The 127,463-nt window shown below is 43.2% G+C and overlaps 2 protein-coding genes across 2 annotated transcripts; both read right to left on the reverse strand.

Moving 5' to 3' along the window:
* Nucleotides 1-10,282: 10,282 nt before the first annotated feature.
* On the reverse strand, nucleotides 10,283-22,153 carry DAPL1 (death associated protein like 1). The gene is made up of 4 exons (XM_082483313.1): nucleotides 22,095-22,153; nucleotides 18,390-18,477; nucleotides 12,178-12,241; nucleotides 10,283-10,618 (listed from the first exon to the last, which is right to left on the reverse strand). The coding sequence occupies exons 1-4, from the start codon at nucleotides 22,141-22,143 to the stop codon at nucleotides 10,499-10,501; spliced, it is 321 nt and encodes a 106-aa protein (XP_082339439.1). The 5' UTR covers nucleotides 22,144-22,153; the 3' UTR covers nucleotides 10,283-10,498.
* A 26,264-nt stretch (nucleotides 22,154-48,417) lies between these two features.
* Nucleotides 48,418-121,532, reverse strand: PKP4 (plakophilin 4). Its single transcript, XM_082483955.1, has 21 exons — nucleotides 121,401-121,532; nucleotides 106,347-106,459; nucleotides 94,818-94,852; nucleotides 90,876-91,007; nucleotides 90,526-90,716; nucleotides 89,140-89,698; nucleotides 85,602-85,793; nucleotides 83,883-84,099; nucleotides 81,970-82,102; nucleotides 73,896-74,109; nucleotides 61,074-61,257; nucleotides 59,602-59,719; nucleotides 58,909-59,100; nucleotides 58,618-58,791; nucleotides 57,627-57,777; nucleotides 55,302-55,497; nucleotides 53,290-53,374; nucleotides 53,069-53,186; nucleotides 50,762-50,893; nucleotides 49,942-50,015; nucleotides 48,418-49,397 (listed from the first exon to the last, which is right to left on the reverse strand). The coding sequence occupies exons 1-21, from the start codon at nucleotides 121,527-121,529 to the stop codon at nucleotides 49,149-49,151; spliced, it is 3,588 nt and encodes a 1,195-aa protein (XP_082340081.1). The 5' UTR covers nucleotides 121,530-121,532; the 3' UTR covers nucleotides 48,418-49,148.
* Between the last annotated feature and the right edge of the window lie 5,931 nt (nucleotides 121,533-127,463).

A 127,463-nucleotide genomic window follows, 5' to 3' on the forward strand; every position in this document is an offset into this window, starting at 1 on the left:
AGGCCTCACAGAAGTCCAGCCAGTAGCTCCTCCCTTGTCCACTGGTGTAGTTACTCCATCACAGAAGGCCACTAGGTTGGTCAGGCAGGACTTGCCCTTGAATACTTAATTTCATTGAAGCATTACAGTCAGTTGATTTTTCTTGAACTGAACCAACTGGTTGCAAAGCTAGTGGGGAAAGAGGAAGGGGAACAAGGAGGTGTGCACACAGGGGTTGTATCTAGGCATGTTTTCCCTATGAAACCAGGCGAGAAGTTGGTCACAAGGCTTTACAGGGCAAAACAAGAGTCAAGCTTAATATCAAGTTACAAACAACACCTATATCAAACTACTGTATGATGACTACGTGCCCCAGCTCAGGTCCTGCAGTTGCTGTCCACAGCAGAGCCTGTGCAGAGCCTCACTAATTTCACTGATAACACATCAGAACTTCATATTTGTGCTGTTTAATCTCTTACGATACTTGTCAGCAGCTCCCATAGGTGTAGGTGCTACTTTGTAAAAGTGTTAATAGGATAAATAGTAAAAAATAATAATCAGTCATATCAACTAAAATATTCCAAATGCCATTACATGTATTGCAATTGCTTCCATTAATAATTTGGCCCCTGTGCTCTTTTCGGTCCACTGTTTTCCAGCTCAATGTCAATTACTGTCCTTCCCTATGCTTTGCTTCCATTCTGTCCCCCTGTTCCCAACTCCTTCCATTACATACTTTTTAAAAAAATGATGGGGAGCTGACCTGCGTGTAAGGTTTGGTCGTGCAGACGGCACGTGCTGTTTTCTTGTCTGTTTGTCAGGAGTACACTTCTGAAAGGTATGGGGAGGTAGGACAAACAATCCTTATAATTTCTCTTAGGAACTGCTGTTCTAAAGTCAAAGTGAAGGGGGCAGGGACTTATTCTGTGAATATATACTTATATCTGAATGGTTTTCTGTTGAAATATTACTTTTTAGCCAGAATCCACATAGCTTCATTACACAAAACCAGATGCTGTTTAGAAGAGAAAGGAAAAGGTAAGCAGTACCTCTGCTACCTCACTACAAAGCTGGACTGACAATGAGCACAGGAGGCTAATGCAATTTTAAGTCAAAGGTAAAGTATTGCAGGAGTAGATCTAAATTACCCAACATGTTTTCTATTTCATCTGCAGATAAGCATTGATTCCTTATGTAACTTTTGCATGATTTTTTTGGAGGCTGTGTGGGAGATTGTGTCTTTTCTGTTGCTCCAGTGAATCAGAAAACCAGCAAGAGATGGGTAGTAAACTTTGTCTGGAGTAAGAAAAGTCATGCCGTTATTCAGTCTGTGCAGGTGTAATGATCCACGAACACACACGCAGCACTGCAGCAGAGACAGCCAATGGCACACGTGCAGCACGAGGAACAAAACCCAGGATACATCTCTTCAAGCGCCTATTTCTGCCGGTAGTCCACAGTCATATGAACTGAGAGAGGGAGTTACAGGAGAAACAGAATAGCAGAATAGTATTGCAGGTCCTAATAACGTTAGCTGGTAATTAAGATTCTACATGATGCCAAAAGCAGGTCTTGTGCTTTCAGAACAAGCAGAATTTGGATTCTAGCCTTGCTTCTACAGGTAGTCTGCAGCATGGTCACACCTCTGAACTCCCAAGGAGCCACTATATTTGAAATATCGGTAAGGGCTACTAATTAGAAAAATCATATTCATAACACATTCTGTCTCACTCTCAGCAATAGGACTAAGTAACATCAGGGAATCTTTTGGGGGAACATAACAGACTATTAAAAAAAGTACTGTTGGCTACAGGAAACAACAAAAAGCAATACAATTTAACAAAAAACATAGGGTGGAAATTTTAGTGCACTTTATGCAGCCTCCTGCTTGAAATCCAAGAACCCATAGGACAAATCCCTACACTTATGAGAACTCTTGTCCATGCAGAATTTCTCAAGTAGCCCTCTTAACTTAGGCAGCTCTAAAGGCAGTTACTGAAAATAAGTGAGCAGTTACTCATTGCCTATGCACAAAAACATCTAAATGCAAAGTTAGAATTAATGATCTGAAACATTGAAAAGTCTGAACTAGAGAAGCTTTTACATGATTCACATGGATTTTTAATTGCTGTTCAAGCAGTAAGTGATGATTTGGATACCTAGACTGCCAATGGGTTGTGTGTGCCAAGATTAGCCTTTTATATATATATATATAAAAAAATACAGAAACCTCTTTTTTAAGTGAAAACTGTATACACTTCTCTGAAATAAGAATTGGGTCCAATGATTATGACCTTTTATGTCCTTAGGTTTTTCTGTCTCTCTGCTTCTTCTGTGATGATTCAGCTATCATCTATTGACACTCAAGCATTCCAATTTCTTTATAGACTCATTTGAACAAAAAAAAATAACAGTATGATGATAGAATATAATGGTGGAAGCAAAATTGCCATGAAAGGAGGCAGCAGGAAGAAAATAACTAATATAAAATAATACAATACTTGATGTTTCTGCAGATTCTGTTGGGAAAGACTGTCTCAAAAGAGCCCTAGCGGAGTGCTTTGGTTGTTACAGTTCAGCTCTGCAAGCACAGTTGGAAAGATGAGTGCTACTGAGGTCCCTCTCGGGAGCAGGGCCTTTCCGGCCCCACCAAGCTGGAACCAAAGCATAGTGAAAACTGGGTTCTTTCACATTTTTGTTACAAATATTAGGGACTGTTCTTTAAAATGACAATTTGTTTCTGATCGGTGAGCCACCCAAGCAGAACACTCTGTGCCTCCCTGGCAGCGTTTGAAGGCACAGTGCTTTCACCAGGGTACCGAAAGCTTGTACCGCAGTTGGGGAAACTACCAGAGGTGAGTCAGCCTTGTCACTCCTTTTGAAAGGAAAAGTAGCCTTGATTAAAAAAAAAAATTAAAAAAAAAAACAAAAATCTGAGTTCATTATCATTCTGTTATCCCTACTAGCTTAAAATTTAAGGTTCTTCAATTTGTGCAGTGCGAGCTTATTAGTTTCAAACAGTTTATGCATTTAAATCAGCCGATGCTCACAGTATGTCCAGTTTTGCCAGCCAAATTCCTGGATCCCTTACAGCCAAGGCCTGCAGAGCTTTGGGACCTTCTGCCACCACCACCCCCACCCCCTTTTTTAATTCATGACAATTCAAGGTAGCACGGCCAATTTTAGGCTGCTTGTAAAGGACTAGCAGCTAGAGTTTTCAGCATAATTGGAGGGCTCTATAACGTATTTTAAAGTACTGTCTTTAGAAACCTCAAGAGACTTTTGGATGGAAGAGCTCAACTGCAGAGACTCTGCAGAGACGCAATTATACGCCTGCCTGTCTTTGACTGGCATCTGAGAACAGCTCCAACAAAATCATCCCATTCTAAATTTGGCTTTTTGACTTGTTTTACTTTTTAAGTCTGAGATCCATAGAATAAACCAAGTTAAAAGTTTTCAAATTTCAGCTGTTTTTTTAATAGATAATCTTGCTTTTAATTGTTTTTTTATGTTCCTTGATAGTAATGTATAAAGAACAAATATTTCAGGCTTGTGTAGCTTAAAGATAGCTCAGAGTTTGCTCCAACTTTGAAAAAACATACCAAATATGGAAAAATTAAACTAGAAAGAATTTAAGAAAGTTATGAACAATGAAAGTAGAAGGTTGGACTTGAATTTTGAAGTCAATCTTCATTTTAGTGACCATTCTATTTCAGTATCCAGTAAATGCATATTGTACAACTAAAATGATGGCTATTACATAAAACATTTTTTATAATGGCTTAGGAAAAGTCTTAATCATTCCTTTATATAAAAATAACTTCTGATCTAATCACCAGAAGTAAACCCAAAATACAAGAGAAAAGCACTGTGTATAAACGAACTGTTTCAGAAATTTCATCCCTTTATAGGTAACTGGTGAATATGAAGTGCTGTATACAACTTTTCTATGTTCATGAAGCAATGAATTTGTTCCGAAGTGACCACATTTAGAAACATAATATGAAAGCATCTACAAAACCAGCAAATCTTAATTGTAGGCACTCTACCCTATTCCTTGTTCCATGTTTCATTTGGAATTGACTACAGCTGTGGGCACAGAGAACGCCGGAAGGATGAGGAAACAGATCCCACATTTTGTTACCGTCTTTATGCCCTTTGTATCTTTACGACTTCTAGGCAGTCGTGTCCTCTGTGAAATACCAAATGATGCTTTCATAAACTAATCTATTATTTTTTTCTTTGAAAATTTTTCAGCAGATCAAAATATACATCCTTGTAGGAAAATAGCTGTGTTTTCTGAGGCTTGCTCAGCTGGCAGAACCCGAATAAGCTGTAGGTATACAGCAACCTCTTGTGGCAAAAATAGTGTACACATAATAATTAACAACTATGGAAATTTCTTAAGCTACTCTTCATGTGAGCCATAAACCTCTATAAAATCTTAAGTGCTAGCAAACAACTGAAGAGTCTCTCTTAGCTGGAGAGTCAGCAATACTTAGACCTCAGCATTGTAATAGTCCGTCTCTTAATTGAAGAATGAACTAAAACATTGGTAGCCTGTTAATTATAAATTAAGTGCCAGACTGAAATTTCTGTTAATAAAATTATCTGAAAGTTTTTCATTAAAATTCAGCAAGAGTGGAATAATGTCCAGGAGCAGAACCCGTGGCCAGGGTTGACAAGAATAATAAACATGCTATTATGTTGAATCATTGTTCTCTCTGCGGTTTTGCTGAATAAAGGGAAAACCCTGACTGACTTCAGTAGGGAAGCCAGAGCGCCTTTCGAACTGGCAGCAGCTGAGCAGGACGTCACACGGCGCACAGGCCTGGCGCGTAACGTGTCTCCAGGACGCGGGCACAGCAGCACCCTTTGGCCGGGGGTGGGGAGGGAGCACAGCGGCAGCCAGAGACGCTGTAGGGCTGGAAGGCAAAAGGCGCGGAACGCCGGTGCCTGCCAAGGTCCTGGGCTGTCCCCCACTGGACGCCCGGTGCCCACCAAGCCCTCTGTTGCTCCCCTCCTCAGATGGACAGGGGCAAGAACATAAGGAAAGGCTCACAGATTGAGATAAGGACAGGGACATCACCCACCCATTACCGTCATGGGCAAAACAGATTCAACTTGGGGAAATTAATTTATTACCAATCAAATCAGAGTAGGGTAATAAGAACTAAATCTTAAACACCTTCCCCCCACCCCTCTCTTCTTCCCAGGATCAACCCCACTCTGAATGTCTCTCCCTCCTCCCCCAGCAGTGCAGGAACGGGTGCTGTGGTCAGTCCATCACACAGTGTCTCTTCCGCCCCTTCCTCCACAGGGAGGACTCCTCACTCTTCCCTGGTCCAGCGTGGGCTCCTCTCCAGGGGTCAGAGGTGCTGACAGGAGCCTGTTCCAGCGCAGGCTCTCCACAGGGTCACAGCCTCCCTCGGGCATCCCCTTGCTCCAGCGTGGGTCCTCCATGGGCCACAGGTGGACATCTGCTCCACCCTGGACCTCCATGGGCTGCAGGGGGATAGCCTGCCTCACCATGGTCTTCACCATGGGCCACAGGGGAATCTCTGCTCTGGTGCCTGGACCTCCTCCTCCTCCTCCTCCAGTGACCTGGGTGCCGGCAGAGCTGCTGATCTCACATATTCTCACTCCTCTCCCCGGCTGCTGCTGTGCAGGGCTTTCCCCCCAACCCCCACTTCTTAACTATGCCGTCCCCAAGGTGCTGCCACTGTGGCTGATGGGCTCAGTCTTGGCCAGCAGCAGGTCGGTCTTGGAGCCAGCTGGCATTGGGTCTATCAGACACAGGGGAAGCTTCCAGCAGCTTCTCACAGAAGCCACCCCTGTAGCCTCCTGGCCACCCAAACCTTGCCACACAAACCCAATACAGCAAGAATCCCATGGCACCTGCCCTCTTTAAAAAGATTCAACTCACAAGTGGTGCAAAAGCATGAAGTGCACATTCCTCCAGCTAAATGGATCAGCTGCAGGTGTCTGTCCTGCTGACACTAAGCAGGAGAGGACAGTCTGGAGGGTGCAGGAAGGGAACGGGAGGAACGCAGCGTGCTGACGCAGCGCTCCTCCAGGACAGCCAAGTTTTCAACACTGTGAGCCTGTTACAGGAGTTATGCACCACAGAACAATCCCAATATGAGTATCACAGATGACACAATTAGACCAAGGAATATTTTTACTTTCTAGAAATATACTCATCTACCATTGAAACTAAAGATGAGCTCAGTAAACACTTGGGCTTATGTGCGTACCCGTTACCAGAATTTCTGGGTTTTGTACACCAGGGAGAGGTTACTGTGCTTGAAACGACTTGCAAATCTGTGCACACCACTTAGGGAGGAACAGGCTGAACAAGTACATCTTGGAAGGGACAGAGGCTTTAAACAACATTTAATATTTATTTATTAAAATTAAGTCTTTTGTTATAGTTCTCTTTTATTTTAACTTCCCAGATTCACCATGGGTAATTTCTTTGACGTTTCATCTGCTGCAGTTTCATGCAAGAGTCAGAAATCACATACGCTCAGTACAGACCTCAGCCTGTACACTTAACAGCACGTACTCTACTTCACTCCACACCTGTTAAAAGCTGCACTGCCAAATTCCCAAATCACTCTGTCAGGCACCACCCAACGTAGCAGTGTCAAGTGCTTAAAAGGCAGAGACTCTTCCTTGCCCAAAAGGAAATTCATCCCCGCAGAAAAGTCCAGCAGAACGTGTGACATTACCAAGTTTACCAGTATGTCGAACCAATCAACATCTAATGAAATCTGTTTTCACTGCTCTCATTGCCACTTGGCTTCGGTCACCCCCATCTCTGTAAGGTGGTGTGGGGTCTACAAACAACTGCATTTAACCAACACTGTGTCCATCAACAGGATGAAATAAAGATCAACAAAAGAAATAATTTCCCGAAACCATGCCATTCTTGTTGAACGCCTGTAGCATTTGTAACAACCCTCGAGAAGCCTGAAAACAGGCTTCCTGCAAGGTTTTGATTTTTCTAGCAAACCAACTGCATTTGTTCCTTATGTTCTGAATTTAGCTGTAGTTCATATTTAAATAATGAAAGCAAAGTACTAAATTAAGACTTGAACTAAATAAAACAAACTCCCTAAAACAGAAGACACGACTGATCATCGCAGTATCATCAATGACGGTGCAAACACACTAAAATGACACGCAGAACAGAAGGCACAAACAGGATGAAAAACTAAGCTGTCTATTATTTAGATGTTCAAAATAGTTTTAGTTTCCTCTTTCGCTCTTGATATTAAGAACACTATTATAAGCAGTACACCTTAGTAAATAGAAATGAAAGAAAACAATGCATCTGTGAAAATACAACAGGTGAGTAAAAGACTGACTTGGTTGAAAAGGGAGTGCTCTTAATTATAAAATATATTTTAAGCAGAAGACTTTAGTTTGTTCCCTATGAAAATCTTTCAGATTCCCTCCAAGGACTAGTATGTGCTATTGACACAAAAAGCAAGTTTGAAATGGTACTCCCAATACCAGCCCAGGGGACGACATCCTGCAGAAGCAGGAAATGAAAGCGATCAGTCGCTGGGATTTCCCCCTCCATAAGACGTGTGGGATAGCAGAAGAGGAGCTTGCACCCGCTTTACATTTGGTAAAGCCATGAAACTGAGCTTATCAAAATTGGACTGCCTGACTTCTTGTTAGGTCCTCTTCTTACACCTGAAAGTTTTACACAGGTAGAACATGTAAGACACTTTACATTAAAGCAGGCTTTCTGCTGTTACGGAGCTGCCACGCTGTCGCTCCAGGTACGCTCTGTACACAGGCAGGTCCCAGGCACTGCTGCCATACACGCACCGATTCGGTCTCCAGGAGGACTGACGCTTCTTAGGAGCATATGCTGAGCCTATGCTGCATAACTGCCCTTTGGCGACACTGTATACACTGTACTTCTAGAACCTGAGTTACCGTATGTACTTAATTCATCTATATAGTATTGAACTTGCTAAATGTGCACTGCACAGAGAGCACACAGGACCTTTTAAACAGTATTACACCCATAAGCAATGACTGTACGACTACCTGATTTATGTCACAAAAGTGATTTCCTATAGCTACCTTCTACATCCTACCCTGAACATACTACTTCAAACAGTTCAAATAACGTTCATTAAAAAAAAATAATCAAACTTCAAAATCCAGTAAGGAACCAAGAGAAGTCTAGTCAGATCCTTGGGTTTGTTGACTGCTGCCTGCAGCAATGTTAACGGCTGTTACACAACTGCAGCGCTGCAGCATGCAGTAACAGGTCGCATTCCCACGGGGTGATATGCACACAGCTGGGGCAGTAATGCTTCCAACCCCCGCGGGGATGCAGGACAGAAGTACGGATCCCGGATATCCCCATGCCCACAGTATGTGAGTAACTCCTCACAGCAGGGCACAACTTCCCACAGTTACCCATTTCTGTAGTGTGCCAGGGTACGTCCTGTCCCTTCCAGGCACCGGGAACGGCTGTTCAAACAGTTTCTCTGCTCAGGTCTATGTTAAGCACAAATTGGCCAGAGCAACCGGGTGCCCAGTTCATCTAGCATCCAGGGGAGGGCTGGGTGTAACTCGGGAAAAGGTTTGTCTTTTCCCACAAGTTCTCATTTTGCATTAAACCCTTGGCCAGAATATAAATACATTTTCAGAAGCAGATTACTTCATAGAAAGTACTGTTCATAAAGGCCCTCAGAATCAGATCCCTTAATTCGTCACTAGCCATTGATTTTCTTCAGAAACAAAAAGGATAAAGATTAGAATTATAAAGATCTTACTAATAGGCTTTCTGTAGGGAGCACATAGTAGCCATTAAGGAGGAACTTCTTCACTTTGAGGGTAGTGGAGCACTGGAACAGGCTGCCCAGAGAGGTTGTGGAGTCTCCCACTCTGGAGACATTCAAAACCCGCCTGGATGCTGTCCTGTGCAACCTGTTGTAGGTGCCCCTGCTCTGGCAGGGGGGTTGGACTAGATGATCTCCAGAGGTCCCTTCCAACCCTGACTATTCTGTGATCCTCTGATTAGCATGTTAGAGCGCATGGTGCAATTTTTGGCCTTAATAGCATGACAGCTTTAACTCAAACCACGTTCCATCATTTACATGCATATTGATATTCATTTATACACAGTCAGCCCGGAAAGTGGAAAGTGTGCTATGTATGACAGAAAAGCAGAACTAGCTGCTTTCTAAATCCCATACCTACAACTTAAATATCCATGAAGTATGTTGCTGCTGTTGTCCAGGGTAACAGTGACAGTATTTTACAAGTAGCTGACAGTCAGTTAAGGAACATCGGAGAAAAAAAAAACAAAGATTTTTCATCATAGGAGCAGCACTATTTTAATCTTTCCTACTTACTCAAGGTGTAACCAAATTATTTATTGCACATACTACTAATCACCACCTCCTGTGATCATCATTTAATCTTTAATCAAAACATAAAGTTATTTACATTTTATGGATGGATGAGATGAAGCATGCATTCATGTTAAACGGTAACACTAATTCCGGGTAACCCACCTGGGATCCCTCCATATGAGAGGGAGTGTTTTTCGTACGTTCGCAATAGATTCCCACTGTAGTCATGTGGAAAGCACACTATAAAAAGAAGCATCCTTATGGGCACAAGTTAGAACACAGGAAGTTCCGTTCAAATACACGGAAACACTTCTTTACGGTTCGGTTCGGGTGACAGAGCACGGGCACAGGCTGCCCAGGGAGGGGGGGGGAGTCCCCTTCTCTGGAGATTTTCAAGACCCGCCTGGATGCAGTCCTGAGGAATGTGCTCTGGGCAATCCTGCTTTGGCAGGGGAGTGGGGCTGGGTGATGTCTAGAGGTCCCTTCCAACTCTGAAAAATTCCGTGATTCCGTGTTAACAATATAAACACTTTTGAGCATCAACTTTTCACTTGGTTCTTCCTACTGTCTGGATCCCAGCAGAGGAATCTCTGCAGAGGAGCTGGATTTCCTTACAGAAAGAAATACAAGAAAAAAAATATATCTTCCACTTCATGGCAATCTTTCCCAGGACTTTCTGAAGTTTGTAATTATGTGGTAAGCCTAAGGCACACATTCAGCCTGGAACACCTCAGCCTAAATTAAAACAAAACACAGGCCTTTCAGGTGTGACCTGCTTGCTTGACCTGCTTGATCACGTTCACTTCAGCTTCACTATCATTACATTAAAAAAAAATAAATACAAAACCCAACAAAACATGAGGGCTGACAGTTTCCAGTACTTCAGTCAAAGTCACGCAGTAAGTGAAGCTGTTAGACCTCTTGGCATTGCATAATTACTGGACACTAGTAAAAGCAGGTTAGACAGAGCCATGATATTTTAATAAATCCCAAGTTCATTTAGTAACACTTCTTATAAAGTATTTTATTGTAACAGAAGTACAGTAAGATACAAAGCACGCAGCTTTTGATCACTTTACCACAGTGGGCTATTTAGAATAGAAACTCACTTCTAAGTAAACACGAGTATCTTAACATTTCCGTGGCTGTTTAATAATGTAAATTCTTTTCGGCAGTATGAACTTCTCCAAGGCAGGCTGTGGCTTTTGGTGAGTCACTTGTAATGCTGCTGCATGAATTTTGTGGCTCATCTGTAACATTAAAGGGGGAGGGGAAAGTTGTGATAGAATACAGGTTTTCTATTATCTTCTTAAATTCCATCATATGAAAGCAGTTTAAAAACAGTAGTAAAACCTAACCTCACACAAAGTTCAAATGATCAATACATAAAACTCACGGTGACTCTGTACTTTTAATTATAATTTCTGTTTTCAAAGTCATATTAGCCTGACTACCTTCAGTGAGCTATTGTTTCTTCCCCTCCCTTCTTTTAGTAGTTCATAGAATGAGCTGGCAGGATAAGGAAAGCAGAGCAGATAATCAGGATGCCAGAGTTAACAGTAAGTTGCTTCAAATTCTTATTTTCCCAGATTCAAATCATCATCATTACAGTACTTAACTATCACTTTCTAAGCTACCCAGGAAGCTTCATGTATGAGATTCTGGAAACCAACAGAAGGAAATGGTAGGTCAGAACAGAGGAGATGGGAACAAGTGGAAGAGAAACAGGATGAGTTGTATCTGTTCTCCTTAACAAACAAGCCTAAGCAAAAATTCGAGATCTACATACTAAAGCTATAATCACATCTGTTGATGAAAGGTTTAGGTTGAAATGATGCAACTAATGTTTTACCAAGCTCTGTGGATGAGGAACTCTTTTATGCTTCAGAATCTAAAGACACTGAGTGTATGAAAAATAACCAGTAACTGTCAGATCTTCAGATTAGCATGCAAATTGAAAAGATGCTTGTTAAATCAGCTCTTGCGAAGTGTAGGCGTAGGAGTCTGCATCAACAGCCCAGTGAGAGATACTGGACAGTAGTTGTAAGCATAACGATGAATAGAAGGGTCCATCAACAGCTTTGTGACACAAAATTTTACATGACCTCACTGTATTTCCAAGGGAGAAGTCAAGAAGATGCCCGACTATCTAATCAGGGCTCAGGTGAAATAGCTGCATACGCAGCAACAGTGGAATACGCTGTGCCTGTTGTCTTGGGAACCACTTACTGTAGTTTGGCATCAGCTCGCCATCTTGGTATCCACCGAGCGCTTGTCAGAGACACTACCCACCGCCTTCCAAAAGCTAGCTCTTCGCTTCTCACAGTTGGACCCTTACAGAAGTTAAAGCTATTTCCACAGTGGGATAAAGAACTGAAGACTAGGTTTTGTCCTGGGGTGTAATCCCAGCTCTGCCACAAACTTACTGCGTCACTGATAATTCTTCCCCACATTTCAATAAATCTAAATCAACATACCACTTTAAAAAAAGAACACACCTTGATATCTTGCTGTACTTTTCTGTAACAGGCATATGTAACTACCCTGGGGCTACTTAGTGTTAAACAGGAATGGAATCAAACATAGCAGAATCAGGAGGGAAGGCTAATTACTTCTTAGCCATCTAGCCATTTTAGCCACGCAACCGCTCAAGAAATATATAATCTCAAGAATATTTAGTGGTAGATGACAAACCTACAAATGACAGATGACCGCAATTTAAGGAAAATTCACTTTTTGATTTTTTTTTTTGTTTAGCTTTATGGAGAAGCCCTGACAAACACGTATTTGTTCTTCCAGATGTACTTACTTTGCTCAGCACTTCTGCTACCAAGACACCCATGTTCTGATTTTTTGAAAAACTGGCAATAGCACTGTAAAGCAAAAGAAAAAAGCATTTAGCATTTCCATCTCACAGAAGCACTTGTCACTTTCATTTTCCAGACTTAATTCAAAACGTTTTGTAATAGAAATTTAGGTTTTGGAGCGAAATCCTCTAATCACATTAAAGACTATATGATATTAAAAAAGGTATGCTGCCTCAGAATAGAACAATGCAAAATCTGTGTTGCAGGCTGTTTTATTTAGATATCATTTTATAAAAAAAAATCTCTATAAAATTTTCTTAAATATCTCAAAAGGGTTTGTTTTTATTTTGTACACTGTGGAGAAGCTTCACAGAAGCTGAGCACTGATATCCAGAACTACAAAATTTGACTTTGTAATTCTTTGATTCCAATCTAGACCTACAAAAAAAGTTCACCTTCTGCTTTTGGGAAGTGTTTCCTTTGACAGCAGCAATTTGTCAAGCAAGAACTTGAGATTATCCCATTAACTCCTTCATATTCCAATGAAGAACAGCCACGTTAACAATATTCCACAAATAAACAATCTGTGGACATGAAATAATTTAGTTCAGCAACAGGAAGAACTGTGGATTGCATGTTCTTCTGATGATACCATTATTTGCAGTGACATCTCTGTAGCTTAAAATGGAGTCGAGAAAAATCATTATTATCTTAACACAGGGAACCAGATACCTTAAATGTGCCTCTTGAAAAAGCAGATACTGCTTTAGCTAGGTTAATGATTCTGTGGTTCAGGAAAGACACCTTTCCTGCTGAAATTTCAATTTAGCAATCGATAGTTTGCCACACTGACAAATACAAGCTATTCAAGATCTGTTTATGCCAGCAGATAACTATGACTACGGAAAAGACAGCAGCAAAATTACACCCAATGCAACTGGGTGCAATCAATGAAAACAAAACTGGCAATCAATGAAAATAAAAACCTTCTCACTTCAGAAAAAACACAAACCAAAAAAACCCCAACCCCAAGTTATTAAAAAACAACAACAAAAACCAAGAACACACCAAATTCCAAATTGTTTCTCTTAAATAATGAGGTATAGCCAAATGTAATGTATGGTTCAGAAAACGGTCAGGCAGGCATCTAGTTATTAACATGATGCATTACATTCTATTATGGCATATATTACCCAGCAACTTTAGTGCAAGCATGCTGTGTTTTTTTTCCCCCAGAATTAAATCTCAAAGCTCAGATCCTGCCAAGCCCAATCTCAGCTCTGAGTAGCCACTTCAGGCTATGACAGTGACTTTGAGACTCTCAGATAATCATAGAATGGTTTGGGTTGGAAGGGACCTTTAAAGGCCATCCAGTCCAACTAGGTCAGGTTGCTCAGAGCCCCATCCAACCTGGCCTGGAATGTTTCCAGGGATGGGGCAGCCACCACCTCTTTGAACGACCTGGGCCAACGTCTCACCACTTTCATTGTAAAAAATCTCTTCCTTGTATCTAGTCTAAATCTCCCCTCTTTCAGTTTAAAACCATTACCACTTGTCCTATCGCAACAGACCCTGCTAAAAAGTTTGTCCCCATCTTTCTTATAAGCCCCCTTTAAGTACTGAAAGGCCCCAATAAGGTCTCCCCAAAGCCTTCTCTTCTCCAGGCTGAACAACCCCAACTCTCTCAGCCTGTTCTCCGAGCAGAGGGGCTCCAGCCCTCGCAGCATCTTGCTGACCTGTTAAAGGAGAAGGCGCTACCCGAGCATTCACACCCCATCCAAGGAGTTGCACACGCACCACCCACGTCTTTAACTCCCAGGACCAGGATCCCTTTGCAGCAGGCCGATGGGTGTCCCTTTCGACTCCTCATATGCACATTCTTACTCTCACACACTTGGTGTGCTTCCTCCTTCTTCAGATTCGACCCTAGGTTTCCTGAAGCAGTCTCAGGCATTTGATTTCATAATAAATAAATAATTTAATTGAAAGGTACAGCAGCAGGGTCAGCCCGGGCTGGGTGCCTCCAGACAGGGATGTTGATCAAAGCAATCCCTGGGCAATTACACCCGTGTGATCTATACACCTGCCCCTCTCGCACTCTTCACACTTTTTTTTTTTTTTTTTAAAGTTCAATGGTGATTTTTGGTCTGGGGTCTCCTACCACTTTATTGTATTCTTTTTCTGTGTCCAGGCAGGCAGGCTGTTGACTGCTCTATCTTGTTGATTTGCAGTCTCAAGGGTGGGTTGCAGCCTCCTTATCTTCTGGTTTATGCTTCTTGTGCGCCTGCGCCCGCTGGCAGAACATGGGGAACTGAGAAGTCCCACACTTAACAGAAAACACTACCAAAACATTCGTGTATTAATCAACATTTTTCTTGTTCTCAAAGACTAAACACAGCACTGTACCAGCTGCTAATCTCTCTCAACAGGCCCTACTCTGGACCCACTCCACCAGGTCCATGTCTCTCCTGTGCTGAGGCCCCCGAGCTGGAAGCAGCGCTGCAGGGGGGTCTCCTCAGAGCGCAGCAGAGGGGCACAATCCCCTCCCTCACCCTGCTGGCCACGCTGCGGGGGATGCAGCCCGGGGTGCTGGGGGCTCGCTGGGCTGCCAGCGCACATTGCCGGCTCATGTCCAGCTTTTCATCCTCCAGTACCCCCACTTCGTTCTTGGCAGGGCTGCTCTCCACCCCTTCATCCCCCAGACTGTACTGATACCGGGGGTTGCCCCGACCCAGGTGCAGGACCCTGCACTTGGCCTGGTCGAACCTCATGACATTCACACAGGCCCACTTCTCCAGCCTGTCCAGGTCCCTCTGGATGGCATCCCATCCCTAACCTGAATCTCATCTGAATCATAAACTTAGAGGCAAGGAGTCTGTATATGACAGCTACTAAACTACTTTACAAAGTTGTCTGTGACTTCTGTGATTGCAACCTGACAATGAAATCCATCATCCCAACAAGGCATGTATACTATATTGAGTAGCCATTGATTCTGGCGCAGAGAACCAGTAAACAGGCAAGAAGCTAGTGTTACTGGTTCAGCTTTGTTCCAAAAACTGTATTTTAGGTTAGTGTCCTCCAAGCAAGCAAGGAGGAAAAAACACAACCAAAAACCTACAGTGGTGATTTCTGTAGCCTGCCAAAAATAGTGTCAATACGTCAGTGTTAAATATCACTAAAACCAGTTAATTTAAAAGTTATCCAGCTGATTACAACATTTTAGAGGAAAAAATAAAATCACATCTTGGTCCAAAAACTGAGTTCGGCTGTCAGTCTAGTCACAAGCTTCCCTTTTAACTCCTCGCAAAATAATCTATTTCACAATGATGTTACTAGATTACAGTACTTTGTAGTGACTGTCAGACGCTCTGATACTGTGATTGCTACACACAGACATTCAACTAAAAAGGAAGCCTTCTTGACAGCAGTTAAAGATATTCAGAAGCACCAGAGGTAAATCTGTTTCTCAAAAGTAATATAGGCCACTTAAATCTTGGTGTGGAAAAAAAAGTGGGAATCAGAAAAAGTCACCTGGACCGCTTCCTTATCCTGTCTAATCCAGGCTTTATAAATAGTTACCTGGGTACTACAGAAACTCCATAGTATAGGTGGCTCCTTTCTTACAGGTAAAAAGTAACTGATGTCCCTAAATACCGAGCAGTGGAAGGAGTAATTCACAGCTTTCAGGATAATTCCGAGATCTGCTTTAATAAAGACATGATTCTAGAGCTGCTCCCAGTTTGGACAGGCCTCTTCAGCAAGCCCAGAGCAAGCTATCAATACAAAGACTGCCGCCTGAAGGGTGTTCTGTTCTTAAGAGATACAACAGAATATTTAACCTTGTTTTGTTTCAGTTTATTTTTATGCATAAAACTAGTCCCAAACTGGGACAAGAGAGGCATCTACATCCGGACAGAAATCAGAGCCCACTCCTACAGGTATTTGCTTATAAGTGCCTTTTCATAGCAAGATGGCAAAGTCACTTTTAAAGCAACAACAGGTGCATTTCCTAGCCATACCTAATAGTGCTCAACAGTTTCCAAGGGAAGAAGGAATTCCAGGCTGTCCTTGTTCTAAAGGGAACAAAGCCCTCATCTCCTGCTCTCATCTCCTGCACTCAAGATTCGACGAGATCAGACTGTGCTCTCTGCTTGGAGCTGGGCCACTGAGCCGCAAAATTTTAATGTTTTAGAGGGCTAGAAAAAACGTGTACACTAGGTGCAGCAGCACTCATTAGAGAAGGATATCCAAGTTCCAGTCTCAACTTACACATTATTTTGAACACTGAGAAAAAGGATAAAGGTATTAAATGTGAGTTACAATGTCCAGTGGAATTTTAGATCCACCTCCCCAAGCACAGTACTTTAACCGTTACATTTTGTCTTATCCCCACAAGTCTCAAGTCTTTTTCTATGAAGACTTTTTCTATGAGTCTTTTTTCTATGAAACAGGAAGCATCTAGCTCACTGGGAAAGGCAGTGACACAGCATGTTATGTACCATTTTTAGCTGATAACAGGCTAAAATTCAGGTCTTCTATTTCCTCACCATAAAGAAATATGGAGTATTAGTGGTTCAGTTTAAATAAAACTAACCATTTAGAGTTAATCATTTAGTGCTAGGCATACTACTTATATGGAACTCACTTAGCATAAGTAGCTAAAGTTGCTGAAGCCTGAGGCTGAACTTGTTTTGAACTTCTACTTAATTACATAAAAGAAGGGCCGGAGACCTGTACAAACTGGGAGAGGATGCAACTCGACAAGGTAGGAACAGTTGATGGCCTGCCTGGAGACAGAGGAAGAATCCAATACGGAATACGACAACCCCAGACCATAAATCACTGTTGGACCAGGTGGCTCGTGCAAGGCGTGTGAAGAACGTGTGAGGGACAGATGCATAGATTGTAAGGATATAATTCCCCAAGAATTTCTTGGTTCTGGGTCCCTCTCCGGAGGCACCCCACTCGAGCTCTCCTCGCTGCTGTACCATTCCAATAAATTTTCTTTTTTCCCTTTGGATTACTGCCTGAGACTCTGCTACGGGAAACCTAGGGTGAAGAAATTTCTGTAGCGCTCACAAATATCCTAATCATCATATGGAGAAGGATACATACACCACTTCCTTGCACAGCAAGGTCATAGCTATCAGGACACAGCAGATTTGTTCCAAGGGCAAATCACTGGATCAGGCTCCTTTGAACAAAAACAGTGTTACACTGACTGGTTTCTGAACGTCACAGCAATTATGAGGGATGCTAGGTACTCTGCAATAACTATGCAGTTCTAGATATGCCCCAAAAGAATCGCAGGCTCTTAAAGGGAACTTTTTGTGAAAAAAAGGTATGTGGTGAGATAAGGACCATCCAAACTGGGTGGCCACTGAGAAGGTTTACAATTGCGATAGAAGCGAAAACCTGTGTGTCTAAATCCTATTTAGGCACTGTGTTCCATTTAGGATTTGGACTGTCATAGAATTTCAGGAACACCACAAGTCATTAAAATTTTACACTCTCATCCTGATATTGGTCAACTTTTTGTTAAGTGGTATTTAAGAAAAGTGCATATATTTTAGAAAAATATTCACTCTTTTTCTGAAAAAACTTTAAGAAAATATTTGTTTTGTCAGACTTCAACCAGTCACTGCTACCTTATTTAAAAATAGAAGCATGCCTTCATTTTGGGCCAAGATAGCTTGAGTAACCTTACGAAGTAGAAAACAGAAAAAGCCAAATTAGAATTCAGACTGACATAGCAGATATAGCCTATACAGGAGATAACAGACTCTTGGTTGTGGGGGGGGAGATGTGGGTTTCACTTCCTTCAGAATGAGGACAGCCTAAAATTCATTCTTATTTCACTGGAAACTGTTTGACCGTCATTTTATTAGGTATAGGTAGGCAACACGTTGTTTTAATTTCTGTCCCATAACACATGATGATAGAGAAAAGATTCAGCCTTTATCTTTCACTGCAAGGCATTGTCCTTAGGTTTTGAAGTTGGGGTTTCTTGTTGGTTTTGTTGATTGTTGCATTTGTTTTTTTTAAAACGTTGATGATTACCTCAAAGTTGCCTTTCATCTATAAATTGTACAAGTTAATTTAAGAATTAAACTATTCAGAGTTTAAGAGTTGTCTTTGTTTTCAACCTTCAGCCCATTACCTATGAACTTTAAATACAGGGCAGGGGGCAACAAGCCCTGCAGCACAATACCTCGTCTTTTCTTTTCCTGGAAGTTTAGCATTTTTCTCAACAGGTCCACTTTCTTGCTTTTTAGACACTCTCATACCTCCAGCTTTGACTGCAAGAAGAAAATACAATTTATGTAAAAATGTCTACAGAATTACATACATTACGTACACTTAAGAAGCAAAAAAATGCTTATATCCCAGATATTTTTTTAACAAGAAATCATCTTTCAATATTTAACTCTATGCTTCGCTTTTAAAGACACATATACACAGAAGTAATCCAAAGAGATCCAACAAAGACTTTAAACTTCTGTGTCATGGCACACTCAAATCAACTTCCAAATACTATAATCAAGAAGTAAGAGGGGTTTTGGTTGTTGCTAACTATAGTAAATCTTAACACCTTATTATGTTAATATGCATTCTTTCCCCACAAATCTCAGATGTAATAGCTTCCATTTTAAATTTAAAAAAGCAAAGCAAACAAACCTCTCAACACTTTCAGGTTTTCAAACAGTGTCACTAACAGCAATAAAGGTTTCATGATTTGCTCAAGATATTCTTGAATGAACCTAATAATGCAGGTAAGAACCAGCTGCATACTTATCTTGTTCTTGTGTTCTAACATGTTTAATTATATTTTATTAAGATATCTGCCAATCACAAAACCAATTAGCACTAATTAAGCTACAGACGACCTAACAATAATAATTTAAGGTCTGAGGCATGTCAGAAAATTCAATTCTGAACAAAGAACATGTAAAGTTATCTAAAACATCTTGTTGAAAGAAATACTTTCTCCCTGTTCATGAGGGTATTTTAAAATTTAAAACTGCGACAGTAAGAAAGAAAGAACAAACTTAGTATGCATTTCCCATTATTTTTAAGAAGTTGCTTCATCTTACAGCAAGGCTTCTATTCTTATAATGAATAATCAAGACTAGAGTTTTCAAACTCAAATATTTGGGTGTGGAAGTGAACAGGGAATAGAGGAAAGTTTCAATAATTACCAGCTAAATAGCATGAGAAACGCATTTGGCCATTTTCAGCGGAGCAGATGTGTCCATCTGTAACTAACACCCATTTTCTACCACATCTGACTACTCACCTTATATTTCCTGGTTGCAGGTTTAGTTTTAGAAACAAGAATTCTCCTGCAGTCACGTCCAAAGCAGCCTTACAGTGCTGGAGTTCTGCAATGTCTAGACCTGGCTTTTCTTTTCTTTTTAGAATTACACACATCCAGTTAATTATACTGCTGTATAAGCAGCAAATGAATCGCCTAGCCATCTTACAGCTGCAAATACACTAGAGATCTAGACTGAACTAAATTCTTTTGGGAGTCTAACTGCAAAATGGAAAATTTCCTCTTAAATGGAAGTGTCAACCACTTCCAATTATCTACCAGTAAAGAGAATCAAGATTCTAAATACCCTCAGCTCACACGATGTGAAACTCTTCCTTGTCTTTGTAAGCGGGAGATAACATTAGAGGCATCTTTAAACAAGAATGACAAAGGATTTAAAAAAGCAAAACAAACAACCCAAAACACCCTGGAATATTTCAAGATCTTAGACTGTCTTCTTGACATCACCTTCCCTTTATAACAAGTTCATCCAGAACACCAGTGCAAGTTATCCCAAGTATTCTTCCACAGCTTATTAGGTGCTTAGATTTATTTTCTTTTTCTGCTTTTTAGAAAAAGTTAAACCGCAAATGGGAACCCAATTAAAATTTGGGAAGTAGATAAAAAAACATAACTGAACCTAGATCCATGACTTTTGGTTTGGGACCTTCACTAAGCACATGTGCAGGATTGGTGATTTCTAGATACAAGCATTTTTTTTATAGTTTTAATTTAGCAGGGTGAAGAGATCCTGACACACAGGGAAGCAAAGACATTTTAACACTACGAAACTTTACAAAAAGCGTAAAAGGGAGCTGGGGTGTTGGAGGGTGGGTAACAATGAGAGAGAGAGACAAAATGAGAAAAGATATTTAAACACTAAGTGGCCAATCAGGAATTTTGTCTACTACCAACAAGCCCGCAGAACAAAGTTATTTAAAATGACTAGAAATAATGCATCACTTATTTCAATCTTTTCATTGATGTAAAATAGCTGCTAGTAGCAGCTGTCAAACCTGCTCACACACATCCATGGCAGTGGAACAGTTAAATATGGAGGCTTCTGGAATGCATCAGAAAGCTCTTTTGTAATTTTTATTTATTTATTTATTTCAAAACAATTAAGAGAGATGTCAAACTTTTAATATAGAGTTCAATTTTTGGATTTGTGTAACTGCCCTGTAAGCCACGTAATCTAACAGTTAAGAACTCAGTGCCAAAATCTTTACTAATTTCCACATTTAAAAAGCTGTATATTTTCAAAGAAAGAAAGAAAGGAAGGAGGAACATCCCCCTTCTTCCCTCTCAAAAAAACCCCAACCCCAAGCCAACCAACCAACCAACGACCCAAACCCCAAACTGAAACCAAAGGCACTCAGTGCTGTTGAATCCCGAGGTTACTTATGGATAGATACTACAGTCAGGATAAAGGTGTCCACCTCCAACCTGCTTTGCTGACAGCGCGCACAGCTGACACCACTCGTTCCTGCCATCCCCACTCCCCCGCAGTGACACATACGCCTCGCCAGGACGCGATTTACTGTCATCTGAATTAAGAAAAAACAGAACCCGCACCGGGTCACCGCCTGCCGTGGTTTAAAGGCCCTTCCAGGTGCAGCGCAACCGTCCCCGCCACACACACAGACTAAAAAAAAAAAAAAATAAAGGAAAGGACTAGAAATAAATGAAGCTGAAAAAAACTACTTACACCACAAACTCGAGTAAAAGCATGCTTAAAAAGATAAACTGTGAAGAAAACAGAACAGATTCTATGGGTACGATGAGACACACAAGTTACGCCGTGTGCTCTGCAGGCAGTAACTGCCCCCAACAGACCGGGGAGTCACACAGGCTAACGGCCGCGGACCGGGCAGCGACGGCGCACGGGATGCAAAGGCTGAAGCCCCGCAGCCACTCGCCGGCTCGACCCGGCCCCGCCGGGCGCGCTGCCGCCAGGCACCGGCGGCGCACGGGCGAGGGAGGGACCGGCACCGCAGCCGGCACCGCCCGTGCGCACTGGCACTCCGGCAGGCCCGGGCCGGCAGGCGACGCCCGGGCATCGCACCGCGGCGGACCGCCGGCGGGACCGCTCCCCCGCCCCCCGCGCCGGTCGGCCAGGCAAAGAACGCCCGGGGGGGAGAAATAAAAAGTTTTTCACGTTAGGATATGAGGCGAGGAATAAGGCTGGAACATTAAAAAAATATATAAATACTTCATGAAAACATTGATAGCTATTTCTCCCTCTATTATTATATCATCCTCCTCCCGCACCGGACCGGCCGGGTCCCACCTCGGCACCCGCTCCTCCCGTACCCCCCCGCTCCGCAGCCCCGGCCGGGGCAGCCCAGCCCAGCAGCCCGCGGCGGGCCTGGGGGGGAGCACCGGCGGCGGCGCGGCCCGTCCCGGCGGCTCCGCGGGCGGCCAGCACCACCCGGAGCCGCCTTTCTGGGGGACGGCTGATTTCGGCGGCCGCGTCCCCTCAGAGACCCGCCACGATGCCGTCGCCGCCCGGCTGCTCTCGGCTGCTGCGGCCCGGGGGACGCCCGTCCGTCCTCCGGCCCCGGCCCCGGCCCCGGCCCCGGCCCCGGCCCCGGCCCCTACCTGCAGGAGGGCGCCCGCCCGGCGGCGAGACACGCTTTCTCCGCACCATGGCGGGTCCGGGCAGCGGGGGCGGCGCAGTAGGGCTGGGGCGGGCAGGAGCCGTGAGGGCCGGGCGTGGGCGGGCAGCGGTGGGAGGCGGTAAGGGGTGGCGAGGGGCGGACGGGAACGATGAGGAGCTGTGAGGGGAGCGGTGAGTGGCGGTGAGGAGTAGTGGAGGGGCCGTGAGGGGCAATGAGGGGAAGGGCGGGGAGGGGCGAGGCGAGGCGATGAGGAGCGCTGCAGAGCGGTGAGGGGAGGGCGGGAGCGGGGAGCGCTGAGGGGCAGCCGTGAGGGGCGATGAGGGGCCGTGAGGGTAGAGCGGGAGCGATGAGGGGCTGTGAGGGGAGAGCGGGAGCGGGGAGCGGTGAGGGCCCGTGAGGAGTGGTGACGGGAGTGTGCGCTCCAGCCGGAGCGGGAGGCGGGCTGCGGGGCGGAGGCGGTTCGGTGCTGTGTGCCGAGAGGGGAGCGCAGCGCCGGGCGCCCCGAGGGCGTCAGGTGATACGGGCGAGGAGGAGGAAGGGAGAAACTTGAGGGAGAGGAGTAACTGTATGAGGAGTTAGTGTTAGACAGACCGCTAAGATTTGAAGAAACGAGTGCTAGCGCGCGTGCCTCGTGGGGGGAAGGCTGAAAGTACAAGTATTGCTAACGTGTTCAGCCTGTGGTATTGCTCGATTCTGTTTCAGTAATGACGGGCAGTACAACTACTTTTTTGTGAATCACTAAAAGAAAGATATACTGGGTGTATTCTCAGCAGCAAATGAGTTCTTTAATAAAAGCAATGTTTTATGGCAAACACACGTAAGTGTAATGACTGACGGAGTGGCTGCTTTGGCTGGAGTAAAAAAAGGGTAAAAGGATGCTAGGGCAGGCTTACGGAGGTGGCACTACGCGTGAAGTTAATTAGCTGCATCATTCATAGGCAAGATACTGCAGCAAAGTATTTGGAGCCAGAAGTGCACAGAGTGCTAAAGGATGACATCAGTGGGGTTAATTTCATTCCAAGAAGACCTTTAAGTAGAAGAGCGAGGTGGGGAGTGACCATAACGCAGAGTTTGCTGGTTACCTCATGGCAAAGTGCATTAAAGAGGTTTCAAACTTAAAGATGAGTTATGCATTTTTCTTTCCCAAGAAGATAAGTGTTCCAAATCTGCTGACCATTTCTGTGATGACAAGTGGCTGACAGTAGTTTGTAGCCTACTTAACGTTTTCAAAAAAATAAACACACTTAATGTGTCCCTTCAAGGTAAAGGGGACACTTGAACAATGAGTGAGAAAGTAACTGCTTTTTGAAAGCAACTGGTGCTATGGAGAGAGCATTTTGAAAGCAAATGTTTGGAAATTACTGTTACGTGATACTGTGCCAAAAATGATGTGTCACCTGTAATAACTCTCATACTTAAAAACCTTGGAAACAGAAATTCCTAAGCTATTTAAAAGTCTTCCAAAATAAGTGTTTCAGTGGGTTTTGAACCCAAGTGTTTAAAATATAAAAATGCAACACCTTGCCATGAGTTTGCAAGAACAACTGATTGTCAGCAGGGAAGGTGAAAATTTACTAGTCAAATTTCAGGAAAAGCCTTTGCATAATTAGTGCAATTAGATGGGAGTGCAAAGTGAGTATCATGATTTAGTAAGTGCAGCCAACAATGCTCTTCTTCTGGTTGGATCTGCGTGGGTTGTTGTGTTTTTTTTTTTTTTCCAGCTATGATGGCCATTAAGACCAACTATCAAACCAAACTGAGAAAGAATCTATTAAAATCATAGACAGTTTCAAAATACTCTAAAGACTTTGGATGCATAGTGTCCAAAATACACATGCAGCATACCAGTGAGTTACCTGTTCTCTGAAATCGAGCCCAGAAGACTGTTAGCTGCTAGGTACAGGGACCTTCTTTCTCTTGTGAATTATATACACCTCAAAAAAAAGTTTCAAAACCCCCCTTTGCTTCCAGGCCTGTTAGAACTTACTGTCACACTTCAAAAATACAACAGTGCAGCCTATAACAAACCCTTCTGAATTATCTAATGCATCGTAATGAGTTATACTATTTAACCTGTATAAAATTTTCACAGAATTTATTAAAAATACCCACCTGTCATAATGTTTGAATTAACAAGTCTTTCATCACTTCATCCAAAAGATCCTATTTTGTCATTCAGAAAATCTAGGCTGAATTTCATGTGCTCTTTGAAAAGCTGTGCCATGAAATTAAATCTTTGGTCACAATTAAGTCTCTTTTTGCCATCAGTAGCACCATAATTTCCCCCTTAATTAATACAGAATGTCCATAAAGTGACTGTGACATTTGTGTTAAACAGATATATTTTCAAAGCAGTACCATCAGTGATAAAATTTTATACCAATGAAAATGACATTCAAACTGCAGTGAACTAGGAACATGCATATTTTTCTTTGTTGCTTAATATATTAAAAATGTGTAATTAGTCGTAGTAAGCTTCAGTTAAAAAATTTCCAGCACTGGATGGCACAAGCAGATTTTTCATGTGTGATTTTACATAATTTCCCATGTATACTTCATTGTAATTATTTTCCTTCTTAAATAAGAAACCAACAACTTAGTGACAGAGTGTTAATGAAATATGGTACGTTTTGTTTAAATACTGTCATTGACAATGAAGACACCTAAGCAGCCCGCATGTTTTCTTAAACTGTCTTTATTGCCCCAGATCAGTATCATGGCAGCATGGCTACTGGAATACCCCGCAAAAGTTGGAGAGAAGTACTCACTGGAAACAACAAGGACCTGGTTTCAATGGTAGTGTTCATTAATGCTTTTTTCTTACTACATATGAAGCTTTTTGTGTGATTAATACTTAGTTCTGAAATAATTCTACTGTGAACTGTTACTTAGTAGGATTTTCTGAACCCTGTCTGTGATTTTTATCATCGCAGAGTTCTGGTAGTTAATCCTGTTTGGAAATAGCATTGTCCAAAATAAATGTCTTCTGTAGGAATCGCATCACCTAAGATAAACGTCTATTATAACATTCTTACAATGAAACACAAGAACTGGAAGTAGATATGGCTAATCTGGAATTATTTATTTGGTAAACTTCTTCACAGTTTCACTTTCAGTATTTAAAATGAAAAATTCCATTAAGGAATTGTCTTTTAATATTTACCCTCTCTGTTGTAAACCATGTTGTGGATGAAGAAATCATCAGAAATTTTTGGATTTTCTTGAATCTGTTGGTGATTATAATCTTTTGTATTAAGATAATGGTACCTGCAGGTCCCTGGGCATTATGTACGACAGTGGGTGTAGAGTAGAAGGTAGCTCCTACGCCGTTCTTACTCTGTCCCTAACCGGACAAGTCAAATAAGGGGGGGTGGGGGGGTGCGTTTGTGTGCCTGTGTATGCATGTGTGCTGGGAGGGAGGATGGAAAGCAATATTAGAGTACTACCAACGCTTGCCATTTTATTGTGTTGCAATTCTCGGTGGCTTAAAAAGACAGCTACGAAAGCATTGCTCACAGTTCCCTGACTCATGCAAGAATAACCCTGCCTGAGTCAGAGAGCAAAATCTGCATATATTGTCACGAGACTGAGTGAATTTTATCTGCAAGCAGTTGCTGAAACCATAACACATAATGCCAGAGTTTTTTCTAGATGCTGTAAGCATGTTCTGCTTTGCTGTTGCAAAGCATTTCATCACAAAAATTAACTCTTTTAGACATTCCGAAAGCAAAACATGAAAGAAGAAAAAGTCGTTAGTCTCATGCTTTATTTGGGATTGTCTTATTCTTGGATTTCAACAATTAAAACCAAAAAGAGGAGAGAGAGAATGTAAGAATAGGATGTGATTAAGTAATCAGAAGAAGGGGGAAATAGAGTAGAAAAAGTAGAAGAGAACATGGTATAAGAAACCATGTTTGGCTGAGAGAGCTGGGACTCTTTAGCCTGGAGAAGAGAAGGCTGAGGGGAGACCTTATTATGGCATACAAGTATCTAAAGGGTGGGTTGAAGAAGGATGGAGCCGGGCTCTTTTCAGTGGTTCCCAGTGACAGGACGAGGGGCAATGGGCACAAGTTAGAACACAGGAAGTTCCGTTCAAATACACGGAAACACTTCTTTACGGTTCGGGTGACAGAGCACGGGCACAGGCTGCCCAGGGAGGGGGGGAGTCCCCTTCTCTGGAGATTTTCAAGACCCGCCTGGATGCAGTCCTGAGTAATGTGCTCCGGGCAGTCCTGCTTTGGCAGGAGAGTTGGACTAGATGATCTCTAGAGGTCCCTTCCAACTCTGATAATTCTGTGATTCTGTGATTCTGTGAAACCAGTAGGGATTTACAGCATGGCAGCTACCTTGTGGATGACTACTGTTGGCTTGGATTTTTAGAGCAGAAAAAGTTGAAGGACATCCAGTCTAAACCAGATATATTTGATTTTTTTTTTTAGTTCTGTGTGTATGAGGCAGGAAATAGCTTTGAAATGCAGCAATTTCCTCCCTAGAAAAGCAACTTACTTTGCAAATATTAAAGTCAATAGTACTGCATATCTCTGCCAGTAAGTTTTTAGCTTGAAATGGATGATGACAATTTGGATTGGGGAAAGAAGTTCGTTCAGATAAAATGGTCTGAAGGAGAGATAACAAAAGAAACTTTTCCTGAAGTATTTGTTCGGTAGCAAGGGTTTTTCATATTAATGTTACAGAGAAATATTTCTTCTCAGCAGAGAAATATTGATTTTTCAGTTTATTTACATGAATGTGGGTGTGCTACCCTCCTCATATCAGAGCTGAATGATTCATGAGCTTTTCCTTAAGGTAGTAAGTATTTATTTCCTCTGCATCTGCTCATAGCAATGACGAATTCACCAAAGTCAGTATCTCTTTACACTGGTTAGGTGTCAGAAGTCTCTTTTTTTCTATTTGCATGCTAGTCACTATTAGGTATTGTCCACAGGTTTCAGTCCTGGAATTTGCAGCATGCAATAGCAAACCTATTAAATCCGTATATCATTCCTTCTCCCAGCAGCAGTGTAGTTCTCAGGCAGACATTGTAAAAGAGCTATGAACTTAGGTATTTCATTGTTGACATATTTTGGAAAGTTGGGGTGGCGATTCCCATCCATGGTGCTTTCATTTCAAATTTAAGGCCCCATTAGAGCTTATCTACTCAGATCAGAGATAACCCTCCCCAGTGGATATTTTTTGTAAATAGCTGTTATTTTAGTATGCTGACACAACCTACTTAATTTTTTTGAGAGTGGACCTAGAATTCACATAGGAAAAGGTATCTTGGAGATGCTGCTGAATCTGCTAGCAGGATAAGGAAGAAATAGGTGTGAAGAAAAGCGAGAGTGAGAAAATTAAAATAAATAAAGCACGGAGAGGAGAAGAATCTGGAAAACCCATGCGAGCCTGCTTCCCTTACTGTAGCTTGCATCTCCTGCGTGCAAGCTCAGTGTCAACCTCTTCTCCATCACACTGTTCCCTCAGTACCCTCAATTCAAACTTGGAGTTTGGCAGGTGAACCGTTGGGATTCTTTTGATACCGTGACAACTAATTATTATATCTATTGGCTTCATGTTTCTGGTTAAAATACTACCCGTGTCAGTGAGGTAACCATCTCTACCCATTGTCTGCAAGCATACTTCAATATCAAAACCTAGTCCTTCTTGGCTTTCTTTAAAAGCAAACCAATATTCCTACTAAGGCATAAAAGCCATAGCAGTTCTTATCTATGCCTCCTGCAACACCTTCCACCACCTCTATGAAACTGATTGAAAGAAGGCAATTCTGAACAGGTTTAGATTTGTCTCTGTTGGTTTGAATGTTTAAGCTTGGATTTTCCTTCACTGCCTTTAAAATCCAGACTTTAGGTCATCCAGTAAGAGTCTATGCTTTTAATAGTAAAACCATAGCGGCAAACCGAGCCATTGACCCGTGCTAAATTGGTCCCATAGTATGGAATTGTAAGCGCAAAAATAAAAACTACATTGTGCAATCTTTTAATGAGTGTGAATCATGAAATATATGGAACATAAACTGTTTTTTACTGTACAGATTGATGGTGATGGTACATAACTTACCCCATAAGGCAGTCAAGTAATACAGACTGCCTAAAGCATTAATAATAAAAATGTTTAGTTCCATTGTACATCTGTTCCAGAAATTCTTGTGAAAATCATGGGAACTTGGTTGAAACAAGAAATAAGAAGTTGCTGTTGTGAATTTCTTACGATATTAAATGTAATTCACTATTTGTTTTTTGGTTTTCTTCCACCCTCTTTCTCTTTACTTCAATACCTCTGTCACTTGTTATATATTTAAACCAGAAGCTGTTGTGAATGGAAATCATATCTGCGTAATAGTATTTATCAGTTTGTTGTTCTTGACAAGTAGCCCTTGGCACTACTGAAATACCGCAACATCAGCATAGATTTGTAAATCTGATTTTATTTAATGCTTTAATTTATTTAGATTATTTTTCTGTTGGAAATTATTAGACTGGTTTGTCTGGGCGGGAGGAATGAGTGAGACACTCATTCTCCTGTGACTGTGGAATAGTGCAGTTGAAATCCCCTTTTCCTGCCATTCTCAGTCCTGCTTCCATTGAAGTCCCATTCACATAAATATCAGACTTCAGAGATGCTCATCTCATGCTGGGGATAGATTTATTTTAATGGTAGTACTCTGTGAATGACTGAATTAGGGATGGAATTTACATTGTAATAGTTCTATGTATTTTTAGAATGTGGATTTGTGGTTTGTTTTGTTTTGGTTTGTTTTGGTTTTGGTTGGTTTTTTTGTTGTTGTTTTTGTTTTTGGTTTTTTTTCTCAAAATGGAGGCAGGTGTGGGAAAGCCTGGGAGCAGACACAGAATTTTAATTGTGATAAAGAGACAATAGTCACAGGAAATATTTTGAGCGGTCCTCTCAGTGCTCTGGAACTCTTCCACCTTTCATGACAGTTCCTCCTTTAGAATCTACGTTCTACAGGCAAGTTATTACTTGATTGCAAAGTTTGAAACGTCACTTGGCAGAATCAAGAATCAACATTTTTCCAAGTAGACTGTCTGATTACTTGATCTAATCTAGCTAATAGCTATTAGCATAATTATACATCAGCCATAGTCCCCATCTAAAACAAGCACTTCAGCGTGAAGGCATATGGAATATCTTCCGCATGTATTATGTTTTAATTTGTATCTCTGTGTTGTTAATTCTATTGCTCCTGACTCTGCAGGAGTTTCCCCTATCCACCTTGTCTCCAGTGTTGCTCATTTTCTAATGTCAGAATTAGTGGCTACTGATATGACATGAACCGATACTGTTTTTACATCTGGTAATTGAATGGTGAAATACTGTTGCTGTTTTCTGAAGCACAGTTACAGATAGTGCATTTTTCAATTGAGTCAATATAGCTGTTCTTAAATGCTGCAGGAGCGCGATGGTGACAACAAATAATCTGGTGCAGGTATATGACTTATTTTTTATTAATCCATGCTTTAATTTTTTTTTCCTCTGTCCTGGATTAACCTTGTCAGTTTATAGTAGTTCAGCATAAAGTTAGTAATGTAGCAAAGAACATTATTATTAAGTATTTAAAGACCAATTAGTGAAGGCAGCCATATGTTCAGTGATTTTTATATTGATATAATTGTTCACTAGTGCATATATTATGCATCTGACAAAATCTGTAGGAAGTCTGGCTTCACATCTGCAAAGCTTATCTCTTTCTTCTAGGAAACCTGAGAAGTTCAAGCCCTGGTTCTGATCTGGACGCTAGTTGTTGCACAGACTACAAGACGCATCACGACTACAAGAAGAAGCATCCAGACACTGCGTGATACTGCTGGAAGGTAAAGGGTGATATCATTAAGGAGAAGATATACCTTACTGGCTAATTTTTGGTTATAGAATCAAACTTCTTTTGACAGAATGACTAGAAAGATATACCTTTTTCATCATGTGTTTTGTCCACCTAAGTGTCCTTGTTAAAAAAAATATTACTGGGTAGTGGAATAAGTGAATAAATTCTAAAGAATTAAATTGCAACACACTGAGCCGTACGGAAGCCCTTACACAGATTTTGCTATTTCTGTCATATCGTAACAGCAACACTAGTTTCCCCAAATGTTAAACATGGGAATTCGCTGTATTTTGTTGCTGTTGATCATGGCTTTGGACCTTCACACTCAGAAAACAGCTTAATGGTGAGAAGCAAAGGAGAGCAAAATATTTTTTGGTGTCTTGCTGGTTTTACATGTCATGTGATATTGAACTCCTTGGAGCTAGTCAACTGCAAATTACTTGTCATGGCATCTATTTTTCTGAACAAGTCCACAAAACCAACTTTTTGCATTAGAGTGACTAGCCTCTAGAGGGCACAGCACATGCAGTAACTGAATGGTAATTCTTTACTAGACCTAGCTTCATACTGGACCCAATTGTAAACAAGAAATGTACCTTTTTCATGGTGGGTAAAAACTGATTTAAATTCCCCAGTAATTGCCATTGGAGTAGCATCTTTCTGAAGCAGTGGTGATTAGGACATACTCCTTGGAGTCTGTCAATAATCTGGAAAACAGAGGGAGAACTGTGAATTGCCCCTGGTCTTGTTTGGCTTGTTTGGGATAACATTGTAGTAGTACGGAGCTAAAATGTAATTGCTGTATTTACGTAGAGGAATAAACATGAAAGTTACACAAGAGGAAAATGTTATAATTGATAGTCTTTGCAGAATGTCATAAAAATTATACAAAGGTGCTAAAACAGAATAATCGGTTTTAGTATACCCATTTTTCTTCTGTTTGTGGTGTTACAGTAGTTATGGTGAGATTCATCTTGCGAGCTAGATTACAGTCTTTGCTTGTTGAATGTACAGGTCAAGGTTTAGGATAAGTAAACTGCAAGTCTCCTCTGCAGTTGCTACCTGATTAGCTTTCCCACAGGCTATGTTGTGCAGCCAGAGTGGGTTACTCCTGCCTTGTGGAGTGCCAGTCACTCCGAAGAAAATGAGGAGGAAACAGACGCAAGGATTCCTTTCTTTCCCCCATCAGACTACAGAATAGGCTTGGCATGTATGGGGCAGTAATACAGATTATGCTATATAAAGTATATGTGTTGCAGACTATGGAAACAGAAGTCTTGGGGAAGCACGTCCTCCTTGTGATCTTGTTTCCATGCTGCTTGGAAAGCGCAGGAAGTGATTTGTCTGTGCTGTGTTGGCAGGGAAAGAAAAGTATTTCGTAGTCTCAGAATTGTAACCGTATAGAAAAACTGCCACTAGATGGTGTCATGAAGCAGAGCATTTTAGCATTTGTAGGACCAACAGCTGGCAAGCTGAAATGAGCTTTCTCAGCTCTTCAAGACTTCTCTTAACACACAGGCTTTGTAAACTACACAGCTTACACCTTGTGCATCACTATGACAGTTTCATGCTGTTTGAAGAGAATTCTTCATCTTAGTATGTTTGTCCCCATAGCAGGGTAACAGTTACAGCTCTAACTTCCAGCCAGTTTGTTGCTCTAGCACTGTAGCAGGGTAGAGCTACCTGCACAACGCCATCTGTCATTGGACCAGCCAGGCTTTATGGTCTTACTTGTTAACTGCCACCATATCTAGCACATTATTTTATACCCACTTAAATTAGGAAGATAATCACTGAGACAAAGAAAAGTGCATGGCAGCTATATCCGCAAAAAATATATGGAGACACCTAATAATCATTTTCAGTGACTTGCTTTTTTGTGCAGTTTGTTAAGTCAGTAGGCTCTGTTGAAGACTCTATACTTAGTTTCAAGTTCGGTTTCAAATATGGGTCAACAAATGGGTTCAAACAAATTGACTTGGAAGTTTACTTGTGTTATTTGGGAAAAGTTTAAAAAAACAGCTGAGAGTGGTTTTGCTTAGTCTTTTTTACAAGCTTCATTGTCAAAATTCATAACTGGTTGTCGTGGTTTAGGCCAAATCCACCACTGGGGACCCGAGGGACCCCAGACGGGACCGACAGATGCTCCCCTCTAACCCTCTACAAAGAGAGAGGCAGAGGAGGAAAAAGAGACTTATGAGTTTAGAAGGAACTAAACTACTTTAATAAAATATTAATAATAAAATAAAAAGAAATAATGAAATATATACAAAACCATATCAAGCTCCCGAGATGACAATCACGTCACCGGCTGGCACTGGGGTAGTCCCAGACTGGACTCAGTGATGGACGGGAACTGGATTCCAGATCCGCATTCAGGATGGGGATCACAGGCAGACGAACAGAGTCCTCCTCAGACGTCGGCCATTGAAGGAAGAGCCCGTGACCCTTTGATCCCTCAGCTTTTATACTGAGCATGAGGCAGATGGGATGGAATACCCTGTTGGTCAGTTTTGGGTCACCTGTCCTGTCCGCTCCTCCCTGCAGGTGGGACCCCACTATGCTTTTCCGCTTCTCAAACCAGGACAGCTTCCGACCCTCCAACGTGGCACATAACAAAGTTGGTTGGCCGTGGGGGTTATAGCAATAAGTATAAGCAAGAGCCTCTCTGCATCCCATGCCTGGGCATCAGCTCTAAACATTGGTCTGATCACTCGGAGAGAGTGAGCATTTTCTGCACAATATGCAGTTAATTTCAGTTGTTAGAAGAGGCCCAGCTAAGAAGCGAAGTTACTGAACAAAATTGGTTCTGTTTTACCTCAAACCAGGACACTGGTAGACAGTTGAACAGGATGGATGTTGCAGAGAGTTACAGTCATGTGAAAGGAGCAGGGTTATAACAGAATTTCCTTTGTAGCCCTTTGTATGTCAGGCGTAAGCAGGGGTTAACATACCTATAAAATTTAAAAAAATTCCTTTTTTTGTTTCCAATGTTTGAATGTTTAATTATATTTCAAAGTGTTCAAGACCAGGTTGGACGAGGCTGGGAGGTGTCCCTGCCCAGGGCAGGGGGGTTGGAACTGGATGATCATTAAGGTCCCTCCCAACCCAAACCATTCTATGAGTATCAGCAAGCTAGGCTGTCGTGGTTCAAGCTAAATGCCTTTTTGACAACTGATGAATGGCCTTATAATTTCATTGTATGGGTTTATAATTGTGTGCAATACTTGATATTAGATAAATCCTCTTCTAAAACAACATAGTAACCTCTCTGGATGAGTGACAGCTTTAAATAGGGTATGGATCAATAGGAGTGCTGGACAATTTGCAGCCGAACTCAAGGAATGTGTATTTTGCTCCCTTATTAAGCACTCATATACAAGGATCGATTTTTGGGCAGAGGGAAGGCTGTCAACAGTAGCAATTCAGCATTTCATGTGATATGATGATCTCAGTTTCCTGCATCTCTCTGGCCATTCTGGGGATGCACTGGCGGATTCTGGCTTTACTTAACTGAGTAATTTTAGGACATAGTCAAATGAACTGTGCTACCATGCAGTGACTTGATTATAAGGCTTTTGTAATGAGCTGGAGCTCTTTTGTATTTAGTCCTAATGGAGATCAATCTCTTCTCATAGTGTGTGATTACTTTGTACTGATGGACAGGTAGATAACTCACTTCACACTCTTTCTAGTCAAGAAAGATGAACCCGCATGTGACTTTAAGAACTAGCTGAAAATTACCCCATTAAATACCCTGCTGCTTATGTTACTCTTTTACGCATAATTCATATAAAGTAGAACAAGCTACAAGGTGATATTCAGTATAATGGTATGCGTAAAGATACTTACTAATATTTAGGGTGCTCTGAAGTAGTAAGGGGATACAGCGCCTGTGATTATCGGACTGCTCCGGGGCTCGGACTGGTCAGCTTCGTGGCGAAGGTCAGTGAACCAGCTGAGCCTCAGGAGCTGACCCAGCCCTTTGTATGTCTGTGGAAATGCTGCTGCTGTAGTCTCCCAGAGGGAGTGCCTGATTGCAGCACTATCTGTGGGAGCCAGTTCTTGGAAAATAGACCGTGTGTATAGCAAATTGTGAAGGACGCCTTAACCTTGAGACTAGATAACAGGAAAGTTGGCAGAAAGAGTAAAACAAGAACAGGTGTCCGCAAGAAAAATAACGCTTGAGCAAGACTAAACAATATGCTAATGTTAACCAATCATGGGTGAAATAACCCTGCGTGCTCGCCGCATGCACAACGCGAGACAGCCAATCAAACAATGCGTGATCGTGTGTACAAGATATGAATGACTATATATGTAACCCGAGTGTTAACAATAAACGGAGCTTAGCGGAGATTGACGCTAACATACATCGTATCGGTGTGCTTGCTCCCCTCTACCTGGCCGCAAGATTCTGGTGACCCCGACGTGATACAGAAGACGTGATACAGAAGCTGCGCTGCAACTGAGAGAGACCAGGACGGCTAAGCGGACGAGAGAAGGTAGAGATCCCGGCTGCTCGAGAGAGGCAGGAAAAAAGAAGAGAAACGTGGCCATGGCTGACCGGTGAGTCAGGCAGACTGCGGACTGGTTCGGGATGGAATCCGCTGTATCAGCGATAGAAAAAGCTACGATAGATGGGTTGTTAAGCGTAGCAAAGAAAACAGGGCACCAAATACCCCGGCAGGAGCTCACAGACTTCTTGTTTTGGTGCCGGCGCCGGGGACTATTACAAGCCACTGGACAGTTATTCGATCAAGACCAGTGGAGGCACATAGGTGAGGAATTATGGCAAAGTGTACAAAGTGGACAAAAAGGGAGTAAGCAGTTAGCGCGGACTTATCGGCAAGTGCGTCTCATGATAGAACAAGTACATGCTGACGCCGAGGTTGCAGCTGCTTTACGAGACGCACTGAGTAAAGGGAGGGAGCAGGCAGAGAAGGAGGAGGCAGATAATCCTACAGATTGGGGGCCTCTCTCTGACCCTGTTCCCCCAGTGAAACCCTTTCACAATATTGCCGCCCCTGTAACCAAAAAGGGCGAGTTCGATGATCTAATTCTGCCCTGGAACCCTAACGAAAAGGTGCCACCGTATCCTAATACCGAGGGGGCTTCTGCACCTCCGGAAGAGCCGACACCAATGGAACTTCAGTTGCCCGAGGTGCCAATAGAACCACCACTAGTACCGTTACCCAAAGATGATTGGGATCTGGCGGAACAGTTAGGAGAACAGAAAGATCTCATGACTAAGCTTTTGCAAGAAATACGGAAGTTGGACAAAAAAGGACATGAGGGAAGGAGGGAGGAACTGTATAAGCGGGCAATGGAGGCTATAAAAGGGGGCCTGGAAAATATAGAGAAACAAGTTGATAAAAGAGATCAGCAGGTATGGGGGGGTCGGGAAGGAATAAAACGAGCAATTAAAGCAGGCAGAATGTCGATAGCAGAAGGTCATAAAGAGCTCAAAAGGATTTTTGGAGCAGCAAACGGCCTGACTGAGGAAGAGAAACGAGAGTTAGAGGAGAAGATATCCCCGGAGGAACAAGATAAGGGATATATCCCAAGAGATTCTAATTTTGATATGAGTAAACGTTGGAGGGGTATTATAACACAGGCTAATTTATCCGGGGAGGTCACCCTTGAGCCCTTTGTGTCTGCCCCCGTGATAACTACGGCAAATGGCCCTGAGTGGAGACCGTTAGATTGGCAGTTGGTCTCCGAGCTCCAGCAGAATATTATGGCTTATGGAGCAAATAACTCGGTTGTGCAGAGACAAATGACTGCCTTCCTGAAGTATCAGGATGTAGTTCCAGCAGACATCAGAGTGCTTATGGAGACTTTGTTAGGACCGACCGCCTTTACATTATTTCTTGCAAAATGGCAAGAAAAATTAGAAGAAAAACAATTAGATAATGTTAATTTACCGGATGGGGACCCGCTACGATTTGCTACTCTACAACAACTGATGGGATCTGGCCCGTATAGAGATCCCCAAAGGCAAGCGGCACTAGCCCCGAGGGTGTTAGCTCAAAGTAAGGCTGCCGCCCTTGAAGCTTTTTCCGTGTTGCCGCAGATGGGGAAGCCCAGCCCCCCATATATACATATAAAGCAAGGGGAAAATGAACCATTTCTTGCCTTTGTTGATAGAATAAGAGAGGCCGTTGATCAGGCCCCTGATATGGATTTTGAGCTAAAAACAACGCGGGTAAAGGAAATAGCAGCTCAGAATGCGAATGGCACTTGTAAACGTTTGCTCGCTACGCTGCGTCCAGGGTCCTCCCTCATACAAATGGTAGAAATTTGTTCTCGAGCTCCCTGGGAAGAGGAGAAGCAAAAGGCGAGCATCCATGCCACCGCCTTAGCCGCTGCACTAAAGCAAGGGAGGTTGGGAAGGGGAGACCGTGGACCAGGAGTGTGCTTTCGATGTGGGAAAATGGATCATCTGAAACGTTTTTGCCCAATACGCCCCTCTAACAATTCGTCTTCTCCTTCTGTGTTCTCGGGAATATGCAATCGCTGTGAAAAATTCGGCCACCGGGCCGCTGAGTGTCGCTCGCGGTTTAAAAAGGATGGTACTCCGTTGCCGGGAAACCAGAACAGCCGTGGATCGGGCGCGGCTCAGAAATACCCGACAAACAGGAGACACGCCACGGTTGCCTCAACGAGCTTGCCGCAGCCACCGCCGGGAGCGCAGGAGTCGATTTGGCCGTGGCAAGAACCGTAACTATTACTACAGGAGAGGTAACCCTAATAGACTCCACGGCAACAGGACCATTGGGGATGGGGTTAAGTGCCTTGCTTTTAGGACGTTCGTCAGCGAGTAGAGCGGGAATTTTTGTGTTACCAGGTCTTATTGATGCCGATTATACGGGAATAATTAAGATAATGATTAAAGTATTTGCTCCTCCTGCAACCATTACCCAAGGAAGCAGAATAGCGCAGCTTGTCCCATTTAAATCGAGAGTGCCTGTTGCAAAACAGGCAATTCGAGGGGCGGGCGCATTTGGTAGTTCAGGACAAACTGCAGGACCTTTGGTCCTCTTTACCACCAAAATTGGGGTAGAAAGACCTCAGTGACAGGTGAGAATAACCCTTGAGGGTGAACCAATGACAGGGACAGAAATCAAAATGATGTTAGACACAGGATCCGATGTTACAATTGTCCCTGCTTCAGCATGGCCAGAGCATTGGCCCCTGACCACGTCTGCTACCGTGGTTAGTGGTATAGGAGGAGCATCAATTACAATGCAAAGTACCCTTTTTTGTTGTATTGAAGATAAACAAGAAAGGAGGCAAGCCTGGGTAAAGCCCTATGTCATGCACACACTCCTGTGGATTTTAGGTCGTGATGTGATGTCCCAATGGGGGATTACATTGCAAACTTCGGGTTTCTGATAGCGGCCATTGAGGGGCAGAGGCTGCCCATGGTAAAACTGCAATGGGAATCAGATGTACCGGTGTGGGTATCTCAGTGGCCGCTGACTGAAGACAAGTTAGAGCCTCTGCAGCAATTAGTCGAGGAACAATTGAAATTAGGACATATTAAGCCATCATTCAGTGAGTGGAATACCCCTATTTTTGTTATAAAAAAGAAATCAGGAAAATGGAGGCTCTGGCATGACCTCAGAGCGGTAAACGCAATAATGAAACCTATGGGGGCATTACAACCAGGCCTGCCTTCTCCAGTCGCACTACCAAAACATTGGCACTTACTGATTGTAGACTTGAAAGATTGTTTTTTCTCTATTCCCCTGCATCCCTTAGATACTGAACGCTTTGCTTTTAGTGTGCCACAGAAAAACACCTGTCGCCCTACACTCAGGTATGAATGGACCGTACTTCCACAAGGTATGCGCAACAGCCCTACAATATGCCAATGGTATGTAAATCTAGCCATAACCAAGTGGAAGTCCAAGTATTGTGACGTGATAGTATATCACTATATGGATGATATCCTGTTAGCCAGAGAACAGGAAATTTCAGAGGATATGGAGAGTCATTTACTGGAATGTCTAGCTGAATATGGCCTACAGATAGCTCATGAGAAGATACAGAAAAATAGCCCTTGGTTATATTTAGGAATGACTATCACAGAAACACGCATTAGGCCAGGAAAGCTGAGACTTCACACAGAAGTTAGAACAGTTAATGACCTACAAAAACTAGTGGGAGACATACAGTGGGTCCGCACATGGTGCGGAATTACCAATGAAGACCTGGAACCCTTATTTAAGTTGTTACAAGGTTCCTCTGACCCAACAGAACCAAGGAAATTAACTACAGAAGCTACTGAAGCATTGATAAAGATTGAACAAAAAATTGGCAATCAACAGGTATACCGCTATGACCCTTCTTCCCCTATAAAGGTTGCAGTCTATGGAACAGAACAGAACCGATCCGCTATAATTATGCAACAAGACAACGAAAAAATTACCATTTTAGAATGGGTATTCCCTGCTCATCTCCCAGGAGCATCAATCACGCCATTGCCCGAGTACATTGGAGGCTTACTATTGCGAGCCAGGGAAAGAGTCAGGTTAGTATTTGGGACAGAGCCAATCTGTTTTATATTACCCTGGAAGACGACTGATCTGATCCACTCATGGGCCGAAAGTTCGGTTGCTTTTGCAATCGCTACCCACGGAGTGGAGCTATCTGTCCACTACCCATCTCGTCCTTTATTTAAAACTACCTCAGTAATAGAAAGAGGTCCCGTTGTTAGCCAAAAGCCTATCCCCGGAGCAAAAACGATCTTTACTGATGCAAGCAGTCGCTCAGGAAAATATGGGTTTGCTTGGAAGGAACATGGAGAGTGGAAAACCAAAACATGGGCAGAAAGAGGCCCTTCTGTCCAAGTATTAGAACTGAAAGCCTTAGTTATGACATTAAGCTACCATGGCTCAGAGCACATTAATGTCGTATCTGATTCACAGTATGCCGTAAGTTTACTAAATAGGATAGAAAACGCTAAGATAGGGAAAATAACCACCCCTTATATAGCAGAATTAACAATACAGCTGTTTAGTTTGTTAGCATCTAGAATTCACCTAGTTTGGTGTACCCGTATGAAAAGTCATACAAATATTCCAGGTATATTTGTAGAAGGCAATGCTGTCATTGACAAAGCTGTTTCCGGAGCACTCTCTTTGCAGGGTTTTGACGCAGCTAAAAAGGCCCATGAATTTTCCATCAATCAGCGCGAGGCTTACGGAGAGAATATGGTATCTCACGAACACAAGCTCGAAGCATTGTAGCTGCCTGTCCAGACTGTGCTCGACTTCCCCCCCTGCAGCAGCAAGGAGTTAACCCAAGAGGACTCGACTCACGAGCTGTATGGCAAACGGACATCACGGAGTATCCATCGTTTGGACGGTTGAGATACCTACATGTTTCTGTGGACACACACAGCCACGCTGTTTGGGCAACGGCACTCTCTTCGTCTGCATTCCGATGCGTGCGACAGCATTGGCTGCAAGCGTTTGCAGTCTTAGGGGTTCCACAAACTATAAAAACTGATAATGGGCCGAGCTACACCAGTAAAAACTGCAACGACTTTTTGACGCGATGGTCCATTCAACATATCACCGGAATCCCATACAATAGCACTGGCCAAGCTATTATAGAAAGACGGCACCAAGACATTAAAAGACTAATTAATTCTTTGAAAAAAGAGGGGGAGATGCCCCTCAACACACATGAGATCGTAGCAAAGGCTTGTTATGTAATAAATTGGAAAAATCCAGTAGCACTCAATGAAAAAGATCTAGAATTACCAATTAACATTCATTTTTCAAAACAGTCTATAACGCTAAGTAAGGTGCCAGTCCAGGTATGGGACCCTAAGGCCGGAAAGTGGGAAAAAGATCAATACACTCTACTTATGTGGGGACGGGGATATGCTTGTGTCTCTACAGGTGACGAGCAACCCCACTGGGTACCTGCGAAATGGGTGCGACCCGACCTAGCCACGATGGATAAGTAGACTGTTTTTCATTCTCTATGAACTTACGCAGAAGAAATAACGCAGAGTGAGGAACGGCAGCGCAGAGAACCATCGCCGAGGAAGATAAGAAGGCATTAACCGACCCACCTGTAAATTAGATAACATAGACGCTTGGTGCTGGTTTTGTTGAGGCGAAATCCTTAGGGAGTTTTGGTTTCGTTTCGATAAAACTAGTACTAGGTGCGCTTGCAATAATCACTATATACTAAGTGCGCTTGTAATAATCCTAATTGCTTTATGGAATTATTGTGGTGTTAAATAAGAAAAGAAAATGAAAGTTTTGATTATGCTATTGATTACCCTTTGGGGAATCCAACAGGAAGATGCCTTATGGATTCCACCACAGCCTAAGACTAACATTTGGGTAACCATGGCGAACCTGACCAAACAGGATGCGATTTGTTTGTCACTATCCTCGCCTGGAAACCCGTTTTCTACATGCCTGGTGGGTCTGCCGGCAGATAATTGGCCATGCCCTAAGCTACCAGTTTGTAATTCCACCGAGCCAAAGAGCACAGTAGATAACTGGGATAGTTGGGTCCCACGCCTGCCCCTAGCACCCCAAGAACCTCAAGAATTGGAATTGTTAGGCTCTGTAAAAGTTGACGCATGCGTAATGTTTAATTATTCTAGTAAACAATCAGGGCCAATGAACCACATCACTGTAGTAAACTCCAGTTTACCTATATATCGAAATAGCACCTTCTGGTGCAATTATACATCACCAAACATTTCAGTATCTACAAACAACACTCTCGTACTGCCGGCGGGATACTTTTTGATCTGTGGGGACCGAGCTCGGTCTGGTATACCATCCAGGTTAAAAGGAGGTCCATGTACCTTAGGATGACTCTCATTACTCACCCCTAATACATCGATGATCTTGAACATGCGTCGTCACTATCACCGAAGTAAAAGATTTGTGCATGCATTTAATAGCGGCTGTAGAGATAATGTACAGTTTTGGTCCCCTGAGAAAATCATAGCAGCACCTGGCCGCAACAACTATCCGTCTCTACTGGCACGAAAAAAAAAACGTTGAACTTTGTTCCTTCCTGTGGCAGGATAGTGCTCTTTGCACAAACCGCCCGCAGGCAGTTGGACCAGACAGCTGTTGTGACCTTGCTTGTTATTAGCCTCTGCCGCACCCATGGCATTCTTTTATAACCGCTTTTATTCCCTAGACTAACCACGGAGGCAAGAACTTTCTATTTTTTGCAATTTAATAGCATACCTTCCCCATGAACACTGCCTAACTGTGTACTTTTCCTGGCCTGTGTTCAGAAGGGGTGTGATCAAACCTGAAATTTCATCTGTCTGTGTTAACCAGTCTGCCCTCACTCTGTGGCAGCACTCCCTATGTCTTTGAATAATGCGTAGGAGTTGAATCAAGTTTACATGCAGTTTCAGCAGAAAGAAATGCTTTGAACCTGTGAAGAGAACCAAAACCTTAATCTTATGTATGAGTGCCCATGTTTAACAATGGCATGGGCAGTTACGTGTGATGGTAGCTCTGAAGAAGCCATTGCATTCTCTTTTTAAAACACCATAAAGTGTTCCTGTTCTGATATTTTTTCTTGTCCCCACGTCTCCCTCTAGAGCTTGCCTACAGATGTGATTAGTTCCTCAATTTTCTTTTTAACTTCACTTTTTGTTTTTTGGAAACTCACTAGGTTCCACCTACAAGGGAAACTGTTGTCTTAATTGTTTGCTTGCATGAGCCAACACATCACTGAAGATTCAATGTGCAGATTCATAGTATTCTCATTGGCGAAGTGTTTTAGCACAGACCATCATCCTCATCATTCTTTGAGTTACTAAATCCTTTTGCTATGGGGAAAGAGCTGGTTTTAAAATATTTGCAGTGACAGACTTCACAGTGGAAGAGCAAACGTTTAGCTTTCTGCTCTGTGTTTAGGCTTAACCCTCCTCCTAATAGTTCCGTTGATGGAGCTATGAGTGTCTGACATTTAATTTCCCAGGGTAACGCTGCTGCTGGTGAGTGGCAGGTTTTCATTGTTCTTCATAAGGCCTTCTGTTAGCGCACCGATGGATCTCTGAATCCAAAAAAGTCTACCGTGCTAGTGATCAGCTCATGTGAACTGATGGAAGTCTACCCTAGGAATTTCCGACAGTCTGTTCGTTAGCTATGTCATGCAAAGCTCTCATGTGGTATGCTGACTTTTTCCCAGCTTGTCTTCAGTAACTAATGAAAAAAAAAAAAGATCCCTTGTGTGAAAGTCCCGCAGGACTCATTTCAGCAGAAACAGGGATACAAAATGTCGATATTTTTGTACATGGTATTACTTTTTAATTATTTCTAACACCTGTATGAAGCTTTGTATAAATGCATGTTACACTGTGAGGACACAGATGTCCTAGGTAGGATATACAGAACTTGTGTATAAATTTTCTAGTGTGAGCACAACTAAGAATAACAAGAAGCTCAGTCAACAACCTGAGTATTTACGCAGCTGCATGGATAGATTTTGCAGCCTCCACTGAGTTCCACATTATTGAAGCTACACATTTAACAATAATCAAAGTAGACCTAAGCTTTAGTTCCCAAACTGTGCCACTTGGCCCTTTGGGGTTACTGAATTCGTATGAAGTGTTTTAGAGAAGTGTGTTGTCATGACAGTGTTTCCAGTGACGCATACGAAGAGACAGATTGATGTGCAATCCAAGTTACCGACACATAACTGTAACCCGTTTTCCTGCTTCTTCCTTTAGTGTAAAAGACACACATACAACAATCCAATGTAACTGTGTTATCGGTCTGTTGTTTGTAAATCTCCCTTGTATTCTCTAAGCTCCTCTGGCCAGAGGAAAGTTGAAACGCACTGATATTATTAGATAAATGAAAACAATGTAAATTAAGGGTTAGTCTGAACTGAATGTTGTTGTCCAGTGTGCTTTTTCCTTCTCTCATGAACTGTAATTATTCTCCCGTGTGGAGTATACAAGTAATTCCCCCATTTTGCAGTTCTTCACTGACCTTTGTCAAGTCTTGACCTTTGACAAGAAACAAGTCAACTCTTCCTCGCACGCGTTCCACTGTGGTGGGCAGTCGCACATGTGGATGACAAGGTGGAGCAAAGCAGAATGCCAAAACAGTAATGGGTCGTGAAGGCTGCACCAAAGTAAGTCTTTTGAGCTGCTCTCGTTAGAACAGTGTTTTGTTTCTCAGGCACAGAGCCTCAGTCTTGCACGTTGTGTTTCTGACTCTTGCTTATTTTCCAGTGTTTATAGTCCATTGTCTACCTGATGTACATTTGTATGTGTAGGACGGATGGTATATTATCGTGAATATACCCTTCCTGACCGTCATTTTAATAGCAAAACAATTGATATTAGAACTTGATATCAACAGCACGAGGCTTATTTGCTATAATAAACTCAGTTGCAGAATTGGCATTTAAGCAGAGGGTATGGTGCAGAAGTAGCAAGTCAGTTTAAAGCAGAAGGCACCTCACTGTTACCTATGAGACTGATTGCTATCAGTCAGTGCTTTTCTAGAATAAGTAATGTGTTCAAGTTGTTTGCTGATACAGTACACATTTCTTATTTCCTATGTCCATTAGTTTTTTAGGAAGTGATGCGTCCGTATGGAACTCTGCGTTTGGTCTCAGTCCAGATGTGAGTCATTGCATGGAAATATGAGCATTCAGTGTGCTCTAAGCCATGGAAGAATGAAAAGATATACTTTTCCAGTTTTTGTTTTCTATTTTCACCAGAAAGTTATACAGAGAATGTAACTGTTCCATAGGAGGGAGTAAAATGAAATTATGCTAAAATAGCACAAAACATTAAGTTACCGTTTGAGTAAACTTATTAAACATATGCAGAACTTACTTAGAAAATGTAATTAATCCTTTCCCTTCAAACACCCTCCTTGACAACATACAAGGTTAAGGGAAAAATGACTGGGTTTCTGTATTTCAGCTCTTCATCTGTAGGTGGTTCACTTTCTAAAGACTTAAAGATCTGGCTTCCTTCATTGGAAAAATGCATGCTGTTGCTTTTCGCCTCCCATATATGCTCTAGCTGCTCAAATAGCTGATAGAAAGCCTTTGAGATGTAGGGCTGTGCATGCTTTGGTTCTTTGTTTTGGCACTGCCCGTTTTAAAATGCTGCCATAAATGAAATCGTGCTCACGGCAGATTGAAATTAAAGTACACAAGTCTCAGAGAAGTCTCCATGATTTCTTCTCAAAACTGAGAACACAGGCTTTTGACAGTTAACATTTACTCTGAGAAATAATCTGTTCCAGATATTCTGCTGAAACTTGTACCAGGTTTGTGGCGACACAAACACTGTCCCCACACAGATTTGAGGAGGGGCTTAGTGAAGCAAACTGTCAGTGCAGGCGTTGGTACAGGCTCTAAGCTTGTGTGTTACTTCAGTTTTATTGATTTGTTTGGTTTTAGCAGTATGGTTTCGGAATAGATGTCTGGTGGGGAAAGCTACGTAGCTGATGATGGCTTTGATTGTCCTACACCATGTTCACGAAACCCAATGATCAGAACTGTTTTTCTGGGGTTAATCTAAAAGTCCTCTAGAATATTCCAGTTATACGTTTTTAAGCATACCTGATTAGGTTTTATGAAAATAGCACATCTAGGATGATTACGCTAGCGTGGCTAATTATGATGTAATTATCAACTCTACTGTTAATTAAAATGCCATAAAGAAAGCTAAGTGTTATTTTTTTTTTTATGGCCTGAAAAACCTAATAAAAGCAAAAAGAAAACTCCGTATTTTTTGAAAATACACGCATTTTAAACTGATGAAAGTTGTATGCACCTAAATATAAAATATTTAGAATCTCAAATAAAGTAATGCTGTCTTTGGATAAAGGAACTCACAAAATACCGCTTTGATGCTAATTGTGTGCAAATGAAGAACCTTGTTGCTGATTTCTGGCGTCCTTTGCAGACTGTGACTTCTCCCACCTCTGTTGTGTGTTTGGAGATGTCTCTCGCCGTATACCCCATCAGAATGCTCTGAACGTTGCCCTGCTCCTCATTTAGGCTTCTCTGAGGTAAAACAGCAAGGTCTTCTCCTTAACAAGGAGCAATTGCACGTTGCCGACAGTGCTTTGTGTACACCAGTCTTACAGCATGTTTTCATACGTTAAGGGCTTGGCTGGGAAAGAACTTGGACCGCTGGCTGTCTTCCCGTCTTACTTTTGCCAGACTCAGTGACTGACCATTTATTTCAAATCTGTCTTGATGATTAGATGTGCTAATCTTCTAAGAACCTGAAATGGGTTCTTGCCTCATTGCCAGAAATGAGTCCATGCACCTTTGTGCCACAGCACATGAAGATTCCTCCAGTCTCTTCTGTCCAGTCGTACCTATGAGATAGTCGGTCTCAAAACGACAGCTTTTCTTCCAAGCCCTTCATCTGCTGTTGTTGACAGCTGCAGTAATTTACCCATGGCCACAAAGTCACGTTTTGTTTTGTTTTGTTAAAAGTTGATTAATGTTTACATCGTTGCCTTTTACGAGCATCAGTCTTGCAGTAACCCAAACACAGAATGCACGCATGACCGATGTCCTCGGCGGAGATGTTTTCCCTTCACCTAAGCCAGGTCTGCTAGCTCTGATAGGCTACAGAATTTGTCTTTTTCAGGTGTTCACAATCCTTCGCCTTATAGCTAAATCTTGTTTTTCTGCATAACTCATCTCTGCTCCTACCGGGCTCATCCACATCTCTCTTCATTTGCTCCCCTGTACAGTTGGGTTTGGCCGTGAAGGGTTCGTTTCACTTGGCAGTTCAGCCGGATTCGCGAGGGCTGTTGCGGCTTCGCAGAGCTGTGCTGTCATGCCACAGCTAGCTGTTCTCCCTGGGGCTGTACACCTCTGTGTACGTGCCGAGAATTAGTATTTTAGGATATATCGTAGATCTCTGCGCTACACTAAGATGAGTCACTCCTTTTCGCACCCTGTGAGCATACAGGAGGAACTTTGTAAGGCAGTGCAAGACTGCAGCACTTACACTCACTTCAGTCAGAGGGGACTCGGTACGAAGCAGCAATACCCAGCTTGGGCAGGAGCCGTCTGCTCGAAGCGAGACCCCTGGCTGAGCAAACGAAGTGCCTGGTGGTTAGAAATGGGAGAGACAGTAGCTGAGGAAAGGTTCCAGCTGACTACAGTTCAGCCATAGCTTCAAGACAACTAGTAGAAGTCAAAGAATCATCTCATGAATGCTGTCCTGAGAAAAATGTCTCATTTGTCCTTTCATGTACTTGTACGTAACTGTATCAATTCACCAACGCTTCAGGTCAGAGCAGGTATGACCTCCCTTGCCTAACTTGTTCATAATGGACACTTCTCATTCAGGCAGGAGTAAAGACCACACACACACACACGTGAGGCATCTTTTTAGGGGTCAGGATTCTTTTCGGCCTATTTAAATAACGATCCTAATTCCATTACGATTAATCTCATTTTTGAGCATATTGTATTTAGGCTTTTTACAAGACAGAGAATCGCGAACACACGTTACTTTGAGCACTTGTTTCCCATTGTTCTGTGGCATTTAGCGAGTGGAACTGTTTCACTGAGGTCAGTGCTGCTTCCAGTTGAACTCCGTGGGAGTTATTTACACAGAAGGACACGTACAAGCCTGCTGCTGAGTCTCACTGTACACCTCCTCGATCTGTTCTAATCCAAATTGTATTTAACTCCCTGCTTTTTAATTCCGCTTTTTCTTTCACCATATTTGCAGTTATTAGAAAGGCGGCAACAAAGCAGTGAATGGCCCAGGCTGCTATTACTATTTAACTTCCAAATTAGCATCAACTTCCAAGGACATCCACTTTTTCAGAAAGTTAACAATTTTTCTTTCTCAGGGAGTATCAATCTGAATACAGAATTGTGAATACAACGCATTTTAAAAGCATTCTGCTTAAATTCACGCTCATGACATTTTGAAACAGACCCAAAAGCCAGACCGCACTATGCAAGTGAACAATGAAATGAAATTGCGCTCTATTTCTTCCCCACTTCCACACGTTCAGTCGGAAACTACACATAAAGGGAAATTAACCAACAAATACACTGTACAGGTAATTTTAATCAGTATAGCGCCAAGACATAATGTGTAAAAATACATAAATGAGACCAATAAAACCAAGATAAAACATAATGAACTATATATATATATTCTACAGCACGAAAGATCCAGACTGGGGGTGCTGTCCCGAATCTTGCTGGTTTTGATCTCGATGAAACTGCCTCAGACGAGAAGCAAAAATCATTCCATGATACAGCTGCTTTGTTGAAATGACCGCCTCCCTCTGCTTTGGAGAGTTATCAGCAGATTCAAAGCAGCAGTAACAGACTGTGACCCTCGCCAGTCTATTATTTTGTTATCTGTAGCTAATCTAAATCTTCCTGGGACAATGAAATGCCAAATAAGTGCACTGGGCTCAGAGCTTACCACCTTTAGCAGGTCAGCAACGCTGCTCTGCGCTGCTCTGCCTACCGCAGCTCTGCCTACCGCAGCTCGCACAGGGCTCTGGAGGGAGGTAGAGACGTGATGAAAGATCAGCCGCGAAATTATTGTTGCAAGAAACAAACTCAGAGTTGAGTAAACAGAAACTATTTTCTATCTTAAAAGAAAAAATAAAGTCTTCTAGGAGAGAAAAGGCACCGTCTGCACAAAACTGGCCCTCAGCAGCACACGCTGCCCTGCAGCCAGCGGGGAAGGGCACGGCGGGCTGGCGGCGCCGGGACATCACTCACTACTTCTGCTGTGCTGTTCACCCCTTTCCTTTCTGCTCCCTTTGCAGTGGGGGGCTGAAGGAGCCCAGCTCATTAAGGAAAAGTGAATTTGCTGTATAAACTGAAGTCCGAGCAGTTGTGCTTACCTCTTCCCATTTCACTGATGCAGTCAGGGTATTTGGAAGCACTGAAAACCAAAGAAAAGTGCGATCACGGGGGACAATAACTGTGATTACAGACGGTATAAAGTTAACAGACTACGACGTGAGGAAAGTATGTGACTTAGCTACTTAAAATAATCAAAGATTTTTATTATAAATAGGACCAAGCAGAGTGTAGTGCAAATGGAGACTATCTTTTCTATGAAAGCAAGATCATCTTAATTTCCTTGGGGAGAGCAAGGGGAGAAGTAGAGGAGTGATGGGAAGAAAACGGGAGAGTTCTGAAACATCTCGGATTGCCCATATCAAAAGTAGACCCACTAGTCTGAGGAGTAACAGGAGGAAAGTGCAGAATGTTATACTTTGGTCTGCCAGCCTGACAAATTCAGAATGTATGCCATGAACAAAGCGTGGAAAACGGCCCAAATGTTTTGATATATTTAGCCTGCTTAAAAACATGCAATTAGACTTCATATTCATGGTATTTGTTTCAAATATCACACACAGAAAATAAAAAAATGAAGAGGGAACAGCTTTCCATGGATGAGACTTCCATATTTATTGTTACTCCATGTGCATAGAAAATGGCAGTGAAGTTTCTTATGAAATAGGCGGGGAATGGGAGAGGTGGAGATATACCGGACTGGACTTTGTGCTTCAAAATTACACTATTCATTTTTAAAAGTTTTTTTTTTTCTTTTAAAATTTGTAACATTTTCTTGGATTTTGTTTTGTGTACGATGTTTCAAATTCCTTTTAAAATGACACACTGCATTACAAATGGATGGCACTTGAAACCGACGTGGCATTTCCATATTTACACCAACGAAAGAAATTTACAAGACGTGATAGCGTACAATCTGACATTTAGTAATAGCAATAAAACAAGGGCATCCATTTTATTTTTTCTGTACAAACTATCAGAACAAGACTTTTATTCACATAAAAAAAAATCAGCTTTAATTTGCTCTGACCTACACACTTTCCAAATTCATTTTACTCAATTCTCAAACCTTTCATCACATCGCCCACACCCTCACCAGACTACAGGAGCTACAAGTAATTATACCTAACATCTAAACAGAGCAAAAAACCATCCCTTCCAGTTTTTCTTCCTCACAATTCTTCACTCAAAAAAATAATTCAAAAAAAATAAAATCTTCCTTGTTCCTTCTTTTATTTCACTTTCACATTTCATAACCAAAACAACAAATGAGGCCGTTCCACTTCTTCTCACGCAAGATGAGAAACACGCTCTTGTTTTTTCTCTTTGATGCTACACCCAGGAGTCAGGTGAGCCCGGGTACTGTTCTGCTCTATAAGACGACCGTCTGGTGGAATAAAAGTCTACGTAATTTGTGGTTGATTTCAGTCCGTATTGTGTCGTGTAATCTGAAGTAGCAGGAAAGTGAACTCGATCATCAAAATACGGGTCTTCATAGCTATGTGGGGACTGCAAGTACAATCTGTACGCATCGTAGTTTTTTCTGTTGGTATCTTCTTGACTGTAGTACAACTGCTGATGCTGTTGACAAAGCGACAGAAAAATAAGCTTTCAGAATATAAACTTACACACACGATACAGAACCTTTCCCTAAAAAGTTCAGTGCAGCTCTACCAACGCCGATAGTAACACAGGTTTCAAATGAAATGTACCTCATTTTTAAATGAAACTAACTGGGGGAAAAGCCTCTAAGCCTGCCCGCAGATCTCCTTCCGCGGTCCCTGGGAACCTAGGCATGCTCCAAAAGCGGTACCTTTAGAGCATAAGGAGAAAGTCTAGAACCTGACCACACCTCCCAAAGAACAAAGTCAAGTCGGAAAAGTGGTCTCAGATCCCACCACGTGAAGAACACACTAAAATATGTGACTATAAAAAGAAACCCAAGGTGACAGAAGCAACATAAGGAATTGCCAGTTGGAGTACACTCCGGCCTGGTAACCAACTCTGCCAGGGATACACTCCAAAAAGCAGCGCTGCAGTATCACGGGGCACACTCCAGCTCCATTAAGCACTATATGCCGAGTCTCGTTATTGGCATCATTTCAAAATAAAGTTTTGCAGTCACCTGTAGTCGTCTATTTTGTTCTCTTGCTGGTGAGGAATAGGAACTGATGTAAATTGGTGAAGGTTTGCTGGAACCTGTGAGGAAACAGTTTATGGCATAAACTTCAGTCTTTATTCTTTCACCTGTAAGACTATTTGCTTCTATTTTACTTAGAAGAAATTATGTAGCACCCAAACAATCAAGTCTGCAGATGTCAGTATCTACTAATAATATAATACAGTACCACAATACAGGCAAATTTTGTTCCTCAGCAGTAGCTAAATTGAAACCAAGAGGCTTTTTTGCATTGCTGTCTTTTGGTTTCCAGAGTAATAACTTTTAAAACAAGGAATTTCCTTCTCTTTATTCACCGTCATCTCCACTGTTTTGATACATGTCAAATGGCAAGAAGGAAAAGGGAGATGAGGGAAAAGGTGAAGTCTTGGTATAACTTAGTAATATAATAGTAGTGTATTATTATAATATACAACTGCACATTATTATTTATAACACAATGTAATATATATAATGTGCATAATGTAACAATTTTCTGTAATATGATTTAAAATATAAATAAAAATTCCAAACACCTCTCACCTCCCAATATATAAACTGGTCTTCTCTTATTCTGGTAACGTGCAATTTTAAAGAAAAGAGCAGAAGAGTCAGATGAAACCCTGCTCTGTTCCACACACAATGAATATAATGAATAAAAACGGAAATCAACATGAAGTAGTGACAAGCCTGCTAATGCAACTGTCCGGGTTATGATTGTATAAACTCCTCAGATAAGGAATATTTACGTACTCCAGTTAAAAGCTCACCTAACTGGTTATCTTACCAGTATATATGTCTTTATGTGTAATGACATCGCCTTGGTTATTATAATACTGCATAGAAGGTTGTGTTCTATCATATTCAGAGCGGGGTTCTCGAATTCCTAATAAAGCCGGGGACGAGGACGTGCTGCCAACTGACAAAAAAAGAGAGATTATCATTCAGGCTTTTCCACCCCTAACCTTCTCTCCGTTCTCTCCGCAGCCCCACCTTCCTCGAGGCTTCGCAAGGGAGAGACACGCGGGTTCCAGACAGAACTAGGACACAGCTTTTCCTGGGTGGAGAACCCCAGTGACAAAAGCCACCAACAACATACCACAAGATTTATAATGTTATACGTTAGGGGTGAAGCACTGCGCTATAATGCTTACAACGGCAGTAAGAGACCTTACCCACTCCAGTTTGCGTGAGACATAATTTGTTTCCGTTTAGATGGTGATACTCCTGCTAATGTTTATGATTTTATGTAAGTTATACTTAAAGAGAGTCTTTAAGTCTATCCTATCACTTGGGTCAGGACAGAAGAATTTATGGTCTGCCTGGCTGAAGTGATCCACGTCCACACTGGATTACTGCTCTTTGATTAGCACACAGAAGCGTATCTTGGACGTTTTGTGCTCCAGTTGGCTGATGACCATTGTAAGATCATAACAATGGATTCTTTACTTTATATTCTTACAGTCAACAGCTGAATCTCTACTGTACCTCTAAAAAGTTTGTTCTAAATCTTCCGTTTTACAGACCACTCCGGTTTTGTTGGCTTAGAAAGACTCCAGTAACACAGGAGAAGAATACTTTAAAATGATTTCTAGAAATTTTGCTTCAAAATTAATCAATGATATCTTCTTCCATCAGCTGTGTTCATTACGTCATAGCTCATGTTTCTGTGTTGTTATGGATAGTTTGTTTACTGATATTATCCTGGCATATTCATGGCTAAAAAAGCTAAATATGGGGGACCCATTAAAATTCTGGCAGCGGTCAACATAATGTGTGTGTTAATAATCAAGCGACAGAAGCCAGAACAACCGTTAGAGGCCAAGTGTAACCGTTCCACCACGCACCTGCGGTGCGTGCTGTGCTCGGCCAGGCTGCTGCCGCAGTGGCCTTTGCACCAAACTTCCACCTTACTAGTTTTGAGTTGTTCACGCTCTGGAACGGAAAAGCAGACACTTCCTATCAGGATTTTTTTACTTGGCATTCTCTGAAGTTCAACAGCCTCTGAATATTACGTTGGAACTGCCCGTTTACTTCCTACGTGGAGTTCAGAGAACTGGCGTCACACAGGTGTTCTGCCAGTGTACCCTGGGAGAGAAAGCACCGAGATAGGAATGTGACAGTAGGTACTGGAACAGCCTTTTATGCTTTGGTAGGATCTGGTCAGTTCCCTGAGCCTAAGCCGGGTTTGCTTCCTTGTCACTGCCTAGTTGGGGAAGGTGCTTTTGGCCCTGGCAGTAGATGCACAGCTTAAACAGTCTGTGGGCTCAGGGTGGTGGCTGAATGGCAGCACGTGCACCCTGGCGGCCAGGTGTCAAAGTAAGGCTGCCTTCGGTATCACATGGTTTGAGAGTGACAAAGATACTTGGTCAGGACGTTTCTTTGGAATCCTGGAGGGCTGGGAGAGAAACAAATGTGGAACACAGTAAGATCCAAATAACAAAATCCTCCAGAACTGGTAACTGCGGTCTGCTCCCGTACGGCACTAGGGAAAGGAGGCGGTCCTCTATGTCGTACTGCGGTGGTGGCAGGAAAGATACGCTCGCTCTCCCTTCCTAAGGCACTACCAGGGTACTTCTCCTAGGAAAACAAACCCCTGCTTGAGTCCTGGTTTTTCGAGTCAACCATGTCATGAAGGAATGTGTGGGGGTTGTTACTTTTGTATAAAGAAGTAATTAAATGAGAGTATTGTAGGAACCGGTCACTTATTTTAGCAGTCGTGGTAGATAGGTATTTCTCGGTATTAACAGAGATCTATTCACATAAAACTAGAAGAGTAAATTGGATAAAATAAAATGCCAAACAAAGACAATACACAAAGCTTCAAGTAGGTTTTATATCAGTCCCTCGTGAAGATCTAAATCCTCACGCTGAAGATGTTAAAAGAACAAAGGTGAGAAATAAATAAGGAGTCAGAAAAGTATGGTTTTTGTATTTGGTCTTACTCATCCTAGTGGGACATTACATAATCAGGAGTGAAAACAGGTTCCCCACTATTGGTCTGATAGAATTAGCAGTAAACTGAGAGGCTATTTGAGTTTAAAAAATGGGATACCAGTAACCCTTCAGTAAATCTCTGCATTTCCCGACTGACCTGACTGTATGACAGGTGACATCTGCTGATTTGTTGTTGATAAAGAAGGATGCGATTTGAATCTCTCTCGCTCCAGCGTTGATACTGGTGTAATAAAATGACTTTGATTCCATCCATCCTGGGGAGTGGCAAGAAAAAAAAACACAAAAATAAATTGCTTTTCATTAAATTAGGAGGTTCTGTAGAACTGTTTTCCAGTGTAGGCCAGTTTTGTAATTCACCTTTTTATAAATGCTGCGGAGATCTCGGTATTGCCATAGTGTATTCAGTACCTGGGCGGCTGCCTTGACAACTTTCAGTGACGATCTGAGGAAGTAAAGAATATGACATCAGTAGAAAGCCACTTAATTCCACTTAAAAAGAACAACGTTCCTGAGCTACACAACAGCCTGAAGCTCGGTGCTGTGCAGCGAGGTAGGTCGTCTCTCCCGGTGCCCCTGAGGCACGCCTGCGGTACCCCAGCGTGACCGCGGCGGGGGCAGCAGGTGCCAGCGAAGGCTGGTGCAGACCCTGACGGAGCACCACCATTGTTTCCCTGTCCAGCCCAGAAATTCCCTCTTCAGGTCACCCACGTGCGGAACCCAGATAAGGGCTAAAATAGCCACTGTCATTTTCTGCAAGAATTGAAAATCATGGGAAGAAACATTCGATCTGATGCATAAAAACTGAGACTACGTACTCTCATCATTGTAGAAAATCCCTAACTGTAGAAAAAGAATAATCAAATGGAAGAGAGCTGGTATTAGAAGTCTTCAGGCATCCTCACAGTGAGACTTTGCGCTCAGTGCTGTGTTGCGCTACTGAAAACTCTTCTGGGCTAGGAAAGCTCTCTTCCGCCCTCAAGGGCAAGGCTAGGAAAATTGCTCTAGCTATTACTAACAATAAAATCACGTCATCTTTTTAAAGAGAAATGGGAGTGAGCTGTAGTGGTGCTGAAGTAGTGACTCGACACTAAATGCCCCAGCGTGGCATCAGCGTTGGACATATGCCTTTTCTGTCACTGTGAAGATCCATCCAAATACAGGTTTTGAAAGAAAAGACTGAAAAAACATTGCAGTTGATAGTGCTAATCAACGAGCAGACATTCTTAATATGTTCACAAGATTTTAGATGTCAGTGTACCCTGTTGCCTCAGAACTATAAGCACAGATGCAACTTTACATGTTGTCTCCACAGACCAGTGAGGTCATCTGCAGGATCACACCTGCGGCTGGAATGAGCCTGTGCCCGTGAACATAGAAAGCATCACGAGCTGTGGATACTCTGTTGTAACTGTGGATACTCAGTTCCTTTTGAGACAAAGACCATGTTAAAAATGTGCTGTTTAATTCACACTGACCAACTTCTCAGAGAAGAGACCCCTTTCCCACCGGAGCACACCCCGGGAGCCGTACGCAGGGCTGTCGTGCCATCAGCTTTCTGCTGCCCGCAGAAGGGAGGTCCGTGATATCCCACCTTATTCACGAGTCCTCCTAATACGATTTGCACCACTTGTATTGCCGGGGAGCACAGAGCAGCAGTGCTGGCCCACACCAGATGGGGTCCGTGAGCCCGTGCGACGCGGGGGCCGTTACGTGTTCCTGTCGCTGGACGCTCAGCTGCCCAGATCCAGAGGGGTTCATTACTGCTGAACGCAACCCTGGTCAAGCCCAGCGCCGAACTTGGCTACCAAAGCCCCTCGCACGGGGGCTGGCACAGCCCTGCCGCGTACGTCTGCGGAGCCGGGTCTGCTCGGTCCGCACGTGCTGTGCAGTCCTGTTCGAGAGCGTCCCGCTGGCTTGGTGAACTGCGCGGCAGGACGAGTCCCCCTCACAGCCTTCCAAATGGCCACACTGCGTACAACTCATAGCTACTGCGGTACTTCCTGACAAAGGCACTAATGCCTTCTGACTTTGAAAAGCTCTAAATATTCTATTAACCCTGTAGGTGTTTAAGAGGGGACAATTTTTTATTTTTTAATGCCATGTAACCTGAACAGGCCCCGTTAACGTGATCACTGCGTGTACCCGTAAAAGCCTCCAGAAGCTTTAGACAGTGAATACACTGCAAGAGAGCGGTGGTACCGACTGCCTCTTCCTTCCCTGCGTGATTCAGGCTTTGTTAGCTACTCACATCAGGACTGCAAGAGCAGATCCTTTCTTTTTCCTTAACTCAAAAAACCATTTCCCGCATTCTTAAGCATTTTAAATGGAACAGAGGAACAGTTCAGGTATGAACTTTGCTGCCCACTTGCCTGTCACCTCTTCCTTTCGTTATGTTCACCAGCTTCTCTATTCCCCCGGTATCCGCGAGGGCTTTGGCATTTTCCATGTTTTTACTGGTGACCTCGTGCAGAGCGCAGCAGATTGCTGCTACCGTCTCATCAGACAGTATGCTGGGACTGTTGCCTCCCGGGAGTCGATTAACCAGATCTCGCATAGCATATTTACCTATAAAAACCATCGACAGAACCAAGAGAAAAAATACATTTTGGTACTTAAGATTTGAAATGACAGGACTCATCTCAAAACTGCATCTGAAAGCAATAAGAAGAAACACAGGATCAAAACCGTGGAAACCTTCCAAGAACTCACATTTTACACAGAGTCAAGAGAGACCAGAGATCAAGTTTTGAATTATTTTTTTCCCTTTAGCTTAAAAAAAAGTGAGAAGTTGCACTCTTGCATTAAACCAGGAATTTGTAAAGAGGAATTGTTTGGAGAAAGCAGAATCATTCAAGGAAAAGCGTTACGCTGTTTATTATGATTGAAGGAGTAGCGCACATTCCATAGGCTTCGTTTATGGGAAGGTTGAAGAAATCCTTACAGCAACTTGGAATTTTGTTTTACTTTCAGACATTCCATTCACCTCGTTTGTTATTCCTAAGAGATCAGATCTCAGCTCTTTCAGATTTCAGCTCCTGAGTGATGCGGAGGAACAATCACACTGTAGGCAAAGGACGTTAACTAAAGCTACGGTAATTTTATTCTCCTGTTTAGGCTGTGCTGTTAATGGAATGATTAACTGATTTTACTGAAGACATGTATTTGTACGTAACAGCGAATAATGAATAAGCTTTACACAAAGCCATCAGCTATCTATTTGCGTGATGTGCCTGAGGGAAAAAAATACCCCAAAAGGAATTCTGTGAACTAAAGGAAACCCTTCCAAAGGCACTGGAAAGCTATTCCCAGCACTGCTGTGTACAGCAGCGCCTGTCACTGCCACTCTTACCAAGCTCATCACCACATGGTTGCATATACCCATCTATATTGTTATTTGTTGCAGTCCCCAAACTCTTATTTTCTTCAGAGTTTAGTTCATGTAAACCCACGAATTCCTGTCCTCACCAACAGTGGTAAAGTTGCATAAAATCGATTACCATTGTGGGGTAATTTATGACTCGGTTCATGTCTCAAAATATTTTATACAAAGATCAGTTTCAGAGTGGATCTGAAAGCCGATAATTCGTTCACGGTTAAGGCTTTGACAGGGAGAGAACAAGTGGAGGTAAATTCCTGAACTGGAAAGTTCTGCCAGGAAGGGAAAACATAATCCTGACAAGAGACTATCACCCGAGGAGGACCTGTGTGCGGCTGGTGCCAGAGGGCAGAATTTCCTGTTGCCGGTTTCTGATGCAAGCGCTACCTACACTGCAGGAACACACGTTCTGAACATCCGAGATGGAGAAGCTTCAGAAACACGGAATAAACCTCTGTTCACCTGCAGTTATCTTTTTGAGAATAAAGATACTCTTATCTGTATAAACAGTTGTAATATACTTATCCCACCAGTCTACAACACGGAAAACGCTCTTGTGACAAACATGAAACTTTTTTAGATCGTGCCATGTGTCCGCAGGGTTCATTTCGGCCGCAGCAGCCCGCGGGTGAGAGTGAGGAGTGTTCAGCACTCGCCGGAACAGACTGAGATTCCCAATCATGGCAGAAAAAATGTTGTTTGAGTTTTTTCAAATGCTAGATGCGAAGGGCACAGATGAATGCCCAAAGTATTAAATATTAAAACCGACAAAAGGGAAACTAAGTTTTTCTAGCAAGCACCCTGCTGAATTAAGTAATCAGCAAAAGACGCGTATATACTGCTCTGTTTCTGGGGTTTTGTGGAAATGTCTTATTGGGAGAGGATTTCTTCCCTCTCTCCCTATCCAATACTACTAAGTGATGTATTTACTGGTGTAACGGCAGCAGAGCTGTCCTGTCCTCTTAGGGCACAGCAGGGACACTGAAACCCTGCAAAGGTTCCTGTTTAGCTCCAAGGAAGCAGTTGTGTTTTCCACCATGTTTTGTACTGACAAATCCCCACTCAGACTGGTTTAGCTGAGGTGACTGCCACCTGTCGTGAAGAAATCGCCATGCAAGATGACTAAAGACAAACTAAAATGTCAGTATTACTCTGAAAAGCTACTGCTGGCAAAAAGATTGATTTCTGTGACCCAACTGCCACAATCCAGTACAGCCACGTATGCTCCTTCTGGTGGTAGGATCTCATCCTGCTGTTTCCCAGTACAAGCTCTGACACATCGGTCATCGCGCCTTCCCCGGTGCCGTTCCGGACTTACCAATAAGCTCCTTATTACGAACGTCTAATGCCATATTCCTTAAGGCAGTTGCCACAGATGAAACGACTCTGTCGTTATCCATTCTCAGCAGCTCCACCAGGATCGGCAGTCCTTTTTCTTTCCTTACAGCAGCTCGAATGTATGCTGCGAACTGTCGTAAAACTCTGGTTACTCACAGATCTGCAGCAACCTCCTGCCTGAAACAGTCTCTTACTAGATTGTGATTTTACAGTCTGTTATGGGATATTTTCCAAAGAAAAGACGCCACAATAAATGCGTGTATTTTCTATTATTATAAATGGTTGTCTCTTCGCTGTTTTTCACTCATTCCTCTTACAAAGCAACGTTTAAAAGAAGTGGTCCAACAGACAAAATATCTTAATAGATAAGAAATTATTGAAAAGGGAACAGGGTTGGTTTTTTTTTTTTTTAAGATCAATTTTATAATGGTCATAATGTTAAAAAGTCTTAGCTGTTTTTCTACAAGCAAAATAAAAGATTATGTTTCTTTTTTGATCTCCCTGTGACAAATACGTAACACTAAGAAAGTGTTCTCACGTCGTGCTTTTTGAACATACTGTATGCAAGGGCCACAAGCCAGAATGTATGGAAATAAATAAATACAAATAATAAAACAAATACAAACAATGTATTTATCTGATCTTATTTTGACAGTACCTTCCCACCAGAACTCACAGGTAGAAGATGCTAGAAGATTATTTTGACCTAATATGCACTTTTTCTGTTTATTTCAAATAAACGGTTCCAATTTCAAGGCCAATTTCCATATTGCTCTTCCTGTCTGCCATCTTTGTCGTTGCTTTTCACCGTGGAAATAACATTACTGCAGCACACGAGCAGGAATGATGCACACGAGAGAGAATGCTCAGATACATACCAGAAAATTACGTGTTCCTTCCAAACAGATTCCAGTATCTTATTAAAGAACCCAGCTAAAATACAACAGGAGGAAGAGAAGGCACTCCCATACCTTCCAGTTGCCCGCAGAAAGATTCTGGAGAGATCCCGCGGAGCCCTCCAGAGTAGCCGGGTTGGAGCTTTCTGCCAGAAGCGTGAGGTACGGCTTCACCACAGACGGGTGCCACAGCATTTCCACCCCTTTGGGAGACTTGGAGAATCCCGGGATTGGGCCAACTCCATCCCACTGAGAAATGAACATACATTTGCAACTGCACGAAGCCTCTACCTTTTGTGGTTGTCCCCCCCCCCCCCTTAGCAACACTACAGCTGATGTATTTGTAATACGAGGAACACGGCAAACCTGATCCTCCTGTGAAGTTTTTTTTTTCTTCTTCTTTTTCTTCCCCCAGCAGCTTGGCTCTGAGTCTTTGCTAGGCGATTCTTTTCCTAACAGGTCATCCAGTTCATTGATTCCCAGCAGACGCGCCTGAGGTACCTCCAGTTCCAAACGGTAAGAAAGGTTTCTCAGGGTACACACACAGTTCTCCACTGTCTGAAGCCAAACCAGAAAGATGTCATGGAATGAGTTACTTTCTTACATAGGGATAAAGCAAAGCAAAGCAACACAGTAGCAGTGAAAAGACATTTGGAGCACAAGCACTAAATCCCAATTCTGGCCCTTGGGCATTGCTGTGTCTGTTTTTCTGGGAAAACGGCACTCTCTCTCCTGGTGCCCTCAAATATGAAATTATTTATAACACTAATCTCTACTATAGTGGCTCATTTTTTAGTATTCAGAAAATGAAAAGCACAAGAGCTTATTATTATTTTATTAGAGACTGAATACTTCGGCGCTGATGACAATGTAAAGCACAAAGGAAGTTACGCTGCGTTATGGAGCAGAATTTGATTGTGATCGGTGAACCGGGGTTGGGAGAGAGGACCAGCTGAGCTCAGCACATCACGGTGCTACGTTATACTGCACAAACCCCGAGAGAGCCTACCAGACGTACAGCCTAGCACTAAAATTCACCGAGCAGAAACGCGCACCCACCTTGCTGTCATAATCCGACGTGTTCACACATGTGTGGATCACGTAGAGCAGTGAGTCAACCAGTCCCTCGCAGGACCTCATCTGCTTCCGGGCTTCTTCCCCCGCTGAGCTCAGATTCCTGAGGGGGTGAAGCCACAAAGGAGCACAGCGCGTTCGCAGACAGACGGACAATCGCTCGCAGAAGGTTTTTATACGGCCGATTGAGAAGTTAAAAGCAAGCATACCATTTTGCGCAGCAGCCCACCCCAGTTCTTATCAAAGATGAATACGACTCCAAACTGCAGTTTCACGACAGCACCGACTCTCTGACACAACCGCCCCCTTTCCCCTTTCCCACAGACTTCCCCTCTGGGTTGTACAAGCCCCGACCTGCAGCTTGTGTCGCTGTGGCACAGATCGCTGAGCCCATCTGTGCTCGAAATACCCTTTGTTGCCTCTTTTTCAAACTGGATCCACTCAGGGAGGTGTTCCGCGGCGCAGCGCCACCGACGTTTGTCACACTGCCGCACAGACAGAGCGGAGCTGTACAAGTCGGGGTGCAAAGGAGAAGGCCGCGCTGTGCGTTAGGAGGAGCACAGGGCGCAGACAAGTCTCTGCCTCCACGGCCGCCCCGCGGCAGCACCGAAGGTCCCGCGGTGAGCGGATGCCACCGGAGCGGCACCGCTGCGGGGACGGGCAGGCGCTCTCCTCTCGGAGCGCATCCGCACCGCTGCACCGCGCAGCCCTGCGCTCAACGGCAGCGTGAAACTCCGCATCTCAGAAACAGCCCCGCGAACAACAACAAAGAAGCAGTTTATGAAAACCTGCTGAAGTTTAGGAGGGTTACCAGCAAATAAAAAGCAATTCCAGTTCCGTTCAAACGCAATGGCCTTACTCTGCTGTTTAATGGAACACAATTTGAAAAGTAATAAATTAAAATTATGAACAAACCTACAAATGAACAGAAATAGCTCACATACTACCCTGACTCTTGAATTCTCTTTTCAGATATTTTAGTTTTGCCTTCATTATTCTGAATATGTTTTTCTCTTCTTACTGCTGTTTGAGAAATCCAGAGGGAATAGCCAAACAACTCTTCACTGATATGTATATACAAACGTAATTAAATGTAAACAACAATAAAGAATCACCAAATGCACATTTTTTTCCCTAAGTAATATTCCCTAAGTAATACACACAGCACAAAAGTTGCAGTAATTAACAGGCGAAGAGTGCAATGATTATAATTTATCAAAAAAGCCCACCCAAAATTTAACCCCCAGCCATGACAGTTAGCATCTTAGCCACTAACTTTGTACTTTTCGTATTTTTCTATTACGGAAAAAACCCCAATGCGAAAGCTGCCTAAATGATAGAACTGTATGTAGTTTATAGACCGCAACAACTCTTTTGCTTAAAACCGACAGTATAAAAAAGACGCGTTTGATAACATGATTACTCTGAAAAGAGACTCTCCGAGAACAGGAAGTTACCTCAGGCATCCCGTAGTATTGCGCAGAACTAGGGAGGTCTGGAATTTGATTTTATGATCATCGTCAAAGGAAGAACTGTTCCATCCGGAATGTGGCACTATCACAGCGTTCGTCAGTGTGGACAGAGCGTCTCTAATGATTGTCATCTTCACCGCATCGCACGAAGACAAGTTCCAGAGAACCCCTTAAGAAGAGATTTCCGTTGCAGTGAAGTCAGAAAAGACTCGGCAAACAAACACGAAGCGACATTAGCAACTTGAAAGGCATCACTTTAAACAGAGAAAGACAATTTACCTACGCAAACCCACAAGAAATGCAACTGGTCTGCAAGGCAACTTTAACATTATTCCAACATCACTGGTCGGTAAGTGCTCAGCAAAGCCACCATTAAAAGATTCACTTTACAGACAGAGATAAATACTTCTCCGCTTCAGACTACGCGGAATGCAGCAGCCTTCCCTCGCGCTGTCTGGCAGCTGCACGAGCTCTCCGACAAGAGCTGGAACGGGATGTGATAATCAGGATAACTCCAACCATCAGCAGCGGCGTTTGCCACAACACCGAGAAGGAAAACGTGCGTATCCCTGAGTAAACACTCTTTTCTGAAGGAAAAATCCTTGAGTCCTCAGCAGACACCGACACTGACTGACAGGAGATGTTCCCTTCTTCCCCGCGGTGTCGCTCGGTCGGGCAGCTGCGGGGAGCAGGGCAGGTCCCTGCTGCGGGACGGGGTCCCGAGGGACATTCCCTGCAGGAGCAGACTCCGCTCCACTGCAAAGCACCTCTCCGTCTTTCCGAACTACACGTGCCTCGAGCTCACTGCATCGCTAATGCCACTATCTTTCTTGGGTATCCAAAGATCAGTCCCATACCGACTGCCTGTAACGGGAAGAAAAATCTGCCTTTTTCTGTAGGGTGCCAGGCAACACGCCAAATCGGTGCGAGCTGGTATCGACGTGCCGCAGCACACGCTTCTGCTCCTCAGCGGATTTGCCGGATTAATTCAGCACAACACTTCAGCGAAAACAAAAACTGGAAGTAGTTTAGTCCTTCACTATTAACTAGATTCTACTGATGTCTGTCACCTATCTGCACATCTGTAGGTGTGACGCCCTCCTGAGGCCGCCCGGCAGCAGAGGCACCCACACCACCGCTGGTTCCTCCACCACAGGAGAGCTCCGGGGTGCAAGGAAAGGCGCAAGTATTTACATAAACGGAAAACATTTCTCTGAAGGTGGCAGCGGCTGGTAACCCCCTTCCCCAACTGTTGGCATGGACGTTCCAACCATGGGCGACCGTCAGCAGTGGCCTCCTGACTGACAGCGGCTGTGGGGGAACGTCACTACCGGAACTGTCACTGCTCTGTTGGCAGAAACGTGTCCCGCTTCGTGCTTCAGCCAGCGGCACGGCCTCTGGAGGAAGGGCAGCCACAACCGGGCAGCTAAACCTCAACAGAGCCACTCCTCAGAGGTGCCACTGAGACGGCGTGCCCTCTGGGAGCGTAACCTCAGCCCCAGCGGCACGGCCGTGCCACCCCGTGGCCCCAGCCAGCCCGCGGGCTGAGCTCGGGAGGTCTATTTGTCAGAAGAGATACGGCATTTTCCTGAACTCTTCATCCTACTCAAAAAAAGGCACAACCATCGGACCTCCGGGGGGGAGGCTTCAACAGCCCTGTAAGAAAGAGGTTTGGGAGAGGAAGAAACAGATCATTACCCTGATTTGTATGAAACTGGGAGATTAAAGTCATAAATGACTTCTTAAACATGGAAGAGACGTGGCAATATTCTTAAGAGAGAGACTGTTTACACTGGAAATCTCTACAACTTTGCAGGCAGAAGTTAACAGCTAAAAGAAAGGTCGTAAGAATAGAAGAGCAAGAATGAAGTGAGAAGAACCCAAATCTGTGGCTGTCATGGCTGAAAGATCATCAGGAGTTGCAAACATGAGCTCTTGTGGAAAAATTTTTGAACAAATGACAAAGGCGGCGACTGGCATATGGGCAGTAACCACAGAAGAGTTTTCAGGAAAGGTCCCACGCGTGTGAGGTGACAGCAAATAGGCGGAAATAGGTGAAACCCTATTTTGTGCAATACGTGATGCAAATTAGAAATTAGATCTCGCCTGAACCTCCTCCTCACCCCCAAACATTTGTTATTAGAGAGAGTTATGCAAGAGAAAAATTCTATTTTGAGTCTCAGGCTACTATTAGTTACCTAACCCATACAGGAGAACGGCACGCTCGATTTGACGTGACCTCGCTCTGCAAACCTCACTGCGCGGTTACTCACGGAGAGGGAGACCTCGCAGCCCTGAAGTACGGCAGCCTCTGAATACCCGCTGGCTGAGGCACAGCTCGCGGCACGGCCGGAGCAGCGCTGTGCTGTCCCAACGGCCGAGGCACCAATGGCGGAGGCACCGTGGCACCACGCCGGCAGCTGCGGCAGCGCTCGCCAGACCCAGGGGGAGGTGGCACACAGCCCCCCCCACCGCCTTCACAGCAATGTTGACTCGGACGCCCGCCCAGACGCTGGTGAACGGCCCGCGGCATCTTCTCAGATGTGGGCACAACAGCACAGCCCGCAAAGTCCCGCCGGAGGACCGGCCCCAACGCCATCCCCCCAAGAAGCCCGTGACACCACGGCACGTATCACCTTGGCCCCGAGGATGGGCCGGGGAGTGCTCCGAGAGCAAATCACTGCCGCTCCACTGAGTAACTACGCCAAAACTTGCCCAGAAGCCAGACTCTCCAGGAAGTAGGTTGATTGATTAATAATTTATCACTCCTATGCTCATTATGTGAAGGCAAAAACTCTCACTGGGACACTATTTCCTAATTTGGGAGAAGGCTTCAGCTATTTATTTTACAAAGTAAAACTGTGTATTACACAGCCCTTTAGTCTCCATGTTAAAAATGAGAATACAATCCGGTTATTTGTACAGTGCTTATTTTAAGACAATTGGGACCAAATTTAGTGCTTATTAGAAATAAACCCTGAAGGCAAAGGCAGTTATAATTTGGGAAATTTCGACTGAGAGATAAGGACAATGGTGGTAGGAGGCGGCACAATGCCATGTTAAGGTCTAAGAAACTTCTTGGATTACTGTATAATTTTGTATGACATTTAAATAACAGCGCCTGTTTATTCCCCATTGTTGTGGAAGCACACTTAAAAACAAGTATTTAACTGTTACCAAATCATCTGCCAAAGTCCAAACAGGCAGTTTGAAACTGTAGGTAGAGAACGACTTTCCAAAACATGATTTTCCAACAGCTCTTAGCTGCCGCTTCCATCATTCTGGAGACTGGTGAACATCCGTTCAAACACCTCTGCGCAGCAAGAGGTGCCGTGTCCCTTCACCCGCCTCAGCACGGCTCTATGGTCGCTGCCATGCCCGCGTCTGGGAGGAGAGGAACTTCCTTTGCTCCGCCTGTTGCACTTTCCTTTGTGTGTAACTCAACGGATTGCTTCAGCTGGTCGCACGTTTCTTGCTTAGTCTGTGAACGTACAATAAAATACAGCAGAAAAATCACAAAGCACTATTAGTGCCCAACACTGCCTAGAGGTGAGGAAAACCTCTAGGTGGGCAAAAAAAATAAAAACTCTTTGCAGGAGAGTTTAAAACGCCATATGAGAAAACTTCCGCAGGTTTAATGAAAAATGTTTTTTTTTTTTGACCAGGGACCGCCTGCCCTATTTCTGCCTGAAATTCTGACCCTTGCAGCTCAGGGATGACCCTGCTGAAATAATATTGCTCTGAACACTGCCCAAAGTAATCCTACTCAGGAAATTAAAATAAGTAGCATGATAAAGTTGAGAGCCTTATCTACATGAAAATTTGCAGTTACTGTCATCGACAAAACTGCTTTGGTATTAGCAATGGTTGGACATTTTTGTCACAAAATTTGTTTTAGACAAGACAGAATTTACCTTGACGCTTGTGTCAAAAGTGACAAGAAACAGAACTCTATAACAAACACAAATTCCTGTCTGCAAAGTTTTAGCCAGATCGAACCATTCTGATTAGATCATAAGAATAAAAATGAAAACATTTAAGGAGTGCGTCTGCCTTCTCAAAACCAAAGAAATTTTCCAGGTCATATTTAATATTACCTGGTATAGAAGACAACTAGATATCTAGCTCTTGAATGACATAGTCTAGCTTAAGTATTAATGCTTTTAAATAGCTAAGATGTACGTACAAGACATAATAAAATACAAGCACCCGTACCAAGCTAAGTAAACTACTTTGTTTTCCTCTCAAGAGGCTGAGTGGGAGAAGAAAAAAAATAATCCAAAATCATGTGGGGAAGACAAAAGCAGGATAAAAACGCTCAACGGGATATTCAGAGGTATAATCTAAGTTTAAAGATGTAGATATGCCTCTTCTGTAAGACCGGGTCCCAACAAAGTCAAAATAAAAATCCCAAGAGCTGTTATAAGAGAGTCTTGATGGAAAGCGTGTAGGTTTACACACCTCAGCTATTCCCCGATTCCGTGAAAGCAAAAGCCCAAAGTCCTGCATAAGAGGACCTTCAAAGAAAATGCTTACAAAGGTCAGCAATAGAGACTTCCGCAGCCTCCCGGCGCAGGTTAGAGGGACCGCTCTCTGACCCCCTCTGGCATCTGCCTCGGCATAACCACACTCACTGACAGCGGATGTAGGGACGGGTATTTGCGGGGCTGTGACGGTGGTTCGGGCCCCACATAAACAAACAGAAGATGCAAGAAGGGAGAGGAGCAGGTAGCGGCAGAGCCGACAGCAGCATGTGGAAGTAGCAATAACCTCATCAATGAGAGGCAACAACAAAACGTAACCCCCCAAACCCAACGCATGAATGAAGCTGAGGACTACCGAGAGAAGGACAGGCGTTTGAGGTTTGCCTTACGGGTGCAGAACAGGGTTCTGTTTCAACACCATCAACTTCCCAACAGATCTCACGTCCGAAGTTAGCGGGTGCAGATGCGGCGAGGCAAGCCAAGGTGTCCTGTTCCCTAAAACCAGCGGCACCTTGAAAGAGCACTGTTAGGTGTTTGGAGGATATTCTCCACGTAGATTTGGGACGTACGTTAACACTCGCAACTGAAAAAAAAGAAAAGCCTTGCCCATAAACTTCTGGTTTTCTAGACTGAAACCCCAACTACTTCAAGAATAAAGAGAAATCTTAAAAAATACTGATCCCATCCTTGAACCTGAAAAGCTTTGAATAAAGCCAAATGATCCTGACTATCTATTGTAATCTCTGGTCCAGCAATAAAAAAAAAAGAAAGAAAATAGGATAATCTGGAAGACTTTTCTGAGGAACTGACTACAGAAGCGAGCACTGAAAAGGAGCAGAGATGAACCACACTGAAGAAACACACATACGCACTAGTGCATCAGAGAGAGTTTGCTTTAACAGCTTTCTCCTGAAAATCTGAAAGAATCAGCTTTTTGTTCGAAAGGCCCCGGGTGTCCGGCTCTACGATGCTGGCCAAACTCTTCCAGCAACCTTTGATAATAGGAACTGACTTTAATTGATGAAGTTCCTTCCTTGTGTAGAAGACGCTCTAAAAGCACTTGAAATTTCTACAAAGTAAAGGAGCAGAAACAGAGAGACAAATCTAAACCGCTAAGTTTCAGTGACTGAGGCTTTTGGGGGTTGTTCTCGGGGTTTCTTTTTGTAAGGATTCAAAAAATATTTACAGAATAATGGAGAAAAAGATTCTTCCTAAGAAGGAAATTACTATTAAAAGGCAAAAGGACAAGACTCTGGAGTAATACAGTCCTCTTCTCAGTCTTCATGTTTTCGTATGACGTTACCCACAGCGTATGTGGAGGTTCAGAGATGTTTGATGAGGAAACTGCTGCCAGTGAGGCCCTGAGATCAAACTCCGCGTGCCAGCTGCGACACTCCCTGCCACACAGCGGACACCAAACCGCCGGTCCAGCCGTACAGAGGGAAGACACCTTGGGCGAACTTCTGTGAAGACGACATGTGCTTGAATTAATTCACGCAACGTACCAAAAATTTTGTAGAAACAAAGAACGAGCTCAAGATTTAGGCAGCAAGGATGAAATTTTGTCCTGGAAGTGTGATCCAGACAAGGTGATAAGATGTAGAATGAACAAAAAAACCCCTCAAAATATCCATAACTGAAATATCTAGTGAAAACGGGAATATATAAAGACAAAACGTAATATTATTGCATCTAGTGATTGTAATTGTTTTTCACGGAATCACGGAGTTTCAGAGTTGGAAGGGACCTCTAGAGATCACCCAGCCCCACTCCCCTGCCAAAGCAGGACTGCCCGGAGCACATCCCTCAGGACTGCATCCAGGCGGGTCTTGAAAACCTCTAGAGAAGGGGACTCCCCCCCCTCCCTGGGCAGCCTGTGCCCGTGCTCTGTCACCCTCACCGTAAAGAAGTGTTTCCGTGTATTTGAACGGAACTTCCTGTGTTCTAACTTGTGCCCATTGCCCCTCGTCCTGTTACTTGGAACCATTGAAAAGAGCCCGGCTCCATCCTCCTTCAACCCACCCTTTAGATACTTGTACGCCATAATAAGGTCTCCCCTCAGCCTTCTCTTCTCCAGGCTAAAGAGTCCCAGCGCTCTCAGCCTTTCCTCATACGGGAGATGCTCCAATCCCTTCATCATCTTTAATCAAATCCAACTGCATGTAGATAGGTCATAGAAATACTGAAAAATCCCTTGACTTCGAATTCGAGGTGGGGCCTCACCAGTGCCGAGGACAGGGGGACCATCACTGCTCTCGTCCTGCTGGCCACACTATTTTGATACCTTTAGTGCGCCTTCTGCTAGTCCTGTGCTGAAAACAGTATCTTTAGGCAAACAGTTGAAAAGAATCAGTACTTTAGACAATTTGATGTCTTCTCAATTGCAATTATAGATCCTGAAATAAAAGGTTATGCGATTACCTAGTACAAATTCATTAAATCTCTTAAAGGTTCAATATATGCTCTTCAGTAATGAGTTTAAGCCAGCTCAGATGCGCAATTACTCCTGCTACTCTGACGGCAGACATCAAGTAAGACAAAGTGAGACGCAAAATATCCTCACCTAAACCCCGCAAAATACAGCAAGCCAGAGTTACCAGCTTGTAAAGAAACAAATGTAAGTTTCTATCTAAACTTTCCAAATACAACAATGAAAGCACCAGAATTAGCACAAATAGGGAAAAAGCAGTGCCCGGATTTTTACCACCACCCACCACCTCCAAAAAAGTTCACTATAAAATTGCTGGGGATTACTCAGGAGCAACACATTCAAATTGATGGCCTTCTACATGGTTAATATGAATTACGTTTAAAACTGCCCTCACGGACTAATAAATGCCGTAAGCGTCACCTCCCACACGAAGGTATGAGAGACTGCCGCTGTGATCGCAGGCGCGTAGCGCTCTTTCATTCGCTTTACAAACGGCAGCACCGGCTGACAGCTACCAGCAAAGTATGTCACATACAGCAGAAACTAATCACGAAGCAGATCATAGTTGATCTTACCGAAGCACAGAAGTCTGAAACGAATGCATGTGCAGTTTCACGGGCCTTTTTCTGCCGTTAGGCGGTAAGGCGGGAGGAAGGCAGAATGTAGTGCAATAGGGACAGCGTATGCAAATATTTTGTTAAGTAAAAGTTACTAGTTGTTAACTAGAATTTATCAGATCTACAACAGTTTTGTTGTCGCAGGTTGTAAGGACCTCATGAAATACAAGGTTTTACTTTTATTGATTTTTAGAGGTCAATGCCTGTCCCAGTAACACTGCTTGAAGCCTTTGGGCCCCGGTGCGAGAAAACCAGTAGACTTCACTTTACAGCAACATACAAACCCATCCAACCGAGCCGCATCGAATGCCAGCAGCTACTTCACTTACAATTCATCACTTTTTGTCATAGTAAAGAATCTTCTGTCCACTTCTGGACTGAACTTGGACAAGACCGGTTAGCTTCTCTAAGCGCAAAAGCTGAGCGGGCAGGACAGGTAACTGGCGGGAGAGGGAATTCCACGCAGATCTTTACCCCCTTTACCACCAGTTGCTGGAGTCACTAGGAGAGCTGTCATCGGTGAGCACAACTTTGGCTTCATCGCTGTCTGCGCTCACCAAACGCACGGCAGGACCCAACGAGCGTGTCGACCCTCAGCCGCTGCCGGGGCCAAGAGCCGAGCCGAGCCCCGCGGCTGAGGGAATCGGCTCCATGGGAAACACCTCCGCACCTCTCCTCCTCGCTCACCCTTTCTCCTCTGGCAAAAGTATTAAGACAATTGTGTATAGACTGTTCTGATGTACACAATTTTTTATATTTATTCACAATCCTTCTGGACGTGGATCTATGGCTATGTTTTCAGATGACAAATCTGTCTTTTCTAACAGAGCGCAGTGAAGCGTGAGGGTAATTAAGCCCCACCTCCTCCCCAGTTCAGCAGCTTTTAGCGCTGGAAGGGTTTTCTTTCATCGGTTTGTTTCTACTGGTTACAGGTTCAGGGCTGAACCAGTTACTTTACTGTAACTTAAGCAACTGTAATAGGATTGTGAAATACTCGCTCTGTCCAGAAAACCCCTTATGTGGTAACTCTTCAAAGGTTTGTTGTGGTACCCAGTTCAGAGACTCCACGAAACGTATGCGGTAAGCCAGCAGTGTCACCAGGACTACAGGACGTCAGCGCCTAATGATGTCTGTGACTCCACAGTTTTGTCTGTTTAAAGAAATTTGCGAGAAAATTTCAGGATGGGAAAGAGAAAAGCAGGATTTGCTCATCCCTTGCGGAGTGGCTTTGTACTCGGGGTGTGGGGGGCTCAACTGTTCACAGAACCCTGGTATTGCCGGGGGCAAAGGATTCTTTTCTCCTCTGGACCCAGCCACGGTTTTCACGTTCTCTTTTGGTTTGGAATCTTGGCATTTTAATCCAGATTTTTAAGACCCTGGACGGGTTTATGACAATGAATTCCACGGCCTCTGCTCACATCAGGTCGTGTTAACCAAGCAGGCAGCAGGTTTATTAGGAGTCCTTCAGCAGCTGCACCCGCCTGCAGGTCCACTGCCGATCACAGATGACCGTATGCTGCCCCGGCAGGTTCCACACAGCCAATCCCCACTGCTTTGCATTGTGTACATCGTAGAATTTGGGTAAATATTATAGTAATGTGAAAATTGTGAAAGGAAACCACATCCATTTCACAGAGTGCTTAGTCTGCAAAATGGTGTGGGACTTGCCGCTACTTCTGTACCTTCTCTGAAGTCTCCTCAGGTCGCCTGGAACTGCAGAACCCTCGGTCCCTCCTCCGAAAGCAAAGCTACAATGCACAGTGCCAACGGCTGCAAGAATACAATCACTCAGAAAGATGACACTGTGTATAGGAAAGATCATGCTGCTGGACGGAGAACAGCGCTTCTCAAGCGAACTGGCTGAGGTAGGACTCATTTGAAGAAACAAACTATGAAGCATTGCCTGCACCATCAACACCAACCTCCCTCCCCTTTACGGGCCGAGCTGTACCACACAGCTAAGCTAGAGATTAACTGCTCCTGGAACTTGTGCTCATTCCTTCCTTCCTTCCTTCCTTCCTTCCAGCTATACAATGGCACTGCTGCCCCAAGTTCAGCACCGTCATTTGCTCGACCTTCCAGGGAGGAACGCTGCCACAAAGCCAGCCGCTCAAAAGAGCGGATCAGAGGGCTTTCTCTGGGCAGGGCATGGTTTGTGGCATCTCTGCTGCTGGAGATCTGATGGAAATCAAGAAACTACTGCATTAAGGCAGGCATCTGACTCGCTTTCTCTGGAAAACTTGCAGTCGTCGAGAACACCAACGTTTCTCACATTTTAACGTACGAAAGGGCTGTTTCTGAGGGTCTCTTGAAAGCAGACTACATTGTTAGAAACTGCACCTGGGTTCAAGAACGCGCATACTTTGATTTCTACCTCATGGAGTTTCCTGCTGTATAAGCCTCCCAAGACACGAGATCCTGAAGCTCGCAGACGGCCGCCGGGCTGCGCCGACTGCAAAGCCCGGCCACAAACGCCCACGCATCCTCCACCCCGCCAGGGCGGGAGCAGTTCCTGCGCACAGCCCGGGAGGCCCCAGCAGCGCTCCTGCTGCCTCGCCAGTGCCGCAACGCGCAGAACCGAACCTGTGCAGATGTGCACAGCAGCCACCTCCGGAACGCGCTGGGGCTGAAGCGTAACGGGCCGCGGTGCGGATACCAAAAGAGACGTCCCCCTCCCAGCGCTGTCTGCCCGCAGCGCCCAGGGTGGCGAGGCGAGGGGCAGCGCATGCAGCCGGAGCGGGCTCAGCGGGAGCGACCCGCCTCCAGCCCACCCACCGGCCAGCTGCGAAAGACTTTTCAAAAAAACCCGTATTATTTCATTTCATGTAATGACTATGAAAAGCGATTCAGCACGTTTTACTTTCTGAATAATCTACAGCCATTAAAAGATGACTCTTAAAAGATTCTTGTGGTTTTGCAATTACACTTTCTATATTTTTTAATGTGACTTCTGCTCGGTTTCCACTTCTTTATCTCTCTGCATTTCAATCCTGTCATTTCAGTTACTGTTAATTAAATATAGCCCCGAGTATTCTTACTGTTCTCTTACTCCTCTAAAACATGTTTGTGCAATTAACCCCTCCCCCAACATGCTCGCTTTTCACCCTTATCGTAGTTAATCTTCAGGGCACGTTCCCAAATAATTTCTGAGGTTAAAAGATTGATTTTGACTAAAGAATTCCTCACAAATTTTATACAAATGAATTCATGTGAAAAGTATCGATACAGATTGCAAGAAGTTTGTTATTCTAATTTCACTTATCTGGGATAATCAAGTTCTCAGATATCTAACTGCCCATTAACTGGATGAATTTCACTTGCAATGACACCAGATACACCTGTTGTCTTTCAAAGGCAATCGATAGTGCTAATAATGAAAGTGTAATTCACTTAGTAAGGAAGAAAGACCATCCTCAGCAAAAAGAGAAGCAGTGTACTTCATTAAGAAATGTTACCCTGGAAAACCCATTTTGTATTAAAAATTAGGAATAAACTATAGCAGTAATGACTAGTGGTAATTTTAAACTAGGTATCAGCATACAGTCTTTCTAGTGGTGTAGATTTGCACTATTTTCTCTGTATTGACATCTTAATCTGGGAACACAAAGTAAACTGGCTGTGGTTTGCTGGTTTTAGTTCTGACATAGGTGGCGTTTTTTAGTTATTAAACAAATAATCATTGGGTCTCTTGCACTTTTTTTTTATATTGCTGTCTATAGGAAGCATTTAAAAATCCCTAAGCTCTGAAAGTCTGCTGTGGATTCTTCTCAAGCATTCAGCATTGCTCTAACAGAAGTGAACGCCACCAACTTAACCAGAAGACAATTAGGTCAAAACTTTCCATTTTGTTGTAGCTGGTTAAAAAAAATTAAATGTGTAAACATGTGTGTTAAAAAGAGTCACTTTTTCTGAAGTAGTAATCTTTAATTATAATTTATATTAAATACGATATTTATTTGAAAATCTTTTTACTTACAGATTATGTGCTATACCTTTTTTGAAAGATAACAGTAGTTGTGTTTTTTTTTTTTTTTTTTTTTTTTTTTTAATAGCGACTAAATACCTTCTATAATTAAGAATTTGACTTTGGCTTTGTCTGTGGAACCATCCCTAACATCTTAAAAGCACAAGTAATTTAGATACATACAACATGAATTTTGTAGAGCAGACAAGGCAGCTAATGTGTAATTCTAGTTCTACATATTCCATTTGAACTTCTTAAGAAAAAAACTGTCCTTCTAGAGAAACCGTGAAAGCTGCAGGTTATCTTAATGCTTGCTTGTGTGGAAAATACTTCAGGAAAATAGCCTGCACTTAAATGCTTTGGATACCTTCTCTACAGAGTCCTTTCTCTACTTAATGGCTTTCCTAAAGAAGGAAGTAACTTGGAAAGGCTCCCAGTACGACACCTCTCTCACTTGGGACATGAGCTGTGCTTAGTAGGTCAGTAATTAAGCTTCCTCGTTTAACAAAATCAAACGAGGGAGCGACTAAAACCTGAAAGAGGAACTGTTTAAAGAAAGTGAAATCTCTGCTTTTTTCTATCCTCTCATATTTTTCAATCCCCTAAAACCTTCATAGACAAATCAGTCCCGTATTGAGTGAAGCAGAGAGCAGATGTATGCAGCACCCAACAAAACCACCTTGTTTTGACAGAAATGGAGCTCCTTCATGTGCTAGAGCTGCAAATCATTTATTATTTCTGCACTTTCTGTCTGCACCAAGCAGGTTCATGGGTTACAAGCTAAACCTGTGAGGCCAGGAGTGCGCGCACAGACACTTGCCACAACGCCGCTGACAGACCGCGCACCCAGAGGCTTCTGTAATTCACGTACTTTTAATTTTCTGACTGTACTTATACATTTACACAGTTTGGGTCCATCTTATGAATTCTACAAGATCTTATTTAAAACTGTTATCAGCAGATGATAAAAAAGCCTGTAATAAAACAACTGTCAGGAGTCAGTAACAAAATACCCATCCCAGAACTGACTGCGTATGCGGGAGAATCACACCAGGGGAAAACCTACCCTCAGTAGAGCTTTAGTGCAACTACCTCGGGATTCACTTCTCCCAGTGAACCTATACTTCTATGCTAATAGTTTACCTGCCAGTAACCAAAATAAGTGATTTTGTATTCACAAAACATACCACTGCATAAATAAAAATCCAGCCGATATCCTCAATTCCGGTCACTTACCAGTTATTCTAGTCTTGCCCTCTTCAGGAAAATAATCTGTATTATAGTTCTCTGCTGTTTCTAGTCACAACTTACCTGTTACAAGCTCTTTTATTTCAGCATCGACAGATTTTCTCAACAGGCGTAAAAGGGCAGGTATCCCACCAACGTTCTTCATAGCTATTTTGTTTTCATCAGTAGACTTCCCGTAAACAAGGTTTCTCAGCGCGCCGCAAGCGTTCTTCTGAACCTCCAGGACTCTGTGATCCAAGAGGTCCACCAGGTGCTTGATTCCTCCCAGCCGACACACCTACCAAGGGGAACAGCGGCAACATCAGCACCCTGTGATTTCACCCATTTCACTCTACAGACTTAAAAAGCCTTTTATTTTTATAAAAACAGTACATTTCACTCTACTTCAAGAAGAAATATTGTTGGTACGTTGTAGTAACTTGATTGTTTCACTGCACTGCAAATTCCTGCGAGCCGCTCCCACCCTTGTTGAAAAGGCTCATGGGCACTTTCAGTCATTTGCTGCGTTCCCAGAAGCAGCGTTACTGCTGAAGTTTAGTTTCCCAGTAACGCAGTTTTTAAAGTAATTTCCTATACCTTGGAATATCTTTGTAGGGAATACTAGAATTAAGAAGTTGCAAAGGTTTAAATGCCAACTGTTACACTTGGCTACACGCACACACCCCCCAATCAGATCAAATAAGCATTTAACTAGTCCTACCGGCATGTCTAAAGTTGTTTTTAAAAGGAAGGTCTGATCTGCAGAAATTTCATAAAACAAAAAGAAATGTTTATATTGTTTGCTTTAAGCCAGTTAGTTGCATTTCTTCATTATATATTTTTTTAAAAAAATTAACATCATGTTTTGAGATCTCATTTCCATGCAGTACTTTTTGTTCCAAATAACTTACAGAAGTGATAAAAGATTCAAGTATTTTAGTTTTGTAATATTTACTAAATAAAAAGTATTTTAAAGAGATAACTAAACAGTATTACTTAACATTAATTTTAAATGAAAAATCACCACCAAAAGGCTACCAAGATATTTTCTATGAACAGTTTTAAAAAATACTTTGCAATATAAGACTGATCCATTATAACCTATTGTTATTTTAGCACAACATAGTAACTTTTGTGCCATACTCTCCGTGGAAACGCCTACTGAACTGACATTGGCATAGGAGCTCTTTAAAACCCCTATGCCTGCAGCGGCTAAACCGCCGCTGCCTGAGGAGGAGAGCCCGTGGAGAAAGGGAAGTCGCGCCAGCATTCCCGAGCGCTCTGCTTACGCGGGATGTGCTCCTGGGCCAAATGGTCCGATGTAATACACAGCAGTCCTAAGCGTTCTCTAGTTCAGCACTAAAAGCACTTTTAGAGGCCCCTCTTCTACTCTAACCCATACAAGAATTAGTTTGGCAAGCCACGAGGCTATTTGAAACACGTTCATGTGTACAAGTTTTCATGGATTTCTGGCTCAAAAGGTTCAGTGTCTTCCATTGGCCGTAACACAAGGAGAAAAAAATTATCCTCAATGAAAATGTAACCGAGACCCAGCCAAATCATTTTAAGTCGATACTTTGAAAACCAGAACCTTCTCTCTATTACATTCTTGAAAATTGCATTGGATATCAAAGCAGTTAATATCCTCGTGTACGCCTTAGACCAGCCAAGTTGAAGAGACTTGGGGAAAAAGCTATGGAAATGCAAGGCCTATGGGATTTTTACCTGTCAAACCACCTCTTAAGCAGAATAAAAGGAATAAAATGAAAGACTGGTGACTTGGAAATTTTTTATACCCCTGTTTAAAATGTGTATTTTTCAAAAGAAAACCTATATTTACGCACCTAGATACAACTACCATGTAAGTTATCAATCTAGGGGACACAAAGTTCAGCGATGATCAATTAGACAAGCCACTGCTATGCCAAAAGCCACCAGCAATCTGTATCTAATAGCTTTCACTGGACTTTAACGTTACTCACCTGGCAAGATTTCCGTAGTTAGGAAATGAACATTACCTTACAGATTAGTTATTTGATACAGACTACATTGAAAGCATATACTGTAGGATGCTATAGAAAAATAATTAGAGAGCTGTTCTTTTTCAAAGCAAATCATTCTGATTTCTGTTACTAAATAATGAAACAACAAATGACTATTCATACTCTTCAGTTAAATCTCCCTCTGCTGGAACTGCTGGAAAGGGTCCAGCAAAGGGCTACAGAGATGATGAGGGGACTGGAGCATCTTTCTGATGAGGAGAGGCTGAGGGCCGTGGGGCTGTTCAGTCTGGAGAAGAGACGACTGAGGGGGGATCTTATCAATGCTTATCAATCCTTAAAGGGTGGGTGCCGGGGGGTGGGAACAGTCTGTCTTCGGTGGTGCCCAGTGACAGGACAAGAGGGAACGGGCACAAAAGCATAGGAAGTTCCATTTTAACACGAGGAGGAACTTCTTTACTTTGAGGGTGGCAGAGCACTGGCACAGCTGCCCAGAGAAGGGGGGGAGTCTCCCACTCTGGAGCCATTCCAAACCCGCCTGGACGTGTCCTGTGCCACTGCTGGAGGTGCTCCTGCTCAGGCAGGGGGTGGCACTGGGGAAGCTCCAGAGAGCCCTGCCAACCCCCACCAGTCTGGATTCCGGGATTCCTATATGTCAGTACAGCACATCAAACACTACATCTACACTACACATCCATAACACAGACATGAGTTGTGAATGACAAAATAGCTTCATCATTTTTTCAACCTGTACTCAAAACTTGATGAGATACAGTTTTTGCATACATAATTCAAAATAAAACTGGACTAGAAATCCATTCTTTAAATTTGTAATTTGCTGAGTCGCTAACTATTTTAAACTGTAGCAGCTGTTACAAGTTTGAACAGGCATTTCAAATTCTAACTAAAAACCCCACAATTCTTGTAAAACGATACACTCATGAACTAATATAACAGTATTGTACGCATTTACATATAGATATTCATTACATGGAAGTGTAATGAAGTACATTCATTACTTAGGCAGCAATGACGTAGTAAGAACGCCGAGGGCAATGAAGAAGGATTTCAGGGCCTTGGGATGACTGGGTAAGGGATCGAGAGCCCAAGTCTTGTTTTCTTCTATCCCTCCAGTTGCGGGGAATGATGAGGGGGTCGACAGGCAGAGCCAGCAGGGCAATGACTGGCTCCGAACTTGGTGCTACCGGCAGGGTTTTGGGTTCTTTGGTCCCGGCCTGATTTACAGAACACCAGGCCTGCTGGCAGCAGATAGGAAAAGCCTGTCTCGCAGGGGGACAAGGATTCTAGGACTGGAGTGAGAAGGGCTCACTGAAAGAGCTTTAAAACTAGGGGGATGGGCACGTAACTGGGCTCGATAGAGGCACCTGGGGGTAGCAGCTCAGCACTGGGAGGCAGAGTGCTGGTATTTTTGAGGACTGAAAGGCCCACCACCCCTCAAGGGCAAAAACTACACACTCATTGGCTTTTCTGAAATGCCTGTACACCAACACGTGTAGCATGGGGAATAAACAGGAGGAGTTAGAGATCTGTGTGCGGTCACAGGGCCATGATCTCATTGCAATTACTGAGACGTGGTGGGATGGCTCACATGACTGGAACACTGTCATGGAGGGCTATGTTCTCTTTAGGAAAGATAGGCCAGCGAGGCGAGGTGGCGGAGTCGCTCTTTGTGACAGAGCAACTGGAATGTATCGAGCTCTCCCTGGGAGCAGACCAAGAGCAAGTTGAGAGCTTGTGGGTCTTAAGGGGCAGGGTAACAGGAGAGACACTGCTGTGGGTGTCTGTTACAGGCCACCTGATCAGGATGAGGAAGTTGACGAGGCCTTCTACAGACAGGTGAGAATCGCCTCACAATCACAGGCCTTGGTTCTCATGGGGGACTTCAACTACCCTGACATCTGCTGGGAAGGCCACACAGCTGGGCACGTACAGTCCAGGAGGTTCCTCCAGTGCCTTGATGATAACTTGTTGGCTCAGGTGGTGGAGGAGCCCACCAGGAGAGGTGTACTACTGGGCCTAGTACTGACAAACAAAGAGGGACTGGTGGAGGATGCTAAGGTTGGGGGCAGACTGGGCTGCAGCGATCATGAGAAGATTGAGTTCAGGATTAAGTGCAGCATACACAAAATGACAAGTACGGTTGAAACAAATTTCAGGAGGGCTAACTTTGATTCCTTCAAGGAATTGCTTGGACAAATCCCATGGGAGAGGGCTCTAGAGGGTAAGGGGGGGTCAAGAGAGCTGGCTGCTATTTAAGCATCACTTCCTCCAAGCTCAGGATCAGTGCATCCCAAAGAGATCAGGCAAGGGAAGGAGATCTGCATGGCTGAGCCAGGACCTTCTGAAAAAGCTCAGGTGGAAGAAGATGCTCACTGCTTGGGAAGAGTATAAGAATGCTGTCAGGGTATGCAGGGAGGAAACAAGGAAAGCCAAGGCAGCCTTGGAATTGAACCTGGCAAAGGGATGTCAAGGCCAACAGGAAGGGTTTCTTTAAGTATATAGGAGACAAAAGGAAAACTAGGGAAAATGTGGGCCCGCTGTTGAATGAGACAGGTGCTGTGGTGACAGATGATGCAGAGAAGGCGGAGTTGCTGAATGCATTCTTTGCTTCTATCTTCACTGCTCGGGCCAGTCCTCATGAGACCCCGAGTTTGTGGGTAACAGAGAAAGTCTGGGGGAAGCAAGACTTTCCCTTGGTTGATGAGGAACAAGTTAGAGATCGGTTAGATAAACTGGACATCCACAAGTCCTTGGGGCCTGATGGGATGCACCCTCGAGTGCTGAGGGAGCTGGGGGAAGTCATTGCTTGGCCACTCTCCATCATCTTTGAAAGGTCCTGGAGGACAGCTGAGGTGCCTGAGGACTGGAGGAAAGCCAATGTCACTCCAGTCTTCAAAAAGGGCAAGAAGGATGACCTGGGAAACTACAGGCCTGTCAGCCTCACCTCCATCCCTGGAAAGATGATGGAACAGCTTGTTCTGGATGTCATCTCAAAGCACCTGGATGAAAAGAAGGCTATCAGACGTAGTCAACACGGATTCACCAAGGGGAAGTCACGTCTGACTAATCTGATAGCCTTCTATGATGGGGTGACTGGATGGGTGGATGAAGGGAGGGCAGTGGATGTTGTCTACCTTGACTTCGGCAAGGCCTTCGACACTGTCTCCCACATCATCTTCATAGGCAAGCTTAGGAAGCGTGGGTTAGATGAATGGACAGTGGGGTGGATTGAGAACTGGCTGACACATAGAGCTCAGGGGGTTGTGGTTAGTGCTGCAGTCTAGTTGGAGGCCAGTAATGAGTGGTGTCCCTCAGGGGTCAGTACTGGGTCCAGTCCTGTTCAATATATTTATCAATGACCTGGATGAAGGGATAGAGTGTCCCATCAGCAAGTTTGCTGATGACACTAAACTGGTAGGAGTGGCTGACACACCAGAAGGCTGTGCCGCCTTACAGCGTGACCTGGACAGGCTGGAGAGTTGGGCAGAGAGAAACCTAATGAAATTCAACAAGGGTAAATGTAGGGTACTGCATCTGGGGAGGAATAACCCCGTGCATCAGTACAGGTTGGGGGCTGACCTCCTGGAGAGCAGCTCTGTGGAAAGGGACCTGGGAGTGCTGGTGGCCAACAGGATGCCCATGAGCCAGCAATGTGCCCTGGTGGCCAAGAGGGCCAATGGCATCCTGGGGTGCATCAAGCAGAGTGTGGCCAGCAGGGCGAGGGAGGTCATCCTCCCCTTCTGCTCTGCCCTGGGGAGGCACACCTGGAGCACTGTGTCCAGTTGTGGGCTCCCCAGCTCAAGAAAGACAGGGAACTGCTGGAGAGGGTCCAGCAAAGGGCTATGAAGATGATTAGGGGATTAGAACATCTCTCCTATGAGGAAAGGCTGAGGGACTTGGGGCTTTTTAGTCTAGAGAAAAGAAGATTGAGGGGGGATCTTACTAATGCTTATAAATACTTAAGGGACGGGTGCCAGGGGGATGGGAACAGTCTTTTTTCAGTGGTGCCCAGTGACAGGACAAGAGGTAACAGGCACAAACTTGAACATAGGAAGTTCCATTTTAACATGAGAAGGAACTTCTTTACTTTGAGGGTGGCAGAGCATTGGCACAGCTGCCCAGAGAGGGGGGGTAGTCTCCCACTCTGGAGCCATTCCAAACCTGCCTGGACGTGTCCTGTGCCACTGCTGGAGGTGACCCTGCTCTGGCAGGGAGGTTGGACTAGATCTCCAGAGGCCCCTTCCAACCCTGACCATTCTGTGATTCTGTGAAGCGTAATTTATTAATTCTACGTCGTTTTGTAATTTAAATGGTAAAGATTGCCTCCCCCCAAGTGGTTTCTTATGCTTACCATCAGGTTTTAGCAATGCAAGCATTCTAGTTTATGTTGCTAGTCTTTTAACATCCTGAATAATCTAGCAAATTAATCTGATCTTTACCACAGCAATAAAATAATAAATTTAAATAACGAATGAAAATACAAAAGCAGCCCTCAAATAAGAGTAGAGCAATAAGGCTCTACTCAATTTGGCACTGAAGTAATTGTGTTCCTCTCCTATTCCACCCGGTTTCTTGTGCTGGCCTCTGCTCTGACAGGAACACGCGTCGCAGCTTCCCTACTGCCACCAAAACCCTCGTGTGTCCCAAATACGGATCCGCCTCGAGGGACAGCTGCTCCTCGAGGCACCGAGTGCCTCCTCAGGGCACGCCAACAGAAGGCTTGCTTTCCCAAAAGCCCGCACCAGCCTTGTCTCCCAGAAGCCAGACAACTGCATTCTTTCTCTCATAGTATTCGAAGGATTTCCAACAGCTGATTATTCCTATTCAAAAAAATAACTGCACCAGTACATAAATTTTCTCTGTTTGAAAAGGAGAAATTTTGTGTTCCAAAATTCCCCGCACTAAGTGGAAGGCCGTCTACATTTAGTTGTCTTCTGACTGCTGTAGCACATCTTGTTGTCTATATCGAAAGACAACCTTTTTCTTTGGGTAAGGTTTCATGAGCTTGATTATATGGTATAATATGTCTATAATCCTTTATTACCTGAACTGATTTTAAAACATATCAAATATTTCTAATGCTAAGTAGGGTAAACAATTGAGACACCACACACGACAAGTATTAGAGCCACATTCAAATTCTGCTTAAACTTTGGCATGTTTCCTTTGGTTTTGTGTACTTTTGAAAAAATTAAAGCAGACATTCCATAATTTCTAAAACAAATTCTGTAATAATGAAAATGGAAATAGTGAAGAAACACGAGCTCTCCTGTAAATAAACATCTGCAGGCAAATATCCCAAGAATTCCTAAATAAGCTCTCATATCCCTTATAAAATACCGAGACTACCTATAAATCTGTCTACATCTGTTACCACTGCGATCTTTACCGGAACATCAAAACCACCACCATCTTTTCGTCTGCCTTCCAGCAACAATGAATTATGTTGGGCTATCTTCTTATAAAAGTTGCACCAACATTTTATTAACAGAAATAACGCTTATACTGAAAATAACAGATAATACGCACATGACAAATGAAAAAGCAAATTCCTTCAGATCAATAGCTCATAGCCGCTCTGCAAAAAGAGCAGCTCTTCAAACGCAAACGGTTTCTAGAAATTTCAATGATATTCTGAATTTTCACTCAGATGTATCCTTCTTCCACATCAACTTGACATAAACACTACCCTCTATATATTTCTAGGGTTGGATTTCTTTCCTTTGCTTGACAGTTCACCCATTCCCAGCGATCCCTTAAATATCTACATCAAAGCCAGTGGGAAGCCTGCCAGAATTCTTGTTTTCCTTAGTCTCCAGTCATCAACAGGTTACGCAAAAACAGGCTCTGGTAAATACACTTTACAGTTCTGCTCAGTTACACAACTTGAATGTAAAATATTTTCATACAATTTCCACGCAGCCTCTTATGTCAGGGAAAGAGAGAGTGTGTGTGTGTGTGTGTGTGTGTGTGTAAAATCACACACACCTAGGTACTTCAGTATTATCATACATCGGGTACAAACAAACACAAAAGGCTCCAAAATACGGTGATACGATGAAGAAACCAAGAAGAGGCAGGAGGTCTAGTTTTCCCTATACGGTTTCCCCAGGAAGAGCAACACACCCACACAGTACCTCCGTTTTCACTTTGTTATCCCCGAAGCAGAGGTGCTGAAGGTAGGCAGCCGCGTTCGCCTGCACCGACGGGAACTGGTGCTGCAGCATGTGAATGACTTCAGGCAGTTCTGGATCTCGCCAAGCAAACTCCCTGCGTTACATGAACACATTCAAGAGAAGGCATTAGTTATAAAAGTATGTTTATTCACTGACTAGAATTACTAGAGCATCTTAAGTGGTTTTCAACAATTCCGTTTCTGTTCTGGAATGTCAGGGCTGGGAGGAAACACAGGTACGTTAGAGTAACTGAGTCACATCACCTGTTAGTCTTCTGGTTGGAAAAGGATGGTTTACATCCTATGTTCTCCAGTTAGCTTGGCTGTTGATCACACAAATAAATATATAGTAAAATTATACCAACCCAAACACTGAAGCCTACATAAATCTCCCCAAACTTAAATATATAATGCAACAGACACCCACTTAACAATGCTGCTCAGGGACATCCCTTCCACACAACATTTTTTTTCTCAGTGCTCAGTGTTCATCCTAGTCTGAAGTCAGTTATACAGCAACAAAAGCTGCGCAGCCTGAAATTTCATCAACGTGATCAGATGTAGGAAGTTTGCACATAATTTGAGTTATTCGGGGATTGTAAACTTAAAATCATTAAAATCAAATCTTCATTAAACAAAACGATTTTCTGCAGACAAATCCTGGAAAAGTCATTAAACATATGAAACCAATTCACAGATTTAGAAATATACCCATTAGTATTTGCTGGGCTATTTCCCTTCTGTACAGGAAGACTGAGGGGAAGAAAAAAAAAAAGTAGTATCTAAGTTTTCCCATGCTCAAAAATCCAAGTAAATTTAAAAAGAAAATTTTTATTTTTGAGACTGCAGGATAGGGCCAAACTAGAAAATAACTGGATCACGCTATAAGCCTTCTGGAACACAGGAAGCCCCGAAGATTTCAGTGTGAGACTCTGGTCTGACCACAGCTAGTAGCTATTGTTTTTCAGAGTTTATTTGGTGCCCTGCTGTTCCCTAGGAAAGACTCCCAAGGCATCACTGCAGTCCGTATCCTCCAGTATGAGGTGCTCCACTTTCAGTCGTTTCTAAACCAGTGGAGCGTGAAATGCGCTTTCAGGACAAGGAGTGTCCAGAAGCTGCCTCAATGAACTGGCAACGCGAGGGTGGACTGGAACTTCCAGCCATGCCATAGCCACGCTGAAGACAGACAGTACCATAAATCCCCCCGAGCTCTGCATGGTTCTCATATTCCCATTTTCCAATACAAGGTTTTAATGAATAGTGTCTCTACTAAATTGTGATAATATTAGACTTGTCACGTGCCCGCACTGGGTACATATATTTACAACATCAAACTAGTAACTATTTTAAAAATATGGATGTGTATTGGCTTTCAAAATGGTGTATTTATATATCATTTTTAAACTTACATTGTTCTGAAATTTAAGCAGGCTGCTCACAAAAAATTCGTTCAAATAAATTGGGTATGTACTTTCTAATTTTCAAACTCTGATTCCCCTTCCCACAAAGAGAAAACTTACTACAATATTACAGGTTGCTCTGCAGAGTTACACGAAAATATTTGGAATAATCCAGTCAATTCTTATTAAATTTGTAAGCATTTCCTGTAATAACTTCTACATGAAAATAAACATGGAAGAAAAATGCAATAATAACTAAATCCATAAAAGGTGCTCCTTCTTACTGTAGCAAGTAGACTGCATTTATTACTTAGGTTATAAATGGATAGAGCTCAATACCTAAATGAGTCATGATTGTTTAAACAATGTAAAACTGGAATGTGCACAACCAAGTGCCATGTATATTTTCAAGGCATGTGTTTAAAATCTTATTATGGCAAATATGTATGATTCTTTAAAGCACAAACAGACTTGCCTGGGGTCTTTCTGAATGCTGTCGATGGATGGGGATCGCGTGGTCCCATCGTCGGCGGGCGTTGCGTGCTGCAGCCTGTTATAACTGGACTCCGACAGGCGATACTGCATTGACCTGTAGGGTTCCGCATAGGTAGCTGTTGTGTTCAGGGCATAATTATTTCTTTGGTATGTGAGTGTGCTACGCTGACTGGATGATCTTTGCAGATTTCCGACTCCTAGTATAAAATCAGTATGAAAACAAACTCGGTAACGTATGTCTATTGAAGAGAAGAGGCAATACATGGTTAAAGCGTAACCCAAAACCCCCAAACCATCAGTCTTAAAAAAGCATACCGTGCTCAATGTTGAAAGATATTGCTATCGCCAGATTTAAGGGAGCAACTACCCAGGGAAGACAGAGGGGTTGGTTACAGAACTAAAGGTCTGGTGGAATCAGGCTTATGCCTCAGCTTGCCTCAAAAAGTATTTGAAGTAACTAGTGTATCTTGTGCCTTTAAGCAGAAATCAGGATAGAAAATGTTTTCAAAGTTTTATAATAAAATTCAATTACTAACAGTCACATCATTTCCCAATTGTACTAAAAAGGAAAAATAAGTAAACAAAAATGTATGTAGTTTAGATGGTATTTGCCTTTTGCCAAGTACACGTACATTTTCCCTGACAAAAAGCTAACAAGCATGATTCCAACCATCAAGCTCATCATTTCAAAACCAGGAACACATATCTTTCGGAATTAACAGAGCTGTTGCGGTAACTTTTGCTTTTCCAAGGTACGCGCTAGTAGGTAGACAATTCCAGTTTCTAGTTACGTTTCCTCACTGGCCCATCCTGACAAGCTTGTTTACGCTAGGTTGCAGAAGACAGGAGAACTGCAAAAACCGTTGCCTCCTTCACCATTCCACACCCTTCGCATTTCAGTTACATTAAAAAAAAAACCCAAAAACATTAAAAAGCAATTTTCAAATGTGTGAAAATGTGACATATGAGTCGGATATTTCCCTATAAGTATTTCCAGAGAGTTACTTAGTTAAATGAATAATATTTTGGGAGTTTTTGGAAATTACTCCACTATACAAATTATCTCTCTTTACAGAAAATCTGTTCTAACACTAATCTAATGCCTACGCGCTTCATAATATATGAGTAGCAATTCTATGAAATACCACAGAAATATTTCAGTTTCAATATTCAATCTTCAGATATAGTATTTTAACATTAGCCTTTGCTGAGAAGTTGGGTAAAACCAGCATTTTTACTGTGAAAGCTGTGGTAGGTAATTTAAGTGCACAAGCTATCATTTTACTCTATCGATGAATAAAAAAAAATATGAACAAACTCAATTCGTAAGAGAATGATGCATGGGGAATGCAAGAGGAAGCAATAAATGTTTTGTGTCATGAAATACACTTTGCTTGGATCTACCTGCGTGTGCAATATCAAACAGAAAATATTGGGACCAAAGCTGACACTGATATACAGCCCCAAGTATTTCTTGCAAGCACCACAAAAGCTTTATAATTCCTGCTGGTTATTTAAGTCCTTCAAACCTAATTTCTGCCTCCATTAATTTATAACACCTAGTTTTTTCTCTTTAAACTGGCATTATATATCTCATATTCGTTGTCATATGTGCCCCAGGCTCCAGAAAAACTCCAGTAAGTAAATTAACATGACTCTGGGACACAGTCCGTGAAGAGTCTGGAAGTCCCTCACCCACCTGACCCCGTGCGGTACAGCGCAGACTGGGACCCCTGGTGCAGCTCAATCGTCCCGTGGTTCGGACTACGGTACACCGGACTGTAGTAAGTTCTGCCTTCATAGATAGGGGTGATGTGCAAGTCCGGAGATACGGTTGATCGCAGCTCTTGTCCTAGCTGACTGTGTTGACTGGCGTATGAACTCCTCAGGCCTGAAACCCAGAAGAGGGAAATATGTACACAGCCCGTATCAATTAAAAATAATAAAGCTGTCATGCTTGAATCTTTCTTCTTTTAGCCAAGAAAAGGTGTTAGCTATATCTACGGTTATGAAGATTTATTCACTAAACTTCTTTCCGTTATTAAATGATCCATACTGAAAGATTCATTGACAAAGCGGCATTTCTTTGACGTACAGTTTTGTCCATACACTGACAACTTCAAGTTTTCCAACTCAATTTTTTTTTGGTAGCATTTACAATTAAAAGTCTGAAACATCCAGAGTAAAAGCTAAGTCAGCATGTGCAGTTCACAGACGCAGCGATGAGGAGGGAAGCTGTGACCCTGACAGCAACGCAGCTGTGAAACAGGGCACAGCCTGATGGGGGGTCACAATCTTGGAAGTGAAACGGTACGTAGCAGTGAGAGCAAAAGTTCTCCTGGTAGAGGCAGCAGAGATTTAAGGCTGCGGAGACAAGTCTTTATAAAGGTTTAAACAGCCCTTGATGTGTGTGTATACATAAACTGCTATGCTGCAGCTGTACGAGAATCTCTTTTTTCACGCCGCCTTTCAGCTGCCCCTCTAGAGTTCCTTTTAATTCTCCCCTGCCTCATTTAACGTAGCTTCCTCAGCAGCGGACCTCCTGCTACCGCTTTTGCAGGGATAGATCCAAGTACATTCTTGGCAGAGGTGCAGAACAGCAGTTCGAACAGCGCTGCACAAGCTCAGACTTCTCCATGTGAAGGTTCCCCCCGTATGCTCCACGCAAACTTCATTCACGTTGCCGAGAATGTCCTCCCGTGCATTCCAGCGTGCTGCTGTATTTCTGTAACCGGCATTGACGTATGTTTCCCCTTACTATTGCACTAACTGAATTAACAACCAATCTCCTGTTAAATTCACCGCTGCAGTTCTGATTAGGAGGTTGGCGGTACAGTCTTAATGCTGCATTTCTTCTTTTTCAGCCCTTGAATGTTTTTCGCCATACAGCACCACCCCTCCCATTGATTATCTAACGCACGCTTTGGATGGATTTTGCTTCCCGGTGTTGGCGTTGTACGAACTAGCTGCCCTTCACCAGCCTTCGCAGCTATGTTTAATGCTTTCCTTTAAAGCATCCCAGTTCCCCTATTTTATAAATTATACTTCCAGAGTCTATGGAGAAGCACTAATAAACTAAACTGGGTAGAGGAAAAATAGAATTTAGTTAATCCTGAGAGTTCATCGTTTCCTACTTCAGTTTTGTCAGGTTCTGTACTGCTCTTTAACTGAGGGTACAGAGCTTTTGCAACAGGATGCAGCACCCAAAGGAGAAGCTCTTCTGCACTCAGCAGTTTCTCACCTACCCTTACTCTTAAGATTCTTTTGGAAGCATTTCAGATTTGCTGGATGTCAGTATTCCTCTCTGATCTCCCACACTTCTGCATCAGCTCTTTCACCGCCCTACACGCTCCTGACAGCCTCCTTGGCCGAACCTTTAGCTAGCTAAGTGCTAAACAAGCCTCAGATGCTCTTCTTAAGCCACACCCATACTTATTTTCAAACTCTGTTTACTTCTAGATTATATAATTGCTACATAATACTTTTGCCACCTACAAAATATTTTGAATATTACACTACCAGAAAAATTCTCTTTAATTTTGAAAAAAAATTATTTTTAAGGTCTGTATTCCAGTCTTTTGAATTTTTACTTCCTTTGAAACAATTATACAATACTTCTTCCGCCTCTGAGATCCACCTTGCCATGGGGTCGTCTTCCACTCGCTGACTTTTCTTTACTGCGTCTTACAATGGCCCAAACCTCCCCTTCACCCCTTTTGAACTCACTCCTGTTCCTTCCGTTGTTGGCATTCTTTGCTTAGTCTGTGATTTCACCAGTTTTGTTCTTTTAATTAAATTCTTCGAAGTAAAGATGACCATACACACTTCCCATTATATTGCAGCATAGAAGCGGGACAATCGCATCCACCCCACTCGGTCTCAGACCAGCATTCCTCGTGCTTCCCTGCCGAGACTGCTAACCTAACTTCTTCCATCTTACAACATAATTTATTGTCATCTTTCTTGCCTAAAATTGTATGCAGAGTTTATCTACAACACTTACCCACTACATCAAATCATAAATGGTTAACAGAGTTAGAAAAAAGTTAGCAAATAAGTATGTAACATATGGATGGTATAGCCGAGGCAAACACATTTTTAAATGTTCAGTCGTTCAAATTCAAGTGAGACATAAAACCAGCATAATTTTTGGGTTTAAAAGATATTTTAAAAACTACTTTATAAAATTAATACTGTTTTGTTCACTTTGGCATTACCGTTGTAGGCACTATAGCTTTAGCAGCAAGCAAAGCAACCGAATACGCAAGCGAACTATGCAAAGGTAACGACATGATGGAGATTACAGAAAAACTTCAAAATCCAATTAAGCAGTGATGTGTAACCAAATGTATCCTGCATTTGAATATTTTTTCCCCCCTCAAATCACAGATCTGCTCTATCAGTGCCTGCAAGGAAACCCTTGGGGGTCTCACAGGTCATGACTAAGAAAACACGTCTACAGGTGGTGACAACAGAGGGACTTCACCAAGGCCAAGCCGGCGCCTGGGCCCGTGGGCAACGCAGAGCAGGCAGTTGGACCTGCGCCTCCCAGATGACAACGCTGTCTCCTGGGAAGACTCTGTTCTTATCAACACTTCAATTTTCCCAGAACACACACCACACGGATGCCCTCCTGAGAGACTGTCAGCACAGAAGGAAGAGAGGACCTGACCTTATCACCATCCTCTCCTTCGGCTTGCACAGCGGGGCAGAGTTTTGGGCTGTACTAAAGGCTGCTGCTATCACAACGGTCACCCTACATTTAAGCTGAAGTACTTTGAGATAGTCTAGAAATTTTAAGGAAAAAAAGACTGAAATCCAGTGGTACCAAGTCACGTATTTTAAGAACAAACTACCCCTAAACCTAGTTCCAGCCTAGTATCTTTTACTTTGTGTATAACCTGCACATACGTTTAAATGTACTTTATCTTTGAAAATACTGAAATGCCTCTGTTTGGAAGACTCAGAATATCATTTAGTTACTTAAAACATACGATTTACTTTAATGCATGGCTAGCAATCTAGTAATTAAAGAGAAAGACAGTATTCACTGTGAACTTAGGGTACGATTGACTCACAGTGTTTGAGGTCAGTATTTACAGCTGATTTGATACATCCATCACAATTATGTCCTGGTGCTACAATGTTTCATCCACAAACGGACTACGGCATTCCGGGTTTTCTACAGCTGTAGGTTCGTTCCAAGTTTTAAGCTGTGTCTTTACCTTTTTACTAACCTGTAAGGCTGTCTGGACGCGGAGGGACCATTCTCTCATATATATCATACTGCTGTCCATACTGTTCAATATCGTGGATTGTTCTTTGCAGTGTCGTTCCCAAATGCTGTGGAACTGCAGTCATGCCAGAATGCTTCGGGGAAGAAGATCCCAGCTGAGTTTGGGATGGAGAAGCTACTCTGGTTTGTACATCAGTCAGGGCAAGAGGAGAGCCAACTCTGACTGAAGCTTGGTACTGGGAAGAGCCGCCACTGGGATTTGCCGTCTGTCTGGAGGTAACCGAGCCGATCCGCCGCACAGCCGTCGGGGAGGCAGGTCTCTGTGCGGCATACGGGGATGCTGCCCGCTGTGCTGGCAGGGTAGTGGATGAGTATGCATGAGAAGTAAGAGATCTTTGCTCAGTGACCGATGGAGAACCATACCCGCTACCCAGAGACGCTCGCAGAGACCCCCTCGAAGGGGAAACCCCTGTGGTGACCACGTAAGAGGGAGACTGTGCCCTGGATGGGACTGAACTGACACGTCTCATGACTCGGTTGGTAGCAATATTTACTGAAGGCTGTTTAAAAACAAAAACATTTATTAGTTTTATCATTTGGGACTTGTAGTGGATACTTTTCTCCCATAAGACAGAGAAGTCAACAAGAAATGCGCACAACTTAACAACACATAAAAGCAGCTGAAGAGTAGCTCTTATGCTAAAAGTAATTCCTTCAAGTTTTCCTATAAAATAACTTTTTTCCTAACCAGTATTTCTTAATATATAAATTGGCAATTTAACATAAAAAAAAAAAAAATCTGTTCCTCATTCTTATTTGGCTTTCTATGTTAATATGCACCTACGCTTTCTTTCCTCACTACTCTACCACTTTGGAAATTCAGGAGCAGTAATGCACGGAGTCCTAGTACAAGCTAATAAAGTGGTGTCCGTTACTGTCTTAGTCTCATTCTGATTAATGAAAAAGGAGGCGGAAAAGGCCAGAAACAGCACAAGGTACAGGAACACAAATACCATCTTCCTTTAAGCACTACGCTTACATACAGGCTAAATCGTAGGCGGCTTTCCCCAATATCACAACTGAATGTTAAGCAAGTGATACTTTCTTGACATCCTATTAGCAGCATACTCTGCAGTCAGGAGTCCCCGGAAGTTTTACTTCATTTCAGCTGCAGTGAACAAACCGGATTACGTGCATGCTGATTTCAGCTATGTCTGCTGCAAGCCATTTCTGCTTTTTAACCAGGGAAGGTGTTAAATAAAAGTGTGATTTAATAGCATTAATTCCAGCCTATACTAAGGTAGGTCCAGCTCTACAATTATTGTCTTATAAAACTGTGTTACAGACAGCGCACAGACAGAGATAAAGTGTCCTATTTTGAGCATACCTGGACTGATGTCTGCCCTTCAGCTCGCGAGCTTCTCACCAAATGGTTATTAGTGGTTCCAATCAGGGAATGCTGCTGTCTGTTTTCCGATTTGCTCAAGTTTTGGCTGTTATGGAAACTGCTTACTTCCTGGTAACCACTGTCAGAGTAAGAATTCATTTGTGTTGAACTTCTTGAGTTACCTACAGACCCTGCAGATATGAAGCCCGCATAAGAACAAAAGCATTGAACAAACTTCACAAAAATAAAATATTATGTAACTTTGTTATTTGTTGCATTAATAATTGTATTACATTTTTATACAGCCAATACAGAAATATATTCTAATATTTAAAATGCACACAACAGACCCTCACTTTCATGGAGAGATGTCTGCTCTGGTGAGTAGAGGTTCCCTTGTTCTGGGTCTGTCCTAATGTCATAGGCGTTGGTGTGAACACTCTCTGACACTCGGGGTTTGTTTACACCGGTGGTTGGAGGATCTGAAAGAATAAATTAATTAGATAAACCCGATGTTTCATATGTAAGTTTCCTGAAAACTCAATAACCATAGTTTTCTTACACACACTAATGAAGAACTGACTTCCAACATAAACAGTCTACTGGTAGACGGGTATCATCTACCAAACTCAATGTAAAGAACGTTAATACTAACGGCTGAGAATCTTGCTTCCTCTAGTTTTGATGTAGTTCTACAATTCTAATTTTTCAAATGTACGTTCCAACCTATTTTAATGAAAAGTGTAGCTGATTCCCTAGTAAGTAGACTTTGCAGAGCAGAAACATTGTGCAACTGTGCCGTAGCGAGAGGGCAGCTATCGCTTCTCAAAGTCCTATTGCCTCAAGAGCTTCATAAGTAAAAGGCTGAGTTGAATTTCATCCCTGCTTGTGTACCATCAACAGAAGTTACTGCAAATTTTATACATTTTTTACTTCATATACTACTGTCCAAATGTTTATTTTTAACAACGCTTGAGCTAACTTCAGTTCAAAGACTCTCAGCTGAACTGTACTGCCAAAGGGCAGTGTCATCATACCTAAGAGAAAGTGAAGGAGACATCACAACGCTACTATGAGAAAGGAAAAAGTTAAACACAGTCTGAAAAAAAGATAAAGATAAGGACACAAAACAACAAGAAAAACTGAATCAAAATTATTTTGACAGAAACATTAAGCATTCAATTGCCAACATGTTACACGCTGATGAGGAACAGGCGTCAGAGACGCAGGAGGAAACGTGGGTTACGTTTAGAGGTAACGGCAGATACGCAAGTTCTTGCTGAAGAAATGTATGAATGAGCCTCGAGTGGAAACCAAAAGAAACATGCTAAGAAGCACCAGTCTAGTACACACTCCTGCGACTGCTTCGCGACCAAAGTGGCGAGTTGTGGACAGCGCAGCCTGCTAAGTGCTCTGTGAAAATGAATATAGCAGCACGGTACAGAAAGAGGCAACACACAGAAGTGTCATTACACTGCCATAAACTCCATCATCATCCCTAGAAACGACACAGAGAACCAACACCGAAATAACCCAGTCACAGCTCCTGTTACACTAACTCAGAAGCAGATCATAACAGACACCGGTGGGCATTATATGTTCTTCAGAATAAAGGACTTGTGGGGACCGGGACATTTAAATTACTCTCTCATTACATTTAACTTCAATATTTCAATCTTCAGCCTTTTTCGTTTAAATGATACAAGGCCCTGTTATTTTAGTTACTTGATATTACATGATACTAAACCGATGTCAAACTGACAAATAATCGATTTTGGGAGACGCGCAGGAAGACTGAAGTTCAATTGTGCAGTGCCGGACAGATGTTGCTAAGACAGAGGTCTGAACCAAAACCTCACTCGCCTCACACATCTGCCACCAAGCAAATGCTTTCACAGCACTAAAAAATAAAGATTGTTTAGGCTCTCTAACAAAGGCAAGAATGCACAATAAAATGAATTGTTGTCTTTCTATCTTCCTCTGCTACTATAAATCATGAGGAGAGTGCCCTAAATAAAATAATAGTCTTTTCATAAATTGCTGCTGATCTAATATTCTATTTAAAGCATCTGCAAAACAACATCATTTTATATTTCTGTTAAAAACTCTGTATAATTCTACTGCATAAAGAAATTTGAGCTACGGTCACATCTTATCATCTGCTGACGTTTTTTGATATAAACTACTATCTGCAGTCAGGAAAAAAGGTGATTTAAGGGAAGGTTTTCATTCACCTTTAACTTCAGTATTTTCAGATCGCAGTCGGTAAAGCATCACCTAGTGACACTTCTTCAAAATAAAGCTCAAGAGTGAATCTGTAAGTAAAACCTACAATCATGCTATAATCACAACAGAAATGTAAACGGTAAAGGAAGTGTATATCAGAAAATTTTAAGCAAAACAAAAAAATTTTTTTAAAACATGCTCATTACAAGCAATTCCCCCAGAAAAGCCCTACTCGAGATACACAGAGATGCAAGAAACATACATCTAGATTTATATTAAGGCATGGAGTATTTAAATAGAAATACGATTTTTTTGCCAGATGTTAAGTGACTTCTTAGGGATGCGCACAGGAGATTTCTAAAGAAAAGAAACACACAAATGGGAGGAGAGAATTAAAGGATAAAATAAAATATGAACTGGAGAGATGTAAAAAAGAAAGAGAGGAACTAATAGAAAGTCAAGGAGAAAAAACAAACAATAGACAAAGAGTAAGTTACAGGAAAAACTGAGGAGGAAATAAAGAAATGGAATGCAACTGGACGAGATAAATCAGTAAAACAATGCCCAAGATCTGTCAGGTCTCTTTACCAGTTGTGAACTGTCACTGGAACATTATAGAGCCAGGGGAAATGATACATTTAAAAAAAAAAAACAACCAAACAAAAATAATTTTCACATTGAAAGAATAAGTCAAACTAATTTATCGACTACGTGAAAAATCAAATTTGACTTCTGTTTACATTGTTAAAAGGATACCTGCAAAGCACCACCATGACTACCAAAACTGAAATGCCAAGACAAGGCAGCTGTTGAGAATATCGGAGTGAAAAGAAAGGAAAAAGCTGAGGTGTGCCTCACCTCAGCTGGGGCAATACCACGGTGGCAACTGAAACCATGTAAGTACAATTATACACAAGTTTAAGAGCTTAGTTTCTAAATAAAACAAAAAACAGGAAGGGAAGGGAAGGGAAGGGAAAGTAGATAGTTTGAGAGACTTATTTACCTAAAATAGTCACAATTAATCATAATGATAAATATGCTTGAGTGAACAAGCAGATAACTGATGCGTTATTCTCTACGGCAGAAACTGGATAGCTCTGAAAACTGCGTGCATCCCTATGTAAAGATATGATCTTAACACCGCGCAGAACCTGGTTAATAGAACTTTTAGCAAGCCACCGAAAATTCTAACTGCATTCTGATTACGTTACGCCGGTTTTGCTCAATATGCCATTTTGTCAAGAGTACACGACTGAATCGGAGCAACACAATCCAGTGCAAAAAGCAACTCGCAGGGAGCCAAGGTCCCATTTCTGGTGCTGCCGCGTGGTTTCGACACGGTGGCTTCTGCACACACACTTCATCGCTCTAGAGAGATGACAGCTGTTCAGAAGATTGACTACTCAATATTTTAACTGATGCAAAAGCCCTACCTGGTTAAATGCTCTGATCTGTGCAGGACACATTGGATTATTGGAACAGACACTTGGAACGTTACTTTGAACGTACAGTCCCATCCATTCCACCTACTACACTCCAGAGTAGATGCAGAAGTACTACAAGACAAATGCTGCTTGCTTAGGAAATAAAGTTCAAGTTATTCCGAGATACAAAAATAGAAAAAGCACTCTCAGAAAAACCTTCACTTATTGGAGATTTTCTCAGTTAAGTAAGAATATCTGTAGAAAGAAAATCGGTTTTCAAGCTTAAAACATACTGTATTTTTTCATGATCCTTACCTGCCAAGGTAGAAGTGTTTTTGAATTAATTGCAAAGGAGACCCAACACACAAGACTTTTCTTACGGCCATATCTCACACAGAAATCCCAAGGCACAAAAAGGTGCAAGCAAAGCAGCTGCCACTACCTCTAAGCCCAACCAACCTTCTACAGCAACAGAGGAACACACAAGGCTCCACGTTTGACAGAAGACATTAACATTATACTTTAGAAAAGGCACTTGAAAAAGACATGTAGCATTGCCGCTAATGTTCAAAACAAGCAATGAATGCCAAGAAAATAAAGATTTTGGGGCTTAAAGCAAAATGTACACATAAAAGATAATACCTGATGATCTCCAAGGAAATGACTTCTCAGTAGAGCTGCAGAAAGAAAAAAAAATATCACAAAAAAGAACCACATGGATAGTTTGTATTTAATTTTTATTTTTTCAACCAAAGCATACAAAATCGTACAAACCCAAAACCCCAGCAGATAAAGTTGCAATAGCCCATGTGAATGACACTCTGCAGCACTTTACACCTGACACGGACACCTGCGCTCATCCCCCGGAACTCCCTGTAACCCACCGCCCGGCAAACTATCAAGCAGCGTAACCTATCTGCAGCAGGACCGGTACGAGCACCACTTGAGACAGGCGCTTCCTACGCCGGGGGTAAGGACACACACGGCCGAGTCCCGAGCAAGCACTGTCACTCGAAGGCGCTGGGCCGGTGGGAAGCGAGCCGCTCCGCAGACGGGGCGTTCGCCGTGCGTGGCTCTGCCAAAGGACATTTGGGAACCGCAGTGCCAGAGCATTTCGCTTCCACAAGTATTGGCTTGAAAAGAAATGAACAGAAACAGACCTACAATTTTTACTGTCATTTCTTTTTCCATTTTCCCAGAGAGAATTCCGATCCTTTGCACGTGATGAGGAGTGAACTCATGGGACATACCACACCACGGGCACCTCTACGTGCAAACAGGGAACAGACTTCACACTGTCACCGTTAAAGAGATGCCTTAAGAAAAAACTATTTCACAGGATCAAGCAAGTGTTCAGTACCAGTGTAAACCCTGGCTTCTCTTGAATTTTTACAATAACTATTTTATATCAAACTACCGTAACCATTTTGTTTCTTCTACAAAGCAATGTTCCCTCATCTGTTGATATAGGACTGATGCACAACCACCCTTGCAGACAAATGTAAAATTCATCCATGTGTTATTAAAATTAGATACATTTTCCCATAAAAATAAGTATTTTCTTACTCCACATATGAACTATCAAACTTTGACTATTAAATTATTTTTGCAATGATTATAAGCTGCTATTTTCCAACCCAAAAGCTATTTAAAGTAAAAATAGGCAAGTCCATCAGATTTTATGATAGCAGAATATCAGCATAAAACTGTGATTTTATGTAAGATGTATCTATTTCTAAATTAATATTATTTTACTTCTAACACAGCTGTCAATTACAAAAAAACTTTAGCACAGCAACACGAACAACACTAGATACTTATTTTCTAAAATACAACCAATCATCCAGGAGCCTACAAAAAGTATTTGTGTAGAGAAGAGTGCTAAACTCACACGCTCGTACAAACCAAACTACAATTACAATCAAATTGAGAGAAAAGGGAGAATTCGAGTGTAAGCTTCAAGTATCTGAAAGCCAACTTCATATCTAGGTAGCAACAGAATTTTTTCTACCTATTGGCTATTCTTTCCCTCAGTCTACAACGTGAGTGTCCCCTGGGATGCTACGCTATTTACTTCTTCAGAATGGCCATAAAGCGGACCAGTTAAATAGGCTGAGATTTGGTGCAGAGACACTCCAGGTGAGGACCTGACCCGACCTCCAGACCGAGACTTGGCAGGCTGATCGGCCTTCAGAAGTCCCTTTGTGTCCCCCCGTGTTCCGGAGAGGCTGGTGCGGAGAAGGGTGCTCCCACACACACTCCGGCAAATCCGCACGCACCCGCAACTCTCACTGATATTCCCTCTTTCCTGAAGGACCATCTTGCCCGAGCCCAGAAGCACAAACACCTTAAGTTTAGCCAAAGGCGAAATCACTGAGTGGTACTTGAGCACAAGTCCAACGTCAGAAACACTAAATAAGTACGTAAACAAAAGCAATCTACGTGCCGAAACAAGGTAAGCAACTAGTGCCATTGACTGGCGTGCTGTGGGTTTAACTGGGAGAGCAGAACTTGCCCTACAACACCCAGCAGCTATCTTGCCCAAAACTCAACTATCCTCCCCAAAACTCAGCTTCTGTGGCCACGTGAGTTCTGTCCTTCCACCTGAGCGCAAAGCCAGGCGGATGCGTTTAAACTCCCTTTAGTGGTACAGATTAACCCGGGGTTTAACCCAAGGCAGATACTGCCCAGCAGAACCTGCTGAGGCCTGTCAGGAAGAAGGCCACCGCCTCCTGCTAACAGGAGGCGGTAAGCGGCTACAGACGGGTATTTCTTCAGCTGTCGCAACTTCCCCCGCAGCAGCGCAGACGGAGGGACGTGGCACACGGGCAGACAGCTCCGTGCCAACCAGCGGCACCCAGAGACACGTGGAGCTCTGCGGCAGGGCCTGCCCTGCTCTCGCCCGCCTGCTCCAGCGCAGGACCACCAGCCCTCAATTTTTGCACAGCCTTGGGCTAAAGTTCATCCAAGTCAAATAAAAAGTTAAAAATATTTCTCATTTCTAGCACATTACCATTGAATCTAACTAGCCCATTAACTCCAGAATGTTTCTTTGGCGTATTTTGGGGACTGCAAGCACATGACAAAGTAAATTCTGTGCAACTTTACTGACTTTTCGCTTGCAGACTGAACCTTGTAACTATTTTGATGCAACCTTTAAAAATATTTCTATTGTTAAAAATTCCTGAGGAAATTTGTACCAAAACTGGTATTGAATTCAAAAGAATTTGTATAAAACGGAACGAATTTTAATTACCGAAAGCTGAGTTCTGAACGTTAGTTAATCTTCATGAATTTCTTTACTTGAGCTTTACTCGAGCAAACTTGGGTGGAAGATTACTTTAACCAGTTCCTGTTAGCCTATTCATTAGTACTTCGCTCCACTGAAATGAAGAGATAGGACGACTGACTGACGGACAGACAGCGTGCACCCGGGCCCCAGACTGCTCACGCCGCCTGACCAGCAGGTTTTGCTCTCTTCGCCTCTTCATTCCTCAGACTTTGTGGCAACTCGATTCTCGATCAGGAGCCGCCATCGCTCTGTGGTGCTGGTGAAGGCAAGCAGCGCTAAGCACACAGCAATGCCTTACCCCTGGGTGCGCTGCGCCGTGCCGTGCCCCCAAGCGCCCCGCCGCCCCGGCCGGCTCAACTCGCCGTACGCCAACAGGGCTGGCGAACCGTAAGGGCTGCTCTGACTACGGGTCCTAAGTAGAGAGCTACCTCATGATCACTGAAACCGGTTAAGAAATCAACTTGATTCTTATTAAATTACTTTTACAAAAGGTCAGCGTCTACCACCTACTGACATCATCTAATTCGGTCACCTCACAGATGAAAAGTTGGCAAGTTACCAACTCTTCCAGCTTTGATGAGTAAGTCTAATGCATTCTATCCCACTGGTTAAACCCAGCACGGTCAGATCCTGCGCTACCAGCGAGAAGGTGCTGCCACTAACGAGTCGTTATACTGCCTCTTCCCGGCATTAACGCCTAATGTACCTAAAGGGAGCCCAGAGCTGGTGCTCTGCGCTTCTAAAAATACTTTAATTCAGCCCACTAACAGCCTTGGGAAAGAATTAGGTTAGTAGGGTAGGCATGCAGAAAATATATTGTTTTTTCAGAACAGTTTGGTATAATGTATATATTTTTCAATTAAAAAGCTAGAGATAAATATTATTACAGTATAGCAGCTATTTTTAAATGCTCTGGAAGGAAAGCAGATAAAATATCAGACATATGGTCAGGTGCGTGAAACAAATTTTCTCTTCTCAATCCGCTTTGCAAGAGCACAAAGAATAAGTGAAATAAAAACATAACTCTACACTAAGCACATATAAAATACACACACAAACACATTAATTTTTTAGCCAGTAACACAAATATTTGGTAACTGAAGATGGAACATACACACAAACTCTGCTGAAATCAATCTATTCCCTTTTTTTTTTTAATGCTTTGCATTTTTTCCCCTCAGCTCTATTTCCTAAGTATCTAGATGTTTTTGTTTGTTTGCTTTGGGGTTGGATTTTTTTGGGTTGTTGTTTGTTTGACCCTTCCTTAATTTCACACCTTTCTTTGCCAGCTGACAGCTTCAGTTCAAAGCTGACGTCTCAGACACCAAATTGAACGCTGGGGGAGTTCAATGCCAATCTGGGAAAAAAATACATTTGGTAAATGGAGAGGATTTCGTATGAAGTCACTCCGAAAAAAGCACATACTACGTATCACTGGTACCATTTCACATTCTCCAAGCGCCAGCTCTCGGGCACACGCTGCCCAGCTCTGCATTTCCAAGGCAGCAGAGGAGGTCGCCGTTGCCTCAGTGGCTCGGAGAGCCCGAGGACTCGGCCGCCGCGGGAGGCAGGCTGGCCGGTGGAGGTCGGGGCCGGGTCTCCGGCAGCAACGATTGGTACGGACGGGCATTTCTTCAGCTGGTACCACCTCCTCTGCACAAGAACAGACTACGTGGAGGTGGTACACAAGCCAGACCGCCTACCCCATACCTGTGTATGGCACAGCAAGGCTAAAGGAACAATACTAAAATTTAGGAAAACCGCAGATTTTTTTTTTAATTTTTTTTTTAAGATGCCTTAAGCAAGATACAATTTTTTAAAAGTTACATAAACACAACTACGATCTTCAGTTTCTAGACTGGACAGTTAAATTCTCGGTGCTACACACATTTTTTGCAGTCATTATATGACGTGGAACAGTTCAAGCCTATTATCTTAGCAAGTATTCCGTAAGATGAAACGCATTTCTAATTTAAACAGTACTCTCGCTTGAGAGAAAAGTAGTGATTTCCACTGCCTATCTTAACTGCTTGAATATACCACTGCTGTCACCAAAAAAAGGCAACAGCGGGGAAAAAAAAAAAGTATTATTTAGTAAATATTTCCGAAATGGTGAAAAGCTGCAAAAAGCTAAATATATAATTCTGTTGAAAATTTATGTACTTCTTACATATTTCTTTAGTGTTTTGGTTTCCTGCTTGGTGGAGCTTTCGCGGCTGGAATACCTCTGTTCTGCCAGGCACCCAGCAGCCCGGGGGCCATTCCCGGGGAGCGGTGCTTGCTGCTCCGGCGGAGCTGCCAGCCAAAACCTGCGCGCCTCTTGGGACTGAACGGACTGTTCCGCTGGTCCTTCACCTTCCATTTTAAATACTTGCATCAAGAACGTGTTTACATTTATATGCTGTATGAAGGCTTAAAGCTTTGGGTAACTGTCGATTCCTGGTATAGGGGGATTTTTTTTTAACAAAATGGCATCTATTAAACTCCTTAAACTTGTAATACTCATTACTAGCAGCTGACAACCATCAAAATCAGTATAATGAGATTTCATATTTTTGCTTTCCTTGTTGGTACAGGTTAGCAGAAGTTTTCACAAATATTTTAACTAAACGAGGTAATTTTCAGCCTTCAGCTTTTCTGATAGCTAACTTCCTGGTTTCACTAAGACACCTAACCCCTGTACCTGCTCTGCGAGGCCCTGCACAGTCCACAGCCATCCTGTGGCCACACACACAAATTAAACAGCTCTGCCACCAAGAGCAAGCGGTCCCACGACCCGCTAGACGATCTCAGCTGACACAGGCAAGCACTAGCGCTCTGGGTGGGCATTAAAAAGCTGTATGCGGAATACTACCCCTAAACGCGGCCACTTGTACTGGAGGATGCTGTGCCAGGTTGAAACTCAGTGCCGAGAAGCATCAAGAGCCCCGAGGCCCCCGAGCAGGCAGCCACACGGAACAGCGGGGCACGGGAACGCCAGCCCGTGGAGAGCCGAACACCGCTGCCGCCCCGCGCTGTGACACCACGCACCGCTGGCACTGCGACGGCGGGAACTGCACGCTGCCCAGCGCCTACGTCTCCCCACCGCTACCACAAAGCTAACTCCAAATGTGGGTCTGTAGCACATTTCACCACCCTCGGAAAGAACAAACAGTCCTTCAGGTCCTATTTTAGCGACATGATACCCCACAGTAACTACCATGACGCTCCTGGCCCTTTCAGTGCTGCAGGCACTGTTGGAGGGTGGCAGGTTAACGCGTCCCCCGCCCCGGCACGACTGTCCCCCGCAGGCTTCAGGGCATCTTGCGCGGGTGCTCCCGGGAGCAGCCACCACACCGCAGCCCCACACGGGTCCTTCCTTCCCGCGCTCCGGCTGTGCTGCCTGGTGGAGGGACGCTCACAGGGAAAATAACCATCCTATTGTGTAGCCCGGTCGACTATTGGGCAAGATAATGACTATTTATATATACAGCTGTAGTCAATATTAAATCATCACTCCTCAATTTGTCACCAGAGCAACTCTGTAAGCTACAACCTTTTCTTCCCATATTTGAACATCGGCTAATTGCATAAAAAGCCCCGGCATTCAAAAAACTGGCACTCAAAAGCTCTGATGGAATTTCTGAAAGGCTCACACAGTCCAGGTAAACACAAACCAAAAATATCAATACTGGAGCTATAACAAAAAACTTTGCGAGTTTCACTCATTTTCAGTGTAGACATGCAAAAAACTAAGCGTTTCTAAATTTTTGTGGACTCAAGAAGATGTATAAAATACAAAGTAAGAACTGTAATGTCTAAACCAATCATAGCACGGACCAATTTCCAACAAAAGGAGATTCCTTCATGCTGCGACAGAGCCAGGTGCTTCCTCCGAGCGTTCAGCATCACCGACGGCCAGCTGACCCCACGACCGGTTATTTCATTTAACACGGCAAGCAGTTCCTGGCTAGCTACTAATGACGGAATTAATCACTATTTCTTCTAAATTGCTAGGATAAAGGGACTACTAATATCTGTGCCCAAAATATACTTCCAACAGCTCTCCGATGATCAACCAGGAGATCTTGATTTAAAATTATTCATTACTTAGCCTAATTCTATCAAATACATTTTAGCCCTGCTTTTATTGTAAACTGAAACTCTGCAAAGAAAATTTATATCTTTTCTTATTTACTTTTAAATTTAATGTAGCCCTCCAATTGATTTGTTTTCAAATTTCAGTAAGTGTAATATTGGTATAAATAAATAACTAACTATGATTCCTTCCCTCTCCCCGCCTGGAAAGCACATACTGATTCTAAAGGTAGTTTTTAAGGAGCTTCTAACTTGCCATGAACATTTGGTGACACCGTGTATTGTAATATATGCAGGCAATTTCAAATACACCATTTGGAAACGCTAAGTACTGGATACGTCACGCGAACAAAAGGAAACTAGTTTCTGTAAGGATAATTACACCCCGATCAGCTCACTGCGAGCCGTCGGGTCGGGAAGAACTTGCCGCGACACGCCGTGGGTGCCCCGAGCGTGGGACGGCGCACGCACTGGAAGCGTCTCGCACGTTACTGCTCCGCAAGTGGAACAAGAGTGACACAGCTCAACACAACGGTGTGCCGGCTTTCAAGCAAAGCGACTTGCTCTATTTACCTTCTTTATACGCATTCTCCCATTTTATGAGGAAACAATGTATGACCACGAAATGCAATGCACATTCATCTCACAGAAAGTTTACAGTGTTCCATCACAGTGTGCAGTATTTTACTGAATTACTTTGGAATATTCTCTGCTACTTCAGAAAGTGCCAATTGTGTGTCAGCTGGCATTGGGAAATGATTATCTGCTTCGTAAAGCAATGAAAATAAACCATCCTAGGAGCTAAGAAATACATTAAATTTTACAAAACTCGGAAGACTTCAGGTAGACACGTTATTACTCAAACTGACCATTCAGTACTTGAAGTGTTAAAAGTTTTTTGATTATTTACCGTGCTGCCAAAAGGGCTTGCATGCTGATGAAGTCTACCAAAAGAGAAGTACATAAACGGCACACTAAAGTGCTTGTGACAAGTTGCTAATACGACTGCAGTATTTGAAAATTAACTTTAAAAGTACGAGCCGTTTGGTTCCCAACACCACCCAGTTTTCAGGAGTTACACACAATAGATAACTCTCGGAAAGACTCAAGTCGACTGCGAGTCATCCGGGCAGCTCCCACCCGAGGGGCTGGGCAGCGTGTTTTGTGCTCTGACTGCCGACCCGCGATACATACGGATATCTGCCTGCACCGCGCTCCGGCATGCCTGGCAGCCCCAGCTGAACCCAGCCGAACCAGTACCGCCACAGACGGGAAGCCAGCTGCAACGGGGGACCTGATTGCATGGGAGGCTGAACAGCCCAGTGGCTTCAGCACAGAAACCTGTGCGTGTTATAGCACGAAACAAGAGTGAGAAGATACAACTGAAACCTCGCATTGTTTTTCCCAGTCTATCATCTCCGATCTTGTAGCGTATAACATGGGTAAAAATATTTAATACCTACATGCAACACTAATCATGTATCATTTCAGGCTCTTAAGGGGTTTGGAAGTGTACCGGATGCCATGAAAGATCTTAGAAGTGCTGAGTGCAATACCCATTTATAAAAAATAATTACGAGAAGAAATAATTTTAACAGGCAAGTAACCTACAGGTACACAAATGTAATGCCGTACTGGAATCCAGGGCTGCAGCTGATCCAGTTCTTCCTCCTCCCCCCATGACAATACTATCGCTTGGGATCTGCAGATCTGCTCTTCCTCTCGTCTTTCACGCTCCTCAAGGGTGAAACAGCCAAATTACCCCTGGGTGTTGCTTGCACAGTGTAGTTGTAATGCAAGCGAGCAACAGACCAACAAACCTAAGCTACAAGTACCTTCTGTTTGTTTTCCTTTGTTCATGTGTACAAAGCAACACTTGCATTTCTTAAGGACCAGCAGTAATAGAACAGACCGTGCTCCCAAAATCAGACATCTGCATGGCCTGCACTCCACACCGTGCTCCTGTTTGGGCTCAGGGCCACGAAGACCGGCTGCGAAGCTACGCGTAATAGCTGCAGAGAAGTTTCAGCTGGTTTAAGGTACCGATGTCGCATTCCCCCCTTCCCTCACCAGCTGCTCCCACGGCTCCCCCCGGGCTGTCCCTTGTGCGGCTGGGCCCCGGGCTGGCTCGGAGGCATGGCCTGAGCGGCACACAGCACAGCCTGAAGCCCAGGCTGCAGCCACCAACACAGGCGTACGCAGCCGCAGAAGTACCCGCGACTTCACGTCAGCATCTGCTTTGCAGAGCATCACCACCCCCGGGCCAGTGCCGGCGAGCAGGAATGCCGTTTAGAAGTGGGTACATCAGCAGCGCTGCTCCCGCCACTCAGCTCACCACCACCTTCAGCCGGACCTCTGAAACGAAACGCTCCCGGACCTTCTAACCTCACTAAAGGAGATTAAAGCGCTATCTTTGAAAGAAAGCATTGTCGATTTCCCCAGGGACAGAAAACTTGACCAAAGGATAGAAATAAAAAGGTGTTTAGTTTTGCCTGATTTTTTACTTTTTGTCATTGCTTTGGTTTTGATTTTTTTTTTTTTTTTTAATATAAGACTATCTGACAATTTTTATATGTGGCTAGGAGAAACATCACCTTGCTCTCTAAATGCTCAAGTTGTGCTTCTGGGAGCAGGCTGTTAGCTGTCCATGAGCACTCTCAACACAGCATCCCGTTTCCAAGCCTTTCTCCACACCCTCCGCGTGTTTATTTACTTCCCGTCAGCCTCAGCAAAACACTTACATCGCCTAGTTTGGGGAAACACAAGCGTCTTTTTATGGCTATACAGTCTGCAGCTATATTTGTGTCTGCTGTCATCCTGCTCTAAGAGATTGTTTTACCTTGAATCTTTCAACAATTCTTCTAACTACACTGGAAGTAACTGGTTGTGAAGAAACGAAAGCATCTAATTCAAATACGGACTTGTTTTTTCCCCAGCTTCTCACACATCTCTTAAAAGGAATATCCACCTAAAGAATAAGCCAAAAAATTAACCAAGGACACACACATCTAAGAACACATTGTCCAAACCAAGTTTTAATCCCGTGTCCCTCAGTAAAAAAGTAATGCAGCAGCGCACTCTCGTCTGTACGGGACCAGACTCGGCTGGGCTAAGAAAATTTAGAAAAACAAGAACAGCGGTCAGAACACAGTAGCTTCTGTAACACCTAAGAATATAATTAGGCTTTAATTTTACATGTGTAAAATATTTTATTAATAACTACAGAAAATTTATGGCCCAGAAAAAAGGAGCCTGAAGAGTTTATCCAGATTCACAAACACACTCATACCAAAGTATACCACAAACCAACTTATGCACTAGAATGTTCTCCCCCTAAACTTTCACCATCTTTTATTATACAAATGAACACCATTTAGCGATAAGGAAGCGAAAGAAGAAATGACTACATGACACTATAAATTACGTTTTCCATCTAGGTAAAAGGTAGTATTTAATAGAAGTATAGGATGCAACTTACTGTGTAGGTACTGGTAATTGTACATTATTAAAAAAACCGCACACTATTAGTGGTGGGATAAGCTAACTCCGGCGTTCTTTGTATGTGAAATTCTCTGGACCTGGGATGTAGGAAAAGCGTTTCCTTTACATTACTCAGGCAAATTCACTGAAAATGAACATTCGAGACTGAATGAAAGGTGCCTGGAGGCATAAAATAACTGAGGCTTTTTACTCATTCTTCCAGTGGAATTAAACTCTTTTAGCTTTCAGAACAAAATCTGAGCAACAGCTGGAGAAATATGTGGATCTAGACAGAAGACGGGCAAGCAGGAAGGGTATAAAATAGTGATCTCGTCCAAGGAATATTTTTGAATACTTTAAAGTTTCTTAAACAGAAGATCTCAAGCTAATAGCAATATTGTCAAATGATAACTCAGGTCAGGTAGTTTGATGTATAAAAACCAGCTGTGTTAGCTGGTACACTGGATCTTTAAAATTTATTTTAAAATAATCACCTCCTGTTTCTTAAGTTTTTGTAGGAAAAACTTTTCATTTAACTTGGTTATGGCCACAGGAGGAAACATTTCAGAATGACACCCAGGTTTATTGCTGAAAGAATACAGAAACAAACAGTATTTAAGGCAAGAAATTATGCTTTAACCCAAAATGCAGGCATTAATGTTTCATAAGAGAACACATTGTTATCAAGGTTTTCAGAATCAAGAGCTACCCATCATTTAATATTCTTGAAATGAATGAGCGCCCAAACACATTTAGAGTCAAAAAGTTTGCTAAGGAAAATAATAAAAAAAATAAAATCAGAATAGTAGTTAAAGCTGAAATATTAACAAAATGCTTTGCTATAGTTACTGTCATGTACATAAAATATATTTAAATATGCTAACAATACACTTATAGCAAGATGTTCCCTGAACACAAATGTAACAACAGAAAGTATTTCAGAAAAGCTGGATGCACCTAGAAAGTTAATTCAGGAAAAAAATGTAATTGGATCACTGCATTTAACTAGCACTGTTACTTTGATACAAATATGTGTAAGTCTACTGCACTTCTCTTCGGCTGAATCTTAACAACAAACTTCATATTTAAAAAGAAATTAAAGCTTTAAATACACTACATTGAAAATGTAATCCATGATTAGAGAGGCCTCTTTAAACTGTCCCATAACTCTTTACAGCAAATGTGCATTCTTTTAAAATACTTCAGATATTAATGGGAGGTGAATAACTATCGGTGAAAATATATGTATGTAGGACATAAGCACCGCTAAAAACCCCTTTAATTTATGGGACACAGGAAAGCGAAGTCATCAGGACTTGTACCTTGTGCTGGCGATACTTGGTGATTCTGCTCCAAGCCTACATCTTTCTAGCTGATTAGCCACAATTTGCCTTTCCACTTCCAGTTCTCTGGTAAGTCTTTGAAATTGGAGCTCCTGAAATTTCAAAATAAAAAGAAAAGCATTCTTGATGTTAAAAAATGGGTGTGGATTAATTCTGAAACAATCACTGTTTCATCACAATCATGTTTCTTGCTTTGACTATTCCTTAGTGGAATAAACTATTAGAAGATTAAAGTGGGAATTTAATGGTTCTTTAAATCAGTGAGGCATACAAATATCGATTTATCACCTGTTACAAAAGGAAAACCATGTTTAAGCATTTGTGGATTTTATTTCTCCTACAATTAAAATTTTTTTATCTCCTTATCTCGCCACAATCTAACAAAATCAGTACCTGTAAAGTTAGTCTTCAATTTCATCGATAACAGAGGTATGCTGGAAAATACTGCATCTAACCCTTCCAATCGCAAATCCTCGAATCCTAAGCTATGCTACGTTCCGACTTCGGTATCCAAAACCTTAACATTTATTATTTCAAACTGGTTGAGGGTAGAGATGTGCTATTTCACCTTTCCCCGATCAAAGCTTTTGTTTTATTTCTTGGTCAAAGGTACCAAACCTCAGCCTTTGTAAAAGGCTTTTGGAACACAATGCTCAGAGGAAGATGTAGGAATACAAGCGCTGCACAGAATGTTTGTATGTTATTAAAATCCGGAAACATTTTCTATAAACATGATCCTCTGAAATCCATACCGTGTCATCAAGGGATACTAGTGATGTTTTCGTCCACAGTTAGCTTTTGTTAATGATGGAAAAGGATTCTATCAGAGCAACTGTATTATTTTTCAAACCAATATTCTACATCCCCTGGAGTTTAAGTAAACCGTTCGATAGTATTTAAAAATAGATGCGCACCAATATTTAATAATCTGATGAAGCAAGTATTACATACAAGCCAAATACAGCACAGAAGCACTCCTTTAATTTTAAAGTGTGAATTACTAATAGTTTTTTTCTGAATGTGGCTCTTGTGATTGCATTACCTAGTCGTTGCATGCCTTGCCATGTTACAAAAGTCACCTTCACTATTCCTTCACACCTTACATTACATGGAACGAGGCTTAAATACTTCATTTCCATTAATGGTCCCTGAAAGAGCTCTCTACTTCTTGCCGTTGGTACATCTTTTCCGTAAGGCAGAGCGTGGGTCCGCAACGCGCCCCCGGCCGCAGCAGCCTGCGGGGGCCTCTGCCTCCCAGCGCCAGTCCCGAGGGCTGCGCGGCAGGGCACGGCGCAGGGCAGGGGGCGGCCCACCGAAAAGCTACTCTACCACCAAGACTTACCTTGCAGAAATAGGGACTTCTTGGTGGTGGTGGTCTACCCACACCACGGTGAGATCACCGCCCTGAACCTCCAAAGTGAAGGCGAATTAGAACTGGCTTCGTTGGGAAGCCGGCTGAGGGATAAGTCAAACAGCAGCTGCCCTACTGCCAAAACTACTCTATATATTAGATGACAAAAAAAAAAAAAAAAAGCTGCTTCTGAAAGTCTGATTCAAGCTCCAAACTGGCCTGTCAAAGGCAGGCCACACGAGCTCCTGCCCCTCCCCGATGATATAAGGCATTGCGGGCACTTCCAAGCGTTTCCCAGAGCTCGCAAACCAAACCGAATAAACACAGCCTAATATTCCAAATATTGGCCAGCAAAACTGTGTGCCTCCAGGCCGTGGAACTCGCCCACACAGGCATCCGCAGACCAAGACTGCATTTTTCTACTATTGCTCTACTAAGAGCAGTCCAACAGAACAGAAAACTATAATCCTGTTAAAAATAACTACGCAACCATGGGAGCGGCGGGAGAGGGATGTGGTCCTCATCTTCCTCCTGGCCACCCCTTCCATCAGGTCGGTGTTTACTGTCACGCTTCAGCACTAGAAAAGCTCAGCAGTCAGTGCTCAGACTTGAAAGAGCATTTTAGGGCATATGTCCTAAACTTGGATTTTATTAAAACCTGCTTCTAGACAGAATTCTGAAGTTAAATCCTTTTAAACCTGAGACCCCATATGAAAAGCCTCGTGAGTACGACAATCTGCAGACCAGAGCCCGTCTGGGCTGCCTAGTGAGCATATATATTCATGGGCCTGTGTAGGGCCTCGAGAGAACGGGTAATACCAGCAGGTCTGTACAGCACGTAAGTGCATCCAGCAGCAGACCCGCTTGGCACAGCCTGACACCAGCTCTTGGCATGATTCAACTTCGTGTCACACCAAAAGAGGTACACATGCACCCAGTCAGTTCACGCAGACAGTTTGTGTTTTGGAGAGAAAAATATTTAAAAGTGTATTAAGCAACAAAGTCAAATAAATTGATAAGTGAAAATTTATTTTCCAACTTTAAGTCTGAATATAGATAATATATCCCCCTAAAAGTTGATCCACCAGCCAGTCATCAACATGCTAGTGGAGGATGCCATGATTTCCAAAAAACATTCCGATGCTGAAGCTCTGTAAGTTCTGAAGCAAATGTCAGCAAGACAAGCTTCTTCCCAAGGAAACCATGATGTATCATATAACATGTAACAAAAATAAATCTTTAAAATGAATAGTATGGCACTGCTTGTTTACAGAAATAATATAAAGCATTTACCCTGTGTTAAAGCAGTTTCCTGCTCCTTACTTTTAAATCAATATTTAAACAGCAATGTTATTGATACAAACTATGAACGTGAACACAAAATTCAAGTTGCCTATTGTTATTTACTGATCTTTTAATTAGATAAATAAAAGAAAACATATGATGGCCATTATTTACTTCCATTCAACCAGTCTCTATTAATCTGCCTTTGCATTACAGGCAGAGGCATTAATGAGAATAACGCAGTTCTAGAAAACACGCTGTTCACACAGGCTATGAATACTTCCCCACGGGAGCTCTCCCCCTCTACTGCCCCCCGCGCCTAACCCAGCCCCTCACACCGTGCACACGTGTTTCTGCAGGAAGGCCTTTCGTAAGGCAAATAGTATAACTACGCAACTTTTGCCATTTTGCCTTCCAGAAGCAAAAAGTTATAAAAATACTGTTGGTTTTTTTTTTTTTCAGCACAGAAAAGGGATCAAAATAAAATACAGAAAGAGGAAGTGGAAGTTATGCTATATTTTTCTCATTTCACATTGTACTTTCTTTATACAGTATTACCAGGTATATAGTATACCCTCCCCGAGAATTCCTCAGAGTATATTCAAATTCTTCATCTGGAAAATAAAGGTCCACCCAATTCCAATAATCACCTCAGATTTTTGAGGATTTCAGGCAATTAAAAAAAAATAGCATTAGTGAGATTTAGGATCATAATATTGTTTGGGTTGGAAAGGACGTTCAATGATCACTTAATCCAACCCCCTGCTATGGTCAGGGACACCTCCCACTAGGTCAGGTCGCTCAAAGACCCATCCAAACTGATATCACCACTAACCCACGTCCCTCAGCACCACGTCTGCCCATCTGTTAAATCCCTCCAGGGACGGCGACACCACCACTGCCCCGGGCAGCATGTGCCAGTGCTTGACAACACTTTCAGTGAAGAATTTTTTCTTAATATCCAATCTAAACCTCCCCCGGCACAACTTGAGGCCATTTCCTCTTGTCCTATCGCCTGTTCCCTGGGAGCAGAGACCGACCCCCCCTCGCTGCCCCCTCCTTTCAGGGAGCTGTCGAGAGTGAGAAGGTCTCCCCTCAGGCTCCTCTTCTCCAGGCTGAACACCCCCAGGGCCCTCAGCCGCTCCTCACAGGACACGTGCTCCAGACCCCTCACCAGCTCCATTGCCCTCCTGTGGATGCGCTCCAACACCTCAATGTCTGTCTTGTTGTGAGAGGCCCAAAACTGAACACTGCACTCAAGGATTCTCACCCATAAACACTCAACCCTATCGTCACCATCATTAAGCTCTAGACAATCAAAATGGTCCCTAACATACACGGCTACCCCACCATCCTCCTTCCTTGCCTATCCCTTCTGAAGAGTTTATAGCCATCCATTCAGTTGTGCGAGTCATCCCACCATGTTTCTGTAACAGCAACTATATCATAGCTTTCCTGCTGCAAAATGGCTTCCAGCTCCTCCTGTTTGTTGCCCATGCTGCCCGCATTGGTGCGGAGGCACTTCAGCTGGGCTGTCAGTCGTGTCACCTTCTTAGAGAAAAAGCTTTAATTCCTTTGAAGCATTTCACTGGTGTATCCCTGTTGGCTCCTATCACCTCAGGGGTCCCTGGCTCATCTCCATAAAATATCTCCGTAAGTGTGCTGCAGTGTGGCCAGCATGTTGCAGGGCAACAGGCTGAGGGCCCTCGCTAGCACCCTGTCCCTCTAACCTTAGCGTGTCATCCCACAGCTTGTCACGGGCAAGCCTGATATTTTCCCCCTACCACTTCCAGTCTAGTGTAAAGGCCTATCAATGAGCCCTGCTAGCTTGTGAGCACAGACCTTCTTCCCCCTTTGAGAAAGGTAAACCCTATCTGACACCAGCAAGCCTGGTGTTGCGTAGGCCACCCCATCATTGAAAACCCCAAAACTGTGTTGGTGACAGCAGCCACAGAGCCGTGAATTAATAGACTGGGCCTGTCTGTTCCTTCTAATGTCGCTGCCTGCAACTGCAAGGAGAGGGGAAAAAAAATAACCTGTGCTCCAGACTCCAACCACCCCAGGTCCCTGAAGTCTCTTTTGATTGCCCTTAGACTACGTGTTGCAGCTTCATTGCTGTAATGGAGGAGCAGTAATGGGTAATGGCTAGGAAGTTTCCTAGCGATGCCCTTAACCTGAGTCCCAGGGAAGCAGCAGACTTCCCTAAGAGGAGGGTCTGTCCAGCACACTGGACCCTCTGTTCCCCTCAGAAGGGAGTTGCCTACAACTATAACCCATGTTTTCTTCCTCACAGAGGTGGTTGTGATACAGGGAGTAGGCCTTTCTGATCTTGCTAATACCTCTAGTGAAGATGGACTGTCATCCACATCATCCATTGACTGGCCTCCTACATCCAGAGCCTTGTACATGTTGTACAGAGGCACCTGGGAAAACGAGGTGGGCAAAGAGGGGGTTTGCCTCCATTTGCTCCTCTCCTTTAAGCTACTGCCTTCAGCCGGGCGGACAGAGGATACAGGATCCCCCTGATATTTTTTTTCTGGTGGCTGTTCTGTTTCTGTCTCAGGGAGGGCAGAGAATGGTTCCACCAGCCTCCCTCTTTCTCAGACTCCCTGATGCTCCTTAGTCTTTCTACTTCCTCCCGCAGCTCTGCCACCAGGCTGAGCAGATCATCCACCAGGTCACATCTCACACAGCTTCTCTCACTACTGCCATCTGTTACCAGTGAAAGGCTCTGGCACTCTCTGCAGCCTGAGACCTGGATGGCTGGCTGTTTTCGTGGGAGCTCTGTCTGGGTTGCCACATCCGTTCTGCCAAGTGCAGAGGACATGGCTTTCTGCCAGGCGGATACCGTAGCTAAGCTCCTTCTGAGAGGGTGAGATCTTGAGCATTTCCAAAGATGGCACATCTACAGCTTCTCTGGGCATCCTGTTCCAGTCATCATAAAAAAAAAAAATTACGTCCAGCCTCAATCTACCCTCTTTCAGTTTAAAATTGTTGCCCCTTGTCCTGTCATTAAAGGCCCTAGTAAGAAGTTTTTCAGTCTTTCTTATAATCCCCCTTTATACACTGAAAGGCTGCTCCCTGGAGCCTTGTCTTCAGGCTGAACACCCCCAACTCTCTCAGTCTTTTTTCATAGGAGAGGTGTTCCAGCCCTCTGATCATTGTTGTGGCCTCCTGTAGACCCACTCTAACAGATCCATGTCTTCCTCATACTGAGGAGCCCAAAACTGAATGCAGTGCTCCATGCAGGGTCTCACGAGAGCTGAGTAGAGGGGCAGAATCGTCGCTCTCTACCTGCTGGCTATGCTGCTTTTCATCCAGCCCAGGATGCGGTTGGCTTTCTGGGCTGCCAGCACACATTGCCAGCTCATCTCCAATTTTTCATTCACCAGGATTTCCAAGTCCTCCTCTTCACGGCTGCTCTCAATCCATTCAATGCCCAGTCTGTACTGATACTGGGGATTGCCTCGACTGAGGTGCAGGACCCTGCACTTGGCCTGGTTAAACTTCACGAGGTTCGCACAGGCCTGCTCCTCAAGCCTGTCAAGGTCCCTCTGGATGGCATCCTTTCCCTCAAGCAAATCAACTGCACCACTCAGCTTGGTGTCATCTGCAAACTTGCTGAGTGTGCACTCAAATCCTACTGCCTATGTCACTGATGAAGATATTACTGGTCCCAGTACAGACACTTGAGGGACACCACGCGTTACTGGCTTCCACTTAGACATTGAGCATGACCATCCAGCCAATTCCTTCTCCATTTTACAGTCCATCCAACAAACATGTATCTCTCCAATTTAGTGGCAAGAATGTTGTGGGGGACCACATCAAAGGCCTTACAGAAGTCCAGGTAGATGGCATCAGTAGCTTTTCCCTTGTCAACTGATGCAGTCACTCCACCATAGAAGGCCACCAGATTAGTCAGGCACATTTTATCCTTGGAGAAGCCATGCTGTCTGTCTCTAATCACCTCCTTATCTTCCATATCTTTCTCAATGTCTTTCAGGAGAATCTGCACCATGATCGTACTGGGCACTGAGGCGAGGCTGACTGGTCAGTAGTTCCCAGGGTCCTCCTCTTTCTACCCTTCTTAAAAATGGCTGTGATGTTTCCCTTTTGCCAGTCGCTGGGGTTTTTTCCTGACTGCCATGACTTTTCAAATATGACAGAGAGTGGCTTAGCAACTACATCAGCCAATCCCTCGGGACCCTGGGATGCAGCTCATCGTGTCCCACAGACATATGTGGTCAGGTTCCTCAGGCGGTCTCAAACCTGATCTTCACTTACAGTGGGAGGGACTTCGTACCTGTCTTGAGGTTCAGGGATTTGAGAGATGTGCGAGGAGAGATTACCATTGAAAACTGAGGCAAAAAACTTTTTAAAACTAAACTAATTTCAGTTAATTGCAGCTGTAGTTGACATGTCTTAAATACCTGCATATATACATAAGAGATGGATGATTTTAGAGGTATCATCTTCTTTAGAGCTGGAACACCTCATGTTTTAAGCCTTTTTTCCTTTTAGCTTAAATCCTCATATTATTACAGAAAACTAAGTCCTAATCAATTCTAAATAAGTGCATTGATCACCTTCATGGTCTATGCTTCCTTATAATGACATTTTATCCCACTCTGAACGGATAACTGCCACTGTCGCGTTTATCTGTCAGGCAGTATACTATCTATTGCAGGAATCTATTTGAATTTGTTTCTCTCGCCAGCTTCTCTGAAAGCAGTTGGAGAGCACGCTCCTCGAACAGGATGCTCCTGTACAATGCTGGCCGCTGGCAACACAGAGAAGCTGCTGCCCTAGGCAAAAATCACAATTCACTGATTTTTATAGTGCTGGCTTGTGACAAAATGACACGACAAGAGCCAAGTAAAACAATTAATAAGCTTGTTTTCATTTGCAGAAGAATATCTATGGGGCAAGAACATACTAAAATTATAGATGTAGATTACAGAATATGCTGCCATACTGCATCAGAAGGACCCACCAAATCTTCTCAACCATACACACTACAACGCCTTGGCCGGAGTTACTTTCTTTCCCCAATACTATTCAATATACATTGAGGGAAAAAATACCCCTATAATTCTATCCACCTGTTCAGCAGTAACTACTTAACCACCTTATAAAAATACCATTTTTGTATTCATGACCTAAATTCCACTGCAAAACCACACACCGTGTTTCTTAACATGAAGCGACAAAAAATGCTAGCTTTAAATATAATTACATTTAAGGAACAGAAAGTATATACATGGTTCAAGAAAGAGAAGAAAGCAACTTGCTTTGGAAAGGCAATCGTGCATACTGCAGGCAGACAAGCCTCCCTGAGTGAAACCCAAAAGCTATCCAAATTAGAGCTGCGTAATTAGAGCTTTTGGATGCTGAAGTTTCTGGAGGAGGGACAAACCCTGTGGATGTTGCAGCGTATACCCCAGCTGACCACTAGCAGCTCTTACTCCGCAAGCTCTGCATGCCAAGCGGTAATTCGTCTGCAACGATGCCGAGATCTCACTCAAGAAGACACTTCAAGGTCTTCACTGCCACAAGATACAGATGAGACGTTTTATACCAATCCCAAAACCAACATACTCTTTTCATTTGAAAACTGAGTACCTCTGCCAGGCTTGGGGCTCCCTGGCAAGCGACAACAACAGCCCAGCATAGTGTGTTGGCAATTAACAGCAAATATTTGAAAACCGGTAAGTAATGGGAATGTAATTTGTATGACTGACCATGAAGACTGCCATTCTCCTGTTCTAGGCTTTGGATAATAGAAGGTTGTTTAGAGGCAATTCCGTGCTTTCTATCTGCATCCCATTATGATACCATGTTGCAGAGATCCAACATTTTTATTTTGGTTAACAAGGAACTATTAACCCTCAGTAACATGGATGCGAATGAGGAGTCTATATTCACAATGTTGAAAAATAAAAATTACTTTCTACCTGCCCTGTTGCGATTTGAAAACCTCTGGCAAAACACAGATAACTTAAAACTTTAAACAAACAGTGGTCCAATTTGCTCACTGAAGGTTTCCTAGTGACGTCTACGCAAGAATCAGCAGCAATGGCACAAGCAGCGAAGACAACTCACCAACTCTTTTTGAATGGTACGTGCCTGGCTAGTCAGAGCAGGATCAGGCAAAGCTGGGACATCCGAGCGGGATGAGGCCATTGAGAGAGAGATGCATCTCTTGCAGCTTCTTGGCTTCTACCGGTTCTCAGCAGCCGCTGTGGCAGAAGAGGGGCTAGGATGGGACGTTATTTCAAGTTGCAGTAACACTGGGATATGCTAAGTTGCTTCAATTGCCATACGCCACCATCCCGGTGAAATATTAAGAAGGTAACTGTAAGCTGAACTATGAAATGTTTTCCTAATCATAAAAATGTTGCCTGTTGAACAATTCAGTCGAGCCTCGTCCAGTAGTTCGAGTTGATCTAAGCAAGCGTAGCCAGCATTTGAGAGGAATACTTCTCCCTCGCATTTACTGTTTCTCAATCAACTGCAACATACAACGCAGAGCCACACAACTCCCATTGCCTATAAAAGTTCAAATGGTGCTTAAAAAAAAGGCAATTACACTTTGGCCGTTTCTATGATACAAATGTGCAACGAAGAAAAGGACAAACAACATTAAGTTCCTTTATGCCTTCTTCACATTAACCTCCTGCACTGATCTACACAGCGTTCTACGTGTTTCCACTTGCTGTAATTCTAAGCTAGATCAAGCAACCGACTACTTAAAAGCACACCGAATACTGTATTTTTCCCAATATGAATAACATACTGTAGCGACCTAATATTTAAATTCTCCGCCAGAGTCTATTGAGAAAATACCCTGTGCTTTTAAGGAATATTAGATCAAACTTAACATTTTCTGTAAAAATAAAGTTTACTCACGCACACAACTGCATTTGCATGCTTTCAGTATCTCAGTATCTTCCAAAATAGAAGACAAAAGATAAAAAATTGGACAGGGTGAAGAGAATCACCGATTACAGGATGTGAAATGACACAGCTACAATTATTGGCTGATCACACTTACTCTGTATTCAACAGCAGCAGACCATTAAAGCCCTTAATACTTTTATGCCTGCATTGTTCGCTAGTCTGGTAAAACAGTTTAGTGCCGCTCTAGCTGATGAGGCATCAAAATTTAAGCAATTCATAGAAAGCTTACTCTTAGTCAAGGGTAGAGAGGAAGAATGCCACTTGAGGTACTCAGCGCCTACGTCTGAGCTGCATCCTCCTTGGAAGCTGCTTGTGACAACGCTAGGTTCTGCCGAACTGGTGCTGAAGCGAAGTAAACCGCTCTGCCCGCTAGCGACCACAGCTCAGCTGCTGCTGGGCAGACAGGCCGGTGAGCTCAACGGAAGGGTTACCGAAGGTGTAAATACTCCCGTATATTGCAGGGGTACCCACAGTTCTGGGCAGGCTCTTCTCCCAGGGGGACTTCTCCTCAAAAGCCTAACAGTACGAGCTAGAAAGAAAAATTAATTTCTAGACCCTCATATGAACAAAAGAGTACAGAGAATTGTGATTAAGGAAATGAGCTATTCGCTTCATGTGAAGGCAGGAGCGGTACATGTTTTGTCCTAGAATAAGGGCCTGGGGAAGTAGACGCCTCAGACTGGAGCCACCAAAACTGGAAACGCTTGTAAACAGCAGAAACAGTAAACTTCAAAGTTCTGGGATTAAATAGGGAAGAATGACCTATGCAATTGAGCACAATATTAAGAGAGTTGGAAAAAACCCAGTTCTTCCAGTCATTCAGAAAACGGTGACAAAGATTTTTGTTTCACTCATGCAAAGCCTGGAAGTCCATTTTATAAAAAGAACAGCCTTCGCTTCAGAACGGGTACACATTTATCCACTGAATTGATCACTAGATGCATGCAAATCATAATTTCAAAGTGAGACTGTTCAATGTTTGTGCCAATCTACCGAAAGTGCAGTTTGTTTGACTCTTCTTCAGGTATCTTGCTGAAGCGACATGCCTGCAGAGTCCGATTACCGAGTACTTGATATAAAGCACTACATATCTGAATTGGTAAAGAAATCTCTCAAACTTGATACCAAAATACTTTCATTCTAGTAAAGATGTTTTTAAACATGTAATAATAAATTATTTGCTGTATGGAGAATGCATTCTTTCCTCCATCTCCATCTGAAAAACATAGGGTTCCTCCCCAACACCTCCAGAACTACGTAAAGAATTTTATACTTAAACTATAAAGGAGGGCAAAAAGTGAAGTGCACCCTTTCTAAGTATATGATATGGTTCAATACAGACACGCAAAAGGAAAAGATTTTGCTGAAGTATTGAACAAAAAATCACGGAGTTTCAGAGTTGGAAGGGACCTCTAGAGATCACCCAGCCCCACTCCCCTGCCAAAGCAGGATTGCCCGGAGCACATTACTCAGGACTGCATCCAGGCGGGTCTTGAAAATCTCCAGGGAAGGGGACTCCACAACCTCCCTGGGCAGCCTGTGCCCGTGCTCTGTCACCCGAACCGTAAAGAAGTGTTTCCGTGTATTTGAACGGAACTTCCTGTGTTCTACCTTGTGCCCATTGCCCCTCGTCCTGTCACTGGGAACCACTGAAAAGAGCCTGGCTCCATCCTCCTTCAGCCCCCCCTTTAGATACTTGTACGCCATAATAAGGTCTCCCCTCAGCCTTCTCTTCTCCAGGCTAAAGAGTCCCAGCGCTCTCAGCCTTTCCTCATAAGGGAGATGCTCCAAGCCCTTCATCAAATGAATGTTTTGAGGAAAACCCAAGAGATTTATGATTATTCATCCGAAAGCATATCCAAATACCCTTAACTCTGTTGTCACCTATTTACAAAAGAAAAGGTGAAAAGTTGTCCATCTTTCGGTGTCAAGACCAACTACAGACCGAAGAACAAACAAACTAAAACCACCCCTGCCACTGCTGCAAGTGCTTTTCTCTCAGCAGAGGGATTAAGCCCGGCATATTCACGGTGCTTTTGAAAACTGGATGGACGGGTAGCTCTTCCTGTGAGGCCTTTTCTCTCAGCCCAATCACTGCACAGGAAGACTACCACGCTAAGCAGGAAATTCACAATTCCAAACGATCCCATTTAATCGCGCCACTTCAGCAGCAATTCATTCCGAGCTCAGCAGCGTACGGCTCGCACACGGAAAGCAGCAGGGATTCCACCGATCTATCTGGAGTAGTCGCAATGGGCTGCCCCTACATTCCCGGCCCCCCAGAGCTACTGCTATGATGTTGCCCTGACAATTTTTAACAACATTTTATTTTAGTATGAAAATAATTGACTTTTAATATGGGTAAGAGCGTCCCTACAGAACTCAACTAAACTTTTACCCAAATAAACCCCAGGGTTCAGAAACAGACATATATTTTAATGCTTTAGTTTTACTTAAAACTTGTTTCAGCGTTTCCCAAGACACTTCTATCCATTATAGCACGGAAACTTTGTAACATTTTAGAAGTGAAATATATATTTTGAAAATAAAAACAAAACGAAAAAAAAACCACAGAAAACCACCCCCTCCCCAACCAAACAAAAAAACCCGCCGAAAATCCCAAGCCACCATCAAATCCACTAAAAGACAAAACAGGGAAGGCCAAAATGTTCCAGCTCCATTACAGTCAGCTGTAGGATTTCCCTGCATGCGAAAAGGAATTCCTCTAGTAGAGATGCGACTTATACCAGTAAGAGTCAGTGCTTCCCTCGATTTTCATCCAGAAGTATATCCACCAGCGTATCCGCAAAGAGACTAACCTAACCTGGCGACAGCACTGTCCCCCTCGCCCAGTGGGGGTTGTGGTGGTGGGGACGGGTTTTCACACTGAAACAAAACGTGTAGTACTACAAAGCTGTAATCATCTAAACGTCTTCAAAGATTACACTTGTTCCGCACATATTATTTTATAACACCAGAAGCGAATTGAAAAGTTTCTTTCCTAAAATACAATCACGGGGGAGGCACACAGCTGTCTGACACCTCTGTCGCAATGAGACGCTGCTCAGAGCTCAGGGGACACACTGTAGTTTGGTACAAATGTTGCTTTAAAGTGATGTGGGGTCACAGGAAAAAAACAAATGGAGAATTTGAAGTGGCTCGTGTGGTTCATAGACTAATCAGTGCAACTTCTTACATAACCGTATCTATGCCGCCACTATGGTAGAAAGCTTAACAAAGTCACGCAATAAATTTATCTACTTATTTCAGAATTACTGTAGTGATTTAAGAAGTTTTTATTAAGTTAAAATCTTGCACAATTTGGCAAGTAATAGTGAAGGCCCTCCGGAATGGTGTTTCCACTGGAGTAAGTGTTTCTGAAGTAGTGAAGTTAAGGTGTGGCAGCTCTATTTTACAAATACAGACTTACGGCAAGTAAGGAGAGATTCCTGTATCAAAGGAAGTCAGGCCAGAGCAAACAGCATAGTAGTTGCCGTTCAAGCTTAATAAAGTAAATAACTGCACAGGAAAATACTCTGTTCTGGGCTTTCTGCCATACAGGAAGGGTGTTGAGTATGTCAGTGTCCATAATTATTATCAACAGAAAAAATACCAGAAAGCAACAGTTCAGCTCTTAATTCTCCCATGTTACCATTTTCAAGAGTGAAGTACAATTTACGTCTTCCTCCCCCCCGTATTCATTCTAACGTGTCTACGCACATTAAAGTTCGGCTACAGTTCTGAAGTTTGTGTTTTGCTAACTATTAAACACAATTTTATTTTTTTCTTTCATCACAGCTGAGTTAATTAATAGTCCACGTATTTCACAGTCTTTTTAAGAATGGAAAGGGGAAGAGGTTTTAACCTCCTTTTTAAAATGAAAAAATATTCCATTATCATTTTTTCTCCAAGGACAAGAAAAAGATAAAAACATTTCTTGGGTAGGAAAGGGGATGTTAACAAATGCCTTTTTACTGTATACTTTATCCTGTATCAACCCGATATAGACAATGCCGTCATAATTTTATGTTCAGTTTAAGCAATCACTATTGCATCAAAACTGCCCAAAAGCCATTCCGGACACTAATCACAGCAGTAAGATCGTTGGCTGGTGATCACTAGCAATTACAGCACTGCCATTTATCGCAAAGCTGCTCATCAGCTAAGCTACCATAATAAGCATGTTCTTTGTGAACTGCAAAGTACAAGGGACCAACTTAAAATCACGACAAATGCACATTAATCAAATGAGTTCTAATTGGCATTTGTGATAAGCTAAGAAGGCACAAGGCAGGCTACTGTCTCAGACCACGGGAAGTGACTCAGGATCACTCTAACTGCGATGACTGCGATTACATGTATCTCAACAGCCTCCAGCATTAATATCCTCCACACTGGAAGATTTAATATTAGTTTTAATATTACTAAGAAATTATTAGGGTTGCTACTGTCATTTAAAAATACTTTTGAAACTATTAATTTATGCATGAAAATAAAGATCCAAATTTCATCATTCTGCAGAAAATTTTCCTTTAAGACTGAAGGTTCTGTGGGTACGAAATCTGTTGACATCAAGACCATATAATCTAATTCTCACTTTTTAAAAAAAAATATTAATATGGGACAACACATGGGAACTAATACATCAATACATCAAGTGTTTGCATTCAGAGTTACTATCTTGAATCAAGTACTGATTTATCTTAAAAGAAGTTCTGAAACAGAGACAGAAAAGCAGATTTATTCTAAAATTCAGACGTTACAATTTATGAATTAAGCCAAGAAATATGATAATTATTTGTAGCTCTCATAATGAGCCCTAAATTATTACTTCTCTCTTTGCGTGTGGTTTTTAAAAAAACGAAAACCAAACCAAAAACATCAGTTAGAATGGTTTTTTTGTTTGTAAAACTGCAATAGAGACTGTCACTAAGATACACACCCAGAAATATGTGGCAGATTTTAAATATGTTACGGCCTCGGTACTGGTAACTGAAACCAAACTCTAAGTTTAAAACCCATTCTTTAACAAAATACAATTAATCATACCAAAACCTTTATGTGCAAATTTCTGTAACACTGTACACAACTTTGCAGAATGTTCAAAAAGGACTGGTTCTCAACGTTGCATCAATTCTACACTAGCTTTTCTTTTTTCTTTTTTAAACAATAAACCCGCCTTTCAAGTCCGATTTACAACAACAGTGCATACATTCCAAGGGATACAGAATACCATAATGATGCTTCTGTTCAGTGCAACTAAACGAACCCTTTATACCCCGATGCTGACATTTTGACCTACAAAATACACTATACCAACGCTGGGCAACACATTTTAGAAACAGCGATGGTTTTTTGCAGCAGTGTAATAAAAGACAATGGTTAACTCCACAACGCACACTGAAGTTCTGAATTGCTGAAAACAAGGGATATACCTGTTCCTTGACAGAAGCTAAAATGGTAGTGGCAGTAGTCTCTGGTTCCATGCCTGGGCCTGTGGAAGTCTCCTGCGTTGTCTGCGGCGGCCCCTCTTCCACCACGGGGGTCTGCTCAGGGGCTGGCATTTTGCCTGCAATAACAACATTTTAAAATAGTTTATATTTTGAGCCAGTGATGTTTAAGGAAATTCAAGTTTTCAGGATTATAAATTCTCTTATCTTTTTTTCTAAAACCTTTCCAAACTTAACCAAACTAGCAGAGAACTTTGCATTATTAAACATATATTGTTATTGCTGTGCTTCACCTTCACAAACCGAAATCAGAATCACACACCGAACACAAGGGTCGGGCAGGAGCAACCAAGCAGCATGACATTTAAAGATTATTTAAAATACTATTTTGTGGTAGTTACTAAAAGTAGCAAAATCCCAGATGTGTGAAAAATAGTAGCATCAAACATTAAGAACAGCCAAGATCAGTAAAAGTTTACCACATGTGTGGTTTTTAGCATAGAAGAGTGACATGTAACAGCAGAGTGCTTTGCTATTAGGAACAAACCATGGAAGAGACTAATTATGGTAATAAAAAGATAATAGGAATAATGCTTCTAGTGTTCCTTTTGCAAAAAAGGAAATTAAAACACTGAAATTAAACCAATCGCCCTGGGCTATGGATAGTGTGGAAAGGACAGAGGGGATTAGCATTCGGGAATCCTGAGCCTCATTACCGCAGAGGCAGCACACCAACAACTCCAGTACGTGGGGAAAAAGGCAATTCTTTAATTTAGCCATAGAAGTCAGTATTAACTAATATTAGGGTTAGTTATGAACTGCATTCACTACTCTGCAAATAGCAAGTAGCCGGCATTGATGTAGCTTCTGTACATATACCATGCTTTAATTTCCTTCAAAGAAAAGAAAATAAAGCTCGTGAGGTCTAATGTTAAAAGTAGTCAATATTTCATTTTAGATTTTCAGAACAAACTCGATATTCCTGGAGGAGACAAATATGAACAGCAGCTTCCTTCCCTTCATTTCGCAGACCACGGCCGGGAACGCACCCCTCGGACTTCTCAGTCCTGACCCGTTCTAGCCACGGCCATCCCTTCTCCACCACACGCCTTCTAAATGCTGCGTCGGCACAAAGCTGGGCACACGCTGCCCCACGCAGACTCGGGACGACCTACAAGATCAGCGGCTCTGCTATAAAGCACACGCGTTTCGGATGTGGTTGAAGAGTAGCTGAGTTGACCCTCAAGGGATCTCTTTGGGAATGACCCTACGGGATCGCTCGCCCTCTCGGGATTTCTCCGTGTCGGTGCACGGAGGCCGAGCACAGGCAAAGCACTGGGTTGTCAGAGGACTCCTGTGCTGCTACAGGCAGCCTCGGGCAGGAAAGATGAGTGGAAACCAGAAGAGAGATGATGGAAGAAAAAAGTACTTTTGTTCCACTTCGTCTACAGTAGCACATGCACCACGAGAGGGACGACTTCTGTTCAGGCTTACGAGGGGCTTCAAGAACGTTGGGAGGTGGTCTTCACGAACCACACTACTCTCGTCTGCTAAAAGAGCTGGTAGCACGGCCAACGCACCCTTTCACATCAGCCACTGAGGGAATCAAACAACAGCTTCAGAGAAACTAAACGGAGATGGGTGAAGAGAGGCAGGGGAGTAGTGATGGGGTAATGTGGAGCAGTAGCCCGGTCACCCATCAGCTCCTGCCACTGTGGACAGGAAAAGAGAAGCCGTTTCCCAGAGCACCGGGGAGCACAGGCCCGGCCGGGGCTCAGCCGCCTGCGGGACAAGGGCCTCTCCTGCCCACGGCCTCCGTGAAGTCTCCCAGGGAGACTGCCCAGGCACGGAGCCTCTTCCCACCTTACGTCGGGACTGGCAACAGCCCCGTGCCTCAGCGCCCGTCGGTCACTGCCCCAAACTGCACCGCAGGAGCTGCCGGGAAAGAGTTAACTCTGTGCCAGCCAAAACCAGTACAACATGCCATCATGGTCATACTCTACAGTTTCCAGTTCTTTCCCAAGGTTTATGCACAGTTTACAAAATATAAGTTATGAAATACCTTAAAACACTGAAATCAGCGTGATATTTATTCCAGCAAAAGAGACTACTTAATTTTCTTTAAGACATATGGGAAAGAAAGCTTTTTTTTTTTTTACTTAAAAACCACAACATTTTGGAGCTTCTAACTACTACGTGCCACAAAAGTACTATAAAAATGTAGTGCCAGTTCCTTGTAAGTGATCACTTCCCAAGTACATCGTCTAAATGAATGCTTAAAACAGGACCAACTAGAAACCTCTACAAAAATATGAAATAATGAGCACAGATATGAGATGATCTCAGTTTGTCTTTTCCATAATTTTACCTGTCACTCTCTTCTCACCCCAACACTGTGAAACAACTCTTCACTCTGTCTGTAGTACATTTCTGTAACCAGTCAAGAAAACGTGTATCTGAACCAGCTGGAACAGAAAAAATACTCAATATTGAGTGTCTAATAATAACATTCAGATGAAAGCCAATCAAATTAATTATTAATGAAGATGTCAGTGTTAAATGTACATCTATCTCAGCGTTAAGAGGTATAATTAGAGCGCTATACCCTTCCACACAGGCGGTTGTTTTAACTGCTGTTCTTTCAATTAACACATTTCTTGGCAAAGTTACTGATTTTCTAATCTCGATTTCAAGATTAGACAACTGTTGGCTTTGATCCTGCAAACACTTAGGTGCGTACTTCAGCTATGGCAGAGGAGTACGCTCCTTCACTCCCACCTGCCGCGGGCCAGGCAGCGGCCGGGGCCGAGCTGGGCAGGAGGGAGCGGGGAGATGCCCTCTGCAGCCCGGCCCCACCGCTGTGCCCCTGTCTAGGCACAGCGCCTGAGGACGGGAACTCACAGCCTCAGTTTAGACTCTCCTATTCACCTCACGGGAATAGGAAATACCAAATGCAGGACTCGCGAGAGCCTTAAAATCAGGTACCAGTAAAACTCGGGAGGAGTTAATGAGAAAACTGCTTCCTTCCTTACGCAAGACTGGGATTTACTGGCTGAAGATCCTTCCCGAGTTGTGTTACTCACTCCTTTGGGTACGGATAACTGGTTCATTATTGGAAAACAAGCAACCAGACTTCATCCCTCAAAAAGTTAGGTCCGTAGTTATATTGCCGGCCTCCTGTGTCATGGCCCAGCAGGGAGATCTCACCCAGAACGGGAGACTCTGCTCCTACGCCGTTCCTCGTCTCTCCAAATCCTCATCCCCTTCAGCCCTTCACTGCGGCATCACAGCTACTAAGCTGCAGGCGGGATGGATGTGGGGCTGCTTTCCACAAACCTTACAGGTGGGTGAATCAGACAATATACACAGGTACCATTTATAAATGCATATTAATTATCTTTATAAATGCATCTTAAAGCCTCCTTGTAGTCCAGCTCTTTTAATTCCCAAATTGCTCCTGCACATTAAAAGACAGAGATCTATGCAGCTGGAATGAAAACTCAGAAAACATATTTTACTGTTCTGCTGCTTTGCGCACTGCATTTCAGCATCTCTTATTCACACATCTTCTTAAAATTCCTGAACACAAGAGAGAAGTTTACAGAATTTTAGAGTAGTTCTCAGCTATAGCAAAGAATAGATGAGAACTGAAAGGCTTAAATGTTCTGAGATGATCTATTGATGGATGTTGCAAAACTACAGATTTGTGAAGGGTATAAGCGGTTCTAGTATAGCTCAAAAGTCTAACGTGAGATCTTTTGAAACATTTGGGGGAGATTAACAGCAGACTTGAGGAGAACAGTAAGAACGTTCTACTATTTTCTGTAGATTTCAGTCTCTGATCAAAATAATGTATTTCCAATCATTTCAATAATTTTTCAAAAAAAATGGTTAAATGTTTCATCTTGTAGCATACACCTGAGAAAATTCTTAACACCTATTCTGAATTTTGAAATTCTCTATTTAAAAGCCCAAAGAACAGAAGCAGCGCCAATCTAGCTCTAGGCTGGCCTGCACTTGCAAACTAGAGGCAAGCGCGCGAGGAAAAAAAAGCAAAGCTGTTCAATTTGAAGCCTCTCATCCGAAATAGCCTCCAATAATTCTGACAAGAGCGGCTCCTCTGTCCTCTCTACCACGGCGGCTCACTGAAACGGCCCCATGAAAGCAGGCAGGCAGGCAGAGCAGAGCAGCACCAAGCCACCAAAAAGCGTCCCTTTGGATCCAGCATGCCCACGGCAGAGAGCATCTCTTCAGGCAACCGCAGGGATTTGCTCGAGTACACCGCATTTGAACAGCCACTCTAACTGTGGGCTGAGGATACCCATTGCCTCCACTACGCACAATTAGCTTGTTTACGTCTAGTACACAAAACCACCCACTCCTAAATCCTCCCAGATGTTCTCCTTTTGTACAAAGGCAGCGGACTCGTGGGCACCCCGGCAGGGATGGTGGGGCAGGTGCCCCAGTTCCCTTTAGCAGCTTGCCAGTCCCGGCTTTCACGCCGGTCCTCTAAGCACGCAGCGAGGCTGGGGGTTGCCAAAACGGGTAATGCTTGCTTTTGTGTCTGACCGAATGGTCAAACAGCTGCAAAGCAAATAGGTTCAGTGAGTTCATCTGACACAAAGCTATGCTTTTTTTTGGGGTGGGGGTGGTGTATTTTTCTGAACCAGCCGATCTCGCAGCCGTACAGTCACTGATGAAGGAACAAGAATACACAGCTGAGGAGAGAAGAAATATGAGAAATCATTAAACTGAGTGTAGGAAACCATGCTTTAGTCTTCATTCTCTTTAGTCTCTACTCCCCACCTTCCACTGCTCCTCCGGTTATTTTCTCGTTGATATCCGGACGGTTTTGCCGGGACTGAGTAATCCCCCTCCTTGTAGCGTGGGCCCAAAGAGAACCCAGACCTTTCCAGGTTCCCTGCACGACAGCAAACGCGGTGCTTTTCCCCAGCTTCCTACTCGCTTCCCTGCATATTCCTCTCGCCTTCCTTACACAGGTGATTCTCCCAAATTTCTCCTTGCCTGTGTTCCCTCTTTCTGAGCCTCCTACTGCTGACCTGAAGCCGTTAACAAAAGTCACCAGAGTAATTTGCACTGAAGAGATAACATAATTCTTATGAACACTGTCATCTAGGATAGGATAGACTGTATCTATTTCATGAGGGAAACACCAGAAAAGCAACGAGCAGCATCTCCTCGTGAAAAAGCCTCGTATTTATCCAGCTACAAGATTAACAGGAGTAAATCACCAAGGACATCAGAGTAATACTCATTAGTAGAGAAGAAAAAAAAAAAAAAAAGGCCCAATAAGCTAAAATCAACTTGCTGGAACACTGACACGTTATTTATTGTACAACCAAGTTATTCTTATAAATCTACGCTTACGCAACCAGGCACATCTCAGCTCTCGCTCAAAGACTGTTGGTTTTTCATCCTTTACAGGGTACGCGAAAGTCAAAACCGAAACGAGACTCACTACGTTTCTACAGTTTTTAGATGAAGACCTGATTAAAATTTATCTGATTAACTCAGAGCAACTCTATCCGAGTTACTGCGCAGACATGCCAGTGCACTTCCAGGCACGGGCAGCTCCTGTGAGCTCCATCCTGCTGCCAGGCCGGAGCGCCGCTCTGCTTCCAGCCAGGCAGGGACTCGCATTCCCAAGCTCGGTGCGACCAAGGGCTGAACTCGGACCACCCCCGTACGACGTCTGCCAGCCCACACTCGCATGCTCGCGTGAAAAGACAGCAGATGACACCTTGCTCACTCGCAAAGATGTTGCAAGCGATTAAGAATGGATTACGTGAAAGACGGCTCAAATGTTTACATGAAAAACAGGTTTTAAAATTTCCAGATGCAGTAAGTCGGCATACTTCAAATAGCACACTACAGGCTAACCATGCTGTTAAGATACAACTTTTCTTTATGGGCATCGGTAGCGCAGGAGTTTTGTTCACAGGAACGCAAGGATGAAATGAGGGAAGTAAATATATTATCTGATGAAAACACGGCAGACTGGCGGGATGAAGAATACACCTGCACCAC

This window comes from Vanellus vanellus, assembly GCF_965231255.1.
Source record: "Vanellus vanellus genome assembly, chromosome: 5".
Lineage (NCBI taxonomy): Eukaryota > Metazoa > Chordata > Aves > Charadriiformes > Charadriidae > Vanellus > Vanellus vanellus.

Bases quoted from the DNA above. Each gene is read 5' to 3' on its own strand.
- DAPL1 (XM_082483313.1), bottom strand. From the start codon at position 22,143: ATGGTGCGGAGAAAGCGTGTCTCGCCGCCGGGCGGGCGCCCTCCTGCA. The intron at 18,478-22,094 runs GTAGGGGCCGGG...TTCTTCTTGCAG, and splicing joins GGGCGGGCGCCCTCCTGCAG to TCAAAGCTGGAGGTATGAGA. The intron at 12,242-18,389 runs GTATTGTGCTGC...TTTGCTTTACAG, and splicing joins CCAGGAAAAGAAAAGACGAG to TGCTATTGCCAGTTTTTCAA.
- PKP4 (XM_082483955.1), bottom strand. From the start codon at position 121,529: ATGCCAGCCCCTGAGCAGACCCCCGTGGTGGAAGAGGGGCCGCCGCAG. The intron at 91,008-94,817 runs GTATTATCTTTT...TTATTCTTTCAG, and splicing joins ATTTCCTTGGAGATCATCAG to ATCCTCCAACCACCGGTGTA. The intron at 55,498-57,626 runs GTAAGTCCGGAA...TGGTTTTTATAG, and splicing joins TCGTAATAAGGAGCTTATTG to GTAAATATGCTATGCGAGAT.